General features: G+C 36.2%; 6 protein-coding genes across 7 annotated transcripts; 4 read left to right on the forward strand and 2 right to left on the reverse strand.

The window, feature by feature from the left end:
- Window positions 1-10804: 10804 nt before the first annotated feature.
- Window positions 10805-65604, reverse strand: LOC133324364 (eukaryotic translation initiation factor 5B). Of its 2 annotated transcripts, XM_061533208.1 has the most exons (10): window positions 65447-65604; window positions 63771-65146; window positions 63620-63702; window positions 62012-63363; window positions 61812-61944; window positions 41867-41943; window positions 38459-38654; window positions 32435-32542; window positions 18427-18588; window positions 10805-10963 (listed from the first exon to the last, which is right to left on the reverse strand). In XM_061533208.1, exons 1-10 carry the CDS (start codon window positions 65521-65523, stop codon window positions 10856-10858), a joined length of 3672 nt encoding a protein of 1223 aa, XP_061389192.1. In that variant the 5' UTR covers window positions 65524-65604; the 3' UTR covers window positions 10805-10855. The 2 variants fall into 2 exon arrangements, with proteins under 2 accessions (XP_061389192.1, XP_061389191.1); XM_061533207.1 differs by lacking the exon at window positions 65447-65604 and having other exon boundaries at window positions 63771-65158.
- A 2615-nt stretch (window positions 65605-68219) lies between these two features.
- LOC133324356 (uncharacterized) lies at window positions 68220-68553 on the forward strand. Its single transcript, XM_061533200.1, has 2 exons — window positions 68220-68282; window positions 68361-68553. The coding sequence occupies exons 1-2, from the start codon at window positions 68220-68222 to the stop codon at window positions 68550-68552; spliced, it is 255 nt and encodes an 84-aa protein (XP_061389184.1). The 3' UTR covers window position 68553.
- A 76-nt stretch (window positions 68554-68629) lies between these two features.
- LOC133324359 (probable RNA helicase armi) lies at window positions 68630-73026 on the forward strand. Its single transcript, XM_061533202.1, has 7 exons — window positions 68630-68867; window positions 68933-69147; window positions 69213-69641; window positions 69703-70251; window positions 70735-72423; window positions 72491-72652; window positions 72736-73026. Exons 1-7 carry the CDS (start codon window positions 68630-68632, stop codon window positions 73024-73026), a joined length of 3573 nt encoding a protein of 1190 aa, XP_061389186.1.
- A 2038-nt stretch (window positions 73027-75064) lies between these two features.
- LOC133324363 (importin-4-like) lies at window positions 75065-86171 on the forward strand. Its single transcript, XM_061533206.1, has 8 exons — window positions 75065-75155; window positions 81323-81495; window positions 81575-82299; window positions 82399-82808; window positions 83439-83548; window positions 83729-84872; window positions 85449-85669; window positions 85745-86171. The coding sequence occupies exons 1-8, from the start codon at window positions 75102-75104 to the stop codon at window positions 86169-86171; spliced, it is 3264 nt and encodes a 1087-aa protein (XP_061389190.1). The 5' UTR covers window positions 75065-75101.
- A 2674-nt stretch (window positions 86172-88845) lies between these two features.
- Window positions 88846-91415, reverse strand: LOC133324360 (probable ATP-dependent RNA helicase Dbp73D). The gene is made up of 5 exons (XM_061533203.1): window positions 91374-91415; window positions 89962-91317; window positions 89627-89749; window positions 89368-89548; window positions 88846-89295 (listed from the first exon to the last, which is right to left on the reverse strand). The coding sequence occupies exons 1-5, from the start codon at window positions 91394-91396 to the stop codon at window positions 88846-88848; spliced, it is 2133 nt and encodes a 710-aa protein (XP_061389187.1). The 5' UTR covers window positions 91397-91415.
- Window positions 91416-97562: 6147 nt separating this feature from the next.
- On the forward strand, window positions 97563-128599 carry LOC133324361 (myrosinase 1). Its single transcript, XM_061533204.1, has 6 exons — window positions 97563-97610; window positions 114099-114297; window positions 123024-123596; window positions 123664-123975; window positions 128001-128239; window positions 128311-128599. Exons 2-6 carry the CDS (start codon window positions 114226-114228, stop codon window positions 128597-128599), a joined length of 1485 nt encoding a protein of 494 aa, XP_061389188.1. The 5' UTR covers window positions 97563-97610; window positions 114099-114225.
- Window positions 128600-144179: the final 15580 nt, after the last annotated feature.

Here is a 144179-nt window from a genome sequence, read left to right on the forward strand (position 1 = left end):
CCTCCATCAGTTCTCCTATAGATAGAAGATCTAATGTAGCTCTTCTAAATATAGAAAACCTTCTGAGGCCTTCTATATATAGAAGATCTTCTATGAATAGAAGACCTCTTTAGCTGTTCTATGGATAGAAGAATTCCTCTAATTTGTGTATGGATAACTCCTGTTGCTTTTCTGTAGATCCAAAACCTCCAGTAGCTCTTCTGTATATACTAGACCTCGTATAGCTATTGCATGGACAAAAGGCTGCATGTTACTTTTCTACTGATATCAGACCTCATATAAGTATCTGTTGTAGATTTCCTGTTGACGGAATATTTTATGATGGTATTTTAGGTTTCGTATAGGTAGCAGGACTCCTGGAGTTTGTAGCTCCCTTGTAACATATTTCGTTTCAGAAGTCCATTTAAGGGGACCCCCCCCTATTCTCGAGGTCAACATTTTTGTTGATATAATTCGAATCTACACTAATTAAAGAATGTCCCTACAAAATTTCAAGTGAAAATCTCAAGAACTCTTAAAGATATATCCGATTTATTGTGTCAGCATCAAGTGACGGCTAAAGGGCTTCTCAAACTTTAAACGAGTTTTTCTCTAAACATTTTTTTGCGAATGGCGGGCACGATAATTCAAAAACTAATAATCCAATCGGTTCCAAATTTTGCAACGTTTCTCTGGGAGCGTATGAATAAGGATAAAGCCAATCAGTGAAGATCTTCCTTATTTTTTAACTTGGTTTTTGGTAAAAAATCGACGATTTTCAAAAATATTTTTTCAAAGGTCCACCATTTTGTTAATTTTAGAGCGAAGTCAATAATCCTAGTTCATACGAGAGCCAGACATGTACTCTTTCTAACACCGTTGGAATTTTCGGATTCCGATGATCCAGTGAGGAGTTATCATGCCCGCCATCAAAAATAAGGACTTTTCTTTAATTACAAAAACAACAACAAAACAATAACAAAAATTTTTTGTAAATTATTTTTCTTCTCTTTTAAGTCTTCAAATATATATGTGCAAAGTTACAAACCTTAACAAGCATTGGTATTGATTTACCAGCCCATTGAAAATCTTGAAAAATTAAAATCGAGAATGGGTGGGGTTCCCTTAAAGGATTTTATATGTTTAAAATAAACATTATATTTATTGAATATGGCCTCAAAAAAACTTTCTATATTTTTTATCTGATTTTCAATAAAATTCTGAAAATAATAAAAAAACAAAAATAGTCCCCAAAAAAAACAATTACAAATATTTTGTCATTGAGAATTCTGATGATGCTGTTCAATGGTATTTGGCTATGTAAACATGTGAGGTGCGTCGTTTTTTTTGTTGAATAAAAGTGCACACACACATACACACACTCGTTTTTTCACATATAATTCTTTTTTTATGAATGTAGCTAAATTTGAGATACATTCATGGGTAGCCATTCAGTCAGTCAGCCAACCAAACTGCAATGCGTTTGCTTTTATCAATGAAAAATATTAGACAATGGATTTCGTGTTGGTATTCCACCACCACCACTCTCTCTCTCTCTCTCTTTTGAAGCAAAAAAACTAGGCTTCCCCGATTTGCGCGCGCTCTCTCTCGTCCATTGTATCTCTGGCATCAACCTTTTTTTTTAGTTTCATTGAAAATTGATGCAGTGGAAACGTCACGAAAGGACACTTTTGATGCAAAATAAAACTGAGAGAGAGAGAGAGTGAAACAAATAGGGAGAGCGAGAGAGCCAACACAGAGTTTCCACAAATGCTGGCAATGCATTTATGAATGTACATTATGCATTCATTGTTGTTGTTGCTGTTCTTTAACCTAGTTCCACATTTGTTGGGGTGGTCGTCTGCCCCCTCCCCCCTCGTCATCTAGTTCTTCTTCAATGAATACATGAATTAATGAATGACTGGTTGCCTTGGTTTGCCTTCCTGCCCTGTTGTGGATGCCATGTTGAGCCTTCAACTGAATGACATCCTTTTTTTCCAACTGTTTACCGTCGTCTGACGTCATTCTTGGCATAGGTCAAAGAAAAGTTCGTTGAATGTAACTGAAAAAAAAGAAAAAAAAAACGAAACAATGGAAATTTTCCTCTTGCCATTTTCCGCAACTACTGAGAATGTCAGCACCGAACAAATCTAGTTTTTTGTAATGTTTGTTTGCAGCTTGGAAAATGCCACTGATGCTGTGAATTGGAGTGTGTTTTGCTGTCCATCTCCACCTCCTTAATAAAGCCATCAATGACATTTATATGTCATTGGAAAGCTATTTTTATAGTTTTACATTTTTTTTTTCACTGCAAGTGATATGGAAATTACCTTGCTAGCGAGATATGTTGCAGGGCGGGCAGGACATGTTGACATTTAGGGTTTGTTTCTGATAACAATTTATTTTTAGTTTATGGTTCATGGAAAGACAAAACGCGAATGGAAATTTATTTTGATTTTATGGAAAGCTTGTTTCTTTGTAGTTAGGAAAATATTTTTTTAATATTAAAAAAAAAACGATTTAAAAATCCACGTGAATAAGGCGAAATTATATATGGAAGTTATTCTATATCTGAAACGAATTCAAGGAAACCCGCTTGAGATTAATTATCATTCTAGACATAATTCAGTACGCTATAACAAAATCGAAGGATACATGAGGACTTTGATGAGCCATTTACATAAAATCGGACGAAAAAACATATGGGAGCCATATCTAAATCTTAAACGATTTTCCCGAAACTTTGCACACATTATTCTAGACTTAATTTATCGCGCTATGGCAAAATTCGTGCAAATCTAATGATTTTCAGGGACTTTGGCGCCCCATTTACCTTAAATCGGACGAAAATATATATGGGAGCTATATCTAAATCTGAACCGATTTTCACGAAACTTTGCACACATCATTCTGGACCTAATTCAGTACCCTATGCCAAATTTCGTGCAAATCGAACGATATTTATTGACTTTTGTGCCCCATTAACCCTAAATCGGGCGAAACTATATATGGGAGCTATATCTAAATTTGAACCGATTTTCTCGAAACTTGGCACACATAATTCTGAACCTAATTCAGTACTCTATGCCAAATTTCGTGCAAATCGAAAGATATATACGGACTTTGGTGCACCATTTACCTTAAATCGGACGAAACTATACATGAGAGCTATATGTAAATCTGAACCGATTTTCTCGAAACTTGGCACACATCATTCTGGACCTAATTCAGTACTCTATGCCAAATTTCGTGCAAATCGAACGATATATAGGGACTTTGGTGCACCATTTACATAAAATCGGACAAAACTATATATGGGAGCTATATCTAAATCTGATCCGATTTTCTCGAAACTTGACACACGTCATTCCGGACCTAATTCAGTACTCTATGCAAAATTTCGAGCAAATCGAAAGATATGTAGGACGAAAATATATATGGGAGCTATATATAAACTTGGCACACATCATTCTGGACCCAATTCAGTACTCTATGCCAAATTTCGTGCAAATCGAACGATATAAACGGACTTTGGTGCACCATTTACTTTAAATCGAACGAAACTATATATGGGAGCTATATCTAAATCTGATCCGATTTTCTCGAAACTTGACACACGTCATTCCGGACCTAATTCAGTACTCTATGCAAAATTTCGAGCAAATCGAAAGATATGTACGGACTTTGGTGCACCATTAACCTTAAATCGGACGAAACTATATATGGGAGATATATCTAAATCTGAACCGATTTTCACGAAACTTAGCACACGTCATTCTACACTTAATTCAGTACGCTTTGCTAAAATTTGTGCAAATTTAACGATTTTCAGGGACTTTGGTGCACCAGTTACATAAAATCGGACAAAACTATATATGGGAGCTATATCTAAATCTGTCCCGATTTTCTCGAAACTTGGTACATGTCATTCTGGACCTAATTCAGTACTCTATGCCAAATTTCGTGCAAATCGAAAGATATATACGGACTTTGGTGCACCATTTACCTTAAATCGAACAAAACTATATATGGGAGCTATATCTAAATCTGAACCGATTTTCACGAAACTTAGCACACATCATTCTGGACCTAATTCAGTACTCTATGCCAAATTTCGTGCAAATCGAAAGATATATACGGACTTTGGTGCACCATTAACCTTAAATCGGACGAAACTATACACGGGAGATATATCTAAATCTGAACCGATTTTCACGAAACTTAGCACACGTCATTCTACACTTAATTCAGTACGCTATGCTAAAATTTGTGCAAATTTAACGATTTTCAAGGACTTTGGTGCACCATTTACATAAAATCGGACAAAACTATATATGGGAGCTATATCTAAATCTAACTCGAATTTTCTCGAAACTTGGCACATGTCATTCTGGACCTAATTCAGTACTCAATGCCAAATTTCGTATAAATCGAAAGATATATAAGGACTTTGGTGCACCATTTACATAAAATCGGACAAAACTATATATGGGAGCTATATCTAAATCTGATCCGATTTTCTCGAAACTTGACACACGTCATTCCGGACCTAATTCAGTACTCTATGCAAAATTTCGAGCAAATCGAAAGATATGTAGGACTTGGCACACATCATTCTGGACCCAATTCAGTACTCTATGCCAAATTTCGTGCAAATCGAAAGATATATAGGGACTTTGGTGCACCATTTACCTTAAATCGGACGAAAATATATATGGGAGCTATATCTAAATCTTAATCGATTTTCTTGAATTTCAATAGGGTTCGTCCTTGGGCCAAATAAGTGACCCATGCCAAATTTCATTCAAATCGGATCATAAATGCGACCTGTACTTTGTTTACAATTTAACATCTACAGACGGACGGACAGACGGACATGCATAAATCGACTCAGAAAGTGATTCTAGGCATATTTCAAAAGGAATCATGTGTCTATCTCGTTTCAGTTTGCTTGTTATAAACATATGCACTAAATCATAATACCCTGTACCACAGTGTGGTGAAGGGTATACAAATTCACTCCTTAAAAAATATTAAAAAACAATGCCTTAAAAAAGTCACACCATAAAGAATATTTAAAAAACTTAAAATTTTTTAAAAAAAAAAATCCTTGAAGACTTAAAAATATTTTTTTAAATAAGAACTCAAAGTACCAAATTTCAGCGAATTCGGTTGAAACACGCACCCATGAACTTCAAAATACCGAAAATTGGGAGGTACCCTTATATGGGCGCTATGCCTAAACGTGGACCGATATATCCCTTGCCCTGCCTGCAGACAAAAGACGACTTTATGCAAAATTTTGGCCATCTATCTGAATTCGTTTAGACGCTAGAGTGATTACAACAGACGGAAATGCTTAAATCGTCATAGAATTTTACGCTGATCAATAATATATATACTTTATAGGGTCGGAAATGACTAATATACCCTCCATACTATGGTGGGGGGTATAAAAAAACTAAATATTTAAAAAAGCCTGACTATTTTCCAAAAACCAAATACAAATGGTATCCCAATATTCCGCCAATACTACTGAACAATTTACAACATAAAAATTCCTTTAATTACGATATGTTAGTTAGATTTTGAAATAAAATTCAAATCATATTTTTTTCATAGAAAAAGTTATCAATGCCTTTACGTCATTCTGTTCTGCTCTGGCCAAGGATACGTTAGCTGCATCGAACGTAATAAAATTTTATCACAGTTAGTGATTCCAAGTGGAGAAGACGAGCGGTGTGGCGAGACAACGTGTAGGGGGTGTCATACATATGAGTGTATATATATATATATATATATATGTGTGTGAGTGTGTGTGCCTGTTCATCTTGGGGTAGGTTATGGTTATGGAATTACGCAAATGCGGTCCTTAACTGAGTTGCAGCGTGATTCAATGGAGTTCATTGCCTTTATGCTACTTCATAGTTTGACCCAAATCTTGGCAACGCCACAAGAAAGAGATAGACATAGACAAGGAAGAGGAAGAAAATGCTGCAGTATGAAAATTCATTCATTGAGTAAATGCCATGCTGAACTACAGAAACGGTTGTTGCTGGGTGGTGCAGAAAAATAGTAGCAGTTCGGGCAGCAGCAGCCTCGCCGGTGCCACAGTTACTTGGGTGGCAACAAACATCCAACCGGGCTAGCTACAACAAACATTACACTTTCATCCATTCAAAAGAGATTTACACTTTTTTTGTGTTGTTAGTTTGGTTGTGCGTCTGTCCCCGTTGACGTTTTTCTTTTTTTTTTTTTTGCTTTTGCAATTTCCATTCATGCAACCGTTTGGTTACCGCTGTCACTGCAGCTTCTTTAACTGCTGGCTGGTTGGTTGGTCGTTTCTCTTTCTCTGTCCATCCAAACTACCTTCCAACCAGCCAGCTATCCAACCATCCACTTTTGTGTGCTTTCCATTCATCGTTTTTCGTTTCTTTTTTTTTTTTGCCGATTGATTTATATGCGTCTTGCATACATGGCAAGGTTGGTTGCAGCTGAGTTCATTCACATTTAGCATAGTTTTTCTCGCAACAAACGGGAGGCGACGCGGCATCGTTATGTCGTCAGCGTGTTGTATACACGTTGCAATCGATGAATGATGAACGAACCAACTGTCGGACGGACAAAAACGTTTTCATGAATGAAAGCATGCGCAAGTTATTTCACAGGTTTTCTTCTGTTCACTTCGGTTGCTGTGGATTTGTACCCTACAGCAAACATGAATGAGATTTTTAAAAAATCCACGCCGTGAAAAAATCTTTTAAAAAAATTCACGCCTTGAAAAAATCTTTTAAAAAATTCTCGCCTTGAAAAAAACTTTTAAAAAAATTCACGCCTCGAAAAAATCTTTTTCAAAAAAAAACACGCCTTGAAAAAATATTTTTTAAAAATCCACGCCTTGAAAAAATATTTTTTTAAAAATCCACGCCTTGAAAACGCCTTGAAAAAATATTTTTTAAAAATCCACGGCTTGAAAAAGCCTTGAAAAAATATTTTTTAAAAATCCACGCCTTGAAAAAATATTTTTTAAAAATCCACGCCTTGAAAAAATATTTTTTAAAAATCCACGCCTTGAAAAAATATTTTTTAAAAATCCACGCCTTGAAAAAATATTTTTTAAAAATCCACGCCTTGAAAAAATATTTTTTTTAAAAATCCACGCCTTGAAAAAATATTTTTTAAAAAATCCACGCCTTGAAAAAATATTTTTTAAAAAATCCACGCCTTGAAAAAATATTTTTTAAAAAATCCACGCCTTGAAAAAATATTTTTTAAAAAATCCACGCCTTGAAAAAATATTTTTTAAAAAATCCACGCCTTGAAAAAATATTTTTTAAAAAATCCACGCCTTGAAAAAATATTTTTTAAAAAATCCACGCCTTGAAAAAATATTTTTTAAAAAATTTACGCCTTCAAAAAATATTTAAAAAAACCACGCCTTCAAAAAAAATTATTTTAAAAAAATCCACGCCTTCAAAAAAATTATTTTAAAAAAATCCACGCCTTGAAAAAATATTTTTAAAAAATCCACGCCTTGAAAAAATATTTTTAAAAAAATTCACGTCTTGAAAAAAATATTTTAAAAAAATTCACGCCTTGAAAAAATATTAAAAAACACGCCTTTAAAAAATATTTTTTTAAAAAAATCCACGCCTTGAAAACATATTAAAAAACACGCCTTTAAAAAAAAGAATTAAAAAAATCAACGCCTTGAAAAAATATTTTAAAAAAAATTCTCGCCTTGAAAAAATATTTTTAAAAAATCCTCGCCTTGAAAAAATATTTTTTAAAAAATCCACGCCTTGAAAAAATATTTTTTAAAAAATCCACGCCTTGAAAAAATATTTTTTAAAAAATCCACGCCTTGAAAAAATAATTTTTAAAAAATCCACGCCTTGAAAAAATATTTTTTAAAAAATCCACGCCTTGAAAAAATATTTTTTAAAAAATCCACGCCTTGAAAAAATATTTTTTAAAAAATCCACGCCTTGTAAAAATATTTTTTAAAAAATCCACGCCTTGAAAAAATATTTTTTAAAAAATCCACGCCTTGAAAAAATATTTTTTTAAAAAATCCACGCCTTGTAAAAATATTTTTTAAAAAATCCACGCTTTGAAAAAATATTTTTTAAAAAATCCACGCTTTGAAAAAATATTTTTTAAAAAATCCACGCCTTGAAAAAATATTTTTTAAAAAATCCACGCCTTGAAAACATAGTTTAAAAAAATCCACGCCTTAAAAATATTTTTAAAAAAATCACGCCATTAAAAAATATATTTTTAAAAAATCCAAGCCTTGAAAAAATATTTTTTAAAAAATCCACGCCTTGAAAAAATATTATTTAAAAAATCCACGCCTTGAAAACATAGTTTAAAAAAATCCACGCCTTAAAAATATTTTTAAAAAAATCACGCCATTAAAAAATATATTTTTAAAAAATCCACGCCTTGAAAAAATATTTTTTAAAAAATCCACGTCTTGAAAAAAATATATTTAAAAAAATCTACGCCTTGAAAAAATATTTTTTTAAAATCCACGCCTTGAAAAAATATTTTTTTTTAAATCCACGCCTTGAAAAAATATTTTTTTAAAAAATCCACGCCTTAGAAAAATATTTTTAAAAAATCCACGCATTGAAAAAATCTACGCCTAGAAAAAATATTTTCAAAAAAAATCCGCATTGAAAAAATCCACGCCTTGAAAAAACATTTTTAAAAAATCCACGCCTTGAAAAAATATTTTTAAAAAATCCACGCCTTGAAAAAACATTTTTAAAAAATCCACGCCTTGAAAAAATATTTTTAAAAAATCCACGCCTTGAAAAAATATTTTTAAAAAATCCACGCCTTGAAAAAATATTTTTTAAAAATCCACGCCCCTATAAAGTCCTTGTAAAAATCCACGCCTCTATAAAGTCCTTGATAAATCCACGCCTCTATAAAATCCTTAAAAAAAATCCACGTCTCGATAAAGTCCTTGAAAAAATCCACGTCTCTATAAAGTCCTTGAAAAAATCCACGCCTCTATAATGTCCTAGAAAAAATCCACGACTCTATAAAGTGCTTGAAAAAATCCACAAAATTCCTATAAACGAAAAAATCCACCTCTAATAGAAAAAATTCTATAAAGTGCTTGAAAAAATCCACGCCTCTATAAATCCTTAAAATCCACGACTCTATAAAGTGCTTGAAAAAATCCACGCCTTTATAAAATCCTTAAAAAAATCCACGCCTTTATAAAATCCTTAAAAAATCCACGCCTCTATAAAGTCCTTGAAAATCCACGCCTCTATAATGTCCTGGAAAAAATCCACGTCCCTATAAAGTTCTTGAAAAAATTCACGCCTCTATAAATCCTTAAAATCCACGCCTCTATAATGTCCTGGAAAAAATCCACGCCTCTATAAAGTCCTTAAAAAATCCACGCCTCTATAAAGTCCTTAAAAAATCCACGCCTCTATAAAGTCCCTGAAAATCCACGCCTCTATAATGTCCTGGAAAAAATCCACGCCTCTGTAAAGTCCTTGAAAAAATCCACGACTCTATAAAGTGCTTGAAAAATCCACGCCTCTATAAATCCTTAAAAAATCCACGCCTCTATAAAGTCCTTGAAAATCCACGCCTCTAAAATGTCATGGAAAAAAATCCACGCCGCTATAAAGACCTTGAAAAAATCCAAGTCTTGAAAAAAAAATTTTAAAAAATCCACGTCTCTATAAAGTCCTTGAAAAAATCCACGTCTCTATAAAGTCATTGACGTATACCTATATAAAGCCCTTCCGAGTAGAATAATATCAGGTCTACTTAGCCGTACATATCCTTTTTTGACTTGATTTTATTTGTCCTTTGGTACTGTCGCCTTGTTTGTGCGTTTCATTCATCTCTGTATCTATCGTCCTTGCTTATATATAAAATATATATATGTATATATACATATATATATTCTAGTCTCAGCCAAAGAAGCCATACAAAATGTGGCACAAACCATTTTGGGGCAACATCCTTGAAGCTTAACCGGCACTCGCTTCTGGTACCTCTGTCCTCCGCCAGCTCTTCACGTCATGTCTTATATACAAATATATATGTACATATATATATATATATACTTCCTTGATGACACAAAGAATAGAACAATGAATGAATAAATGGATTGACAGTGATGTACCAAAAACAAAAAGGATACACACATAGATCTATTTTTGGACCATTCTATTCATCATCAAATGTCCATTGATATTGAAATGAACAAGCTAAATGATTTTGCCCAAGGTATACAATTTACAGACCCTACAACCCACCACCCTCTCCCCACCATAGCAGTTCATTCCGAATGACGTCATTCAACAGAAATGGTATCATTGAAAAGTAGACGTGGCATGAGAAAGATACGGTAAATTGCGGTTGCTGTAAGGGGCTGGGGTCAAATTTATAGCCACGGAGGTCATACTCCAGGGTATTCGTCCTTGTTTAGCCTACCAGCCATAACAACAATTAAAAATAAAACAACATCCATTTTTTGTTTTTTTACTTTTTTGTTGTTGTAAGCCATAATTTATTTATTGCCATAAATGAGTTTTTTTCTTTCTTTCTTGTGTTTTTTCTCAATCACTTTATAATTTTGTGTGTTTTTATTTTTTGGAAGATTTTTTTTAAAAACTTATATTTTTTGTAAGAATCTTGGCAGGCCACTGTCACTCACTTGGAAGTGACGGAGGATATTAAAGGCATAACTAAAAAAAAAGATAGATTTAAAAATGAAAGCAATGTTATTTTTGTATTCATGGGTCATTATTTGAATCCGCATCATAATCTTGAGGCATCCATCCATCAGCAGGAAATAAATATATTGCAAAAAAATTAAAAATTTATAAACAATTTATAAAATTTGGAAAAGTTTCTTCAGTTCAACCATTAGAGCCCAATCAGCCTTAATTAAATCATCACGGAAGTAATCCTTGCAAGCATCGATACTTTGACGGGAAATCTGGAAAAGAGAGAGAGAAGAGAAAAAAATTAAGAAACACTCTTTGAAAAAAATCTTAGCCTATGTAGGGTTCATATAAGAAAAACTACTTGAAAAATCAACACCTATTATGGGCGTGTATTAAGGACCCACTCCTATTACGGGTCCCTACATGATATTAAACAAAAAATTACGCCCATTTACCGTAATAATATAGAAGCACAATGGCAGAGAATTGCCCACTCCCTACAAACTGCAGCAAAAGCAACACTTGGGTACCAAGGACCACCATAAAGAAATCCGTGGTACGATCAGGAGTGCCGTAATGCTACTGATATGAAAAACGCATCGTATAAGGCAATCCTGCGGAAAGTGGCAACACCTAATGGGATGGAGAACTATCGGGAGAAAAGGAGAGAGGAGAAACGTATTTTCAGAAAAAAGAACAAGAAAAACGTGAGCGTGGGCAAATCGAGATGTACAGGAGTCAGAATGAATTCCGAAAATTCTACCAACGGGTAAAACATTAAACCGAAGGCTTTGGCGCAGGCACATCCTCCTGTAGAGATGAACCTCTGCATCCTGTGTCCCGTGCTCAAAAAAGGAGACAAGACGATATGTGCCAACTATAGAGGAATAAGTCCCCTTCCCATCGCATATAAAGTGCTATCCAGCATGCTGTGTGAACGACTGAAGCCAATGGTCAATGACAGACCTGAATAGTCCACCACTGACCAGATTTTCACTCTGCGCCAAATCCTGAAAAAAAAAAACACAAAATACACATCGACACATTCCACCTATTCGTCGACTATAAAGCCGCATTCGACAGCACTATCCGCACTATGTCTGCGTTTGGTATTCCTGCAAAATTAATACGGCTATGCAGGATAACTTTAACTGGCACAAGATCAGCAGTTAAAGCCCGAAAGGACCTCTCAGAGCCCTTTAATACAGAACGAGGATTCAGACAAGGTGACAGTTTGTCGTGTGACCTTTTAAACATCCTGCTGGAAAAAGTCATACGAGATGCAAAGGTGAACAGAAATGGCACTCTGTACACCAAACAACACATGTTACTCGCCTACGCCGATGACATCGACTTAATGGGTCGATCACTGAACGGTAACAGCCACCTTTGAACAAATCGAGGAGTCTGCCAAAGTGGGTCTGGCAGTAAACGGTGAGAAGACCAAGCAAGACGTCCAGTAGACTCAGACCAACAGTTTTGAAATTCGGAGAAGGATAGTGATGGCCAACAGATGCTACTAGGGTCTGAGCAAAAAACTCAAAAGCAAGGCCACCTCCCGCCAGACCAAACTCACACTCTACAAGACGCTGATACTACCCGGATCTGAAGCATGGGTACTTGCGCAAGCAGATGATGCAGCTCTTGGAGTGTTTGAGAGAAAAATTATGCGAAAGATCTATGGGGCCGATCTGCGTTGAAGGTGAATATCTACGTCGAATGAACCATGAGTTCTCGGACATCGACATTGTTAGACGTAGTGAGCTGTAGCGACTACGTTGGCTAGGTCATGTTGTGAGAATGGATGAAGCCCAGAAGGCATATAAAAGCGAACCAGCTGATGGTTCACGCAGAAGAGGAAGGCCGCGAATAAGATGGAAAGATCAAGTGGAAGAAAACATTGCCAAATATGGTCTTCAAATTGGAAAAACTGTGCAAAAGACTGACGCGCCTGGAAATCTTTTTTAAACTCGGCTTATGGAACGAAAGTTCTGTCACAAGCCTGCTAAGTAATTAAGTACGTCTAGTTAGGGTCCTAGAAAAAATATTTTAAAAAATCCTCGCCAATTTAGGTTCCTTGAAAAATATTAAAAAACAATCCCCGCATATTTATGGTATGTAGAGTCCTTAAAAAATATTTATAAAAAACACGCCTTTTTAGGGTTCTTTAAAAACAATATTTTTTGAAAACACCACACGTTTTTATGGTTCTATATGTATATATGAGAGATATATACAATAAAAAATCGAAACTCCACCATTTTGACCTCCAGAGTCCTTTGACTGCAGAAATGAAAACGTAGAAAACCAATAGCCTTCAACTATTGAAATAATGACGCATTTTCGCATCGTTTTTTTTCTGCTGACTAATTTCGATGGCAAAGGACGAATGGTTGTGAATGAAAATAGCGTTTGAGACTCAATAACATTTGGTTTGGGGTAGAGGAGGACAGAGATTGCGACAGAAATAAGATGTGTATTCTAAAAATAGGTGTTGTATATAACATTAAATAATTGGGTCAATGTGTCAATACAAACGCATGTACACATAGACGACTCACACACACATATATATATATATATACAAATATGTATATAAATAGGTATGTGTGTGTGTGCGCGCATATAGCCCAAAAAGTCAATGGCCAACAGAAAATGTAGAAGGCAACCAATGACGTTAACAACAGCTTTGCTAAAAGCAATTGTCAGGACTACTCAACTATGGAATTCAAATTGGTAGTGAGAGAGAGATAGAGAGGAATGTGGGAAGGGGTGAACTGTGAGCTATGAGCAAAGCAAACATCCATTCATCTATCCATTTGCCTTGGGGTTTTCATTTTACCTTGAAGTTTTTCCGTCAATGGAATTATGGGAAAGAAATAAAATGAAATAAAAAATGCGGCGAATGAGGTCCTACGTACGGCAAATCTTCAAAAAATACGCAGGAGATGTATTTAAAATTTAAAAAAAATATATATTTGGGAAAATTTTTAAATCTCTAAATAAAAGGTAGCTGCCCTCAAAGACCTTTACTTTAGCCTTAAGCATCACTAATTATGAGTAGCTGTCACCAGTGGTCGCTTCCATAACAAAACTGAGCTCACTAATATAGGTTAACTGACTTCTGGGGTCACAAGAGTAGAGTATATAAACTCAGATGCTTGTATTATAAAGAAGCTGGCTTCAGAGGACCTTAGCAAAGCTGGTCGGACATTGATACTTAGGCTCAGAGGCCTCACTAATAGTGAATCTGGTCTGAAGGGTTATAACTTCAATGTATCTGACTTTGGAGGATTCTACTTTAAGAGTACCTAACCTAAAAGAAATACTTATTGAAGGTCTTTAGAATAGCTGGCCATTGATACTACCTAGGCTCAGAAGCCTCACAGATAGCGAATCTGGTCTAAAGGGCTACTACTTCAATGTATCTGGCTTTGCAGGATTCTACTTTTAATAGTACCTGGCCTCAAAGGAATACTTATTGAAAGAGCAGACCTCAGAAGACCCAATATAATGTATTCTACTTCAAAGTAGCAGATTCCGAAAAAAAATATATTGTTAATTCGCGCTTATAAAGGGTTCTCGAAAAAATACATTGCCATGGAAAAATATGAAAAAATTGTATATTAGGGGCGTAAAAAAATCATCTCCTTTTCACGGTGCTAAAAATTCTCGCCTATTAATTTTAAGGTTCTATTTTAGATTTCCAGATGCTACTTGATCGAAAAATACTCAATTTAAAAAAAAATCTCTGAATGTGGTATCAAAATTTTCTAGCTTCCCCCTGGCCAATGAAGCCTCACTAATAGCGAATCTGGCCTGTAAGATCATTAGTGTAGTATAGATGGCTTTGGAGGACTCTACATGAAGGTTATCTTGCTTCGAAGGAATATATTTTAACGGAACAGGTCTCAGAAGACTCTAATTTAAAGGCTATAGTCTCAGAGGAATATACTTCAAAGTAGCTGAAGATCGAAGGTCTCATCGTTAGTGTAACTGTCCTGAGAGGCTATTGATTTAGATTAACTGACCTACTTCAAAGTAGCTGAAGATTGAAGGCCTCATCGTTAGTGTAGCGGTCCTGAGAGGCTATTGATTTAGATTAACTGTCCTCGGAGGACTTGACCTTATTGTAGTTGGCCTCGGAGGCGTATAATTTAAAAAATCACTACATTAAAGTAGATAGCCGAAGAGGGAGGACCTTCCTACAGATGTTGGCCTAGAGAACACTACTTTATAGCAGAGGGTATCAAAGGCTTTCAATTAACAGTAGTCGGACATAGAAAATACACCCTTTAGTAGGCTTTGGTCACGTAGATCACATTTATAGCGAAGCTAGACTAAACTTTAGAGTAGCTATCTCTAGAGGACTCTACATTATTAGGAGTCAGATAAACCAAATTTAAAGAAGATGGCCTCATAAGACATAGCATTGGAGTAGCTGGTCTCAAAGGTATATGCTTTTAAAGAGCAGTTCTCAAAGGACTCTTTGAGAGTTACTACTACTTCAAAGGCTAGCTGTTATAATTTTGAGACCTCCGAAGCCAGCTCATCCAAATAATTCATATCCTGCTTCAAAGCCAGCTAACCTAAATTAAAAGGGCATCTCCTTTAAATTAGAATAATCCGAGGCCAGCTAATCTAATGATCGGCGGTGGCAGCTGCTTTAAAAAACAGCTCTCTATAGTCAGTCCCTTTAAATAGGACACTTCTGGGGTTCGAGCTTATAAATTATATAACATCATCTCGAAGAGCTTATATATTATAAATCTTCTCGAATATTTATAATTTATAAGCTCGAACCTCAGAAGTCTCTAATAAGACATTGCATTCGAGTAGCTGACCTCAAAGGCATATATGTTTAAGAAGCAGACCTGAGGAATCTTGTCTCGAAGTTATATAATTTATAAGCTCGAACCTCAGAAGTCTCCGGTTTAAAGGGATTGACCACAGAGAACTGTTCTTTAGAGCAGCTGCTATCGGTGACCATTAGATCAGCTGGCCTCGGATTTTTCTAATTTAACGGAAATGCCCTTCAATTTAGATTAGCTGGCCTCGGAATTTTGGATTAGCTAGCTTCGGAGGTCTCTATATTAGAACAGTTAGCGTTGAAGTAGTTGGCCGGAGGTAGTATTTGTGTAACTGAGTTCTCTATTCTATTTCAGATTAGCCTGCTTCGCAGATCTCTGAGAGGCTACTACTTTAAAGTAGATGGCCTCAAAGATCTCTAGTTTAAAACGCCTGGACTCGAAAGGATCTATTATAACAATACCTGATCTTAAGAGATGTCCTCAGATGCTAGCCTTTGAAGTAGCTGACCGGATGTAGTTTTTGTGTAACTGGGTTTAGATGGCTCTAATTTAAAACAGTGGGTCTCTATTCTATATTAGATTAGCTGGCTTCGCAGGTCTCTGAGAGACCACTACTTTAAAGTTTATGGCCTCAAAGATCTCTTGTTTAGAACACCTGGACTCGGAAGGATCTATTATAAAAATACCTGATCTTAAGAGATCACTTGATTGCAGTAGTAGCCGAACTAAGACGCCAGTAATTTACAGAGGTGTCCTCAGAAGTTAGCCTTAGAAGTAGCTGGCCGGAGGTAGTTTTTGTGTAAATGGGTTTAGATGCTTCTAAATTAAAACAGTGGGTCTCTATACTGTTTTTGAATAACTGACTTCGGAGGTCTGTGAGAGACCAATAATTTAAAGTTGTTGGCCTCAAAGATCTCTAGTTTAGAACATCTGGACTCAGAAGGATCCATTATAAAAATACCTGATCTTAAGAGATAACTTGATTGCAGTTGTAGCTGATCAAAGACGCCAGTAATTCGCAGAGGTGACCTCAGATTCTAGCCTTAGAAGTAGCTGGCCGGAGGTAGTTTTTGTGTAACTGGATTTAGATGGCTCTAATTAAAAACAGTTGGTCTCTATTCCATATTAGCTGGCTTCGGAGGTCTCTGAGAGGCCACTACTTTAAAGTTGACGGTCTCAAAGATCTCTATTTTCGAACACCTGGACTCGGAAGGATCTATTATAAAAATACCTGATCTTAAGATACCATTACTTGATTGCAGAATCAGTAGTAGTACCTGCACTCAGACGCCGGTAATTTACAAGGGTGGCTTCAGATGTCTAATAAAAGAGAGGTCAGAGTAGATGTCCCGAGAGGTCTTAACACTAAAGTAAATGATTGAGGATGTCTCTATTTTAGAACATCTGAATTTTGATAACACTAATTTAAAACAATTGGTCCCTTTTCTGTTTTAGAGTAGCTGGCCTCGATGGTCTCTGGGAGGCCACTACTTTACACGAACTTTCCTTAGAGGCTACTACTTCAAAGTAGATCGTCTCAAAGATCACAAGTTTGGAACACTTGGACTCGGAAGGATCTATTGTGAAAGTAGCTGATCTGAAGAGACCACTTGATTGTAGAATCAGTAGTAGCTGCACTTAGATATCATTAATTTACAGACGTGATCTCAGATGTATAATAAAAGAGAGGTCACAGTAGATGTCCCGAGAGGTCTTTACTCAAAAGTAGAACATCTGGATTCGGAAGGCTCTACTTTAAAAGTAGATGATATTAAGAGACCTCAGATTTCTAATAAAATGGGATTTTATAAGAGTGAAAAATAATTCGCTGTGAAACAAATCGTTCTTCTAAAGGGTGTAAGTCGTTCAGAGGCCAATCCTTTACATTAGATATCCCGAGGGGTCTTACAATAATACACATCCTCTCGGAGACTTATAGTTCTTGAAGATCTGGACTCTGATAGCTCAACATTAATGATAGCTGGTATTAGAGACCATCACTTGATCTAGGAGCTCTCTATTTCAGAACATCTGGAAGAACATTCAGAAGGCTCTACTTTAAAAATAGATGATCTTATGTGACCTCAGATTTCTAATAAATGGGCTTTTATAAAAGTGAAAAATAATTCGCAGTGAAACAAATCGTTTTTCTAAAGGGTGTAAATCGTTCAGAGGCTACTTCTTTACATTAGATATTCCGAGGGGTCTTACTATAACGGAGATGCTCGCGAATATTTTAAAACATGTGGACTCTGATAGCAACACTTCAAAGATAGCTGGTCTTAGAGACCATTACTTGATCTAGGAGGTCTCTATACTAGAACATCTGGATTTGAAGGCTCTGATCTTAAAGTAGATGATCTTAAGAGACCTCAGATTACTAATAAAAGATGATTTTATAAAAGAGAAATGGAATTCGTGGTGAATCAAATCGTTCTTCTAAAGGGGATCAACCGTTCAGGGGCCACTCCTTTACATTATATATCCCGAGAGGTCTTACTATAATGCAGATGCTCTCGTAGACTTATATTTTAGAAGATCTGGATTCTCATAACTCAACTTTAAACATAACTTGAAGGGAGACTCAGTAGTAGCTACACTCTGACGCCCCTACTTTAGAGTGGTGGCCTCAGATGACTATAAAAGATGTTTTGAAAATGTGAAATGGAATCTGTGGGTAAACAAATCGTTCTTGTAATGCTGTCGATCGCTAAGGTTCATTTTTGCGGATATCTGGAAAATTTAAACCCCATTTGAGAGGCATGTAGGATGAATTTCTGTATAGCTAACAATTTTATGACAAGTATAACAAAATTTATACTTCTTCCACAGACGCATGGATCTTCCGGACGACAAATACTTTTCTCCAGAATACATCTGCTATATAAAAGAGATAAAAAATATGTTCATTCCCAACAACTTACCTTGCTAACCAACATATCATCAGCATCGAAATGGCGGCCAAACATTTTTGGTGATTCGCCGGGTATGGGTTCAATTTTAATGCAAATCTCTTGACCTTTACGAGCCGTTTCCAATTGTTTGTGATTCGATTCGATTGAGGTGACAATGCCAATATCGACAAACTGCAACGAAAAAAAAGAAGAAAACAGGAAATAAATTGAATTATTAAAATATTGCAAGTTAAATAAGTGATTTACATCTATAACAATTCCCTGGGGATATGAAAAGAGTCGTTGGTCCCAAAACCCACTATATAAGTAGACCGGTATTTGTAGTCTTGCATATATTTTTTTCGAAAGGTTTAAGGCACACTTCGCACCTACTCGTCAGCATTGCTGTCAGGCATAAATGTTGCAAGTTTATTCAATTATTCAACTTTCAACAACAACTGCAGCAACAACAACACATTATGCAACATCAACTTCTCTGGAACTATAAAAAATAAACAACAACAACAACAAAACCCCCAAGCATTTCAAGTCATCGTAAACTACAGCCGCCAACCTACCTAAACCTAGGACAGGAAATTAAAAGCGTAACATTTCCTGTGGGCGTTCAGTTTGCAGAAATATGAGTGGAAGTAGGAAAAAAATGTAAATGATAACCAAGCAGGCAGTCAGACACCCAGATAGTTCGATTGTCGTCAGTCAGTCAAGTCAACAAATCGGAGAAGAAAAATAAACACCAAATATTTTTATTTCATTTGAATGCGATTGCGGTGGGTCAGGAATGACAATTGCCATTAAACAATGAAGGTGGGGAATGTTAAAATAACCATCGTGAAATGAAAAAAAAATACTTTTTGAAAAATCCACTCTTAAAAAATGTTCGGAACTTTTCTTAAAAATATATATTTAAATACATTGTCTCTCCTTTCAAAATTAATGGGTTCTGAAAATTACGCACTTCAGGGGTCTGACATATTTTTCGAAAGAATCAAAACCCAGTTGATCTAAAAATATTAAAAAATCGGCTTTCAATATTAATGGATCCTGAAAATTACGCACTTCAGAGGTCCGAAAAAATATTTTTTTAAAATACTCAAAAAATCAGTTAATTAAAAAAATACTACGTCTTTAAAAATTAATAAGACTTTGATGGAAATTTAAAATAAAAAATCCACGTTTGATGAGTATTGGATCAATTTTCAAATTAGCTGGCCACAGAGGCCACTTTTTATAGTTCCTGGTTATAAAAACTTTCATTTACCACACCTCAGAGGTAACTACTTCAGAGTAATTTGCCAAGAGATCACTTGCTTAGAAAAAGTGGCTGCTTTAGCGTAACTGTCCTCTACTTTGAAGTAGGCGGGCTTGGGGACCTCTACTTGACAGTATATTGAGAAGTTTACTGTGAGTACCTGCCTATTCGCCTACCTCACAGTAGCTGAGCCACAGGCGGAAATGTGCCCACCAGCACCGAAGTCCTGTACCAATCAGAAGGTACACTCTCCCCTTTGGTGTGAGGCGAAACCACAACCCCCGCGAAACTCCCAAGGGGGACACACCAACTGTCAGGCTGGATCGACAGATCCAGGGGCACCCAAAACCCGAGGTACGGGAAACCTCCGCTCAGGCTCGAGACCGAAGCCTCTCCCAGTTCGACGCGAGTCCAGGCACCAATCCACCACCACCCAGTGCAACCGACCGAAGCCACCTGCAAGGGCGTTATGCACGAGGACCACCTCCACACTAAACGCTGTCCATCTCCTAAATGCTTCACGAGCAAAACTACTTAAACAACCAAAGGCCCAGTAGTACAAAATGAAAAAATTCGCTGTTGCAAACATAAATTTACTGTGAAAAAATTCCATTTCGGGGGGGCCCGGCCCCCCCGGGCTCCCCCCCTGCGTACGTCCCTGCTGGGACAGGCCTCTTTTATGCAGAAACGCATTGAGAGAACCATGCCCCGTCAGTAAGAAACCAGTACTTAAGCCGAAGCGAAAGTCTGGCCGGTCCACTACGAACGTTGCGTCACGAATAAATTAGTACGTCATCCTCCCATTGTCACTGTTCGTCCACCTTGTCCTCCACCTATCAACAACAGACATCCCGCACCTACATAAATCCGTCTGGTACAGGCCTCTTTTATGCAGAAACGCATTGAGAGAACCATGCCCCGTCAGTAAGAAACCAGTACTTAAGCCGAAGCGAAAGTCTGACCGGTCCACTACGAACGTTGCGTCACGAATAAATTCGTACGTCACCCTACCTTTGTCACTGTTCGTCCACCTTGTGCTCCACCTATCAACAACACACTCCCGAAGGATAGTGCTGTATATGCTTCCAGTCCTCAGTCATCCCGCACCCACATAAATCGGTCTGGGACAGGCCTCTTTTATGCAGAAACGCATTGAGAGAACCATGCCCATTAAAAACTGATGGGTTTTGGAAATTATATTCTATTAAAAATCTACGATTTGTTGGGAAATATTTCGCTTAAAATTCACCCCTCACTTCAGAGGTAGCTTCATCAGAGTAGAGGTGTCCTCTACTTTAAATCAGTCGATTTTAAATACCAGTTTTTTAAACAGACTCTGTAGTAGCTACACTGTATCGCCTATAAAGCTGGCCTGGTAGGTCTCACGATTAGTGGAGCGGAGAGTGGAGAGGCTACGTCATTGGAGTAACTGGCCTTTGCAGGTCTTTATCTTAAATTAGGTCGCCTCATAGGTAGGTAGCTCCGTAGGACTCTACTTGAAATGAGCTGACCTCAGAAAGCTCTCCTTTCGAGTGATTGACCTTAGATTACTCCACATTTCAGTTGCTGGTCTCGTAGTACACTAATTTAAAGTAGCTAACCTCCGAGGACTCTACTAAGGATTATCTGGCCTCACAGGACTCTGATTTAAAGATGACATTAAAAGTGGCAAATTTACTGACCACAACTTGAAAGTAGTATCTGTAGTAGCTGCACTTCGAAGCCTTAACATATTCGGCCTTGTAGGAATCTAAATTTTAAAAGAGCTGGTCTCAGAGGACAATAGCTGACTTCTAAAAATTCTACCCTGAGGTCTGCTCTTTTAAATGTTACGGGTCTTAAAAAACACATTTCTCCAAAAATGCCAAATAACTTCAGAACCATTTTATCAAGACCTTCATTACACTGGGAAAAGTTTTTGCAAAGTTTTTAATTTAGCTGACCTCTGGTCGGTCTATGAGACCACTACATGAAAGTAGACTCCGTTGTAGAAATTCGGCGATTTAATTTAGTTCAACTTACAGGACCTTATTTCAAATGAGCTGGCCTCAAAGGATTCTAATTAAAAAAATCTGGTTACAGACGACTCTATTTAAGATTAGTTGGTCTCAACCTTCACTAATTTTAAGGAGATGGCCTCAGAGATCTCTAGTCTGAGAATTTTAATCTGAGGTCTGCTCTCTAAAAAAATATATTTTCAATTTTCAAAAAAAAAAACATTACCAAGACACCACCACTTTAGAAAAAATTTGACCAAGGGTTTCTATTTTAACATACCCTAGAGACCACTACTTGAAAGTAGACCCATTAGTGCCAGCACTTCGAAGCCTTTACTTAAGAAGAGGTGGTTAGGAAGGCCTCTTCTTTAGCGGACAGGCTACTACATTTGTGTAGTTGGCATTACAGGACTTCCATTTAAATGAGCTGGGCTGGAGTCTGACGACTCTACTTTGGAGTAATTGGTCTCACAGTTCAATCATTTAAATGAGGATGACCTCAGAGATCTCTAAGTTTCGTTTTGCTTGCCATAGAAGCGCTGACATTATAGTTTACGTCCTCGAACCATTCCACTCTGAGGCCAGGTTTTTTAAAATATATTTTAAAAAAATTCGGATCAGATAAAAACATTTCTTCAAAAAACAATGACACTATTTGATTTCCTTTTTTTTTAATCCACCATTTGATAGGTGTTTGAAAAAAAATCTTCGTGACAACAAAGAATGACGTGAGTCATTTTCGAATAATAAAAAAACCAAATACGAAATGACAAAAACATTTGTCAAGTCTCCATAGGTATGTCGATCGTTATGGTCATAACGATCTGCCAGTCCATCCGTTTCAGTCCATTCTGTAAATGGAAATGTACTTCATTATCGATAATTGCCTGAGAACATGCGACTACTTCCGCAAGACATTATCTCAGTAATTGAAGATAATTGCCAGAAGGAATCGCAGCAGCACCATCAACACAACCGGACGATCAACACCATTTGGGCAATTGGAAAGTAGTTCAGAAAATTTAACCAAAATAAAAGAGGACGGGGAGGAGAAAACCTTACAAAAACCCGAGGTATGAAAAGGACAGATGGATGACTGGCTGGCTAGAGATGGACAGACAAACAGATGGACCTGCATTAAACTACTAATTTCAATTTATATTATCACCAAAAGAAGCAGGAGCAGCAACAACAACAACAAGAGCACAGCACAGCCGTTGCATATTTCTTGATCGGACATCTGTAGCTGAAGCTGCAGTTGTCAGTTGGATTTGTTCTCCTCATGATAATGGCAACAGTCACGAAACAAAAAACGAAAAACCCAAAACATGTCATCATCCAAGAAAGAATTCCCTTTTTGTTGAGCAGATCGAATGAGATCGGAGTCCCTCTCCCTCAACGACAAAACAAAGAACAATTTCACGGCTTGAAATCAGCCGCAAAGAACATTTAACCAATTTCCATCCATCCTCCTCATTTTGCTCTTGGGCAAATAATGATCGTCTTCCTTTGTCGTGGTGGCTCACTCCCTTATCATGTGAGTCAGTGTGTGTGTGCATGTCTGTATTATAGTTTTGGCAAATTTGTCAGGATAGTGAGTCAGTCAGTCACCCAGCCCCATGAAAAAAAAAATAACCAGCCGGCAACAGTTGCAGCATCAACAGCCTGTTGAGCCGATGATTACAAACAAAGACTTGGAATCAATGGGCAAACATCATTTAGTTGCTATCCGGCCGGCTGATTGTCTGTCTGTCCATCCGTCCGTCTGCCTGCCAGCCAGCCAACATCCACCCTTGGAATGCAAAAAGGAAATTGAGAACACCACACTGAGATTATTTGTGCCGTCTCATTTATAACATCTGCGCCTGATGGCGTTCAAACATTGCTTTGGCATTCCAAGCCAGCGTTTGTTCAGAACCACAACAACAACAACAACAACAAAACGGCAAAAAAGTGAAAAACACAGAATGCCACAAGAGGATCAGTCTGACTACAACAAACCAGAATAAAAATTGCCAATATTTTTAAGGCATGATTTTTTGTCGGACAAATCTCTGCAATAATCTTGCAGGCTATAGACAGGAAATGAAAGTGAAGGTATTTGTTGTTGTTGTTGTCATGAAATCGTCAAGGTCTTTTTGGAGGAAAAAATTAACTAAAAATATTAGATTTTTGAAAGAGTTTTTTTCTATCGACCCAAATCATTTGGAGGCCCTTCATTTGGAGGCCCTGGAAAGGTTAGGAATTAACAAAAACAAAGACTCAATATAGAATATTTTTAAAGGACCATTCTACCCTTCACCACACTGTGGTACAGAGTATTATGCCTTTGTGCGTATATTTGTAACAGGCAAAAGGAATCGATATAGATACATGGTTCCTTTTGAGAATATGTATAGAAACACTTTCTGAGTCGATTTATGCATGTCCGTCCGTCCGTCTGTTGATGCTAAATTGTAAACAAACTACAGGTCGCATTTATAATCCGAATTGGCCCTTAGAGACCACTACTTAAAAGTATACCCCGTAGTAGCAGCACTTCGAAGAAGAGATGGTTAGGGAGGCCTCTTCTTTAGCGAACTGACTACTACATTCGTGTAGTTGGCATTACAGGACTCCGATTTAAATGAGCTGGCCTCAGAGGACTCTAATTGAAAATAGCTAGTCTCAGCAGACTCTACTTACGAATATAAGTAGTTGTTCTATCAGTTCACAAATTTAAAGGAAGATGTCCTCAGTGGTTGCCACTTAGAAGCGTCACATTTAGAATTAATAGATTCTGAGTATTCTACTCTAAGGCCAGCTCTTAAAAATGCATATTTTTAAAAATCTTAGGGATCTGAAAAAAAAATGATTTCTTCAATTATAATCCGAATTGGCCCAAGGACGAACCCTATTGAAATTGGTGAAAATCCGTTCAGATTTAGATATAGCTCCCATATATATTTTCCCCCGATTTAATGTAAATGGCGCACCAAAGTCCCTATATATGTCTCGATTTGCACGAAATTGGATATAACCTACGGAATTAAGTCTAAAATGATGTGTGCCAAGTTTCGTGAAAATCGATTCAGATTTAGATATAGCTTCCATATATAGTTTCGTCCGATTTTAGGTAAATGGTGCACCGAAGTTCTACATATCTCTCGATTGGTACCAAATTTGGCATAACGTGCTGAATTAAGTCTAGACTGATGTGTGTAAAGTTTCCTGAAAATCGGTTTAGATTTAGATATAGCTCCCATAATAGTTTCGCCCGATTTTAGGTAAATGGTGCACCAAAGTCCCTGGAAATCTTTTCATTTGCACGAATTTTGGCATAGCTTACTTAATTAAGTCTAGAATGATGTGTGCTAAGTTTCGTGAAAATTGGTTCAGATTTATATATATCTCCCATATATAGTTTCGCCCGATTTTAGGTAAATGGTGCACCAAAGTCCCTGAAAATCATTCGATTTGCACAGCGTACTGAATTAAGTCTAGAATGATGTGTACTAAGTTTCGTGAAAATCGGTTTAGATTTAGATATAGCTCCCATATATATTTTCGTCCCACCTAGTTCGAATATTCTTTAAAAAATTCACGCCTTGTTGGCTACTCAAAAAAAAAAAAAAGTTCTTTAAAAAATCCACACCTTGTTGGCTACTTGAGAAAAATATTCCTATATATACATATATATCTACCTTTGGTGCCTAATTTCCTGTGTAAAATTATTTCCGAATTGTAATAATCTCATTTACATTCATAATCTTGGAAAATTACAAAATACAGAGGAAGTCATAATTAGTTTAAGCCCGTATCTGTTTTGAATAGTCTATCCTATTTCCAGTATCCTGTGCGTCCTGCGCGTTTAGATTTGTTGTGATATTTGTTTTATTGGGAGTTTTGAAAATATTTACCCTAACCGGAAGTATTTGAACAATGCAATGTGAATGGAATTTAATGGACAACCTACGGAAGTAGCTGCAGCAGCAGGAGCCGACCTGACTCCGCAGTAGAAGTCATTTGAAGAATATTTCCCACCTTTTCCCTGCATGTTTCTCATTTTGAATTGATTGTTAGTTTTGCATTCAATCAAAATCCGCTTAATATAGTTAAGTAGTGACAACATTGAAAACACATGCACTCACGAGTGACTGAGCGAGTGACTGCCTGATCTTCATAATCTGAGGCCTGAATGACTTCCCTATGTCCGGATACAGCTGAATGTTGGTGTTGGAATCTAATTTAAGCTGATTTGTTTGTTTGATTGTTTCTTCGTTGGGTTCTCTTAGTCGGTGATTTACCCCTGTCGTGCCTGGGAAACAATGCCTTCGAAGTGGTTAAGTGTTCTTCCGTTTGAGTTTGTGGTTTTCTTCGTTGTTGTTGTTGCTGTTGTTCCTGCTGATATTGTCAGTTCGTTCATCAGTATGCGCCAGGGCATGCATTTCTTTTTTTTTTTGTGCAATGATTTTAGTCTTTCGGGCAATACTTCCGTTTCTATTGTGTGAAACATGCACCACTAACACACGCACACACACAAGGGTTGACTGGCTGGCAGTCACACTCTCTCACAAGGACAAAACATGGAATACGAGGAATTTCCTAGAAGCATTAAATGCGACTTACAGCTGCTGCTGAATAAAAAAATACTCCATTCTGAATAACGAGTCATGGAAGTGGAAGGGCTAAACATAATTGCTGCTTCCGGTTACTTCCGGTTTAAAAAAAAAAAAAAAAGAAACCGGAATTTATTGGTCGGCAAAAAAACCATCATTCAGTCAGTCATGTAAACGCATAATTAAGTAATTCAAGTTTAAATGGCAGAAAAACAATAGAAAGAGAGAAAAAATAATAATTTAAAATATATCCACAGACATGGTGGAGGGAGGGAGAGTTAGATTATGTAGGGAAGAGAAGGAGTAGCTGATTATTAATAATGAAAAAAAATTAATACGAAGAAACGACAATCGGACGTTCTACTCATATTACACATCTTATTGTTGTTGTTTTTGTTCTTGCCGATGGATTTCTTTGTAATATTGGCGGCATTAATCACACGATCAGTTGTTCTTGGGGGGGCAAACACAAAGGAAGAGGAGACGGACGGTTGGAGAATATGGCGAACGCGAATACACAATAAATGGTTTGAAGTGAGTGACATATTTATGTTTCAACGATGACGGGCGGTGCTGATGATGGTGCCATGTGGCGGGAGACCGACCGTCCGACAAACAGCTATGCACGCTAGCATAAATATGGAATGTTTTTTTCCCAATATTTTTTTTCTGTAAGCGATGATTAAGACAATCGCTCTGCCACATTCATTTGTCGTGACACAGTCATTATTATAACTGCCGTGTCACATATTTTTATGGTAATATTTGGAATAGTTGTTCTACTTGCGGATGGTTCGTTGGGGTGGGGGTGGGGAGGAATTTATGTCAATGAAAAATAATTAAATATGAGTCAGACGATATTGGAAATTTGAATCATATTTATGTTAAATGGGGAAAGCACAAAATCAAAGGATTCTTAAAAAATATATTTTGTAAAGGTCCATCAAAGCGACAATTTTTTAAAGAATATTTTTTCTTCAAGTAGTCAAAAAGTTGTGGATTTTTTAAAGAATATTTTTTTTGAGTAGCCAACAAGGTGAGGATGTTTTAACGAATATTTTTTCAAGTAGCCAACAAGGCGTGGATTTTTTAAAGAATATTTTTTTTTCAAATAGCTAACAAGACTTTCTTGAAAAATATTTTCTATTTAAAAACAATTGCAAAATAATGCAGAACATAAATTTCGACCACCAATATCATATTTCCTAGCACTTTGCCTCCAACTGAACTTTCATTCAAAGACTAAATTTTGTAAAACAGCCACAAAAAAAGAAAACAATAAAAATTTGTATTGAGGAAGTTCATGAATTTGCAAATAATAATATTTAGGGGTAGCCAGCATTTGGCTGAAGAGTTGCGCGTCAGGGTAGAATAACAGCAGCAGCTCCCCTCACTGTGGGAAAGGAAGTAGATTGCGGTAAACGAACTGAGGATGATGGTATTTTTTGGTGGTGGTGCGAAATGTGGATGTGGTTATTATTACAAAAAAAAAATAATAATAACGAACAACAACAAAAGGTGAAATAATATTTTGCATTTTGTCGGATTGAAAACAAGAAATATTTCCTTTGATTTGAAAGAAAAGGAAATGATTTAAAACTGCTATGGAAGAGGAAGTGTTGAAATAACCCTTAAATGTAATGGTTCCAAATCCAGAAATCAAGATACAGCAATGAGTGAATTTTTAAACAAACATTTTTTTCAAAGATCCAGCAAGGCATGGATTTAAAAAAAATCAAATATCCAGGGACCGCCTATATGGATTTTTTTATACCCTCCACAACTATGTTGTCAGGGTATTAAAGCTTTTTGCATCCCCAAAAATTTGTAACGCCGCGAAATATTGGTCCTAGACCCACCTTTAAGTATACCGATCATATCTCGACTAGCTGAGTTGATCTAGACATGTGCGTCCGTCCATCCGTCCGCCTGTCCATTATAATTTGTAAACACGATACAGGCCACAGTTATGGACTAATCTTCATGAAATTTTGCATGAAGGATGGGTTCTGGCCAATGAAAACCCCTATTGTTTTTGATAAAGAGCGGTTAATATTTAAGGGATGAAATGGACCAATAACATTATTTTTATCTGATTTTCTGGTCGCTCTAGAGGTCATAAATATGGCACAAACATTGCGAATTTTTACATGGAGAAAGGGATCGGGCTAAAGAATAAGCATGCCTGTTGTGATAAAGATCGGTCAATATTTAGCGGGTCAAATGGACCCTGACATTTATGTGAAAAATTGCAAAATTTGTTTTCTATGGCGTATATATTTACTCCTAAAGGATATAGACCCGAGGAGTTGATAGTATATCGAAGAGGAGCGGTTGACCCTTAAATTGATACCAATTATATTGTTGTATATACTCGGATGCGGGAGTTACACGTAAATATTTACAGGTGCTTAAGTATTCAGATATTATTTAGTAACCCATTACCACACTAGAGGGCGAAAATATTGCGCTGATCGCTTTGAAATTTTCCATTAGGATTCAGGTATGGTCAAGGACAACGCCTATCATTTTCGGTGATGAACAGATAATAATTTTGGGATGAAGTGGACCGAAAAATTAATTGTTGTGTTTTTTCCAGTCGATCTATAGGCCACAATTGAAAGTCGAAAATCACAATACAAGCCACGGTGAAGAGAATCTGAACAAGTAATTAAGAGGAGTGTACTGAATATTAGTAATATTTGTTGACCTCAGATCGGTGAAGAGAATGCAAATATCGCAAAATATTGCCCAAGCTCTGAATGTAGGAATCACAGAAAGTTAAATTTTCGTGGAAGTTGTGTAGGGTATCATATGGTCGGCCCGTGCGGCTATACTGCTCCGCTCACTGGCTTTAAAATATATTTTTTCAAAGATCCACAAATCCTTGGATTTTTAAGAAATATTTTTTTACGATTTAAAAATATGTTTCCATTGTCCGCCTATAAGGAATTTTTTTATATTATTAAAATGTTTCCAAAATATTTTAATTAATATTTTTCGAAAAAACTTAACCCCACTGTGCAACAAAAGAATGACTACTGGACACAAAAGTAACCAACAACAATGCTCTAGAGATAATATCGAATGCAAGTGTATCATCTTTGCCTTTTGTTTCATTTTTTTTTCTGCGTTTTTATAAATCCGACATATCCCTCCATTCCTCCGCTCCCTCATCCTTCCACTCGCACATGAGTGGATGAGTGTAATTGAGGAAGTTATAATTGCCAATGAATAACTTTACCGTGTATGGAGGATATAAAGAAGACACAAAAACAACAGCAGCAAAAAAAGAATGCGTCCGCTACCAAAGTCAACCAGTCAAACATGCCAACCAATCGGTCGTACGACGTATGTACCACTCATTCATTTAAGGAGCTCAGAAGTTAGCGAAACTTTTCAAAAGGGGACCAACCAGTGCCAAAAGAAAAAAAGGAAACAAGTTTTTCATTTTTCGATTTGAATAAATGTAGGTAGGTAGGGGTAGCGCGACCACGATGAATGAAAATCTTCTTGACTGCTTGGTAGGTTGGCAGATTGCTTAGCAGGACGTTGAAATCATGAATGAAATCGAATCGAAATCAAGTCCAGTGTTATCAACGATGACGACAACAACAACAACTCGCCAGTCTCTGCAGCAATATCGTCATCTTCATCTTGAGTGTCTGGTTTCTGGTTGAATTACTTATTTTGTATTTAGCGCGGTAGCGATGCTATTACCGCGAGCCACAATAAAAAAACAACAACACAGCACAAAGCCAAATCTGGAAGTCATCCAACACCAAAAAAATGTGGCACATAATTGACGAAGGTCGTACGACAAGTTGAAATACAAATAAAAAAATAATAAACCAAAATTTGCGGATGCAAAGAAGGATGAAACTTAAAAAAAAATATTCTTTAAAAAATCCACGCCTTGTTGACTACTTGAAAAAATATTCTTTAAAAAATCCACGCCTTGTTGACTACTTGAAAAAATATTCTTTAAAAAATCCACGCCTTGTTGACTACTTGAAAAAATATTCTTTAAAAAATCCACGCCTTGTTGACTACTTGAAAAAATATTCTTTAAAAAATCCACGCCTTGTTGACTACTTGAAAAAATATTCTTTAAAAAATCCACGCCTTGTTGACTACTTGAAAAAATATTCTTTAAAAAATCCACGCCTTGTTGACTACTTGAAAAAATATTCTTTAAAAAATCCACGCCTTGTTGACTACTTGAAAAAATATTCTTTAAAAAATCCACGCCTTGTTGACTACTTGAAAAAATATTCTTTAAAAAATCCACGCCTTGTTGACTACTTGAAAAAATATTCTTTAAAAAATCCACGCCTTGTTGACTACTTGAAAAAATATTCTTTAAAAAATCCACGCCTTGTTGACTACTTGAAAAAATATTCTTTAAAAAATCCACGCCTTGTTGACTACTTGAAAAAATATTCTTTAAAAAATCCACGCCTTGTTGACTACTTGAAAAAATATTCTTTAAAAAATCCACGCCTTGTTGACTACTTGAAAAAATATTCTTTAAAAAATCCACGCCTTGTTGACTACTTGAAAAAATATTCTTTAAAAAATCCACGCCTTGTTGACTACTTGAAAAAATATTCTTTAAAAAATCCACGCCTTGTTGACTACTTGAAAAAATATTCTTTAAAAAATCCACGCCTTGTTGACTACTTGAAAAAATATTCTTTAAAAAATCCACGCCTTGTTGACTACTTGAAAAAATATTCTTTAAAAAATCCACGCCTTGTTGACTACTTGAAAAAATATTCTTTAAAAAATCCACGCCTTGTTGACTACTTGAAAAAATATTCTTTAAAAAATCCACGCCTTGTTGTCTACTTGAAAAAATAAACAATTTTTTAAATCCAATATCATTTGTTTCCTTCCCCTTCCTTACCGTATCCTCGAACCAATTCGAACGGAAATTCAAGTTAATGACAGAAGTGATATTTCATTAAATGTCAAACTAGTTGTTGCAACGAACCTGCCCACAGCGACAAACTGCTTTGAAAGGAAGTGACATTCCTTGTAAATAGATACCAACAAAAGGCATCCTGCATGAGGTTTGAGACAAGAAGTGTGGCCATGTTCGGGGACTTATCGTATGATCGGTTGCCGGTTATATTGATTTATTAGTGATATAATAAAATCCCCTTCCCTTCGATCATTGTGAATTGCATAATTTAAAAAATAAAAGTGTAGTCCTCTTCTTGGGCAAATAAATGGAGTATCTCCAACATTATCAGCCAGTCTGACGTTCGACTGGCAAGCGAGCCCACCACCCTTCATTAAATAATAAACGATGACTTTGTGTTGTAATCACACCTGAGTCAATATAGGCTTAGGTTCCACTAGAGATATGCATAGCAAATAGCTTCAATTATATTTGAGTGGTTGGCTGTGCCCCCACCCGCAAAATGCACACAGACCCCACTTAGAAGGCATTTTTTATGTGCCTCAAGGCATGTCTTCAAAAGTAAAAGTGATTAATTTTCAATTGTTAAACATCGATCGATCCGTTCCACCCATTCATTCAGTCTGACATTCCGCCATCCACTTCATTACAAATAGTTGGAGCCAATCAAGATTGCAGCCAGGAAAAAAAGTTGGGGGACGGAACAGAAAGCCATCATTGTTGTCTGAAGGTTGTTAGTGGCACTGGTGGTGCTGGAAATTTTCTAAAGATTCGTTCTATCGATAACCCACCACAACAGAACAAGAGATCTGTTCATTGGACAAAAATAATTGAATAATTTCATAATTTTTCAAATCAAAATTGTTTGTAATTTTTTTGGGTAGGGGGAAATAATTTCAAGGTAATAGAAAAATAAAGGAAAAGTTTGCAGGTCAACCAGTACACCTTCTTAACGAAGCGACACGAAATGGAGGAAATGTTAGGAGAGAGAAGTTTTTTCTAAAGGGCTTCGAGAAATTCATTTTTAAAATCCACAGCCTCTTTTTTATGATTCCGATTGCTATGTTGGATCTTTAAATCAATTATCAATACATTTCCTCCACTTGAAGATAGGACTTTCAATATTGTATAGGCCTGGGTATAGGTCCTCCTTAAGGGTTCTAAAAATCGATATTTTACATTCTAACATCCTAACTAATTAAAGTTCTAAATATATTTTTTTAATTTTTATATTTCTCAAACTTACCTCCTTGCTCGGCACACAAATGGGTGTACCAACTTTCACAATACCATTTTCGACCATTACACCCATGACAATGGGGTCACGACTGTTAAAGATGAACTGTGGCAGTATCTGAAAAAGAGAGAGAAAAACAAAACAAAACAAAAAAACGATTAAATTAAATACAACAACAACTTAGAGAGAGAGAGAGAGAGAGAGAGAGCAAGACGATATTTTTCATAGAAAACCCACAGAACTTCTTGAGGGCTCGAGAGGGTCTTTTAAATAAAAAGAGGGACTCAAAGTAGATTTCTTCATAGATAAATGGGACTGAAGTGAGGATTTATTCCTTGAAGACCTCTCTTTCTCAGGGATCAAGAAGGTCTTCTTCGTAGAAAAGCTCAAGGAGGTCTTCTTCGCAGAAAAGCTCAGGGAAATATTCATCATAGAGGTGTTCTTCATAGAAGAGCTCAAGAAGTTCCTATGCATAGAAGAGCTAAAGGAGATCTTCTTCATAGAAAAGCTCAAGGAGGACTTCATCATAGAAGAGGAGCTCAAGGAGGTCTTCTTCAAAGAAGAGCTCAATGTGGTCTTCTTCAGAGATGAGTTCAAGGAGGTCTTCTTCTGAGAAGAGCTCAAGAAGGTCTTCTTCTGAGAAGAGCTCAAGAAGGCCTTCTTTAGAGAAGAGCACAAGAAGGTCTTCTTCACATTGAAGAGCTCAAGAAGGTCTTCTTCGTAGAAGAGCTCAAGAAGGTCTTCTTCATAGAAGAGCTCAAGAAGGTCTTCTTCATAGAAGAGCTCAAGGTCTTCTTCATAGAAGAGCTCAAGAAGATCTTCTTCATAGAAGAGCTCAAGAAGGTCTTCTTCATAGAAGAGCTCAAGAAGGTCTTCTTCATAGAAGAGCTCAAGAAGGTCTTCTTCATAGAAGAGCTCAAGGAGGTCTTCTTCATAGAAGAGCTCAAGGAGGTCTTCTTCATAGAAGAGCTCAAGGAGGTCTTCTTCATAGAAGATCTCAAGAAGGTCTTCTTCATAGAAGAGCTCAAGAAGGTCTTCTTCATAGAAGAGCTCAAGGAGGTCTTCTTCATAGAAGAGCTCAAGGAGGTCTTCTTCATAGAAGAGCTCATGGAGGTCTTCTTCATAGAAGAGCTCAAGGAGGTCTTCTTCATAAAAGAGGCCTTCTTCGTAGAAGAGGTCAAAGAGGTCTTCTTCATAGAAGAGCTCAAGGAGGTATTCCTCATAGAAGAGCTGAATGAGGTATTCCTCATAGAAGAGCTCAATGAGGTATTCCTCATAGAAGAGCTCAAGGAGGTCTTTTTCATAGAAGAGCTCAAGGTCTTCTTCATAGAATATCTCATGGAGGTCTTCTTCATAGAAGAGCTCAAGGAGGTCTTCTTCATAGAAGAGCTAAAGGAGGTCTTCTTCATAGAAGAGCTCAAGGAGGTCTTCTTCATAGAAGAGCTCAAGGAGGTCTTCTTCATAGAAGAGCTCAAGGAGGTCTTCTTCATAGAAGAGCTCAAGGAGGTCTTCTTCATAGAAGAGCTCAAGGAGGTCTTCTTCATAGAAGAGCTCAAGGAGGTCTTCTTCATAGAAGAGCTCAAGGAGGTCTTCTTCATAGAAGAGCTCAAGGAGGTCTTCTTCTTAGAAGAGCTCAAGGAGGTCTTCTTCATAGAAGAGCTCAAGGAGGTCTTCTTCATAGAAGACCTCAAGGAGCCTTCTTCATAGAAGAGCTCAAGGAGCCTTCTTCATAGAAGAGCTCAAGGAGGTCTTCTTCATAGAAGAGCTCAAGGAGGCCTTCTTCATAGAAGAGCTCAAGGAGGTCTTCTTCATAGAAGAGCACAAGGAGGTCTTCTTCATAGAAGAGCTCAAGAAGGTCTTCTTCATAGAAGAGCTCAAGAAGGTCTTCTTCATAGAAGAGCTCAAGAAGGTCTTCTTCATAGAGAGCTTAAGGAGGTATCATGGAAGACCTGAAAGAGTTCTTCTTCATAGAAGAGCTCAATGAGGTCTTCTTCTCCTTCATAGAAGAACTCAAGGAGGTCTTATTCGTAGGAGAACTCAAGGAAGTCCTATCCGAGTAGAAGAGCTTAAGGAGATCTCTTTCACAAAGGAGAGAATTTCAAGGAGATGTTCTAGTTATAAGAATAGCCAAATAAGGTCTTCTCCAATGAAGGGGAGCGCAAGGTGGTATTCCTAATAGAAGATCTAGAGGAGGTCATCATTCTTTATAAGGCGATTTTCTTCATAGGAAAAGAAGATATTTTTTATAAATCTTGAAGGTCTTCCTCATAAAAATGGTCAAGTTCATAGATGAGGGACTAAAGGAGGTCTTCTTCACGGAAAAGGAGCTCTTCCTAGAATAGTTCATAAAGATCTTCCACAGAACTCAAGGAGATCTTCATCGTGGATGAACTGTACGAGATCTTTATATAAAATGAGGTTTTCTTCATGAAAAAGGAGAATTTTTCATAGCAGAACTTGGAGGTTTTTCTCATAAAAAGGTTTGAAAACGCATTATGCACAGAAAAGAGACTCAAGGACGTATTCTTTATAGATGAGGGAAGCATCATTAAAGAACTCATGGAGGTCTTCTTAATATAATAGGATCTCACTGAAGTTTTAGGAAGACCTTCAGTAAGAATATCTGCTGGTCTATTGATATTTAGGTTACCTATAGGAAAACTATTCTACCGAACATATTTTATAGGTAGACCTTAAGGTAATCTCCCTTCTTGGAAGACCACTTTACCTCAAGACTATAGTTACGATATCATGAGATTTTTGTTTTAAAATTAACTTCACAATTATTCCAATTGTCTTTGAATAGAATAACAACAAACACACAAAAATAACAACCTGTCTGTCAGACAGTCAATCATTCGTCTTCCCTTTTTTGCGTATGCATGTGAGTGTGTGTGTGTGTGTGCAATGGCAGTTCATGCAACATGTTGCATGTTGTAATTGACTAATGTCTAATCCCATAGAGAATTATGTGTTATTGTTGTTGTGTTTGTTCTGTCTTGTCTCGACATCCGGCCTTAGATGGATATGTTCTTCTATGACCCTATGTCCAAGTACACTCCAACATCCGCCGTTCGTGGTAAGATGAATGGATGATGGTGATGGATCATGGAAATTGCTTTAAGAAGGGAGAGATATCCATGGGATAATTTCTGACAAAAACAAAGCAACAACAATGGTTGTGATGATGATGTTGTTGTTATTATTTCATGATCTTCTAGAGCAAGATTTGTTCTACAAGTGGTGCTATCATCTTCGGCTCCATGACCACTATCTGTGTTGTTGTTGTCGTCTTTTTTTGTAAGTCCAGGCGGATGCCAGCACTTAATGTTTGCTATTGTTGTAATTACACGCGTACAGGTGTAAAATACATATGACCGGATGATGATGAACGAATGAGCGGATGATTGGTTGGCTTGGCTTGGTAAAAATACATTCTTCGGTGAAATGCAGCCACACATACTCTGCACATCTAACTATTAACCTGTTGTTATGGGCATGGCTTGAATGAAGATCTGGGTGTTTGAACTAAGAAAAACTCCACTTGGCTGTAAAAGGTGTTTTGGCACACCTCCCCATCACCACCACTATCTTTCCAGATTGCCTCAATGCGTTCAAATGCGAGCATACTACCTGTTGAAGAGCATCTGTTCTGATTACCACCGGACAACAACCATCCGCAAAGAATACCTCTGCCATCAACTGTTCTTGCAGAACACGCATAGCTGCGGTTCATATATGTGGTATTGTTGTTGTTGCTGCTGTTGCACTCCACTATTAATCTGTCTTCTAAACGATCAACACAGTAATCGCACCAAACCGAACCAATCGACCGGAATAGTGAAATGCTCTTCTTTAAATTGCCTGGCGTTGGTCATTATCCCAGAATTTGTCTTTGGCCGTGCCTACCGAATGGCAGATCCCAGACCAAAGAAAACAATGCTGGAAGCGATGCCGTGGTGGAGATGGTTTGACACGTTTTACTGCACGTTCGGCAGCCATGAATCTGTGGCATTTGTATGTTTGCAGCGGAAATTGAGTTGTAGTTAATGGTATTTGTTGTAGTTTCTGTTGTTGTTTTTGTTATTAATCGTAATCAAGATGATAGATGAAGAGTTTTTTATGAGAATGATTGAAGATCAAAAAAATTTTTTATATAATATCAGAAGACCAAGAGGTCTTCCATTGGAAGTATTAAAGATTTTCTTCTTCTTAAAAAGAGAAAAAAACCTGACAAAAGAAAACTGCGTTTTATAGAAGACCCGAAGTCCTTCATATAGAAAGTCAGATACAAATTTATCAATATGTCTTCTTTTATGGAAGCTTATTCGTGAAACATCCTACATATAGAAGGTCAAGAAGTCCCTTTTTTCTTCTCCAGGGGGTCTCCCTGTGCCTCTTCTATGAAGAAAACCTTGAGCTCCTCAACTATGAAGAATACCAACTTGAATTACCTTTCTATTAAAAACGACTTCTTGGAGCTCTTCTATGAAGAAGACCACCTGGAGATTTTCTATGAAGAAGACCTCTTGGAGATCTTCTATGAAGAAGACCTCTTGGAGATCTTTAATGAAGAATACCTCCTTGCGGAGTTCTTGTATGAAAAAAACCTACATGAGTTCTTCCATAAATAAGACCTCATTGAGTTCCCCTTCTATGAAAAAGTCCTCCTTGAGCACCTCTTCTATGAAGAATACCTCCTTGAGCTCTTCTATGTGGAAGACCTCCTTGAGCTCTTCTATGTGGAAGACCTTCTTGAGCTCTTCTATGAAGAAGACCTCCTTGAGCTCTTCTATGAAGAAGACCTCCTTGAGCTCTTCTATGAAGAAGACCTCCTTGAGCTCTTCTATGAAGAAGACCTCCTTGAGCTCTTCTATGAAGAAGACCTCCTTGAGCTCTTCTATGTAGAAGACCTCCTTGAGCTCTTCTATGTAGAAGACCTCCTTGAGCTCTTCTATGTAGAAGACCTCCTTGAGCTCTTCTATGTAGAAGACCTCCTTGAGCTCTTCTATGTAGAAGACCTCCTTGAACTCTTCTTCTTCTACGAAGAAGGCCTCCTTGAACTCTTCTATGTGAAAGACCTCCTTGAGCTCTTCTATGTAGAAGACTTCCTTGAGCTCTTCTATGTAAAAGACCTCCTTGAACTCTTCTATGAAGAAGAACTCCTTGAACTCTTCTATGAAGAAGGCACCCTTTTATGAAGATCTCCTTGAGCTGTTCTATGCAGAAGACCTACTTGAGCTCTTCTATGCAGAAGACCTCCTTGAGCTCTTCTATGCAGAAGACCTCCTTGAGCTCTTCTATGCAGAAGACCTCCTTGAGCTATTCTATAAAGAATATCTCCTTGAGTTCTTCTATGAAGAAGACATCCTTTTATGAAGAAGTCCTCCTTTAGCTCTTCTATGCAGAAGACCTCCTTCAGCTCTTCTATGTGGAAGACCTCCTTGAGCTCTTCTATGTGGAAGACCTCCTTGAGCTCTTCTATAAAGATGATCTCCTTGAGTTCTTCTATGCAGAAGACCAATGAAAGATACATCCTTGAGCTCTTCTATAAAAAAGACTTCTTCTATGAAGGAGACCTCTAGAACTCCTCTTCTATGAAGGAGCTCCCCTTGAGGTCATTTTCTACGAAGAAGCTTTCCTTAAGATCCTCTTCTATTAAAAAACATCCTTGAGTTTCTCTTCTATGAAGTAGACCTCCTTGAGCTCATCCTCTATGAAGTAGATCTCCTTGAGTTATTCTATGAAAAATAAATCCTCGATCTCGTCTTCAATGATGAAGACCTCCTTGAGCTCTTCTATGAAGAATAACTTCTTGAGCGTTTTATGAAGAAGACCTCCTTGAGCTCTTCTATTTTGAGTTCTTTTATCTGAAGCAGACCTCCGTGAGCTCTTCTATCTGAAGAAGACCTCCTTGACTTCTTCTATGAATAAGGCCTCCTTGAGTTCTTTTATAAAAAAATACCTCTGGAGCTCCCCTTCTTTAAAGAACACCTCCTTCATTTATTCTTCCTTGAACCTTTTTTTGCTTACCTTAAGTTTGCAGGGGAAGACGGCAATTGATTTAAATTCTTCGCGTTTCTTTTGTTTCAGTTCATCGCGATAGGCCATAAACTTATCGAACAGATGATAAATAATATCGGCCTGGAATATTTTCACACCCAACGTATCGGCCATTTCTTGTGCTTCCTTTTCCACCTTGACATCGAATGCTAAAATTGTGGCGTATCTGGAAAAAAAAATGAAGAGGGAAAGTGGGGGTGAATATTCTTTACTGTTGTAATAAATTTATAAAAATATATATTTTTTAAAGATGCGGATGTCAAAAATGTATCTATCAATAATAAGAAATTCGATTTTATTATTTAAATAAAATTGAAATAAATTTCTGTGCAGATGCCAGATTAATGTTACAGTGGCCCAAAGAAGCGATAGGTGTTGTGTAAATTGTTAGGAGATGCCACTCCTATTTAAAAATGTTCTCCGCCTGAGAAAGAGGATTCTATATTTTGGATCCTGGATCCCTGTGCCTTTGAAAATGTAATGAAGATTAATTTTTGAGGTCCTAAGTATGCCTGGGTCCACTGTGTTCATTGTTTCCTTGAGTCCCATATAACCATCATATAATTATCATACCAACAAACTTGTGTTCTGTTCCCATTGCGAAACAGGAAACTGCAGAATTTCGTTGAAGAAGAATGTCCAGAGACGAGAGTGGTAATAATGACGCTCATTATTGTCATCGTCGTAATGATGAGGATGACATTAATGATTATAGTAATAAGACAAGAAGAATTCCGAAAACAACAACAAAATGTTGCATGTGCCGGAATCAGCACTCAATTTCAGCAGAGTTGTGTCGACAAAAACCATCGGCGGCAGCATTAAATTCATTCATACATTTCCTACCGAGAGAATCAGTCCGTCCGAGCATGTGTGACAGACAAAGTCTTGATTCACATAATTAAGTTTCTTGGACTCTTGTAGTAGTGGTGCCCCTTTTCCACCCCAGTTTAAATCAGGGTCCCCCTTGCATACCTAGGGTGATCATGATCGTAATATGCGACCAATCGTCCGTCATTCACGATCATTACTCACATTGTTGGGGTTATTATTGTTGTTGTTGCTGATTCCTTTTTTTGTACTTCTTTCTGTTCATAAGAAATATTCTTTGGCGGATGACGTTAATGGTGGCTATTAATTTATTCAAAAAACAACATCGGATATTCAATATCATTCGAATTATCTCCATTACAGATGGACGTCGGCCAGTCAACCGAACAAGCCTTCCCAAACCGCCGTTCAACAGAGTGCAAGGGTAAAATTGTTGTACAATTTGGTATGGAAGTGCGCGTGTGTGTGTTGGAGGTCGAAAATCAAAGTAAATGAATGTAAAAAAATCATCATACCAAAAGAGAGCAGTTTTCTCCGATTTTAAAGACCGGCATTCCTCTTCTAAGCTAAATTAAATTTTCTTTGTCTGTCACTAGTTAACCATGACAATTGAATTGAATGACAGCTGGGACAAAGATAGCTGGAGTTTTGTGATAATTATCTTCGTGACCCCCAAAAATAATTTTCTTATATCTTTAAAATATTAAATACAATTAAAAACCTGTAAGGGAAGTAGTAATATCGGACTGGGTCGACTATATGATACCCTTCACCACTTGGGTATATTGTACATATGTATCCTTACAATCGTATGTCAATGTTCCGTCGAAGGAACCTTAATTTGATTCGAGTAGATTTAGAGTCGCCTGTGTACCATGGAACAAATTTATGGAAAACGATTTCAATCAGGCACCCGTTCGAAATACCTATGGAAGCTATGGCTGTATCTGCACCAGTTTCAACAAAACCCAATAACGTGATTTAAGTCTCAATTTGATACGTTGTGCAAAATTTTGTGTTAATCGGACAAACATTAGGAGTTTGATGCTCCATTTATGTAAAATCGGAGGGATCTTCACGAAACTTAGAACACATCATTCTAGACTCCATTCAGTACGCTGTGCCAAATTTCGTGCAAATCGAAAGATATTTAGGGACTTTGGTGCACCATTTACATTAAATCGGAAGAAAATATATATGGGAGCTATATCTAAATCTGAACTGATTTTCACGAAACTTAGCACACAACATTCTAGACTCAATTCAGTACGCTGTGTCAAATTTCGTGCAAATCGAAAGATATTTAGGGACTTTGGTGTACCATTTGTCTTAAATCGGACGAAAATATATATGGGAGCTATATCTAAATCTGAACCGATTTTCACGAAACTTAGCACACATCATTCCAGGCTTAATTCAGTACGCTAAGCCAAATTTCGTGCAAATGGAAGAATATATAGGGTCTTTGGTGCACCATTTATATCAAATCGGACGAAAATGTATATGGGAGCTATATCTAAATCTGAACCGATTTTCACGAAACTTAGCACACATCGTTCTAGACCTAATTTATTACTCTACGCAAAATTTCGTGTAGATTGAAAGATATATAGGGACATTGGTGCACCCTTTATCTAAATCGGACGAAAATATATATGGGAGCTATATATAAATCTGAACCGATTTTCTCGAAAATCGGCACACGTCATTCTAGACCTAATTCATTACGCTGTGCCAAATTTCGTGCAAATCGAAAGATATATAGGGGCTTTGGTGGACCATTTACATTAAATCGGAAGAAAATATATATGGGAGCTATATCTAAATCTGAACCGATTTTCACGAAACATAGCACACATCATTCTAGGCTTAATTCAGTACGATGTGCCAAATTTCGTGCAAATCGAAAGATATTTAGGGACTTTGGTGCACCATTTACCTTAAATCGGAAGAAAATATATAAGGGAGCTATATCTAAATTTGAACCAATTTTCACGAAACTTAGCCCACATCATTCTACTCTCAATTCAGTACGCTGTGCCAAATTTCGTGCAAATGGAAGAATATATAGGGTCTTTGCTGCACCATTTACATTAAATCGGACGAAAATATATATGGGAGCTATATATAAATCTGAGCCGATTTTCACGAAACTTAGCACACATCAGTTTAGGCTCAATTCAGTACGCAGTGCCAAATTTCGTGCAAATCGAAAGATATATAGGGACTTTGGTGTACCATTTGTCTTAAATCGGACGAAAATATATATGGGAGCTATATCTAAATCTGAACCGATTTTCACGAAACTTAGTACACGCCATTCTAGACTCAATTCAGTACGCTAAGCCAAATTTCGTGCAAATGGAAGAATATATAGGGTCTTTGGTGCGCCATTTACCTTAAATCGGATGAAAATATATATGGGAGCTATATCTAAATCTGAACCGATTTTTCCCAATTTCAATAGGGTTCGTCCTTGGGCCAAATGAATGAACTGTGCCAAATTTCATCCTATTCGAATAATAAATGCAATTTTGCAATACTTACTGTGGCTCATGTTCCAACATTGTTGAAGCCTTCATTACATCACGTTTTACGACGGGACCAATACGAATGGCGGAATACTAAAAAAAAACAAGCGAAAATACAACAAAATTAGTAGAAATTGGAAAAGAAAAAAATGATTACATCCAAAAAAAAAAACAAGAACAACATGTGATAAACTAAATAATTGACAAAATAATAACAAACATCAGTCAGACACAGTCCACCATTCATCCAACCAGCCAGGCGGATAACCAACAGGCCAGACTGAGAGACAGCCTCTTGATTTTGAACAAATAAATAAAAAACCAACTAACGAATTTCGGTTATGGTGCCGCTGCCACATTCAACAACAAAAACGTGGTCGTATTTGTTGTCATTATTCATTCATGCATTCATTCATTCAGACATTCAGTCAGTCAGCCAGCCACACATTCACTCATGGCAACAGTGGGGGTGACACAAATTAAGTACCAAATCACAAAATGTTTGTGTGTTGGTGGTGCCTCAGATTGTTGCGTATGAGTTGAACCCCACATAGTTTTGTCAACTAGCCCCCACCGGAGTAATAATGTGACACACTAAGCCGCTTTTTGTTTATGGCAGAACTATTGGGGGCCTCGACCAACAGGGTCAATGTGGGAAATATTTATTTTCAAAAACCCATCAAGTTGGGGATTTGTAAAAAAATATTTTTATAGGTTCTCTATTTTTTTTAAATGAAGGTATGAAACGAAGTTGTGGATTTTTTCGAAAATATTTTTCAAAGACGTATAAAGATGGATATTAAAAAAATAGCCATCAAATGAGGATTTTTATTATTTTTTTCTTATCTCATAAAGCCGCTGTTTAAAAAAATAGTGTTTGAAAATGTGCCTCATCGAAATATTGGTTCTAGATCCCATGTTTCTTTAGACCAAATCCGTTTCAGAAAATTTAAATTGCATCCAAACTTTGCCCATCTTATTATTTATTCCAAACAAAATCGAAGATAGGGAATATCGGTCCACTGCTTCTGGAAACTCCACACAGGGTCTAGGTCTAAATGGCGGCTATAGTTCATTTTCGAATCTTACGTTCTAATTTTTTATCTCGCTATCCTCCGAAGGTGAAATGATTACAACAGAGTCTTAGAACCAAACTCAAAACGCGGAACAATTCAGATAACTATTTTAAAATAAACTTACTGGGAAAGTAGTAAAGTCGGACGGGGCCGACTATATAATACCCTTCACCACCTTGGGTATATTGTGAATTTTTAAAGGACCAGTAAAATGTAATTGGATCCATAAACATGTCATTCTGCAGCCGATATAAAATTTTTCATTTGGCCAGATATAGAAGCTATATCTAAATCTAAACCGATTTTCGCGAAACTTAACACACATCATTCTAAACCTAATTCATTACGCTGTGTCAAATTTCGTGCCAATCGAAAGATATTTAGGGACTTTGGTAAACCATTTACCTTAAATCGGACGAAAATAAATTTCGGAGCTATATCTAGATCTGAACCGATTTTTGCGAAACTTAACACACATCATTCTAGACCCAATGCATTGCGCAGTGCCAAATTTCGTGCAAATCGAAAGATATTTAGGGACTTTGGTAAACCATTTACCTTAAATCGGCCTAAAAAATATATGTGAGCTATATCTAAATCTGAACTGGTTTTCAGGAAACTTAACACACGTCATTCTAGACCTAATTCATTACGCTGTGCCAAATTTCGTGCAAATCGAAAGATATATAGGGACTTTGGTGCATTATTTACATTAAATCGGACGAAAATCTGAACCAAATCTGAACCGATTTTCAGGAAACTTAACACACATCATTCTAGACCTAATGCATTGCGCAGTGCCAAATTTTGTGCAAATCGAGAGATATATAGGGAATTTGGTGCACCATTTACATTAAATCGGACGAAAATATATATGGGAGCCAAATCTAAACCGATTTTCACGAAACTTAACACACATCATTCTAGACTTAATTCATTACGCTGTGCCAAATTTCGTGCAAATCGAGAGATATATAGAGACTTTGGTGGACCATTTACATTAAATCGGACGAAAATATATATGGGAGCTATATCTAAATCTGAACCGATTTTCAGGAAACTTAACACACATAATTCTAGACCTAATGCATTGCGCTGTGCCAAATTTCGTGCAAATCGAGAGATATATAGGGAATATGGGAGCTATATCTAAATCTGAACCGATTTTTCCCAATTTCAACAGGGTACGTCCTTGGGCCAAATAAGTGAGCTATGCCAAATTTCATCCAAATCGGATAATAAATGTGACCTGTACTTTGTTCACAAAAATACATGGACGAACAGACGGACGGACAGACGGACATGCGTAAATCGACTCAGAAAATGATTCTATGCATATTCTCAAAAGGAACCATGTGTCTATCTCGTTTCCTTTTGCCTGTTACAAACATATGCACAAAGACATAATATCCTGTACCACAGTATGGTGAAGGGTATAAAAAGGAGGTTATATGGGGACTACCCCACAAAAAGGGGGCGAATATTAATAATTTTTTGTAGGGAGATTTGTTACCATATAGGACTACAACATACCAAATTGCAGCGAATTCGGTGGAAAAACGCGCTCAAGAACCCCGAAATACCGAAAATTGGAGGTACCCTTATCCTAAAAAAAGTGGATCTATATTCATAATTTTTTGTGGAGAGATTTGGGACCTATTAATAACTCAAAATACTAAATTACAGCTAATTCGGCGGAAAATACGATCAAAATCCCCAAAATACTGAAAATTAGGAGGTACCGTTATATGGGGACTACCAGAAAAAGTGGACCTATATTTATAATTTTTTGGGGAGACATTTAGTACCCAATAAGAACCCAATGTAGCAAATTTCAGCGAAATCGGTTGAAAAACGCGCTCAAGAACTCCAAAATACCGAAAATTGGGGGGTACCCATATATGGGAGCTAACCGAAAAAATTGGCCTATATTCATAATTTTTTGTGGAGAGATTTGGGACCTATTAATAACTCAAAATACTAAATTACAACTAATTCAGCGGAAAAGGGTACCGTTATATGGGGGCTACCAGAAAAAGTGGACCTATATTTATAATTTTTTGGGGAGACATTTAGTACCCAATAAGAACCCAATGTAGCAATAAAAATTGTGGGTACCCTTATATGGGAGCTATGCCTAAATGTGGACCGAAAAGCCCATCTTCGAACTTGACCTGCCTGCAGACAAAAGACGACTCTATGCAAAATTTTGGCAATCTATTCTATATCGCCTTTCATCAAGGCGGTTGATTTAAAATAGGTTTTCAAAAATCCTCAATGATTTTCTTTTTCAAAATATTTTTTACAACTCAGTCCTCAAGTTCCGTTTTTGAATATAGTTTCACACTACGTTACGGATTTTTTCCTGGTAAACAATGTCTGGAGGGGGAAAATCATAATCATCTGCTAAATTACCAAGACACAAATTTATGCCAAATAAATATAATTATTGGCAATTCCAAGTGATTACCTATCCCGCCAAAAATTTATTGGGCACCACCATTTATTAGCATTCATAAGTGACGACTTAATTTCCGCATTCACCAGCCGAACGAGGTGTTGTGTTGCTGTGTGTAGCAAAAAAAAACCGACAACCAAAGGTGGCAGCTACTATTGAATGAATTCATGAAGTTGCTGTTACGTTTACTGAAAGTGAGCCTACACTTCGCACCGCCACGCTCTGCTCCGCCCGTTATGGATGGTTGCCTTGCCATAACCACTTTCCAAACCAAGTAGAGAAAATGTTGATCAGCAGCAGAGTCAAATGACTTCCTTATATTTCATAATAGAAAGCAATTTGAAGAAACCCCATTATTGGGGGTGGGTTGCTGTATTCACATTCACATCTAACCCACTCTAATGTACACACATGTCGACATATATACATTTATCTATATAAATAAAAAACCATTCATTCATTCATATTTTCGCCTATATACATATATAGAGAGTACAATAATACAAACAAACATTGGATATATCGCGCCATGTGTACATTTTGATAAAACGAACGAAATGAATGAGTAGAACGAAATAAACGAACGGGCCAGCGAACGAACGTAAGACAACGACGACGTCAACAAACAGGAAAAACTACTTCCGTTGCGCGAATATGGTGGCAGCGACGGTGTTGGTGGGGGTGGGGGTGTTATGTTTAGTGTTATTGCTGATATTGCTGTTCTTGTTATTGTTGTTGTTGCATTTTATATTTGTATAAGCAAATAAATATTTTATTTTTCCGTTGTTCTGTTTGCTCTCCTACCATTCTATTCAATAATATCCCTCCTCCCCCTCGAGTCCACCTATATTTAACATGCAAATCACATAACGTAATTAGTTGAAATATAATTTGATCGCTGCGAGCCACTGTATATGGAAATACCTTCTTTTTATAGTAAATGGTTGTAAATACTTCTTGAAATGCAAATGACCATAATGTCATTAACTCATTACATTGTCTTTAAAAAATATTTTTTTAAAATCCACGCATTACCAGAATGTTTAATAATAGTTCTCAAAAGTCCATGAATTGACGGAGTTTTGGCTTTTTCTGAAATTCACAACTTGACTAATTAAAAGAAACTTTTTGAAATTTTTTTAATCCACACCTTTAAGCCTTTGAAGAAAATATTCTTTAAAAATCCACGCCTATGGCCTATGAAGAAAATATTCTTTAAAAATCCACGCCTATGGCCTATGAAGATTCTTTAAAAATCCACGCCTGTAGTTAGACAAGTCCTATGGCCTATGAAGAAAATATTCTTTAAAAATCCACGCCTATGGCCTATGAAGAAAATATTCTTTAAAAATCCACGCCTATGGCCTATGAAGAAAATATTCTTTAAAAATCCACGCCTATGGCCTATGAAGAAAATATTCTTTAAAAATCCACGCCTATGGCCTATGAAGAAAATATTCTTTAAAAATCCACGCCTATGGCCTATGAAGAAAATATTCTTTAAAAATCCACGCCTATGGCCTTTGAAGAGGTTTGTTGGAAGCTGCTGGTTCAATATGGAAATTGTCATTGCAGAAAAAATTGTATGAGTACGTCCCTGGAGGCTATACCTAATGCGGGACCAATATTCATTACATTGTGTAGGAATTACCGAACGTTTGTAGTCACCATTATATGAAGTGTTATGCCTAATTCAGGTCTGATATAGCTCAATGTGGGCCAATATGGTTCAATTCATCCGTCAAATGTGGTCAAAAGCCAAAAACTGACAATTGTGGGGTACCTTTATATGGGGAATTCTATAAAAAGTGGACCAATATTTAAAATGTTTAGGATAGAGATTTGATACCCAATAAGAACTCAATGTGTCAAATTTCAGCAAATTCGGTTGAAAAACGTGCTCAAGAGCCCCAAAATAACGAAAATTTGAGGAGGTACCTTTATATGGGGGCTAACCGAAAAGAGGACCTATATTTATAATTTTTGGTGGATAGCTTTGCTACCCAATGAAAACTCAAAGTACTAAATTACAGTCAATTCGGGCGAAAAATGCGGTGAAATCCCCCCAAAACCTGAAAATTGTGGAGAGCCGTTATATGAGGGGCTTACAAAAAAAGGGGACCTATAATTATAATTTTTAGTGGAGAAATGTGGAACCCAATAAGGATATCAAATTTCTGCGAATTTGGTTGAAAAACGCGCTTTTGAACACCTGTTTCTATATTAAGGAGTTACCATATCGAAACAAATTTAACATGTGTTAATAACAGAGATGAAAGTTTCCAAAACACTTAACTTTTTTCTAGTTATACCGCTAGGCTAAGAACTTTCCGACCAGGCCTCGTATTTTTTTTACATTCTATTATTACTCCAATGCCTTTGTAAAATAATTCTTTTGAATAATAATTTTAAGATTTTTAAAAACCTCGCCATTTCGGGCCTTTGAAACTTCACTGGGCCTGTAAACAAATTTAAAATCCAAGCCAAGCCTTAAAAATATATATTTTTTTAAATACCCAAAAAAAAAATTTAAAATATTAATGCCATATTTCTAAAAAATAAATCCAAAATTCGCTTAGCAACAGTCATTTGATATGTGTATGTGTGTGTAATATAAAACCCACACTGACACCTCTCTACCTCCTCCTCCTACTCCTCTCCTCATCAATGTTTTATGGAAATTTCAAATTTCCATTTTAGAATATGAATTTAAAACGTGTGTCTATTTGTTGCGAAAACACCAACAACAACAACGTAGGCATTACATTACTGATGAAATGCGGAAATGGTTGATGATGTGACACAGAAAAAAAAAACAGAAGAAACAGAAAAATCAGACCAAACGACAAAAAAAAAAACTGGAGGTTGGTTGATGGTTGGTTGGTTATATTCATAAATCTGTGGGAATTAAGTTGATGAGTTTTAAATTCAAAACCATGTCTGATAAGCATCACCGAATGAAATTATTCAAGTTTACATTGATGCGATGCATTGACAGACAGCAGAATCTCAGACATTAGGCCTCCACATATTGACCACATGGTGTCCGACTGTCTGTCAGTCTATCACTGGAGATATGCAATTTTAATCATTGAATATTTATGGATGGCAAAAGAAGCACGAGGCGGCACAGTGGTTGAGAAAAATTGACTATTTTTAAAAGAATGCAGAATTAATTAAATTTGAAAAAAAAACATTAGAACGACGACTCTCTAAGTATCCTATATTAAAAAATCCTCTGGAAGGAGCCCCTTTATACGACGACAGTTCGCAAAGTTCTTAGCCTAGAGCAAAAAGCGCGGTATAAACTGAAAAAAGTTAAGTGTTTTGGAAACTTCCATCTCTGTTATGAACACATGTTATATTTTGTTTCTATCTGGCAACTCCTTCATATAGAAACAGGTGTTCAGAAAAGACGCATCCGCAATCTGTATACCCTTCGCCACACTGTGGTACAGGGTCTATGTGCATATGTTTGTAACAGTCAAAAGGAAACGAGGTAGACACATGGTTCCTTTTGAGAATATGCTTAGAATCACTTTCTGAGTCGATTTATGCATGTCCGTCCGTCTGTAGGTGTTAAATTGTAAACAAAGTACAGGTCGCATTTATGATCCGATTTGGATGAAATTTGACACAGATTACTTATTTGGCCCCAGAACGAACCATATTGAAATTGAAGAAAATCGGACGAAAGGATGAACCATATTGAAGAAGCCTATTGAAGAAATTTAGATATAGCTCCCGTATATAGTTTCGTACTATTTAAGGTAAATGGGGCACCAAAGTCACTATATATCTTTCGATTTGCATGAAAATTTGCATACAGTTCTGAATTAGGTCCGGAGTGATGTGTGCAAGGTCTCGTGAAAATCGGTTCAGATTTAGATATAGATCCCATATATAGTTTTGTCCGATTTTATGTAAATGGTGTACCAAATCCACTATATGTCTTTCGATTTGCACAAAAGTTTGCATGGCATACTGAATTGTGTCTCGAATGATGTGTGTCAAGTTTCCAGAAAATCGGTTCCGATTTAGATATAGCTCCCATATATATTTTCGTCCGATTTAATGTAAATGGTGCACCAAAATGGTGCACCTATATATATCAAAATGGTGCACCTATATATCTTTCGGTTTTCACGAAATTTGGCGAAGCGTAATGAATTAGGTCTAGAGTGATGTGTGCAGAGTTTCGTGAAAATCGGTTCAGATTTAGATATAGCTCCCGTGTATAGTTTCGTCCGATTTAAGGTTAATTGGACACAAAAGTCCCTATATATCTTTCAATTAGGATGCCATTTGGCAAAGAGCACTTAATTAGATCCAGAATGATGTGTGCTAAGTTTCGTGAAAATCGGTTCAGATTTAGATATAGCTCCCATATATAGTTTTGTCCGATTTTATATAAACGGTGCACCGAAGTCCCTATATATCATTCGATTTGCGCGAAATTGAGCACGGTGTACTCGATTGAGTCTGAAATGATGTGTGTTAAGTTTCGAGAAAATCGGTTCAGATTTAGATATAGCTCCCATATATAGTTTTGTCCGATTTAATGTAAATGGTGCACCAAAGTCCCTATATATCTTTCGGTTTTCACGAAATTTGGCGAAGCATAATGAATTAGGTCTAGAGTGATGTGTGCAAGGTTTAGTGAAAATCGGTTCAGATTTAGATATAGCTCCCATATATGGTTTTGTCCGATTTAAAGGAAATGGGGCACCAAAGTCCCTAAATATCTTTCCATTTGCAGGAATTTTAGCACGGTGTACTCGATTGAGTCTAAAATGACGTGTGTTAAGTTTCGAGAAAATCGGTTCAGATTTAGATATAGCTTCCATATATACTTTGTCCGATTTTATGTAAATGGTGCACCAAAGCCACTATATGTCTTTCGATTTGCACGAAATTTTGCATAGCAAACTGATTTGTGTCTAGAATGATGTGTGTCAAGTTTCGAGAAAATCGGGTCAGATTTTAGATATAGCTCCCATATACATTTTCTTCCGATTTGAAGGAAATGGGGCACCAAAGTCCCTAAATATCTTTCGATTTGAAGGAAATTTGGCTTAGGGTACTGAATTAGGTCCAGAATGATATGTGCTAAGTTTCGAGAAAATCGGTTCAGATTTAGATTTAAGTTCGTTCAATTTCATGTTCAATGTTCCTTCGAAAAGGCGACATCTGTTAGGATAAATATGTAGAATACACCGAAAGTGGTGAAGGGTATCGTATAGTCGGCCCAGTTCGAATTTCTATTATTTTCCTTACTGGTTTACAATGGAAAAATTAGAAATTGCGGATGCGTCTTTTTTGAACACCTGTTTCTATATGCGGAAGTTTCCAGATCGAAACAAAATTTAACATGTGTTCATAACAGAGATGGAAGTTTCCAAAGCACTTAATTTTTTCTGTTTATACCGCGCTTTTTGTGCTAGGCTAAGAACTTTCCGAACTGCCATTGTATGACCCCCCATATTCTCAACTTCCAACCACTGTGTGACGTCCGCTTGTCTATCCCATTGGGCCAGGTTAAAAACTTGTTCGGCATTTTTTTTTAAATAAAATATTTATAGAGTAGGCCATTTTTATAACACACACGACCAGAGAGTAGGTGGTTCATTGCGTTCGATATTATTTTACGCTTCGCTGGCGGAATAATCATGTGTGTGTGCGTGGGTGTTCTGGGAAAGATTGTAACTTTGAGTTTACATCGATTTTTTGGTTTTAAATTAGCCTGGCTAAAATTAACAAAAAAAAAACACATGTTATTCACACAACTAGAAAAGTGTTATTTTGAAACACAATGTCGATTTTCAATACCCACTCAATTTGCATACACATATTTAATTGAGAAGCTGTTAGTGAGATATTCAGAGATTTTTTAGGGGGAGATAAGAATTTTTGGTAGTAACTGCTAATTAATCAGGTCAATTTGGTCCAAATTATCAATATTTGAAGATCTTCAAATAATTTTGATTTCCTTTTTTTTTTTTTTGAGAAAAAAAGTAGCGAAACCTTCCTAGAAAACCAAACTATTTGCCTGCAGATTTTTTTGTTGTTGTTGATGTGATGGCCCAGCAGTGTAGCTACACATTGGGGGGTTTTCACCGCTGTGCTGCTGCTGCTGTCCATTTTCGAAATTGAGAAAACGAAAACCAAACAACGTTCAACGGAAATGACTAATAATTGACTTCATTAGATATCGTTTTCGTTTTAGAAAACCATAGCGAACAGCCAAACAAACAACAACAACAAAGAATACAATTTTAATTTTGGCTGTCGACCGCATTTCGCAAAAAAAGTAAAAAAATATTCAACGTCCCCTCATTGACAGAAAAAAAATTAAGAGAGAGAGCGAGCGAGCGAGAGAACGTGCTGCGCCTTAAAATCTGTAGGTATATGTGTGTGTGTGTGAGTTTGACCGCTATTAGTAAAAGGTATAACTAGGCAAAAGGACAGACAATCAAATGAACAGACAAATGACAAACGGAACAACCGCTTAAACTAATATTCCGCCCGCATGTCGCACACGAACACTACCCAACAACAACTAGGTTAGGTTTTGTCAATATTGGTGTTGTCATATTTGAACCTAATATTTTATCCATAATTAGCTGGAGGCCGATTAAATGGCAGTGCAAGAAATTTAATATTAATTTTTGTAGATTTCCAAAAAATACAACCACAAAAAATACTGAAAATTTGTATTGAAAATAAAAACAAAATAATCGTGATTTTTCAAATGTATTGCAAAACTTTGAAAAAAAATATTTAAACATAACCTCCAAAAATATTATTTTCAGTTTATAAAAAACCTAACCTAACAATTCGAAAACATAATCTCCAAATTAAAAAAAAAAAACATATATTAAAAATTATGCAATCTTAAATAAGTCGCGATAAAGCTTAAACATAACCTCAAAAAAAAATTTTTTTTTTGGATTTATTAAACATAACCTTGAAATTAATATGAAAAGAAACTCTAAATAATGAGAACCTCTATTTCCATAAAGGAAAAAAGAAAAAAAAAATTTATTTTAGTTCACAAAAATTCTTTAAAACCTTATCAAAAAACCCTAACCTAGAAATTCAAAGACATAACCTCCAAATAATTTAACAAAAAATTCTTTTAAATTATGTTATCAATATTATATATATATATATATAAGAAAACATAACGTAGAAATTTTGAAACATAACCTCCAAAGTAAAAAAAAACAGTGAGCGGAGTAGTATAGTCGGACGGGGCCGACCATATGATACCCTACACAACTACCACAAAAAGCAAACTTTCTGCGGTTCTATATTCTGATCCTGGGCAATATTTCGTGATATTTGCACTCTTTTTACCGATTATAGATCAACAACTCCAAGCCTAGCATATTTTCCATTTTTTTTTTTTTTTTTTTTTTTGAAGTGATTTTTTTCGCCATAAAATAAAAAAATTGGTCTCTTTAGGTTTTAGTAGATTTGACCCTCGAAATATTGACCGATCATCATCTAAACAGCCGCTCTATGAATTTGCTCAGATCCCCTTCACCTTGTAAAATATGCGATGTTCTGCATATAATAATTGCCTCAGGAGCAACTAGAAAATCTGACAAAATTAAAGTTTTCGGTTCAATGCGCACCCTGAATGAAATCTCAACATCACCGAAAAGTATACGCGTCGTCCTTGACCATAATCCGAACTTCATGTACAATTTCAAAGCGATCAACACGACATTTCAGTCCTATAATGGAGTAATAGTAATACTATGCACATAGTCACCTTTACCTAATTACAGCCATATAATTGGTATCAATTTGAAGGTCAAAAACACCTCTTGGATATACTATCAACTTCCAGGGTATATGTCCTTCAGGAGCAAGTATATACGCCCCAGAATAAAAATGTTGTAATTTTTCACACAAAAGTCAGTGTCCATTTGACACGCTAAATATTGGCCGATCTTTATCAAAACAGGCATGCTTATTCTTTGGCCCGATCCCTTTCTCCATGTAAAATTTCACGATGTTCGGACCATAATTGTGGCCTCTGGAGCGACCAGAAAAGCCGACAAAAATTAAGTATTTTGTCCATTACATCCCCTATGTATTAACCGATCTTTACCAAAAACAATAGAGGTCTTCATTGACCAGAATCCATCCTACATGCAAAATTTCGTGAAGATTGGTCCATAACTGTGGCCTGTATCGTGTTTACAAATTATAATGGATAGACGTACGAACGGACGGACACACATGTCTATATCGACTCAGCTAGTCGAGATATGAAGATTGGTATACTTAAAGGTGGGTCTGGGACCAATATTTCGCGGCGTTACAAACTTTTGGGGCTGCATGGGACAAATTTATGGAAAACGATTTATAGACAAATTTATACACGCTATTCGGTACGCGGCATTGTTAAAAATTTAATCTCAAGAAGACACCCATTCGGTATACATATGGAAGCTAATGCTGCATCTGCACCAATTTCAACAAAACGCAATAACGTCATTCAAGTCTCAATTTACAAAATCTCGTGTTAATCCCACGAACATTGGGAGTTTGGTACACCATTTATGTAAAATCGGATGAATTTATATATATATATATATATGGGAGCTACATAGAAATCTGAACCGATTTTTCACGAAACTTACCACACTTCATTCTAGAATACGTGCAAATCGAAGGATATGTAGGGACATCGGTGCACCATTTACCATTTACAATAAATCGGACGAATGGGAGCTAATATGAACCGATTTTCATGAAACTTCACACACATCATTCTAGATTTAATCGGTACGCTATGCCAAATTTCGTGCAAATCGAAAGATATATAGGGACTATGGTGCACTATTTACCTTAAAATGGACGAAAATATATATGGGAGCTATATTTAAATCTGAACCGATTTTCAGGAACCTTAACATACATCATTGTAAGCTTATTTCAGTACGCTATGCCAAATTTCGTGCAAATCGAAAGATATATAGGGACTTTGGTACACCATTTACATAAAATCGGACGAAAATGTTTATGGGAGCTATATCTAAATCTGAACCGATTTTCACGAAACTTAACACACATCATTCTATACCTCATTCATTACGCTGTGCCAAATTTCGTGCAAATCGAAGGATATATAGGGACTTTGGTGCACTATTTATCTTAAATCGGGCGAAACCATATATGGGAGCTATATCTAAATCTGAAGCGATTTTCACGAAATTAAGCACACATCATTCTAGACTTAATTCAGTACGCTGTACCAAATTTTGTGCAAATCAATATATATAGGGACTTTGGTGCACCACTTACATAAAATCGGACAAAAATATATATGGGACCTATATCTAAATCTGAACCGATTTTCAAGAAACTTAGCACACATCATTGTAGGCTTATTTCAGTACGCTATGCCAAATTTCGTGCAAATCGAAAGATATATAGGGACTTTGGTACACCGTTTACTTTAAATCGGAGGAAAATATATATGGGAGCTATATCTAAATCTGGACCGATTTTCACGAAACTTAACACACATCATTCGATTTTCGTGAAATTTAACACACATCGTTTTAGACTTAATTCAGTACGCTATGCCAAATTTCGTGCAAATCGAAAGTTATATACGGTTATATCTAAACCTGAACCGATTTTCGCGAAACTTAACACACATCATTCTACTCTTAATTCAGTAAGCTATGCCAAATTTCGTGAAAATCGAAGGATATATAGGGACGCATTTACGCTAAATCGGACGAAATTATATATGGGAGCTATATTTAAATCTGAACCGATTTTTCCCAATTTCAATAGGGTACGTCCTTGGGCCAAATAAGTGACATATGGCAAATTTCATCCAAATCGCATTATAAATGCGACCTGTACTTTGTTTACAATTTAACATCAACAGACGGACGGACGGACGGACGAACATGCATACATCGACTCAGAAAGTGATTCTCTGCATATTCTCAAAAGGTACCATGGGTCTATCTCTTTTCCTTTTGCCTGTTGCAAACATATGCACAAAGACATAATACCCTGTACCACTGCGTGGTGAAGGGTATAAAAATGCCCGATTCGGGCTAGGCTTGGAACAAGTTTTATTAAAAAATACCATTCCTCGATCAATATTTTTTGGTCAAGGAAAGGTTTTTCTTTAAATATTGAAAGACTTCTAAAGTCAGATGATCTTCTGAAAGTCGGGCGACTTTCTGGAAATCGTCTGTATTCAAACATAGCTGGATGACTTTATACAGATATTTTATTTTCTAGAGACCTTCTAAATTATACATTCAAATTATTCCCTTCCCTCTATCCACCACAAATTTTCCATTCAGAAAACCCCCCAAAAACAAATATTTTTTTCATCTTCTTTTCAAGGAAACCAAATTAACCTTGGATGCGCATAATTGGGAATATTGCAGCAGAAAATCAACAACAAACGGCAAAGAAGGCCTCGTGTTGTGTTTTTGAATGAAGAAACCGATTACAAACCGACATATACAATCCTAAGAAGGGGGAGGGGTTGTTGTTGTTGATTTTTTTGGTTATAAATAATTTAATTAATCCATTAATCCATCCATCAGATAGAGAGGGAGACAGGGGGATGTAATGAAGAATGTGTTGTTCATGTTTAAAATACAAAACAAAAATTTACAAATATGTAGATACATATATATATATATATATATACGAAAAATAATATTAAAAAAAAGAATTACAAATTTGTACGTTATTTTTTTTTTATTTTGGCTACCGAATCAGCAATGAAGCTCTGCTGATGATCATTACACACTTTGCCAATTAAGATGGTGATCACCATCATCATTGCGACGACGTTGCTAATAATGATGATCGTGCGCCAAAAATCAGCATTGTTGTTGTAGTTTTATTTTCGACTTTGTTTTTTATGAATGTGTTTATTTTTGTTGTTGTTGTTGTACTCATCCGTTGTTTAACTCATTCATTCATTGGTTTGTCAGTTCGTTTGTTCGTTGATTCATTCATTCATTTGGCCAAGCAGCCAGTCAGTCATTCATTCATGCCTGAATGTGTGTTGTATTAGCCGCCTGTACCCCACACCCAATGCCATTTAATAATATTGGATGTTTATAATCATCATTGACTGTTTTTTTTTTCGATTCGATATAATGTCGAAATGGGTGTGTGTGCGTGTGTTTACAGTGGCTCAAGGGTATGGCTTTCTATAGAATTTTTTGGACAGAAGTCCATTATGGAAGCGAATTCATTAAAGAAAAATATATATTTTTTTAAAATCAGAAAATATATCGGGAACTATTTTTGGAAGAAACTTAACACACATCATTCTATACCTCAATCAGTACGCCATGCCAAATTTCGTGCAAATCGAAAGATATATAGGGACTTTGGTACACCATTTACCTTAAATCGGACGAAAATATATACGGGAGCTATATCTAAATCTGAACCGATTTTCACGAAACTTAACACACATCATTCTATACTTCATTCATTACGCTATGCCAAATTTCGTGCAAATCGAAAGATATATAGGGACTTTGGTGCACCATTTACCTTAAATGGGACAAAAATATATATGGGAGCTTTATATAAATCTGAACCGATTTTCAAGAAACTTAGCACACATCATTGTAGACTTCTTTCAGTACGCTATTCGATTCCATAAAAAAAATATTTAGAAAACAAAAACGCCTGTGAATTCCTTTAAAAACTAATTTAAACATGTGAAAAAACGATAAGTTCGGCCATGCCGAACTTTGTGTACCCTCCACCATATATATACTGAGAGGTACTTGAAATAAAAATATAAGGAACATACCAAAAAGTGGACCTATACCGACATTTATAAAAACGGATTATGTAAACCATAATACAAATTTCAGCAAATTTTTAATGAATATTTATACCCTCAGCCTTATGGCTAATGAGGGTGTATACACTTTGACGTAGTGAAAATGTGCCTCATCGAAATATTGGTTCTAGTCCCATGTTTCTTTGGACCAAATCCGTTTCAGAAAATTTTGATTTTATCCAAACTTTGCCCATCTTATTATTTCTTCCAAACTTAGTTCAAGTTCGAAGATGGGGAATATCGGTTCAATTATTTTGGTACGTCCAACACAGGGGCTAGGCCTAAATTCGGGCTATAGTTCATATATAGTTCATTATCGAACCTTACGTTCTAGTTTTTTATCTCGATATCCTCCGCAGGTAAAATGATTACAACAGAGTCTTAGAACCAAACCCAAAACGCAGAACAAATCAGATAACTATTTTAATATAAAAGGGTTTTATATGGGGACTAGGGATATTTGTTACCATATACGAATGTAAAATACCAAATTTCAGGGAATTCGGTTGAAAAACGCGCTCAAGAACCTCAAAATTGGGGATGCCCTTATATGGGGGCTACCCGAAAAAATTGACCTATATTCATAATTTTTTGTGGAGAGATTTGCAACGTATTAAGAACTGAAAATATTAAATTACAGCCACTTCGGTGGAAAAATACGATGAAAACCCCCAAAATACTGAAAATAAGGAGGTACCGTTATTTGGGGGCTACAAAAAAACTTGGACCTATATTTATAATTTTTTGTGGAGACATTTATTACCCAATAAGAACCCAATGTAGCAAATGTCAGCGAATTCGGTTGAAAAACACGCTCAAGAACCCTAAAATACCGAAAATTGGGGGGTACCCTTATATGGGAGCTATGCCTAAACGTGGACCGATATATCCCATCTTCGAACCTATGCAAAATTTCAGTACCCTATCCCAATTACTTCAGAAGATAGCGTGATTACAATAGACGGACGAACGGACAGACGGACGGACATGGCTAAATCGTCTTAGAATTTTACCCTGATCAAGAATATATATACATTATAGGGTCGGAAATGAATATTTCGATGAGTAACAAACGGAATGACAAATTTATTATACCCTCCATACTATGGTGGAGGGTATAAAAAAACCCACGCCTTTGGATTCCATTAAAATATTATTTAAAAACCAGTGAGCGGAGCAGTACAGTCGTACGGGGCCGACCAAACGATACCCTACACAACTACCACAGAAATCTGTGTTTCTGCGCATTTTTATTCCGAGCCTGGGCAATATTTCGTGATAGAGGTCAACAGCACCTCTTCCTTACACAGACATATATTCCGAATATTACCAATATTCAGTACAGCCCTTCTAATTACTCGCCTATATTCCCTTCACCGTGGGTTGTGTTGTGATGTTCGGCTTATATTTGTAGCCTATAGATCGAATCGAAAAAAACACACAAAAATAATAAGTTTTAGGTCTACTTCATCCCAAAATTATTATCTGATCATCACCGATAATTATAGGTGTTGTCCTTGACCATAACTGGAACCTCATGGAACATTTCAAAGCGATCAGCACAATATTTCCGCCCTATAGTGGGGTAAAGGATTACTAAATAATATGTGAATATGTAAGCACCTGTAAATATTTAAGAAAATCGGACAAAAATAAAGTATTTGGTCCATTTCATCTACTAAATATTAACCGATCTTTTCCAAAAACAAGAGGGGTCTTCATGGTCCAGAACCCATCCTACATGCAAAATTTCGTGAAGATTGGTCCATAACTGTGGCATGTATCGTATTTACAAATTATAGTGGACGGACGGACACACATGTCTAGAGCGACTCAGCTAGCCGAGATATGACGATCGGTATACTTAAAGGTGGGTCTAGGACCAATATTTCTCGACGTTACAAACTCTTGGGGCTGTACAAAACTATAATACCCTGACAAAATAGTTGTGTAGGGTATAAAAATCCACGCCTGTGGAAAATGTGTGAAAATCCATGCCTGTGAATTTTTTTTTTTAATTCCACATTTTCTTTAAAAATCCACGTCTTTCGATTGTTTACAATTTGAAAATGATGATGGCAAATTTCTAGACCTATCTCTTTTTTGTGTCTAATTGAATTCAATTCGATTGCTTGATTGAAAATATGAATTAAATGCCTTGAACTGGTCTGGTCTGAATGCTAATGACTACGACGGCAACATTTCAATATTGGCTGGCAGATAGAGAGACTGACAGAAAAGCTGACTAACTGGCTGCAATAGCATCATCATCATCAGCACCCACCCACAATAGAAAATTCTACATGTTACAAAAAAACAATCGATCTCGCGAGACAACTAATTTGACACAAAGTGAACAACATCTGTCATAATCAACAATATGACTTGAATCTCTGGAGAATTACAAACAAAAAAAATTTTAACTGTTTTAGTTTGATTCTAGTAATTTTAACAAATATCCGGATAGTAATAACAACAACAATGTTAATAGTAGTAGTAGTTATAGTAATAGTAAAAAAATTATAGGGATTCACATGTGTTCTATTCATAGTTTTATTCTACATAAGTTCAACCAACCAACCAGCCATCCATTCGAGTCAATTCCATCCCATCCATGTCTTTATAATCAGTCTCTCTCATTGGATTATTCAACTTCCGTTCGTATTTCCGTTTGGCATTTGTTTTCTGTATGGCAACAACAAAACCAAACGAACCGAACCGAATGAAAGTCAATGCTTATTGTGCAAATACCAGCACCGCACAGCGAAAACCAAAAACAACAATGTGGAAAATAAAATTAAACAACAAAAATACCTAGCAACAACAACTACAACATCCAGTATCAAATTAAATAGCTTTGCTTGCTAAAAAATTGTAGAAATGCCTGTAATAATAATAACAAAAACAACAACAGCGGAGAGATATGGAAATACAGTATGACAGAAATAAAAACCCCAAGTATAATCACGTACTCTCGCTGGCCTCCTCCGCCTCGGAATGGAATTATGGAATTTCTATGACTATTGCAGCCACAAATACAAAAAAAAAAACTGAATAGTAGTAGGCACCCGGCATATAGATAAACTAAGAGAAACTTAACAGAGTTCTACAATATATCTTTTTGCAAATTGAAGAAATGCCAGCAATTCAAAAACCAAAAAGTTTGCAAAAACTGACGGTCAGTAGGTCTTCTCGAAGGAGATCAGGAAATCTCATAATTTTCTCCTTATAAAATACCAAAAAGTTTTCTCTCCCACGCTCCTTTTCGTGGTGTTCTCATAGAAGACAAGAAGGTCTTTTCATGGAAGACCAAAGGGTTTTCTAATAGAAATCCGAATGGCCTTCTCATAGAAGGCCAGAATGTCTGCTCAAAGCAGATTAAAAGATTTTTACCTTTAAAAACAGAAAGCCTTCACATAAAATACTAAAAAGGTCTGCACTTAGAGGACAGAAGGTCTACATCTGAAACATCAGAAAGTTTTCAATTAGAAGACCTGAATGTCTTTACTTAGAAGTCCAAAAGACCAAAGGTTATTCTTACTTATAAAAAACCATATGAAGATATGCACATAAAAGACCGGAAGGTCTTCTCATATAAGACAAGAAGGAAAGACTCATCATAGAAGACAAGAAAGTGTTCTTATAGAAGACCAGAAGGTCTGCACTTGGAAGATCGGACAGTCTTCACTTAGAAGAAGAGAATGTGGTTAAAGTCTTATCATAGTCTTATTATAGAAGAGCAGAAGGTCTTCACATATAGAACCAAAAGGTCTTCGCATAAAAGACCAGGCATTATTCACTTAGAAGACCAGAAAGCCTTCTCACAGAAACCCCTAAGGTCTTATCATAGTAGACCACAAATTTTCTCACAAATGATCAGGAGGTTTCTTCATATGAGTTCAGGAGCTTTGAGACCATTAGTTTCTCAAAGAGGACTTGAATGGCGGGCACGATAACTCAAAAACTAATAACCCAATCGATTCCAGATTTTGGGACGTTTCTTTGTGAGTGTATAGCTATAGTATGAACTATCGGCGAAGATCTTCCTTATTTTTAAAATTGTTTCATTGTCAAAAATCGGCGATTTTCCAAAAATATTGTTTTAAAGGTGCACCATTTTGTTAATTTTTGAGCGAAGAAGTTCATACGAGATCCAGCCGATTTCGATGTTCCATGCCCGCCATCAAAAATAAGGACTTTCCTTTAATCACAAAAAACAACAACAAAACAATAACAAAAAATTTTGTAAATTATTTACCTTCCTTTTCAAATCTTCAAATATATATGTGTAAAGTTACAAACCTAAACAAGCATTAGTATTGATTTACCAGCCAATTTAAAATCCCGAAAATTTAAAATCGAGAATGGGGGGTTCCCTTAATGTGGTTACATAGCATTCAAGTATTTCACCTTAATGTAACTTATTCACCATCAAGTCACCACATAGCGGCAAACATTTTTACTATTCAACACACAAATATACCATTATTTCATATATAGTCTATCAAAAAAATTGTTGCATACTTTCAGGCACAATAAATAAATAAGAAAAACAACTTACCGGTATTTTAGATGTGCGCAAAAATTCCAAAAGAGCTTCCAATGAACCCAATGTTGATGCTTGTACATATACACCAGTGGCAGCCAGCTTAATGTGACTCAAAGCACTCTTCAGTTCACGGGCCACTTCTTCCCTGTAAATAGGAAAAACAAATAATTACATTAATATGAAACCTCTAAGTACATTAACATTAAACTCACTTGCATATTTCCACCTCATCCGGTTTGTGGGCAATCAACAGATTTATACCAGCAATTGCCTTTTCCAAATCTTTGGCGGCAATTTTAACACCCTGTGCTGCCACCACTTCTTTGTGCTCGACATAGGCGTTCTTAACACGCAACTCCTTCATGGGCTGTGGCATTAGCAAGGAGCGAATTTGGGTAACAATGGGTCCATCGGTACCAGCCAATATCATTGTTTGACCCTCACGCAATTTACCATTTATCAAAATGGCATCGATGGTTGTGCCCAGACCGGGAATGGCCTTAACTTCCAATACCGTGGCCTGCAACTCATCCGAATACATCAGTCGTTTGGCCAGCATTTTCTGACAGAATTCCACAATGAGGAACAACAGATTACCCATACCCTCACCAGTAATGGCACTTGTGGGTACCAGCGAAATATAGGTTTTTGGATCTGGATTCTCATAGAACAGAGCGGCATTCAAACCCTGTTCGGCAAATTGCAATATAACTTCCTTGGTGCGCTGTTGGAATTCGACTTGGGTATTGGCCTCTTGTTCCTTCAGGACATCGCGAATATCACGACGTGCCATCAGCTTCCAATCGTACAAACGATCGATTTTATTTAAAGCTACAATGAACGGACACTTCTTCTTCTTAAGTAAATTAATGGATTCAATGGTTTGTGGTTCGAGACCGTGCATAATGTCTACGACCAGAATGGCAATATCACAGAGCGATGAGCCACGATTACGTAGATTACTAAACGATTCGTGACCGGGTGTATCGATAATCAAGAGGCCGGGAAGTTTAAAGTCAAAATCGGAGGAATTGCGAACAACTTTCGATTGTTCTTTGATGGCATCAATGGGAACATTTGTAGCACCAATTTGTTGGGTAATACCACCGGCTTCGGCATCCTGGACATTGGTACGACGAAGTTTATCCAATATTTTTGTTTTACCCGTATCTACGTGACCGAGGACACAAACGACGGCTGCACGTAAATTATCAACTGTGCGTTTCTTTTCAGCATCATCTTGACGTTTGAGAATACGACGTTCGGCGCGTAGACGACGTTCTTCGGGATCATTGACATTGATTGCTTCCTCTTTGCCATCATCTTCCGAATCAGATTCGGAATCTGAATCAGAGTCATCATCAGAACCATCCTCATCATCGTCGTCTTCATCGGAATCACCCTCTTCGGCTTCTTGGGCATTTTCATTTGAATTCTTGTCATCATTGTTGGTCGTGGTGGCCTGTGATGTGGTGTCATCGTTTTGTTCCTCTTCCGAATCGGAAGCATCCCATGAGTCTTTGACAACTTCTTTCTTTTCAACGGGTTCCTGTACAACGGGGGTCTGTGGAAAAGAAAGAGGAGATATTATTTATTGGCATTTCAGATTAAAAAATTAAAAAAAATCCCACCAATTTGAAAATTAAAAAAAAAAAATCTTTCAAATTGTGGATAGAAAAATTATTTGAAAATCCAAGCTTTGAAAATGAAAAGCAACACGAAAATTATTTTTAAAAAATCTACACTCGGAAAATAAGTTTTTTATACATCCTTCTTTAGAAAAAAAATATTTCAATCCTCAAAAGTTCAAAACAACTTACCGTTGTAGATTCCTCAGTCTTAGTATCGTTTTGTTGTTGATTGTTAGCATTTGGACCCTTCTTCTTGGGACGTATGCGTGTACCTAAAAAATAATAAAAAAAAATAATAAATGTAAATATGTATTTAAAACAAATCAATTTCATGCCATACCTGGTCTGGTTGGCCTCTTTTCATTGGGATCGGGAATCTCTAAACCTTGAGCCTTTAAGGCTTCCAACATGGCCTGGGCACGAGCACGATCTTCTTTTTGTTTCTTGGTCAGAAGTTTACCCTCGGCCTTGAGACGTGCCTTTCGCTCTTGTTCCTTTTGTTTTTTACGTTCCTTTCGCTCGGCCTCCAGGCGTATAGCTTCCAAACGGGCACGCTCACGTTCTTCTTCCTGACGTTGACGCTCCTCCTCCAGCTGACGTTGGCGCTCCTCTTCTTCTTTGATTTTCTTTAAACGTTCCTGCATAGCTGCAACCATGGCGGCGGATACACCTTTCTTTTTGCCATCTTTTTTGTTCGTTTCTTCTTCTTCGGCAGCTGCAGCCTTTTTGTCTTTCTTACCCTTTTTACCTTTTTTGCCAGCCTTGTCGGTTTCACCTTCAGCGGCAGCAGCCTCTGTTTCGGGTTCATTGCTTCCTTCTTTCTTCTCTGGCTCAGGAGCAGCTACTTCTTCTGCTTGTGGAGCTTCTACTTCCATGGGTGTTTCCTTGGGTTGAGAAGCAGCGGGTTTTTGCTTGGGTTCCTGGGCAGCCTTTTGTTTAGCTAAGGCAGCCTCTCTCTTTTGCCTTTCTTTCTTTTCCTTCTTCTTTTGAGCAGCAGTCTTTACGGTGCCACCTTCGGCCTCATCTTCTCCAGCACCTTCGGGTTCTGGTTCCGCTTCATCAGCCTCATTGCTGGCTTGTTTTTGTTGCTTCTTATTCTTACCCTTTTTACCCTTACCACCAAATTCTTCCTCAATCAAGTCTTCGGGTGATACCACATTTGCAGTAACATCTTTGGGACCAGCATTGCCGGCATATTCAGCTTGAATATCAGCCAACAATTTATCCAAATCTTCATCGTCATCATCGCCTCCTTTGCCTTTACGTTTGGCCTTTTTGGATTTTTTACCAGCATTTTTATTTGCTTTGGGAGCCTCCTCTTCTTCGGGCTCCTCGGGTTCACTGGGAGGTGCTGGTGGTGGTTCATTGTCGTCGTCATCATCATCGGCCATTAATAGCTCAAAGGCAGATTTTTTGGGAGCAGCAGACTTCTTTTTGTTTTTCTTGTTCTTTTTGCCAGCTTGTTCTTCTGCATCGTCGGCATCATCATCACTGTTAGCGGCAGTCGGTTTATTTTTTACCTGCAGTTTCTTGACACCCTTGGAAATGGTTTCAACCTCATCGCCATCGCTGTTACCACCCGCATCATCATCGGAATCTAGTTGTTTTTTCTTGGAGTTTTGCTTCTTTGGAGGTTTATTCTTTTTATTTTTGGCATTGACCTTTTCTACTTCCGCATCGGAGTCTGTAGCCATGGCTTGTACTTGGGTTTGTTCACTAGAAAATGGGAAACAAACACAATTAAAACATTTCGATAAAAAATGTTTACTGGGTTATTCAAATGAATACCACATTGCATTTTGTTCATGCAAAGCCACAACAACACCGCCAACAAACCCACCAACAACAAAAACAAATTTAATGTATACATGGCAGGCTGGTTGGTTGGTAGGTAGGTTTGTTGGCCAAAAGAAAAAAAAAATTGTTTGACAACGTAGCACTTTACTTTCCCCCACCATGTCATCATGACAGCATTTTTCCCTAAATCTCAGGTCCCCTTTTTCAAGCTCTACTTACACTTCATCACCCGATGAATTGCCACCAGCACTGCCGGCCGAAACTATCTCTTTCTTGCCCTTTTTATTTTTAACCATTTTTCTTCGAGTAACTTCAACACGTTTATTCGTGAATCCACAGAATTCAATAAATACACAATTCCCTGTAGATCACTCAACTCGAACGGACCACAAGTCACGAAAATTGATAGGATTTACGTTGAAAAATAAACACAAAATATCCTTCCTCTGCAGTGGACGGACTCTGGTTTTTTTCACAATTATTTTCCTCTGTTTTCCTCGGCTTTTTTGGTCACAGAAAATGACTTTTCTTTCGTTCAATCACTCAGACGTATGTTTTCGAGAGTTTTTTCTTTTGATTCTGCTTCTTTTTGCATTAACCCTCTTTTTTGCATGCCTTGCTTTGCTGCTTTTTGGTTATGTCAAAGTGTCAAAATTCCAATTTGACAATAGACCGCCGTATTGGTTTTGTTATTGTTGTTTGGGAACACATGTTCGTAGTTGTTGTCAAATGGTTGATAGATGGCGTGTTTGTTTGGGGGAGATATTACAACATAAAACAACAGGGGTATTCATGAGAGAGGGTGAAATTTAAAATGATTTTTTTTAATATCTGGATTTTTCTAATTGGAATGTACAGTAGGCGATAAAGTGAATATCAGTAGCCGAGTGAATTGATTTATGTAGGTGGTTCGAAAAAATATACATTGAAGACATTTCTAAAGTATATATTTTTTGAACATTTTGAGAGCTATAGGCGTGGAATTTTAGAGAATATTTTTGACAATTTTTTACAAACGTGGATTTCCTAACCTTGGATTTCCGAACCCATCCCGAACGTAAGTTCTATTTTCCCTCACGCTCTCTTAGATACGCCTCACCCGGTAGGTCAACTGCTACTCTTGCGACCATCCCTCCATCCTCGTTACAAGGAGCTAGACTGACAACAGTCCAGCTCGATATAGTGAGGCTGGGATCTTGCAGCGACAACATTTTCAGCAGGAGTTCCTTGCCCACTGAACGTGGGGGAACCCAGGCTGAGAGGACCCGTCTGATTGGGATTTCGGATAGGGAAACCGCATCAAGGTTGGCTCCTTCCCAGAGCGCACCAAAGCCGATAACGCTTTTCACAATGAAATCCTTAGATTTTTTGTTCAGGCAGTTGATAACTTTGGCACCCTTCTGCATGAATCCACTACCAAAATCCCCCTGGTCCGACCCACAGACGATGGCGGTTACCTCGGTCTGTCATATGGCTTACGCTGTCTTTGGCTACGAACTTTGGAGTTTGCCTTTCCAGAGGAGGTTGATGCCTTCTCTATACTAGGCTGTTTCTCCGCCGTTTGTTGTCCATAGACAGCCGCATATAGAAGGTAGAAGGGTCAGCCAGACGAGAAGTCATCGTCTTCTTCTGAAGACCGGATGCGCTTCACAGATTTGCTCTGTGGCGCGGCATTTGCTCTCCCAGGAGACGATTGTTCCTTGCCTGACTTTCCATTCTTAATATTTCGACCACTAGTGGATCCACCCAAAACTTTAGCTTCACATTTGTCGCTAGGAGTAGAATCGGGCTTTGAGACAGAGCCCTCCACACGTTGATCACCCTTATGGCTGACATTTTGTTTCGGGATGTTCTCTATGGCCTTTTCCTGTGCCTTTTCACTTGGGTTCGGCTTCTAGCTGGGCTTCAGGTCAGAAGTTGGCTTAGTACCTTTGTCAGAGACAGTGGCCTCGCCGATTCTACCACTTTTGTGCGAGCAGTAGGATTCGGGAGGGAGATCCTGTCCATCACGAGTTCACGATGGAGAGTGTGCTGATAGATTCTTTTGAACTTCCTTGCGTATCTCATCTTACCCTTGATGAGGTGTACCTCTCTCTCCGAAATTAAATACGTGTCTCGTCCCACGAATTTGCGGAGATACGAAACAGCACATTTGTAATGTTTCGCATCAGATACTTCTCGGGCTTTCCCAACCTTTGAGCCGCGGCCCGTTGCTGGGGCCTCGACAGGTTCCCGTTCGTCGAACATCGCCTCCGTCGCAGATTGCCTCTGAAGTTTATTGTCGGCAAGTGCCGACACAGGACCTGTTGCAGTCAGACTTTAAGTTGGTCGGCCAACAGGGTCTGCGCTTCCTTCGTTAATACTACAGCAATTCCCCTGTGTAGACTTGGCTGGGATCACCGTGGTGTTCAGGTCATCATCAGTAGCAGTTCTTCCGGAAGCGTATCCCCACATTGCTCTTCCGGTATCAGTCTGTCCAACTAGTCGAAGAGGTCCTTACTTTGCTCCTCTAGACTATCGCGGATAGCGTTTAGAGTGCCGTGTAGGTCGTCCCCTCCCAGAACTACAGTCCTGTCAGCCAGTCCTGACATGCTCATTTGCCAAAGGAATAGCCGGTTCGTCAAGGTTATTAACTTTATTCTTTTTGCTTCTTTTACCCATTGTGTTGATTTATTTAAGGGCACTACTCCGATCCATTTATAATATGTGGTGGAACATTGCATATATAAAATTCTCGCTAGCTCATATGCTCATTTCAGTGAATAATAATGCATTTGAACAAGTTTCAGATGCCGCATTATTTTGTTGTTATTCCCCGGAAAACATGAATAGTTTTGCTGATACTGCATTTCCTAATTGAAGATATTTTTGTGAAGCCGTACTGTAAATTTCTTGAGGAGTTGGGTGAGGAACCGTTCACCAACTCACGTTGTGTAAAAAACATCTCAAAAATATCACAAAAAAAAAATAAAAATTGGTGCCACAGCAGAGGATGTCTTCGGCAGATCCTAGCAGCATTTCCGACGATATACCAAGCTCATCAACCAATAACGAGGTAAGCACTTCTTATTGGAATTTATGCATTTGTTTATAATAATCATTTCACTCCCTCCACCCCCCTTTTCCATTGCAGTCACAAAAATCGGGCGATTTAAAAAACGATAAAACATTTTCCCGCTATCGTTCCCTCATTGTGGTGGAGTGTGGTCTGAAAATTGCCACCAATGAGGCAACGTTGAAACGTTTGCAAAATTTACGTAGGGAATTGAATTACATTAATGAAACCGATTGGATGTATGAGCCGGTCGATAAGAAAATACCATAAGACGCCAAGTCAAACAAAGACACCAAAACACATATACACACACACACACAAAACATTTAGAATAACTTTGCAGCATCATGATTACCCTTTTGAAGAATTTATTGCTATCGCGTGAAGAACGCAAAAATGAATTGGTCTCAAAGCTGGAAGAAGAGCAACGTTATTTGGACGAGGAGTTAGACGATGAAAATATAAATACTAAGGCCCAACCTACATCCTGTATGCAAAATGTCATACAAAATGTTAACATCAATGACAACGAACCCAAAGAGGAGAATGGCAATGCGTCGAATAGTGGATGCTTTAAGCGGACAGGTGGGTGATGATGTTTTGGATATACAATTTTTTATAAATTCTGAATTAAATTATTTGTTTTCTAGGAATTATTAGCAGCCTGAAAAGCAATCACGGCACAATCGATCATGGCATCTTTTTTGACATGAATGTGGCCTTGTCGGTGTCCTGTGAATTGAAAGTGGGATGTCGCGTTGAATATTTGGCCTACAAACATTCAGCCACCGATCACATTAAAGTCGTCAAAATTGAACAAATTATCGATCAATATTGGGATGATAAACAGCCAACCGAACAGAAGGTAAAATCTATCACATTTTCCATGAAAATGATTTTGTTGATGAATTGTATTTTCTTGCTTTTCAGATCGAAGAACAAATCGAAGAATTAAAATCAGAACAACCACGATATTTTAATACTCATCAGCGTAATATTTTAGGTTTAATTACGGAACGAAAACCTGACTCAATTCTTGTCGACACCGATTATAAAGTTATGAGCATTCATTTGGATTCAATTGAAATTGATTTTGTACCCAAGGAAGGTGATCGTGTCTATGTTTGTTGTAATGTTCAAAGTGATGAACATTTTATAGATAAAGCCGGCGAAATATTGCAGGAGGTTAGTGTACATCCGGCACGTTTAATGAAACAGGAAAAATGTACAGTGAAGCGGGTCCTAAACGATTGGGGAGTACTAAATGATGATGCCTATTATACAAATGATATTTTGCCAGCAGCGTGTAAATTAAATGTGGGTGATACGGTGTGTGCGGATCTCATAGAATGTGAAAGGGTAAGTTAAGGCACTTCAATTCATTTTTTTTAATTTAATAAAAAATATATATATTTTTCAGGGCGAATTCATATGGCGTTGCATAAAACTTGCCCTTATCGAACAGGCCTATGTACCGCAAATCTATGAATCAACACAACGTGTCATCGAACAAAAAACTGCCGAACATCGCGCCGTAACCGTATCGGCCGATATTAGTTGTGTCTTTACTTCGACATTTCAGAACAAAGAGATTGAATTTATATGCACAAATAATTGTGATCGTCCGTTTCGTGGTAGTGTAGAATTTCTTGGTCGTAAGCGTGAATGCCAGTTGCGATTGATAGAACCAGAACCGGGTGCAATATTTGAATTACCAGCAAATGATAAAATTACAATACGTTTTGAAGTTGTATCCAAAGTGTATGGAGAAAATCAAGAATATTTTGTTATAAAATTTGAAAAATTTCGTATAAAACGTTCGGTAACGATAATTGTATGTGAAACAGAAGCTGAAGCGGAGGCTGTACAAAATGCCATAGATTTACAAAAGGAGAATGAGCAGAATTCAAATATACCAGGGGCAGGAGGAAGGAATGCGGCGCATCGGTCACGCTACTATGCTAATCAGGTAAATACGAACTTTATGCCCAACTCTCTCTTATATAGACATGTAGCATAATTAATCAATGGATCTAAAGAAGAGGCCTTCCAGAATAGGGCTTCTAGAATTTAAAAAGAATTCTTCAATAGACTTATAAAAGAGGTCTTCTATGGAACAATAGAAAAATGCATCTGTGCACCTACATAATAGGAATGCTGTAGTGTAATAACATAGGTTTTCTATAGACCTGTGGAAGAGGTCTTTTATAGACATATTTAAAACCTTTCATATATATTTATTTGTAGACCTTTCTGTATGTCCATAAAATACCACATCTATATGTTTACAGAATACATTATATATTCTACAGATGATCTACAGACGTAAAGGAGATTTTTTCTAAAGAACACGTCATAGAAATTTCAATTTTTCTTAATTTTTAAATATGCTTTTAAATGTAGTTTTTTACTTTTTTTAAATTTGATTTAATTTGTCTCTCTTTCTGATTAGGTCTGGTCCAAACGCAGTGAAGTTATACCCGGTGTTGGCATCGCCACAAAACGTCGTTTTATTGCCCAACGTATTGGCTATTTTGAGGTACCCGAACGACTGTGCAAAGCCTATTTAACCTCAGATAAGAAACAAGATATGCTCGATAATATTGAACAAATGTTTCCCAGCATTAAACAGGAACTGTGTATGGCCAATTATGTGACACGTTTCCAGACCCTTATCTATTTGGAAGAAATTGAATATTTTGTAAATTTCCGTAATTATGATCGTGAACGTGCCCATTTTACCCGAGAAGGTGAATATTTATCTTTGCAAATTGAAAATTTAGCTGAACGCAGACCTTCATTGGTTATCGGAGATGTGGTGCGAGCCATTAACCCTTGGAGTGATCGTGATGGTGATAAACGTAATTATGATGGTGTCATACATAAGGTGCTCTTCAATAGGGTGCTGTTGAAATTCAATGCCGGCTTCCAGGAGAAATACAATGGCGAGGACTATCGTTTGGAATTCTTTTTCTCCCGATTCGGTTTCCGTAAACAACATTTTGCCATCCAAAAAGTGGTAAGGCATTTGGGTGAACAATTTCTATTTCCATCAAGAGTTCATCTGCGTGAACAACCCCAGTTGGATGTGCAATTGGATAAGGATTATAATTTGCAATTGAATGGCAATAAATATCGGTGGTATAATCCCATTTTGAATCCCATACAAAAGGTGGCCGTGTCTAAGATTTTACGAGGCGAGGCACAAAATATGCCGTATGTTATATTTGGTCCACCGGGGACAGGGAAAACCATGACATTAGTAGAGACGATATTGCAATTGGTTAAGCTATTACCCAGTTCACGTTTATTGGTCGGAACACCATCTAACAGTTCGGCAGATTTAATTACCACACGCCTGATAGAAAGTGGTGATCTGCAGGCGGGAGATTTTATTCGTCTTGTGTCACAAAATCAAATTGAAAGGGAACTAATACCCAGTCATTTACAACCCTATTGTGCCACCATAGATGTGGCCGCAGATGGCACCTGTAACGACTCCATGATTGTTACCGAATCGGGCCTGAAATTAAAATGTCAAATGAAATATTTGGGTAGACATCGTGTTACAATTGGTACTTGCTCCACTCTGGGGAATTTTCTACAAATGGATTTCCCTCCCGGCCACTTTACCCATGTCCTAATCGATGAGTCGGGCCAGTGTACCGAATCAGAAGTTATGGTTGCCATAACCCAAGTCTCAAAAACGCGTGGTCAAGTTATACTTGCTGGTGATCCACATCAATTGCAGGCAATTGTTATAAATCGTTATGCGGGTGAGCGGGGTTTCGCCACCTCGTTCCTAGAACGTATACTGACACGTTCGCCTTATCTGCGTGACATTATACGTTATCCCGATTCATGTGGATTTGATCCACGTTTAGTTACCAAATTGCTGTACAATTATCGTGCTCTGCCGTCTATTCTGAATGTTTACAATGAATTGTTCTATGATTCGGAATTAATGCCCATGATAAAGGATGATTCACGTGAAGCCCAAATGATACAAAATATAAGTGATCTATTGCCGGACTCTCAAACGCGTCCACCAACACATGGTGCATTCTTTTATGGTATGCTCAGTGAAAATATGCAGGAAAAGGATTCACCATCATGGTACAATCCGCATGAAGCTAAAAATGTAGGTTCATTGCTCTAATACTTCCATAGCAAGGTAAATTAATTTCATTATTGTTTTTCATTTGTAGGTTTTCCTAATGACTTTACAGTTGTATCGGAAAAATATAAAACCAGAAAATATTGGCATCATAACACCCTACATGAAACAAGTAAAACATTTAAGGAATATCTTTACCACCGCTGATATTGCCATGCCAAAAATTGGTTCCGTAGAAGAATTTCAGGGACAGGTAAGTGGGTCTATAATTATAACGTTTTTTTAAATCGCAGGAAGGATGGATTTTTTTTATATCTAAAAACATTTGTTTTACAGGAACGTGATATAATACTCATATCAACGGTGCGCTCAACCAAAAAACACTTACCAAACGATATACGCCACTCATTGGGTTTTGTGCAGTGTGCCAAACGTATGAATGTGGCCATATCACGGGCCCGTTATTTACTCTATATTTTCGGTAATCCTCATCTTTTGGTTTTGGATCCCTGCTGGCGTTCATACATTAAATACTGCGTTGAAAATGATGCATATTTGGGTTGTGATTTACCAGCGGGTCTATATGAAACATCGGACGAATTGACGGCTAATGGAGTGAATGAATGAGATTAAGTAGAAACTGCCAATGAAAAACAAAACAGTTAATTTTTATAGAATTAAAATAAATGTTAGAATTTAAAATTTTTAAATCCAAAGAAAAGCTATGCAATGGAAAAAATGGAATACAAATTACTCTATCTAGTTTTTGAATGAAATACATAATTTTAAAGATAACAATGCGATCAATTTTTTTTAGTCGAAGAACATGTAATAACATTAGCACTGAGACGTTTCCACGACAGTGGGTGTTTACGATCTCTAGCGGCCAGAGTCTCACTCGTTCTACGACTGTCATATCAGTGCAACAGTTCCCGCATCCTTTATGATATTTTGATGTGGTTTTGGGCCGAAATTTTCAGCTTTGTCGAATTTTTTACTTGTTTTTTTTTTATTATCCAAATGAGAATATAAAACTTCCTACTAACCGCTCGCTTCTAAAGGATTCACTTCGTCTATAAAGACTGATTGCTCAATTCGGTTTGTTTCTAAAAGATTTTCTGTTTAAGCTCGTCTTTGAAAAAAATTCTCCTCCGCTTGGGGTTGTCTACGAAAGCTCCCTGGTCTTTAGCTTTTCCTTAGCTTCTTAACAACCGAACCTGCTCTAATCTACAGAATAATTAGAAACCTAAAGTGGTTGGGAAAGTGCAACCTTAACACGTAATATATCTTTTGTCTGATCTCTATAGCCATCGACATTTTTCCAAACTTACCGTCTTATTATCTTTCTGTAAGGTTCTCACCTCTTTCCCCAACCTTCTCTCCCCTATAGATCTCTCCTTATCTCTTTTCTTCTCGTGGATGATCACAACGGACCTGACGGCCTTAGAATGTTGCAGCCACATAAGTAATTGCACATCCCCAAACCTAACCTCGCTTTTCCAATTTTCAGCTCGTTTATAGTCTCCCTTTTGGTCGTCTAGGAAAACTCCCCATTTCAGCTTGTCTTTAGTTAATCCTTTCTGGTAGTTTATAAAGACTCCCTTTAGTTTGTGTATAGATTATCGTCAACAATAACTCGTTGGTCTCCAGATTGTCTTTTAAAACTCCCAGCCTTCAGTTTATGTACCTTCTATTGGACTTCTATAAAAACACCCTTCAGTTTATCTATAAAAACGCCCTTCAGGTAGTCTATAAGGCTCATTTCTTGTCGTCTATAAAATGTACTTTACAAGACTCCTTTCTGGTCGATTATAAAAGCTTCCTTTTAGGTTCCCCCTTCTCATCGTTTATAAAGACCCCGTCGTTTATAACAACTTTCTTGAACCCCGCTTGAGCTCGTCTACTAAAATACCCTTTTAGTCGTCTATACCTGTTAGTACGTCTAAAAAGACTTCCATCTAATCGTCTATGTAGGCACCCTTCAATTCGTCTATAAAGATTCCCTTCAGCGCAGCTATAAAAATTTCCTTCTGGTCGTCTATAAAGACTGGATTGAACCCCATTTAAGATTGCTATAAAGACTCGATTCAAGACGTCTATTAAAACTCCCTTCTGGTCGTCTAAAGACTCCATAAATATTCATTTTTGATCGTTTATAAAAAACATGCTTCTGATTGTCTATAACGACGGACCCCCTCTAAAGTCTCATAGCTTCTTGGACGTTTCTAAAAGACTCTCTCCTCCAGTTCGCCAACATCGATTTTTTAAATATTCGAAAAAAGTAACGAACACACCATTACCTCCTCTAAAAAATTCCCCCATTCTCGTTAGTGCTACCAAGTATTCGATTACTTTCCTATTACCGGACAACCATGCTGCTGAGCCGACAAAAATTGGTTACTTCACGGGTCGTCATTTCAAATGGCATTCAGTCGTTTTGCAATCGTTCGTAAGTAAAAATAACAGACGGCGGGAAAGGTGGAATTACATTTTAGCCGGAGAGTTGGGAACAAAGGACACAAAAGAACAAATAAAAAAGGATATTTTTGCTACTGCTGTTCGTCGTAGAACCAAGCGAAAGTATTTTTTGCGAACTACGTGAAAAAACGTTTTAAAAAATAAGCTTCTGGAAAGTTGAAAAAAAAAAACATTTTTTGGTTAAGTTTTGACAGCCGTAGAATAAACAACGAAAAGTAGAAAAAATGGAGCAAATTATTGCAAATTTGTTGTGTGCCGATAATAATCTGATTAAACAGGTAAGTTGTTGTCTTCTTCTTCTTCTTCCTCGGTCAATAATTCCCATTTTTGCACAAAATGCCTGAAGGAAGAATTATTGAAAAATGTTCTGATCGAAAAACACGTGGGGACGACTGAAAATTTGATGGCGTTTTCTTTTTTTTTGCAAGTGCTTCTCCTATGGTGCTTCTTCTTCTTGTTTTTCGTTTCTACCTTTGCGTTTGCTCTTTTATTGCATTTTCGATTTTCGCGATTCGATTCGGCAGCAGCATTTGTGTTATTCGGTTTGTTCATGCCGCCGCTGCTGCTGCTGTTTCGGTTAAAATTTGCAATATGTGGTGTGGTGTGTGTGCGTGTGTTGCTTTGCTAAAATGTGTTTCGGCGGCGCGCGTTTTATAACAACAACAAAAAAAGAGATAAAGTGGGTTGCCGTCTCTCTGGAAAATGCCTTAAGTAAAGGAATTTCTTGTCTGATTTATGGGCATTTTAATGGAGGGGGATTTTTGTTGTAGCGATGATGATGACGTTAATGAATGGTGGTGGTGCCATGGAATGTTTACATCTTCGTCTAATGCCTTGGGCCGTAAATGGTAAATATGTTTGTACATATGTATGCCATTTAAATATTTTCCTAATTATCTTACTCCAGTTAGTATTAACTAGTTTCCTCTTCAGATGATGATTCTCATTAATTATTACAATTAACCCCAAACAAAAAAAAAAATGTATGGACCGAATGAATGAATATTTTCGAATGTCACAACTAGCCCTCTCATGGCGGGGTTGGGGTGTGGTCAGCCTTTAGCAACAATTGTTTCTATGATAATTAATTTTTATTGTAAGACAAAATATCATTAAATTAATTTCTTGGGAAGATGCCTGATGAACATACACACGCATCACAACAACTAGAAATCTTGGAAACATGTGCTTTTCTTCCAGTGACTAATGTTCGAAACATTTGCTCTGCCTGCTTGTTGCTTGGTGGCAGCTAACCGGCATGGTATGTGGAAGTATGTCTGTGTTCTGGCGCTTCATGCGTAATTGATATTCCATATAGTATTCCTAATAGCTGCTGCTGGCATTTGTTTAAATTTGGACATGAATTAAACCAAACAAAAATTATTATAGAGATTATTGTTGTTGTTTTGTGTTTCGCACATTTATGGATAAAATTTAAATGTCTGTATGTGTATACAACAACATCTCTCTCTAAAGAAATCAATTAAAATTTTTCAAATTACACATCTTGATGCGAAGAAGAAACTTCGTCGAGTCTGCCAAAAATAAATAAAGGAATTTACACAAATAGTTACCTCTGGAATAGGTCTTGCATAAAAATAGGAGGTCGTTTCTTTGATGATATATCAATTTCAATTCAATTTTATTTAACTAAAGATAAATGACAAAATGCATATGAAGTGCTTAACCTAATAAAGGATAAACTACCAAGGTTTCATATTCAACAAATATAACTTATATGGATCATTAAATGTGTTCTTTAAAAAATATAAAGGACATTTTACAAATATTCTCCTGTGGATACGCGAGTATAGAAGTGGTCTACTATAGATAAAATAAGAGGACTTTAATATATAGATTAACTTTAGATAGCCTCTTATAGACTGAAGAGGTATTCCAGGTAGAATAGATTCCTTATAGGTCAAGGTCTATAAATAGAATAGCTTATAGACTTTTGTGTGAAAAATTATAAAATTTGTATTCTATGTCGTATATATTTACTCCTGAAGGACATAGATCGAGAAGTGGACAGTATATCCAAGAGGAATGGTTGGTCTTTAAATTGATACCAATTATATTCTCGTATGTACTAGGATGTGGGAGTTAACTCGAATAGTGCTGTAATTATTTTTTTTTCGAATTTTGGGACGGAACTTTCAGCGTCTCTAAATTGTGGGTCACTGAATCCTAAAAATTGATTTGTATAATTTTTTTCTTATCAGGATAATCGACAGGATCATTTTTTGGGCTGTGACTATATGGTCATACTAGCACAGCTCGCGTCAAACTTAAATATTTATAGGTGTTTACGTATTCAGATATTATTTAGTAACCCATTAACATTAGAGGACAGAAATAAAGCGCTGACCGCTTTAAAATTTTCCAAGAGGTTCCAGTTATGGTCAGGGGCAACGCCTATAATTTTCGGTGATGATCACAAAACAAATTTTGGGATGAAGTGGACCGAAAACTTAATTTTTTAACATCATAACACAAACCACTGTGAAGGGAATCTCGATAAGTAACTAGAAGGGCTGTAATGAATATTGGGAATATTCGAAAAATATGTCAGTGTAAGGAAGAGGTGCGGTTGATCTTTAATCGGTCAAGAGAGTGCAAATATCACGAAATATTGCCCAGGCTCGAAATAAACATCCGCAGAAAGTAAGAGTTCCGCGGTAGTTGTGTTATGGTATCGTATGGTCGGCCCCGTTCGACTGTACTGTTCCGCTCGCTGGTTTTAATCTACGTTTGAAAAGCATTTAAATCAAGCATTTTAAGGAATGGATTACAAATTATTGTTATTATAATTTTTTATGGGTAAATGTACAAATTTAGGGACAAGTCAAGTTTAGGGCCGAAATTTTTTTTTAACATTAGGCCTAAGGATTCTCATCTTAAATGGAATACATTTCGTGTGTGCAGTGCTTCGGCCTTATTATACAATCTAGACCCAATGATCTTTAATTATAGGAGATCTCCAGAAGATAAAAAAAAATTAAAGATCAAAGGTCAAAAAAAAAAAAAAAAAAAAACTATGTTATCTAATGGAATACCTGTCTTAAAATCGGAATGGTATGCGAAAAATGTCGTTTTGTTAAAACAAAACTGTCACAAGACCAGACTTTCCTAACAAAGATTTGTTTATTTTTCAGTACCGTTTATTTTGTTCGAAAAGTAATAAACAATTTTTTTTTGTAAACCATAGAACGTGCTAATTATCGTGTGTGTATGTATATATTTTGTATAAATATTCTGTACGTATTTATATTGCAAATTTTCTTTACATTTCTCTGTTTATCTAAAGCCTCAAAAGAAAATGTGGTTTACATTTAGTCGTCACTAGTTTCTTATGTTAATAGTATTTTTAATAGTCATAAAATCTACACACTGTGGTAGTTTGTATAGGATACATATATTTGTATAGCTAACAACAACAACTATTTGCAATATAAAAAATAACCTCTTCGTTTTTGCTTCAAATGCAGTTGGGTGTAAAAATTAGTTCTGTTGTTACTAGGCGGCGATGGCTGAAAAAGTAAACCTCTCATCCACTCCTCCTATCAGATTTTATCTTCATTTTTATTAGAACACAACGTCATCTGAAATTACTTAAAAAATATAGTTATATAGATTTCATTTTGAAAATATGTACTATGTATAGATATGACCTTTCCATTTGAATGTTTGTACGAATGTCTGCTTGCAGCCAAGCGCACCATCAACTATTTTATTTTTTTAGTTCTTTCGTCTGTTTGATAAGATTTTTGATTTTGCCATTAAAAAGGCGAAAAAATATGTGCACATTTTGTTGTTTTTGTTCTCTTTTTCTATACTTACAGTAGGACCTCCAAGAACCTTGACATTCTCGCCCAAAGAAACTCAAAATTCCAATTTTCTCTGTGGGCCTTTATAACATTGTTTGGCTGTATATCATAGATAATTTAGTATAGCATATCTTGTTGAAATTTATAAAATAATACCATTAGTTTTTTTTGCAAAAAAAAAAAAAAATATATATTTGAAATGTTGCCACGCGGTAATTAAGACACAAATCCCAACAAAGCCCGCAACAACATGACCGACAGAATCTTGCTTTCTTTTTGCGTGTGGGCCAAATGTTTAGTTTCAATTTTTATTTTATTACTAATTTGTTATATTTCACAGAAAATTTATATTGAGAGTCAAACGCCGGCATTCACTCATCATCGTATATTCTATTTCCCAGTTTCGTTCTTGTGTCAGCAAGTAGGGTGTTACTTTTCTGCCTAAAGATAAAGTAAACACAGATTTCATTGCAATATTTTGTTGTTGTTATGTCGTCGTACTCTGGTGACTATAAATTTCTTATCCATGACACGGGAACATTTAATTAGTTACGCTTTACTTTGTTTGTTTGGAATTTTGGATTTTTTATTGCAAATTGATAAATGTTATAAAACTACCGGTATTGTTTGGATATAAATAATAATGGGGGATGGCGGCCGACCCATTAAATAAACACATGTTATTAAAAAGGCCAATATTTTTATCGGTATTGAATATAGAACTATTCTATTCATTGAGAACTATAACTTGATAGATCATATATGGCTAGAATACCTAAAGGTATGTTTTTGGTAGACCAACACTAGAAGGCCAGAATACATAGACTTTTTTGTTATAAAATGTCCTCTAAATAAATATCTAAGAGCTTTTTTTTATGGGAAGACAACATAGAGATATCATTTCTATAAAAATTAAGTCGTATATGCCCTGTATGGCTAGAGGACATGGAGCCCTTCTATGGCAAAAAGCCTTAGAAGTAACTGGATTACTTCGAGATCAGATAATACCAGATGATCTAGATTTTTTTCTATGTACAGAAGATCTAGATTTTTATATCTCTTCTTTAGCAAGAAGAAATGTCTTCGGGGACTAGAAGACCCGCATGTCTTCATTTTAAAAAAATATTATTTTTTGAAGGGCGCCTTGTAGATCTTTAAAAGTATTTTTTTAAGGCTTGGATTGAATTAAATGTCTTCGAGGACTAGAAGACCTTCTATTAAAAAAAATCCGAGAAGTAGGTTAGAAAAATATTCTTTCAAGGCTTAGATTCTATAAAACAATTTTTTTTCAGGAAATAATGTTTTTTCTAATATTTTTAAGGCGTAGATTAAAAAATCGTTTTTAAGAGGTTTTAACAAATTTTTTTCTATAGCCTTTTAATATTTTTTCAAGGAGTAGAATTTTTAAAAGACTTATTTTTAAGATGTAGGTTTCATAAATATCCATTTATGATTTTTAAGGTGTATTTTTTGGTGTAGATTTTTTAAAAAATATTTTTTCGAGGCATAGAATATTAAAAATAAAGCCACGAATTTGATAAAAACCAGTAAGGAAAGTAGTAAAGTCGGACGGGGCCGACTATATGATACCCTTCACCACTTTGGGTATATTCAACAGATTAATTCTAACAGACGGTCACATTTTAAAGGACCAATAAAATGAAATTGGATCCATGAACATTTTATTCTGCAACCGGTACTAAATTTTTCATTTGGTCAGATGTAGAAGCTATATTTAAATCTGAACCGATTTCAGGAAATCCGCTGTGCCAAATTTCGTGCAGTTCGAAAGATATTAAAGGACTTTGGTGCACCATTTACATTAAATCGGACAAAAATATATATGGGAACTCTATCTAAATCTGAACCGATTTTCAGGAAACTTAACACATATCATTCACGCTGTGCCAAAATTCGTGCAAATCGAAATATATATACGGACTTATATGCACAATTTACATTAAATCGGACAAAAATATATATGGGAGCTATATCTAAATCTGAACCGATTTTTCCCAATTTCAATAGTGTTCGTCTTTGGGCCAAATAAGTGACCTATGCCAAATTTCATCCAAATCGGATCATAAATGCGACCTGTACTTTGTTCACAAAACTACATGGACGGACATGCGTAAATCGACTCAGAAATTGATTCTATGCATATTCTCAAAAGGAACCATGTTTCTATCTCGTTTCCTTTTGCCTGTTACAAACATATGCACAAAGACCTAATACTCTGTACCACAGTCTTCTCCGAGTGTGGCGAGGGGTATAAAAATAATGGTTTTATGTTGATTTCAGAAAGTTTGTAAGAGCTATTTCCATAGAATATTTTTTTAGACGATCGAGGTTATTTGGTCTATAAAATACATTTAAACGTTTTTTGGTCTTTAAAAATTCTCTACAAGGTCCTATGTCCATAGAAATCATCTAGTCTATTTACATAAGACCTCTAATGAAAATTTCTGCTATATTAAAAACACAAGAAAAACACTTACGAACGTATGTCGGTATTTTCTTGTAGGTCTTGCCTAATGCCCACGTGATTTTACGATAATTACTATACCTCTTTATAAAAAATGCTTTAATGTTTTCTTTTTCCATTTTCTTTATTTTAGGCCACCGCTGACCTTCAAGAGGCCTACAAACGTCCTGAAACAATTCCCCAACTATGCGACATTGTAGTTTCCAACAAGGAAGCTCAAGTGCGCCAATACTCGGCCGTTCTGTTGAAGAAACGTTTGGGTAAATTGCGTCACTGGCAAATGGTTCCACCCGATCAGCAACAAATGTAAGTTTCCACAGGTGGACACTATCAAACTCTTTCAAAAATTACCAATTTCTTTAAATTCTTTCTTTCATTTCTTCAGCATTAAACAAGGCATGCTGAATGCTTTGGTCAACGAACAAGAGAAATCGGTGCGCAACGCCATTGCCCAGTTCGTCGGTGTTTTGGTACGCCACGAAAGCAGCGATAAGCAGGGCGGTGCCTACATGAACGAAGTCTTGAAATTCGTCTATGGCCATTGCAGTTCCGCCGATCCCAAGCAAAGTGAATTGGGCTCATCGATCTTTGCCACTTTGACCGATGTGGCACCCGATCAATTTGTACCCCATATGGAATCGGTTTGTGAAATGTTCACCGCTGCCCTTATGGCCACTGAGGCTAGTGGTAATATGTCATCACCGGTTATTTTCAATATTTTGACTGGTATGACTTATTTGGTACCCTTCATTTTGGGCCACAATGCTGCCGAACAGACTTATCAAAAGTCGATTCCATTGATTATTAAATCGTTGCAAGCTTTTGCTGTCCAGCCAGATCCCGATCAGTTTGTACGTGCTTTTGATATTTTGGAGAGCATGGCTGATTATACACCTAAGTTGTTGACCACCAATATTAAACCCTTGTTGGATTTCTGTTTGGAAGCATCCAACAACAATCAATTGGATAGTGCTGTGCGCGTTAAGACTGTGGCCTATATCGGTTGGTTGGTTCGCCTGAAGAAGAAGGTTATCATCAAGCAGAAATTGATTGAACCCATTATTCAGGTTGTGTTCAATTTAATGGCCACCGAACCAGAGGGTGATGATGGTAAGTAAAGGTCGAAATTATAACATTTTAAAGTTATACATTATAACAAATTTAGAAGTAAACCAAATTCTAAAATTTCGTTGTTTGTTTCTATTCCAGATGACGAAGAATATTTCTTGGGGGAGGATAGCTCAAATCCCATGACCACTGCCACCCAAACCATGGATCTGTTGGCCTTGAATGTACCACCAGAGAAATTGATTCCTCCACTATTGCAATTGTTGGAGCCTGCCTTGCAGGGCCAGGATCCTTTGCCACGTCGTGCTGCCTACTTGAGCATGGCTGTCATTGCCGAAGGCTGCTCTGAGGCCATTTGCAATAAGTACTTGGAAACAATGTTGAACATTGTTAAAGTTGGTATCACCGATCCCACACCTTTGGTACGCAACGCCGCCTTCTTTGCTTTGGGACAATTCTCGGAACATTTGCAACCCGATATTACCAAGTTTGCCCCACAAATTTTACCCATTCTCTTCGAATTCTTACAACAACTGTGCAACGAATTGAGAGTAAGTTGGTCTTGTACAAAAATGGTCTTCTCCGAATAGTTTTAAGTGCACAGATAAATTTCAAAGTTAGAGGCGCACAACAAATAACAAACCCTGTTTTCAAAATTGGTCCCACTTTTTCCTTATGCTGATTTTTTTCTAGTCTCGCAAAAGAATTGGTTTTAATGCAAAATTTTTGTGCTTTGGCTCTTTTTTTCTTCTTCCTCCCGTTTTTTGAACTTCTTTTTCTTCTCATTTTTTTTTTCACACAACAATACCGTTTGTTTTGTTGTTGTTGTTTTTATTTGTTTTATTTTCTGTATTTTGTGTTTTGTGAATGCTGCATTTTGGTCGGTCGATCGGTCTTCCTTCTATCTCTCTGCCTCTGTGTATAGGCTTTTTGGCCTCAAGCAAATCAATGTAATCAAGCTGATGATGATGGCAACTGGCCCAACACAGCAGCAGCAGCCACAACACCAAAACAAGACTTAAATTCCATACTCTATATGAGCCAATTGCAAATCAAGCGTAAAACGCTTCTAACTAATTATGTAACTACTACTAATAAAATAATTATTATTTAAGAAAAATTCGTTACTAGTTTGAAGAGTAAATTTTCTAATATCCAAATTTGTATTTATGTTTAAACAGAGCGGTGGTACTGAACCCAAACACATCGATCGTATGTTCTATGCCCTGGAGACATTCTGTGAAAATTTGGAGAATGCCTTGGTGCCACATTTGCCTTTGTTAATGGAAAGGTATGTTGATCTGGATTATAGAAATTAATTACTTTTATTGTCGAAAAAATAATTATGTAAAAATATTCATTTATTAACTTATAATATTTTTTCAAGAACTTGTATTTGTTTTAAAAAAATGTTTTTTAAGGTTCAATATTAATGTTCGTGTTATTATTTCTCTTTTTCTCTTTACTTTAGACTTTTCGAAGCCATGAATCCCAACAACTCGGTACGTCTACGTGAATTGTCACTCAGTGCCATTTCTGCTGCCGCCAATGCTGCCAAGGAAAATATGTTGCCTTATTTCCAACAATTAATTGCCATGCTGCAAACCTATTTGGTCAAGACCGAAAACGAAGATATTTTGGCTTTGCGTTCCCAGGCCATTGACACGCTGGCCTCTTTGGCTCGCACCATTGGCAAACAAAACTTTATGCCTTTGGCCACCGACACCATGAACTTTGCCCTCTCCCTGTTGGAGGAGGCCGATGATCCCGATGTACGTCGTGCTTTGTACAATTTAATTGCCGCTCTCGCTGAGGTCGTTAACGAAGAAATGGCTCCCGTCTATCCTAAAATTATGACTCGTCTCTACGATTCAATTTTGTCCACCGAAGAAGTTATCCCTGAATTCAAGGAGGATGTCATCACTGTACCCGGCCCAGAAAACGACGAAAATGATGATCGTGAAATTGATATTGAAAATTCCGATGGTGAGGATGATGATTTGGACAACATTGCTGGTTACAGTGTTGAAAATTCCTATCTGGATGAAAAGGAAGAAGCCATTTTGGCATTGAAAGAATTTGCCCAACATACTGGTGCTGCATTCATTCCCCACTTGGAGGAGTCCTATAAGAACGTGTACAAAATGATCGATCATCCTCAGGAGGATATTCGTAAGGTATCAATTGATGCCTTGGCCACATTCATTATTGCTCTGTTCAAGCAAAATGATGTACAGGGTGTGGCCAATGCCATTACCATTCTCATACCCAAAATGGGACAAATTGTTCGTGATGACGAGGAGGTGTCGGTTGTTTTGGCCGCTTTGGAAAGTTTTTCGGATTTGTTGAAGGAGTTGAAACAATTGGCTTTGGCCGATGACAAGATGTGTGATACGATTTTCACTTGCATCAATGATGTGTTGCTGGGCAAGGTGGCCTGCCAGTTTGACGAACCCAATGCCGGTAATGATGATGAGGAAACGGAGGAGAGCGAATATGAGGAGGCTATTGTTGAGGCAGCTGGTAATTTGTTGCCTTTGTTCGGCCATGCTATGGCCCCAGAGAAATTTGCATTGTACTTCGGTCGTATCTATCCCATCTTCTTGACAAAATTGGTAAGTTGGATTTGATTTTTGTTCGAAGAATTTTTAAAGTGTACTTTTTTTAAATAATTTCTCAAGCGTGGATTAATTTTTTTTGCAAGTGTCAAATATTTAAAATGTTTTTAAGGATATTGTGAACATTGTTTTAAATATTTTTTCAAGCATTGATTTTTAAAAATATTTTTTCAGTTGTGTTCATATTTTTTTTAATTTTTCGATATTAAAAAAAAAAAAAAGATTTTTTAAATAATTTTTTTAACCGGGAAATTTTGTCAGTATGGATTTTGTAAAAAAAAATATATTTTTAAACGTAGATTTTTTAATTTTTTTCAATATTTATTGAAGAAAGAATTTTTAAGGATATTTCCTTTACCTTTGAGTTTAAAAATGAACTTTTTTCGAATTATTTTTAAGTATCGATCGATCTTTTTAAGTATTTTTTTTAATCTAAAATTATTTTTTAACAATTTTTTTCAAATGGGAATTTTGTTAATTTTTTTCAAATGAGAATTTTCTTCAAGCGTGTAATATAATTCGAGTTTTTCTAATCTAATGATTTCCTTTTTTGTTTTCTCTTTTCTTTCGCAGCAAAAGGCCAAGAAGAACGAGGACCTTGAATCCCAACGAGCCTTCGTCTATGGCGCCTTGGCTGAATGTTTTGATGCCTTGAAGAAGAACAGTGCCACCTATTTTGATACATTGTGCCCCATTATGATTGAAGGTCTTTCCGATGAATTCAATCAGGCAAGACAAAATTCCGTATTCGGTTTGGGCGAATTGGTTCTACACTCTGAGGAGAAATCATTTGAGTAAGTTCAGTTGATCTTCACTTTAAATACCTGCGTTTCCATACTAATTTGTTTCTGCTTCGGTTTTTTTTACAGAGCTTATCCTCACATCTTAATGGCCCTGTCCCAAGCCGTCTCCAAGGAAACTGAGCCAGCCGCCTTGGACAACATCTGTGGTGCTATTGCCCGTTTAATTTTGACCAACTGCCAATTGGTACCCTTGGATCAAGTATTACCCGTTTTCTTGCAACATTTGCCATTGCGTGAAGATTTCGATGAAAATGCCACCGTCTTCAAGTGCTTCAAGCTGTTGTACATCCAAGCCAGGGATCAAATTGTCCCTTCATTGGAACAGATATTGGCCATTGCCATTCACGTCTTGTACAAAAAGGAATTTGTTGATCAAGATACCTGTGACAATGCTGTGGCTCTGCTTAAGGAAATCCGTGAAAGTTATCCCGATAAATTTAATGCTGTGGCTAATTCTAATCCCGAAATTGTCAATTTTTTGCAGACTCTGTAAAGTGGTAGGGAGAAGGGATTAATTTTATTTCAAATTGAATATATCACATCAATTCAATGAACGCGAACGTATCATCACCATTTAATATATAAAGCGCGCCGAAAAAAAAAACAAAGATATCAATTCAGAGAAGAATTCAGACTTGTTGTTATAGTATTAACTTTTTTGATAAATATTTTATTTACCCACTATCCAATCAATCAAATGAATCTTTGTAGTCATCGCTGTCTTCTTCATTTCTCCTTGTCTCTTTTTTATAAGTATTTTGTTTCTAGCGCTGAGAAGCAATGAAAACTACAAGTGAGGAGTTTGTAAAAATGCTGCTGCTGCAGCTGCTCCTGTGCGCCCGCTTCTTCATATATTATATAGTCAGTTTTGGTTTGATTGGTCGGGTTTTTATTTTCAGAAACCACCAACAACCCTCACCTTGTTCCCCCACAAAGAAAATTCTTTATAGATCACAAAAAGACTGGACACATTTTGAGTTTGAATCGCATAAATAATATTTTTCATTACCTAAACATTGTTGTTATAAACAATTTCAATGCGATGTTAGGATATATAAACAAATTTTGACCACACCACACATATTAAAAAATAATGTATTTATTTATAAATGTTTTTATTTTTTTGCAAATCATCAACACTTTTTTGCATATCTGGCATATGCTCCAGGAGACTCACCCAGTACTTCGTCTCCAAATTTTACTCGCATGATGATATTGCTTTTGATATTGTTATATCAAAACCTCATCTCCCCCGCCCCTCACATTTTATGACCTTGAGTTTGTTGTACTCACAAATGTACGGCACCTGGCTGTGATAACTTTTAATATCTTGTGTGTCAAATTGTTTTCAAAATCTCTGCAAAGGAGATTTGTTTTTTTATTATTAAAATTCCTCTCGAAATAATATTTTTCCAACATTATTAATTTAAAATACTCCCCATCCCACTTCCTTTTTATTTTTATTAATTTGTTTTAAACCTTAACTTACTTTACCTTTGCTACACTGTCAATATTGAAATTGGTTTTAAGTGATTTTTTATTAAAACTTTGCAGTGCCTAGCACAAAACTCAACGCCCCTCTCCCTCCCGAAACAAACACAGTGTATTGAAAATGGACAATTCCAAAAACAATGAAAACTAAAAAAAAATGCAATCCATTGACAAGAACCAGTTTTTTTATTTAAATTAATAATAAACACATTTGTTTATTTTATTACTTATAATTATATACTATGTTATATATTACAAAAAAAACATATTTTTTGAAATTGTATTGCTCTTCACTTTTTTTAGATAAAAAACATTTTTTTATATTATATTTGTACAAAACAAAAACAAGTTATATCACAAAAAGCATGACGATATCAGCCGAGTCAATTGAAATCTAATCATGCTTTAGCTCATAACTTATATTTAATTGAAAAACAAAATGCAAAACATTCTTTGTTGAAAAAAAAACTTTAATATTATTTCCATATTCTTTTTTTACTAGTATAGAAATTGTAAAACAAAAACAAAAAATAAAATTTTGAATTTTAAACAATTGTATATTATTGGCTTTTCTTTAAAAATACACACCAGGTAAGGTTTATGCTTTATTAAAGAAAGGTAAAAATGAAATATATTTTTCAAAAATCTAAGATCGGGGTTTCATTAAAAATTCAAAACATAGAATTTAAAACAAAATTAATTTTTAAACATTTTAAGCGATTTTTTTCCCTAAACCTAGAAATTTTTTCTCTCCAAGCATTTAAATTTGTAAAAAATAATTACTTTTTTTTCAAAAATGTAGAATTCAAGCATGAAATTTTTTATTGCAAATATTTTTACAAAACTTATTTTCTTAAGAATTCTAAACATTTTGAAATTCCTTTTTATGCTTTTAAAGAATTGAAATCAAAACTTTAAAAATTATTTGAAAGACTGCATCCATAATACGATCTGCTTCATCGATGATCAGGAATTTAACATTTTTCTAACAAAAGCCTTTAGTGCCAAGCAAATGTTCCACCAGACGACCCGGTGTTGTTACCACAATATCCACCTTGGAATACCACCGCCTCTTATCGTTCTCCACAAGTTTTTCTTTTTCCACCGCCAAGGATGTGTGATTCGATGGCAGACAAACACTAAAATCCATGGCACCACGGCTGTCGAGTGATTTTCATTTCCTTGAGGGCACCACGTGGCGATAGATATGTACACTACACTTATTCTAATAGCCAATTTTTTTAATTATTTTGTTTTCGAAATATATTTTCTCACCCAGTATTTCTTTAAATATTTTTCTCAAATCTACGTTTTTTTCAAACATTTTTTGTATAAATTCAATTTTTATTATAAAAAAAAAACATTTTGAAAGCCAAATTTAAAAATCAATTTAGGTATTTCAAATATTTTTTTCCTTTGAAATATTTTTACAAGCCTGCATTTCAAAAATAGTTATGGTAATTAAATGTTAATAGATTTATTGGATATTAGCATTAATAATTTCTCCAACACACAGAAGGTTAATCCAATAAAACAACTAAAATTTAGTAGATAAAAAATACGATTTTTTATTCTCAAAATACTTTTTTTACAAAGTAACTAATTACATTTCTAATTTTCATAGTAAACATGTCCATTAACGAAAACATAAAACTTGAAATCACAACAGAATCTATTTATTCTTTCTTTTGTTGCGTCTTTTGTTTAAATTTATTTGTTTTTGTCAATTTGGATTTCGTGTTATTCTGTTTCACATCCTTGCCGTTGTCCGCATTTTGTGCCTTTTTTTCATTTTCCTTGGCCTTCTTTTTCAGTTTTCTATTTAGATTTTTAATAGTCTTCCTCGTAATACCATCATCCTTTTCGATTTTGGTAGTGTCGTGTATTTTCAATGTGGCCTCCATTTGCAGTTTTTCCATTGGTGTTAGCTTGGTGACATCTTGCGATTTCAATTCGTACATTTCTCGGGCACGATTTATTTCCAAAATCTTCTTACGTTTGTCACGTATCAATTTTTCACGCAAACTCTCCAAGATGGTGTGATATTTCTTGGCATTGGCTTCTTCAATGGCGGTGGAAGTTTCGATTTCGGCTGTCACCACTTTACCCACTTCGCTGAGGAGTTTCTGTTGTGAAGGGCACGATTTTTTAATTATTTACGAATTTACGAAAATTAATTGAATGGATAAATAACTCACATTGAATTTGTTATGCTCAGGCTGGGATACCAGTGTGATGGCCGTACCTTGTTTACCGGCACGTGCCGTACGACCAATACGATGTATATAGGTTTTAATGTGACGTGGTGGATCATAAGATATAACTACATCTACATCGGGAATATCTATACCTCTGGCCACGGCATCGGAACATATCAAACTAAGTAATTAAATAAAATAAGGGTAATATTCAAACAATTTCTTATGGTAGTTGCCAAATATAAAATAAAAAACATACCCATTTAATCGACCTCTTAAAAATTTTGATAAGATCGCTGTACGGTTCTTGTGTTGACTATTCAGTTCACCCAATTGTATATCCTCATCACCAGCAAATAATTTAAACATTACAAAAGCCAATCTACAATAAACAATCAAATTGATTTATATTTAATAGCACTTCTTAAGGAAAGTTCATGATTAGACGGGGGAGGGTATAGAGAAATATAAGCCATTCATTTTAACATTTTCAAAAATTCCATAAAATATATTTCAAAATATGCTATAATATGCTCTTCTTTTCCACAACTCTAACCCTCTTCCAATTTAAGAATAACACACACACATACATACCTCTCACATGCCTCCACGCTATTTGTGAATACCAAAAACTTTTGCCATTTATGCTCCTTGATCAAGGCATACAAGGTCAACGGTTTCAAATTGGTTTGTGTCAGACAGAATTTCTCCGTCAGTTCAGCCGGTGTGGTGTATTTACCAATAAATTCACCACTCTTGGGTTTATTCAGTACCTGTTCGGCATACTTGTCTTGCAATTCCTTCAGATTATCCAAAACCGATGTAAACAAAATCGGCTGGAAGAGTCTTAGATTTTGTAGCTTTTCCGGATCCTGTGACAATGTGGCGGAGAATAATAATTTATGTGGCTGCCTATCATATGCCAGTTCCAATTCATTATAACACAATGGTGCCGACTGTCCGGAGAGTAATTGATCGGATGTGGCGCGTACATGGGCATCTAAATGATAAAGCCAATTTTGAAAGACAGCATCCATAATACGATCTGCCTCATCGATGATCAGGAATTTAAGATTTTTCAAGCAGAAACCCTCAGTGCCATGCAAATGTTCCACCAGACGACCAGGTGTTGTTACCACAATATCCACCTTGGAATACCACCGTCCCTTATAGTTCTCAACAAGTTTTTCTTTTTCCACCGCGAAGGGTGTGTGATTCGATAGCAGACAAACACTGAGATCCGTCTTCTCACACAATTTCTTAAATACTTTATAGACCTGTAGGGCCAATTCGGCTACGGGTAATATAACTAAGGCTCTGATTTTACGTTCGGTACGTTGGGCCAGAATTTGTACGACCGGTATGGCAAAAGCCAATGTTTTACCACTACCCGTGGGTGCTGAAACACACACATCACGTGGCCGAAATGGTGCCGGTTTTGTATGAGCATCTAAAATCCAGGGCACCACAGCTGTTTGTACAGGAAACAGGCGAGTGATTTTCATTTCCTTGAGGGCACCACGAATTTGTGGTGATAGATATGTACACTCCGCCAGGCTATCATCACTTGTATCCGATGTGGCCGCAACACTTGTTGATATGATATTCGGATGAGCCAACCATGCTGGCAACACAGCCTGAACTTCTTTTCGCCTATTGGCATTTACATCTTCCCCCAAAACCTCAAAGGCGGTTGTAGTATCGTCTGCCTCTAACTCCTCTTTATCATAACTGCCGGCATTAATAATATCCTCTTCCAATTGTGGCCCAGATTCATAACTAACTTCCTTGGGTGTCACATCATTCTCTACATTCTCTTCCTCTTCCACCTGTTTTGGTTTCTTTTTCTCCGTCTCCGAATGTTTACGTTTTCTTTTCTCGACTTTTTTCAAAAGTTTTTGCAAGATTTCATCTTCATTACTTTGCTTTTTATCCAATTCCACTTCATATCTAAACGAGAGGAAGTTAAATTATATTTTCTCATTTAATTTATTTTATTAATTTACCGATTTACTGCAAATAATTCCATTTTTATTTCCTCAACGAGCAAAACATGCAGACAAATCAAAGCGTGGTTGGTTTCACAGGGTTGTCTTCCTCTTCTTCTTCAGACATATGTTACCATATGTCATTCACAGAGTTGTGTTGTCAACCATGAAAAAGTGGAAAAACGTTACACTTGCTAGTGAATAGGGGGAGAAGACAAAAAGGCCGATAAAGAGAAACTCAAAGTAGTTTAACGAAATATTTACGAATGAGGTGGAATGGAGACTGTATGTGAGCCGCATTGTTGACAAACGCAAACACTGTCCTGCACGTGTGAGAGAGAGGGGGTTGCCATCGTTTGTTATTTTTATTGTGAGTGTTTTATTTATTTTTTTTTTAATAAAATAAAAAATATTAGTTTTGTATTATTTAATAAAAGCATATATTTTTATAAATGTGTTTTATCTGGTTAATTAATATTTATTTTAATATTAATAAAAAATCGCCAAATTTGATGAGAATTATGGCATCTCCACTGACATTAAACCAAAACAAAGACAGGGCTGCATTAATTAACAAACAGTAAGGGTACTCACTAAAAGTAATACATTATACATTAATAAACAATATTGGTCTGTTACTGTACTGCAAGAATGTGCTAAATGTTCCTATTTTGTTCGATATCAAAAGGTAAACGAGAGGTAATTAAAAATAATATAAAACTAAAGATACATAACATGAAAAGAAATAGTTTTTTTTTTGTAAATTTAAATAAAAAAACACCAAAGACATAAATTGTGTCTTGTGGTATATTTTTCCTGAGAGTAAATTTTTTCTAATAGAAACTCGAAATGTCAAATAATAGCCACTTCGAAGCTGTAATCTTCACATATATTTTTTCTGGGTATACGTTTTTTTCTAAATAGGAATTCGGAATGTCAAATAATAGCTGTCATCTTCAAATATATTTTATATAGGGGCGGATTTCAAAGTTTGAACCATAATTAAAAATCTTCTGAAAGATTTTTTTTACCCTACAAGAAGACCGATAGATTGTGCTATCGAGAGAGATGATTAATAATTTTTGATATGGTCATGCAAAAATGTCTATTATGACGGCGCTACGTTCCACATAAAAATAAAAATATTTGCCTGTTTAGGGGGAAAGCTTCCGGACAATGATGTCTCTCAAAGAGGTTATTACAATTGGCCACTTCTTTCATTGGAATTATTTGAAAGCTAAGTAGTATACGAATCTTTAAAGGACAGCCATTTGGCGCCTAAAGGTCTTCCTTGCAGTTAATGTCCAATATATATTTTTTTGTCTTGCTTATGGCATAATAACAAGAGGTAGTTTAGTGCAGTTTAGTACCAGCTGATTAAATTAATGACACAATAAATATGTAGTCCAATGGCACAATGAATAGGTAGTCCATTTAGAGCAGCTGATGTCTTGATTAACAGTCAGAGTGGGTAATTTCTACTTGAATTCGATGTGCAGTGTTGCCAACCATTTGAAATATTATATGGAAAAAATTGACAGCTAATCGAGACAAAAACAAAGTTTTTGTTTTGATACATCACCTTATTATTGCATCATGGGTAGTCCATTTAGCGCAGCTGATGACGCGATTAAAGCTACGTTTAGGCTACTAAATCCACTCGATCTCAAAAGTCAATTCCGTTGCGTATCCTGTTCACAAATCCAGTGGATTATATTTGACGTATAAGCAATGGAATTGACATTTGAGATCGAGTGGATTTCGTAAATGTAAACGTGTCTTAACTGTCAAAATGCCTAATTTCTATATGAATTCAATGTGCAATGTTGCCAACCATGTGAAATATTTTAAGGAAAAAATTGACAGATGGTCGAGACAAAAATAAAGATTTTTGTTTTGATACATTACCTTATTATTGCATCATGGTCAAAACAATAAATCAATAATGTATTGAAAATATAAAAGGAAAATTAAAATATTTTAAAATCAAACATTTCAGCGTTCAGAGAAAAATTTACATGCGTTTATGTTGTGAGAAGGTACCGCTCCATTTTTGTCAACCTTTTCGCTTTTTCAGAGAATATACCCTAGTTGGTCAACGTTTTGACAAAAGGGTCCCGACACATTTTCGACCCAGCTTTAACATAACGACGTTTTCACTTGTTTTAAATTCATTTTGACAGATGGTTTTTGTGTTGGGCGCCGTTTAGTTTATTCTTCCATTTTTTTTGTTGCAAATTACAGAATATCGAGCAAACGAAAGTCCTTTAAAGAAGTCTATTAAGAATATGTCATATTAATAAAGGCTCTTACACATGGAGTCTATAGAGACTTCTTTATGGGAGCCTACAAAGACTCTAAAGAGTTTTTTGATGTGTTTAAAATATTTTTCAAGATCAATTAATGAGGTCACCCAGCTAACGAAAGTCAGCTGTCTAATGTCAAAAATTTGGACTTTCACAATAATGGAGTTTCACAGCAAACTTGAGAGGCAGCTGATATCCAGCTGGTCTCCCTGAATCACCTTATTAATAGACCTTGGTCTTTTTATAGAGTACAAATTGCACATTGCGACATCTATTGCTGACTAGTTGCTCTTTAAATAATAATGCTAACATTGACGTTACAAATTTGTAAATCAACAAACCGAGAGAAAATCGGAGAGTGTTAATTACGCGCCAAATCAATGTATGCTGAGCAAAATATAAACATATTTGAAACCGTATTGTGGACTGAATAGAATCCGGTCAATTAACTCATAATTTCTTATAATAGTTGTAATGCAAAAAAAAAAAAAAATACTACAACAATTATAAAATAATTAACTATGAGAGATGGTGTATGTGTGTAGGAGGGTTATTTCAATACTTTCAAATTAATACAATGTTGCAGCGTTTAGACAAGTCATTACACTGGGTGGCGCAATCACTTCAGAATTATTAATTCATTCGGCGTTGCTTATTTTATTTTAGCAAAAACAAAAGTAGGTATTGTCATCACCTATGAAATTATTAATGATCGAGTGTATGGAAGAGTGATGAACTAGGCCTGAAAATCGTTTATGAAAATGACTTTCAGGTCGTTTATAAAAAATGACTGGTCAGATCTTAAAAAAGGGGATTAGTAGGGGACAGTAGCAACACGTAATGCGATGGAGAAATATCGACAAAAAACTTTTTTGCAGAAAAAAAGAAGAAAGAACAAGAAAAACGTGAGCAAATCGATATGTACAGGAGTCAGAACACCAAACCAAAGCCTTTGGTGCAGGCACATCTTCCTGTAGAGATGAAAAAGGAAAGTTGGTGACAGATACAGACATCGTGTTGAGTATCTGGAAGGAGTATTTTGAAAAGTTTCTGGTATCAAATAGTGGCGGTGAAGAAGCTACTCCAGAACCAATAGGAGATGACGATATACAATGTATACCACCTAGTCAAGATGAGCTGAAATTGGCAATAGCAAGAGTAACAAACAGCAAGAGCCGATGGGTTACCAGCTGAACTATTCAAGACTGGTGGTCAGATGTTGGTAAGGAACATGCACCAGCTGATTAGTACAATTTGGCTAGAGGAATGCATGCCCAATGGTTGGAACCTCAGTATTCTGTGTCCCGTGTCCCAATGGACAATATGTGCTAACTATAGATTAATTAGTCTTCTTACCTTGCAATTCTACCATTGACCAGTTGTTCACTCTGCGCCAAATACTGGAAAGGACCCGAGAAAAACACATCGACACATTTCACCTATTCGTCGACTATAAAGCCGCATTCAACAGCCCTATTCGTTCAGAGGTATTTAAAGCCATATCTGCGTTCGGCATTCCTGCAAAATTAATACGGCTATGCAGGATAACTTTAAGTGGCACAAGGTCAGCAGTTAAAGTCGGAAAGGACCTATCGGAGCCCTTCAATACCGAACGAGGATTCAGACAAGGTGAATAGAAATGGCACGCTCTACCAGCAAAGTAGCCCCTCTGGCTACGTCGTTGCTCTGTACACCAAAAAACACGTTTTACTCGCCTACGCCGATGACATCGATATAATTGGTCGAACATTGCGAGCGGTAACAGCCACCTTTGAACAAATTGAGAAGTATTTTCCAAAGTGGGTCTGGCAGTAAACGGCGAGAAGACCAAGCTGATGGTGTGAACGCGCAAGACGTCCAGTAGACTCGGACCAACTGCGCAACATGAGAACTACAGCTTCGATGTAGTTAAAGATTTTATATACTTTGGTACCGCCATAAATAAAACGGATGACATCAGTTTTGAAATTCGGAAAAGGAAAAAAAAATCAAGGCCGCCTCCCGCCAGACCAAACTCACACTTTACAAGACGCTGGTACTTGTGCAAGCAGATGAGGCTGCTCTTGGGCCTCAAAAGATCTACGGGCCGATCTGCATCGGCGGTGAATATCGTCGTCGAATGAACCACGAGCTTAACAATTTATACGCGGACATCTACATAGTCAGTCGTATCGAACGGCAGCGACTACGGTGGCTAGGCCATGTTGTGCGAATGAATGAAAATGCCCCAGCTCAAATGGCATATAAAAACGAGTCTACTGATGGTACACGCAGAGGGGAAAGGCCACGAATTAGATGGAAAGTCCAAGTAGAAAACAACATCTCGGAACATGATCTTGCAAATTGGAGGAGATGCGCACAAGACCGACGCGCTTGGAAATCTTTTTTTAAGCTCGTCTTATGGAACAACCGTTCTGTAACAAGCCAGCTAAGTAAGTAAGTAAATTTGTACATAACTCAGATGCTATGCGGCCATGAATACCATTGAAGAAGAGGAAGATGACACTGAATACACTGTTCTAAGCTTCAATCACTGGATCGAAAGCCGAGATAGAAAACGTAACTGCGAAGTTGGTGGCAAACGAAAGATACAATCACCAAATATGTAGAGATCATTTTGAGAAAAATCAAATAGCTCGATCTCGACGCGATGCTTTAAAAGCATAAAGTGTTGTCTGAACGCCGCTAAAATCATGAGATATGGTATTCCATCTTATAGGAGGGTTCGCCTCGAATTACAGCGACTTAAAGTTGTTTTTCCTATACGAAATTCTATAAAGAAGACTTTTCCGTCGCATAAAAAAATCAAGTTTTGGTCATCTGAAAATGTGACTTTACGAGGGGCCAGTTCGGAAAGTGCTTATGCTAGCACAAAAAGCGCGGTATAAAGGAAAGAGAAAAGTTTAATCACACATTTCTAATTTTTCCTTTGTAAAAAATTGCGGATGCTTCTTTTTTGAATACCTGATTCTTCAATATGAAGGAGTTGCCAGATCGAAACAAAATTTAACATGTGTTCATAACAGACATGGAAGCTTCCATGAACACATAACTTTTTTCTGTCTATATCGCGCTTTTTGTACACGGCTAAGAATTTTCCGAACTACCCTCGCATAGACGAATATCAAAATACGACTTTAAGCCCTTTAGAAATACTCTCATCTAGGCAACTATATCCATCAGTTCTTAGCTGTTTGCTCTATGTGTGTGTGTTAGCTTTATTCTTAACATTTATTTATCCGAATTGTTTTTTTTTGGCTTTTTGCGATCATTTAATACAAAAACTTAAGCCAGTTCTCCGTCCCGTCTGAGAGATTAAGCCATTCGCTAAACAAAAACCCACTCTCCGATTGGATTTCTTGTCATTGTGTTAGTAATGCTATTGTCGGAATGCTAAAAAAAAACTTTACCGCTCAGCTGTTCTTGTGGCGTTGGTATTTGTTGTCTTACCAATATAGTTGACGGTTTTTTGTTTTCGGGTTTTAACCAGATTCGTTGTTCTAAGTTAGTTGGTTAGCTCGCTCGCTCGTTGGTTGGTTGGTTCGTTTGTCATGCTGCCTACTAAACTAAACTCTCGCCGAGGATATAAAAGCGTACACCGAATATTTGCCAACATTCTGTCTGATCGCGAGTGTGAAATTCTATTCACGAACACGAAAATATTGAAAACGGTCGCGCGCGTTTTGCTGGTGGCGTCGTTGAATGTAGTCGCACTCCAAAAAATAAGAAAAAAATATTTAAATATTAAATTGTGAACGCAAAGCTTTTTTTTGTTAAAGTAAAATTAAATAAATTTCAATATTGAGAAATAAGAAAAAAAGTTGGCGTTTTTAGTTAATATATACATAGAAATAAAAAAAGGATATAAAATAAAAATGTATATCAAAAATTTCATACGAATAAATTTCGTAGTTCAATTGTGTGTGATTTTAAATAATTTGCAAACAGTGTAAGTTAAAAAATAAATATTTTAATAAATAAATAAAAAGTATTTCTTAAAAAAAAAAACAAATTTGAAATAAGTTAAACTTGGAATATGTTTTTAATTTTAAAAAATATTAAACAAAAAAATTATGTAATTAAAAATATGAAATCGATTTATGAATTTTTGGAATTTATTGACAAATTGAAAATAGTGAAGTTTTCAAAATAATTCAGATTTTTTATGAAATTTACAATATTAGATGTTATAAATAAAAAGAGTATATTATATCGTGAAATATTGGATTTTATATTCGCTAAAATTAAAAAGATATCCAAACAAAAGTATCAAAAAAAAGGATTTTAAAATAGAAAATTAAAAAAAATCTCTGCTTTTGATTTTATTTTTTCTAATTATTTTAGTATATCGAAACTATTAGAAAATAAAAATTATTGGGAAAAATAATAGTATAGTCGGACGGGGCCGACCATACGATACCCTACACAACTACCACGGAACTCAAATTTTCTGCGGATGTTTATTCCGAGCCTGGGCAGTATTTCGTGATATTGACATCCTCTTGCCCGATTAGAGGTAAACAGCACCTCTTCCTCACACTGACATATTTTCCGAATATTACGAGTATTCTGTACAGCTATTGTCCAGATTCCCTTCACCGTGAGTTGTGTTGATGTGATGTTCGGCTTTCATTTGTGGTCTATATATCGACTTGCAAATAACACAAAAAATTAAGTTTTCAGTCCACTTCATTCCAAAATTATTATCTGAGTATCACCGAAAATTATAGGCATTGTCCTTTAACTAGTTAACCTTATGGAACATTTCAAAGCGATCAGCGCTATAGTTCCGCGCTCTAGAGTGATAATGGATTACTAAATAATATACGGATACGGAGATACCTGTAAATATTTAGATGTAACTCCCACTTTCGAGCACATACAACAATATAATTGGTATTAATTTAAAGGTAAACCACTCCTCTTGGATATAATATCAACTTCTCGGGTCTATGTCATTCAGGGGTAAATATATACGCTATAGAATACAAATTTTGTAATTTTTCACACAAAAGTCAGGGTCCATTTGACCCGCTAAATATTGACCGATCTTTATCAAAACAGGCATGCTTATTCTTAGGCCCGATCCCCTTCTCCATGTAAAATTTCACGATGTTCGGACCATAACTGCGGCCTATGGAGCGGCCGAAAAAACCTACAAAAATTTAGTATTTGGTCCATTTCATCCCCTAAATATTAACCGATCTTTACCAAAAACAATAGGGGTCTTCATTGGCCAGAACCCATCCTACATGCAAAATTTCGTGAAGATTGGTACATAACTGTGGCCTGTATCGTGTTTACAAATTATAATGGACAGACGGACGGACGGACACACATGTCTAGATCGATTCAGCTAGTCGAGATATGACGATCGGTATACTTAAAGGTGGGTCTGGGACCAATATTTCGCGGCGTTACAAACTTTTGGGGCTGCACAAAGCTATAATACCCTGACAACATAGTTGTGTAGGGTATAAATAATAGAAAAAAAGAAATATATGTTAAAAACTCTTTGGTTTTAAATTTTTGATTTTGAAAAAAATATTTAAAGTGAAAAAAAATTATTTTAAAATTGTATTAAATTTAAGGTAGAAAAAGTGAATTTTAAATTAAATTATTTAGATATTCCATATTCGCTGCCAATTAATTATTAAATCAGTGTTGCGGAAAAATGAATAATGAAGATATTTTGTTTGCAGACCACCCTAATATTACAAACATCCACAGTTAGTTTATATAGGAACAGAAATCGGCCATTGTAAATGTCTGCAAAAGTTACACAATTCTTTTGAAAACTCTTCATGTAATCCGAGGCCGATTCTCATGGCCTTTCCATTATTATTTCCATTTTTTGTGTGGATTTGGCCACAAAGAAAAAACAATGGTTGTGTAGGGCAATGCCTGCATATTTTGGATGCAGCAATAATGAAGTTCGTCTCGTTCCAAAAAAAAGGTGCCAGATACTTAAATTTATTTTTTTTAGAAAAAATAATAATTAAAAAATATTTATAATAAATTAAACCAGTGAGCGGAGGAGTATAGTCGGACGTGGCCGATCAACCCACACACACACACACACACACACACACACACACACACACACACACACACACACACACACACACACACACACACACACACACACACACACACACACACACACACACACACACACACACACACACACACACACACACACACACACACACACACACACACACACACACACACACACACACACACACACACACACACACACACACACACACACACACACACACACACACACACACACACACACACACACACACACACACACACACACACACACACACACACACACACACACACACACACACACACACACACACACACACACACACACACACACACACACACACACACACACACACACACACACACACACACACACACACACACACACACACACACACACACACACACACACACACACACACAACACACACACACACACACACACACACACACACACACACACACACACACACACACACACACACACACACACACACACACACACACACACACACACACACACACACACACCATATGATACCCTACACAACTTCCACGAAAATCTATCTTTGCTTTATTTGCACCCTCTTGAAACCCGACTAAAGGTCAACAAATATTACTAACTAGCAAAGTGCCCGCTACTTCGTATGCGGAAAGGGAATACAAAAAATATTTCATATGGTATCGTAAATACTATAAATTTGTTGTACTATAGTTTGTGATTTAGTACTCTTCTTCTACACTATTTTCCGAAATCTCTCTTACTTCCATTAAACAGATTAAAACCAGTAAGGAAAGTAGTAAAGTACCCCATGCAAAAGGGACTTTGGTACACCATTTACATTAAATCGGACGAAGTTATATATGGTAGCTATAGCTAAATCGGAACCGATTTTCACGATGTTTAACACACATCGTTCTACACGTAATTCAGCCCGCTGTGCCTAATTTTATGTAAATCGAAGCACTATTTACCTAAAATCGGACTAAAATATATATGGGAACTATATCTAAGTGTGAACAGATTTTTCCCAATTTCAATAGGGTTCGTCCTTGGGCCAAATATGCGACGTATGCCAAATTTCATCCAATTCGGATCATAAATGCGACCTGTACTTTGTTTACAATGCATAAATCGACATAGAATGTGATTCTATGCATATTATGTGATTCCGTTGCCGAAATCGAAATTTAGTACATTTGCTATTCTATTTACTATTCGTACAAATCAATTCGAGTTTCCATAGTTATCTCTATAGCTAAATACTGCACTTCAACAGTAATCTAAATTCCAAATCCAAATGGTTCCAAATATAGTACCATTATACTTATAAGTAAGAATTTCTAAAACTACATCAATCTTACTCTCCAACAGTAATCTTAATTCCGCCAAAGTTCAAATTTAGTACTTTTCGTACTCATAAGTACGAATTTCCAAATATACCTCGATCCTTTTTTCAAATAGTAATCGTAAGTCAAAATTTAAGAATTCCATCTCTGTCTGTTCATCAAAAACCAAATTGTACCAGATTTTGTACCATTCTGTACTTTTCGTACCCATATGCCCAACTTTATCAAATTTACACTCCCACAGTAACCTATGTTGCAACTTTCGGGATTCGAATTCTACCCGTTCACCAATGTCCAATTTGTACCAAATTTTGTGCTTTTCGTTCATGTCATGTTCTCCAATAATAACCTTTAGTACACACTTAATTATTCCAGTTCTATCCGTTCACCACACTCCAAACGTAATTTTAATCATAAATTTCAGGATCACAGCCCTATCCGTTCACATAAATCCAAATTGTAGCATATTTAGTACCATTTAGTACTTTTCGTACTTTAAGTTTGAATTTTCAACACTGTCTCAATCCTGTACTCTAACAGTAATTTTATTTTCAAATATAAGTTTTTTATCTCAATCTAAATAAACTTAGAACCATTTAGTACACATAATCATTCAAATTTAGTACTTTTTGTTTCTATAATTAAACTACGTCAATCCACTACACTTCAAAAGTAATTTTAATTCCAAAATTCTGGAGTCCAACTCTATCCAATTAATCAAGTATTACCAAATATAGTACCATTAAGTACACATAGGTATTATGCTTCCATATCATAATTCTATATTCTAAAAGCAACCATTATTCCAAATTTTAGGTTTTCAACTCTCTCCGTTCACCCAAATCCAAATTGTACCATATCTAGTGCCGTTTAGTACTTTTCGTACACACAAATACGATTTTGTACTTTTCGTACCAATATGTGTGAATTTCCAAAACTAGCTCAATTCTACACTGCAACTGTCATTTTAATTCCCATTGTCAAGACTCCAGCTCTATATGTGAACCGAAATCCAACTTTCACCAAATATAGTACCATTAAGTACTTTTCGTATACAAAGGCACGATTTTTTAAAGCTACCTCAATCCTGTATTCCAACAGTAGTCCTAATTCCGATTTTCAGGATTCCATCTATATACACTCAACTAAATGCAAATAGTACCAAATTTAGTACCATTTAGTACTTTAAAAAAAAAAAACATAAGTACGAAAATCTTAAACCATTTCTATACATCAACACCACTTCCCAACCTGTATTCTATATAAAATTTCAAGATTTTAGCTATATATGTTCAATATATGTGGAAGTATAACTAACTTTAGTACTTTTAGTACATTTATAGGTCGAATTTCCAAAAACCCTTTTCTACATCTTTCTAACTTTCCATCAGTGACCCACATTCCAAATTTCAGAATTTTATATCTTCCCGTTCGCCTAATACAAAGTGTACCATATTTTGTACATTTTAGTACTTTTCGTACCCTTCTAGTACGAATCTCCAAAAACCCAGCCTTATCTCACGCCTACACACCAACAACAACCCACACTCAAAATTTCAAGTTTTTAGTTTTAGCCGTTTCGTCTGGGCGATGATCTGTCAGTCAGTCACTCACTCACTTAACACTAAGCTCTTTTATATATTTTTTATTTTATATATTCAGTTGGGCTTTCAATTGTGGCCTATAGATCGACTAAAAAAATAAAAAGTTAAGTTTTCGGTCCACTTCATCCCAAAATTATTATCTAATCATCATTAAAAATTATAGGCGTTGTCCTTGTTCATAACTGGAACCTCATGGAAAATTTCAAAACGATCTGCGCTATATTTTCGCCCCCAGTAATGGGTTACTAACTAAAATATGATACGTAAGCACCTGTGAATATTTAAGTGTAACTCCCACATCTGAGTTCATAGGACCCTATAATTGGTATCAATTTTTATGTCAACCACTCCTCTTGAACATACTATCAACTTCTCGGATCTAGGTCCTTCAGGGGCAAATATATAAAATTATAATTATTTTAAATATATACATATATTATTATAAAATATATACATAAAAATTTTGTAATTTTTCACACAAAAGTAAGGGTCCATTTGACCCGCTAAATATTGACCGATCTTTATCAAAACAGGCATGCTTATTCTTTGGCCCGATCTTCTTCTACATGCAAAATTTCGATGTTCGAACCATAATTACGGCCTCTAGAGCGACCAGAAAAACCGACAAAAATTAAGTATTTGGCTCATATCATCCCCTAAATATTAACCGATCTTTACCAATAGGGGTCTTCATTGGCCAGAAACCATCCTTCATGCAAAATTTCGTGAAGATTGGTCCATAACTGTGGCCTGTATCGTGTTTACAAATTATAATGGACGGACGAACACACATGTCTAGATCGACTCAGCTAGTCGATATATGACGATCGGTATACTTAAAGGTGGGTCTAGGACCAATATTTCGCGGTGTTACAAACCCTTGGGGCTGCACAAAGTTATAATACCCTGACAACATAGTTGTGTATGGTATAAAAATCCACAACTTTAGGTCTTTAAAAACATTTTTTCATTTCACATTAGAATCCATGATTATATTTTTTTTAATTATTGTTATACAATTTTGTTTATTATTAAAGCCCCACGCACCTGAATATTCCAAAGAAATTTAGTTTATGATTCTGATATCCCAAGTTTTTTTTTTCAAGTTATTAAAATATATATTAGCTTTCTTTATTTTGCCTTTCTCCTCTCCTCCACTTGCACCCCTCTCTTCTTGGTTCAAATTCAAATAACCAAACATTTTAATCTAAATTATTTTCAAACAACTGCAGTATCATTTTTGAAGCCTCCGTATTCGGCAACACGGCCACACACCTTGTCGGTGGCTGCCAAAAATAAACGGCTTTTATCTAAATTCGATTATCTTTATTTGGCCAAAAGTTGAGGCATTTTTTGTTTTCTTGCTAACATGGTTTATGGCTAATTGCTGGTTGTTTTCCTCCAAAGCATGGAACAGCACATCTACACACGAACAAACGCAATGTTTAAGACCTTTTCAGATTTCCATGATATTGGACTTGTCATGGTGTCACACTAATAACAAGCTCGGCCACAACAACAACAATGACAGCAACAAAACAAAGCAGAAAAATTTGAAAAGGTGATATCTCAACACCGGTTAAGAATTTCAAAAATAACAAAAAAAAAAACTTTAAATGCAAAACAAAGTTGTAATTAGCCATACAAGTAAGTCAGCAAGGCTAGGGGGCAGGCAGCAGGGTGGCAGTCCAGCACGTATAGCCGTGAGCCTATGGTCACCTAAAGGTATGCGGTTTACCACCACCACCAAAAAAACAAAATAAAAACTACATCAATGACATCGGATCAACGAAATCGAATTAAAGCCTTGTTGCCAACTTTATGTCAGAGCCGTTATCATTGGCCAAGACAAGGCCAAGAATCACAGAACACAAAAAAAAAAAAAAAATCAACTGCTGAATATTCAGATGACTGCACTTATTTTTATTTTCTGTATTTCCATAAATTCTGTAGTTTTGTTCTTTGTTGTAAAATTGTTTTTAAAGTTCCACGAAATGTCAGGGAAATCCCCAGAAATTAAAACTGACTCGTTAATGGCACAAAGTAACCGGTTTTTTTAAGATGAGATTGAAAAGTGTTCTAGGATTATTTAAATAAATGGGAGACCTAAAAAATGTTATCCTAAAAACAAATACAACATTTTGTTTAATTTTGTAAGATTTTTTATTTTTATACCCTACACAACTATGTTGTCAGGGTATTATAGCTTTGTGCAGCCCCATGAGTTTGTAACGCCGCGAAATATTGGTCCTAGACCCACCTTTAAGTATACCTATCGTCGTATCTCGACGATAGACATGTTTGTCCGTCCGTCCATTATAATTTGTAAACACGATACAGGCCACAGTTATGGACCAATATTCATAAAATGTAGGATGGCTTGCCCAAGCTCTAAATATAGAACCATAGAATGTTAGATTTTCGTCCAAGTTGTGTAGGGTATCATATGGTCGGCTCCGTATACTGCTCCGCTCACTGGCGTTAAATACGTTTTATTATATATTTTCAAATCCATTTTTAAAAAATATATTTCATAGATCCAATTTTTTGAGCAAATTACCAGAAATTCAACCTTGACCGCTTTGTCAAATGTTACAAAAAAAGGTCAACCTTCTTTATATAAAAAAATTATAATCCATTTCCAATATTAATGACAATTTTTATCTATCTCACGATTCCTATTATATTGTGTGTGTGTGAGAGAGAGAGAGTAATAGTTAATTGTTTCTTCTTTGAGAAAAATAAAAACATGAACACGATCTGTTCCGTCACGCTGTAAAGTCAATTTGTAAATAAAATTAAAAGAAAATAAAGAACAAAAGGGGTGACTGGCCCACCAATCTCATTAAAATAAAAATTAAATTAAAATGTAAAAAGTCAAAACTAAAAGAAAAGAGAAAAAAAAGGGTTTGAAGTTGCCATCCTTAAGTATTTTTTTTTTTTTGGAAAAGCCAAAAAATATTTTTAAGAAATGCTAAAACTTAGACCAAAATATTAAATGCACGCCTATGTGGCAAAATCAAAATTTTTTTTTTAAAACTCCACGCCTTAGTGGCAACTTCTAAACAGTGAGCGGAGCAGTATAGTCGGACGGGGCCGACCATATGATACCCTACACAACTTCCACTAAACAATATTTTGCGATATTTGCACCCTCTTGACCGACCAGGTGTCAACAAACAATCCACACATTAATATCGACTATAAATTGAATTTAAGTACCATTTATTTCATGATTCGATCTTTAAAGGTTCACCCAAATCCAAATATTACCAAATTTAGTGCCAATTAGCTGACATTATTTCCATAAGTACCCTCCTCAACCATTCAACAAAACTTCCTGCATACTCCGACCCTACACAATGATTCCAAGTTCAAATTTTAGGATTTTAACTCTATTGGTTCAACCACAAATCAAGTTGTACCAAATTTCCAAAACTTCGTACTTAACCCAAACCTTCACCCCACAGTGAACCTAAATCTAAGTTTCAGGATTCCAAATCTATCGGTTCACCCACAATTCAAATTGTACCAAATTTAGTACACAGCAGCACCAATTTCCAAAACTTCCTACATACCCCAATCCTACACCCCACACTGATCCTAAATCCAATTTTCAGGATTCCAACTCTATCGGTTCACCACTATTAATTAAAATTGTACCAAATTTAGTACACTTAGTACAAATTTCTAGCAATTCTTACATATCTCAATCTTACACCTCAACAGTGATCCTGACTCCAAATTTCATGATTCTAGCTCTATTGGTTCTCCTAAAATTCAAATTGTACCAAATTTAACACCGTTTAGTACACATAAGTATTATTTTCTTAAACTGAATCCTGATCTCAATCCCACATCCCTACAGTGATCCTAACTTCAAATTTCATTGTTCCCGCTCTATCGGTTCACCCAAATCCAAACTGTACCGATTATAGTACGATTTAGTACACACAAGTAACAAATTTTTGCACATATATATTTGAACTTTTAATTACAAATTGCAGAATTCCAGCTCGATTTGTACAAAAATTAAATTTGTACCAAATTGGTAGCATATATTGTACTTTTCGTACACATGAGTACACGCTTTCAAAACCATCTTCTTAAATGGGCCCTATTTCTCAACCATAATTCACACTCCAAATTTCAAGTTTTTAGCGCTATCCGTTCAAATGCTACAGAATTGTACCAAATTTAAATTTTCGTACTTTTCGGATAGTTATAGTTCGAATTTCCAAAAATCCTTTGGTACATCTATCCTACACTCCATCAACGACCACCAAACCAAATATCATAGTTCTAGCTCCACCGGTTCGCCAAATACAAATGGTATCACATTTAGTACTTTTCGTACCGTTCTAGTACGAATTTCGAAAAACCCAGCCTTATCTGTCATCTTTGGACCAAGAGTGACCCTCACCCAAAATTTCAAGATTGTAGCTTCAACCGTTTCGTCTGGGCGTTGATGAATCGTTAAATCAGTCAGTCAGTCAGTCAATCACTTTACTCTTTTATTAGTATAGATATTCAGTACAGTTCCTCTAATTATTTGTCCAGATTCCCTTCACCGTGGGTGGTGTTGTGATGTTTGGCTTTCGCTTGTGGCCGACTCGAAAAAAAAAACACAAAATATTAAGTTTTCCGTCCACTTCATCCCAATATTATTATCTGATCCTCACCGAAAATTATAGGCGTTGTCCTTGACCATATCTGGATCCTCATGGAAAATTTAAAAGCGATCAGCGCTATATTTTCGACCTCTAGTGTAATAATAAAATACAAATTTTGTAATTTTTCACACAAAAGTCAGGGTCCATTTGATCCGCTATATTTTGACCGATCTTTATCATAACAGGCATGTTTATTCTTTGGCCCGATTCTCTTCTTCATGTAAAAATTCGCGATGTTGGGTCATAATTGCGGTCTCTGGAGCGACCAGAAAATCAGACAAAATTAAAGTTTTTGGTCCATTTCATCCCCTAAATATTAACCGATATTTACCAAAAACAATAGAGGTCTTCATTGGCCAGAACCCATCGTACATGACAAATTTCGTGCAGATAGGTCCATAACTGTGGCCTGTATCGTGTTTGCAAATTATAATGGACAGACGGACGGACGAACACACATGTCTAGACCGACTCAGCCAGTCGAGATATGACGATCGGTATACTTAAATGTGGGGCTAGGACCAATATTTCGCGGCGTTACAAACACTTGGGGCTGCACAAAGCTATAATGATATAATGGTATAATGACAACAAAGTCGTGTAGGGTATAAAAATATTTTCTTACAAAATTCGGAACAACTCTAGTTTGGTAAAAACGATCATATTTTTCTGAAAATTTTTTCCGGAGGTAGGTGTTTTTACTCTAATTATGGGTATATTTTTTTTTCTTTGGGGACGTACCCGGTTACCCGGTTATTCGATCCGGATGTTCGGGTACGGGTACCCGGTTATAACCGGTTCTACGGATCCGGTTAATATAAAATGGGTATCATTTTAAAGGTTATAAAGTTTAAAGGTTATAAGGTTTCCATTGAGTGGTAATATGATGGTGTTATCTCAAACCGTTTTGGAGATACAGTCAAAAAACTGGGTTTTGAACCCCGATTTTATTGAAAAACCCCCTAAAAGTCGAACTTGGATCCATTATAGTCCCTCTCCAATTCTGACTCAAATTATAGACCACAATTTGCTTTTTCCAAAATGGTGCGACATATGGCTGTATCTGTTGTGGATCGAAAGGTATGATACTCAATTTATATTAACCGGATCCGTAGAACCGGATATAACCGGGTACCCGTACCCAAACTTCCGGGTCAAATAACCAGAAAAATCTGATCGTTTTTACTAAACTAGAGTTAAGACAAAAATTCACGCCTTAGTGGCAACTTCAAAAAATATTTCCTTAAAAAATCCATGCCTATTTTTATTTCTTTAAAAATGCAAAACCGATTTTTATTCATTTAAAAAATCGACGCCTATTTTTATTCCTTTAAAAATTCAAAGTCAATTTTTATTCCTTTAAAAAATCCACGTCTATTTTTATTCCTTTAAAAAATCCACTCCTTTTTTTATTCCTTTAAAAAATCCACGCCTATTTTTAACCCTTTTAAAAAATTCACTCCTTTTTTATTCCTTTAAAAATCCACTCCTTTTTTATTCCTTTAAAAAATCCACGCCTATTTTTAGCCCTTTAAAAAATTCACTCCTTTTTTATTCCTTTAAAAAATCCACTCCTTTTTTTATTCCTTTAAAAAATCCACGCCTATTTTTATTTTTTTAAAAAATCCAGGCCTATTTTTAGTCCTTTAAAAAATCCAGTCATATTTTTATTCCTTTAAAAAATCCACGCCTATTTTTATTTCTTTAAAAAATCCAGGACTATTTTTATTCCTTTAAAAAATCCACACCTTTTTTTTATTTCTTTAAAAAATCCACTCCTTTTCTATTCCTTCAAAAAATCCACGCATATTTTTAGCCCTTTCAAAAATTCACTCCTTTTTTATTCCTTCAAAAAATCCACTCCTTTTTTTATTCCTTTAAAAAATCCACGCCTATTTTTAGTCCTTTAAAAAATCCAGGCCTATTTTTATTCCTTTAAAAATCCACGCCTATTTTTAGTTCTTTAAAAAATCCAGGCCTATTTGTAGTCCTTTAAAATCCAGGCCTATTTTAGTTCTTTAAAAAATCCACGCCTATTTTTAATTCCAGGCCTATGTCTAGGCCTTTAAAAATATTTAAAAAAATCCACGCCTATTTTTAGTCCTTTAAAAAGTCCAGACCTATTTGTAGTCCTTTAAAAAAATCACGCCCATTTTTAGTCCTTAAAAATTTTTTTTTTAAAAATCCGACTTATATATTTTTTTCAAATATCCACGTTCCTTTATCTTGCTCCACTTATCGTTTTTTTTTTTGTTTAAAAATCATGCCCACATGGCAATTACTTTAAAATACTGGAAACTTATTTTCATATCCTAAACCAAAAAAAAAAAAAAATCATATAATAATAATTTATCAATAAATAATAATTTTATTTGATTGACCAGAGATTGGTCACGTGTTGATGGAAAATCACCTCAGCCTATTCAGAATTTTCATGTCATTCGATCGATCAATTGTCTCGGCGATATCGTAACATTTCTTGATAAAATTAGTCAACTTCCCCTACCATCTCTCTCTCTCCCGCCTCTTTGGTATTGGAAAAAAATGTGAATTACCCTCCAGATAAAAATGCAAATTTCGTCGATATTTGTTGTACAACTTCATGTTATTAAAAGGAAAAACAGCAACACAAACAACAACAACAAAAAATATGAAAGCAAGTAGTGGTTATAAATATTGACTTAATTATTTCGATACGTTTTTTTTGTATTTAATATGAAATGCCTACCAACAAGCCTACAAACAATATTTATTATATACATACATATATGTATACAGTTATATTTATACAAACAGATGTTTAATTCAAATAAATATAGTCAGCGGTTGTCGTCATTAATTATTATAAATTATTTATGGGACTAAAGCAGTTCAGCATGAAAAAAATAAATAAATAAATAAATAAATAACCAGTAAGGAAAGTAGTAAAGTCGGACGGGACCGACTATATGATACCCTCAACCATTTTGGGTATATTCAACAGATGCATTCTAACAGACGTCGCATTTTTAAAGGACCAGTAAAATGAAATTGGATCCATAAATATGTCATTCTGCAACCGATACTAATTTTTTTATTTGGTCAGATATAGAAGCTATATCTAGGATAGGTTTGGGTGACCCCCTTTTTATACAATCCACCATAGTATGGAGGGTATATTAATTTTGTCATTCCGTTTGTAACTCATCGAAATATTCATTTCCGAACCTATAAAGTATATATATTCTTGATTAGGGTAAAATTCTAAGACGATATAGCCATGTCCGCCCGTGAAGAGAAGAGATAAAGACAGATCTGTAGGTGAGAGAAGATTAGGGAAATAACGGGAGTTGAGAAGCATACATAAATAAATGAAAGAGGAATAAAGGTCAATGGCTATAGGAATCAGACAGAAGATGTGTTACGTGTCAATGTTGCATGTTCCTAACCACTATAGGTTTCTAATTATGCTGTAGATTAGAGCAGTTTCGGTTGTTGAGAAGAAGCTGAGACTCGGTAGAAAATGAGCACCCACTAGTCTATGCCGCCTGTAAGCCAGGGCTGGGCAGTGACACAGGAGATGCTTGATTGTCTCCGACTCCTCCTCGTCAACACAGAGTCTACAGTAATCAATTGCATCAATATCCCATTTACTAGCAAAGCCCTGATATTGCAGTGACCAGTGATGATTCCTGTCATCACTTTAATTTCAGCTTTGCTCAGGTTCAACAGTGAGTCGGCCAAATAGATCTTGACACGTTGCACATAGGTTCGTTGTGCCAAAGTTCATAGGCTCTTTCGTCGAAGAATGCCTCAAAGTTCCGGTAAAAAAGACATATGGGTGGTTTGATTGAGTCATCAGTTTCTAGTTCGCCGCTCTTTCATTACACAAGATGTCACAATGTCCTGGTATCCAACACAACCGATAGCTATAAGTAAGTTCTTCCAGAGCTGCTCTACACTTGAGAACGGCTTCAGATTTGATATAACAAGATTTGATAGCTTTAAGAGCTTGACTATACACAAAGATAGTCACCGGTTCAACGACCTCTGCATTCAAACTTTTTATCAATTCCGCTGCTTTCCAGATCGCGAAGACTCCAGCTTGGAAAACACTACAGTTGCAATCCAGCTTGTAGGTTAACTCAAGGCCTAGCCTTTTACAGTAGTCGCCTGCCCCTCTACCTTCTCCCATCTTGGATCCGTCTGTATAGAAGGCCAGACCGTCCAGAGAAGGGTTACTTCGTTTCCAGTCGTCTCTACTAGGAATAACAAGCTATATCTTAATCTGAACCGATTTTCAGGAAACATAACATCCATCATTCTAGACCTAATTCATTACGCTGTTCGAAATTTCGTGGAAATCGAGAGATATATAAGGACTTTGGCGCACCATTTACATTAAATCGGACGAAAATATATATGGGAGCTATGTGTAAATCTGAACCGATTTTCACAAAAATTAACACACATCATTCTAGAACTAATTTATTACTCTATGCAAAATTTCGTGCAAATCGAAAGATATATAGGGACTTTGGTGGACCATTTACTCTAAATCGGACGGAAATGTATATGGGAGCTATATCTAAATCTGAACCGATTTTCAGGAAACTTAACATACATCATTCTAGACTTAATTCATTACACTGTGCCAAATTTTGTGCAAATCCAAATATATGTAGGGACTTCGGTGCACCATTTACATTAAATCGGACGAAAATATATATGGGAGCTATATCTAAATCTGAACCGATTTTCAGGAAACTTAACACACATCATTCTAGACCTTATTCAGTGCACTATGCCAAATTTCGTGCAAATCGAAAGATATATAGGGACTTTGGTGCACCATTTACATTAAATCGGACGAAAATATATATGGGGGCTATATGTAAATCTGAACCGATTTTCACGAAACTCGGCACACGTCATTCTAGAATTAATTTAGTACACTATGCCAAATTTCGTGCAAATCGAAAGATGTATAGGGACTTTGGTGCACCATTTACCTTAAATCGGACAAAACTATATATTGGGGGTCTATATCTAAATCTGAACCGATTTTCGTGAAACTTAGCACACGTCATTCTGGACCTAATTTATTACTCTACGCAAAATTTCGTGCAGATTGAAAGATATATAGAGACTTTGGTGCACCATTTACATTAAATCGGAAGAAAATATATATGGGAGCTATATCTAAATCTGATCCGATTTTCAGGAAACTTAACACACATCATTCTAGACCTAATTTATTATTCTACGCAAAATTTCGTGCAGATTGAAAGATATATAGGGACTTTGGTGCACCATTTACCTTAAATCGGACGAAAATATATATGGGAGCTATATAGAAATCCGAACCGATTTTCTCGAATCTTGGCACACGTCATTCTAGACTTAATTTAGTACACTATGCCAAATTTCGTGCAAATCGGAAGATATATAGGGACTTTGATGCACCAATTACCTTAAATCGGACAAAACTATATATGGGAGCTACATCTGAACGGATTTTCTCCAATTTCAATAGGATTCGTCCTTGGGCCAAAAGAATGAACTGTGCCAAATTTCATCCACCTTGTACTTTGTTTACAATTTAACATGGACAGACAGACGGACATGCATAAATCGACTCGGAAAGTGATCCTATGCATATTCTCAAAAGGAACCATGTATCTACCTCATTTCCTTTTGCCTGTTACAAACATATGCACAAAGACATAGTACCCTGTACCACTGTGTGGTGAAGGGTATAAATAGATTTTTTTAAAAAATCGCCGCCACTCCTTTTATATTTATGCCTTACACAACTATGTTGTCAGGGTATTATAGCATTGTACAGCCCCAAGAGTTTGGTCCTAGACCCACCTTTAAGTATACCGATCGTCATATCTCGACTAGCTGAGGCAATCTAGACATGTGTGTCCGTCAGTCCGTCTGCCCATTATAAATTGTAAACACGATACAGGCCACAGTTATGGACGAATTTTCACGAAAGAAGATCGATCAATATTTAGCGTGTCAAAAAAATGTGAAAAATTACAAAATTTGTATTCTATGGAGAACATATCAATCCCTGAAGGACATAGACCCGAGAAGTTGATAGTATATCCAAGAGGGCTGGTTGAACTTTAAAGTGATAACAATTATATGGTCGTATGTATTCAGATGTGAGAGTTACACTTAAATATTTACAGGTGCTTACGTACTGAGATATTATTTAGTAACTCATTACCACACTAGAGGGCGGAAATATAGCAATGATCGATTTGAAATTTTCCATGAGGATCCAGGTATGGTCAAGAACAATGCCTATAATTTTCGGTGATGATCAGATAATAATTTTGGGATGAAGTGGACCGAAAACTAATTTGTTTCTGTTTTTCGAGTCGGTCTATAGGCAACAATTATAAGCCGAACACCGCCACACAACCCACGGTGAAGGGAATATGGACAAGTAATTAGAAGGTCTGTACAGAATATTAGTAATATTCGGAAAATATGTCAGTGTAAGGAAGGGCTGCTGTTGACCTCAAATCTGGCAGGAGGATACAACTATCATTAAATATTGACCAGACTTGGAATACAAATCCGCAGAAAGTTAGAGTTCCGTGGTAGTTGTGTAGGGTATCATATGGTTGGCCACGTCCGACTATACTGCTCCGCTCACTGATTTATTATTATTTAATTTCCTTCATTTATTTATTTATTATTCCTTTATTTCCTTTTATTATTATTCAATTTCCTTTTTATTTTTGTTTCCAGTACCTCCTCATTCGATTTAAATCCTCGTCATTTTCCCAAAGATTTCCTCTGGGGTGTTGGATCCTCATCGTATCAAATCGAGGGTGGTTGGAATGCCGATGACAAAGGTGAATCGATATGGGACCATATGACCCATAATCATCCCGAAAAGATAGCCGATCGTTCAAATGGTGACATAACATCGGACAGTTATCATCAGGTAAGTTGGATGCAACAACATCACGGCCATACAAGTCAAATGACCAAAATAAAAAAAATCCATCAATGAAAAAGACATTCAAACTTACTTCCATTGAACTTGTCGTTGTCTCTTTTGCAATTGATGTTGGCAATCAAACCAACCTTCAAACAAACCCCCCAACATGTCAGAGCTCGATAACATTTCATTATTTTGGTGCTACGACATCAACAACCTGCCGTGCAGCCTGGCTGCCAGTTAGACGACAGCAGGTGGTTCTGGCATGCAAATTGATTCTTCTACTTTTGTCTTTGTTGTTGTTGTTGTTGTCATTGATATATAATTAATAATTTTTGAAAAAAAAAATACAAAAACAATACGTAATTAAATAATAACTTGTTATATTTAACCGTAAATCAGTTAAACTAATCAAAACATTGTTGGAATGAATTTTCTCCTCCCCGCCATTATTTTTTTAAGTTGGGTGCCATTGTTAAAAAAAAACATAAAATTACAAATTTATGATTAAATTAATCTAAATTAAATATATCTTTTTTTAAGTTGTAGAATTCAATCATGTCGGAGTCTGTGAGGTGACAGCATAATTGAATTTGAATAATGGGTGTTGAAGATTTTGTGTGTGTTTGGTTTCAATAACAAAATCGTGAGGGAATATGAATAAATTAAAATTTTCAAATGAAGCGCACATTAGGTGGGAGCGGATTTTGAGGTCTGTGGAATATGATAATATTTGAAAAAATGTTCATATATTTTTAAGAACCTAACCATAGGCATGAATTTTTAAGAACTGACCATTGACGTTGTTAAAAAATATTTTTAGAGACTAACCGGAGGCGTGGATTTTTTAAGAAAATTCCTTTCAAGGCCTATAAAAAAAAAATATTTTTTTCAATGCCTATAAATATGCAACTTTTAAGGCCTATAAATAGGCGTGGATTTTTTTAAACATATTTTTCTAGGCCTATAAATATGCGTGCGTTTTTTCAATTTTTTTCTCAAGGATTTTTATAACCTATACAACTATGTTGTCAGGGTATTATAGCTTTGTGCAACCTCAAGAGTTTGTAACGCCGCGAAATATTGGTCCTAGACCAGGGATGCACGACCTTGCACTCTAGCGGTCAGCTCAACTCACACGGATTCTTACGCTTATTTGTTTAGTCGTCGTTGCGACTTCAACGAATATACATGTCTATGGTGGTGTGCATCATTTTGCGGCTACGCTTAAGCGGCCCAAACACGTCAAACATGTACGTTTGATCGATGTGAAGTTCCTAGACCACAAAAAAATCAACAAAACTTCATTTCGAATTTGGTTTTTAAAGATTGAAGATGGACAGCGATAGTGACGACGTAAAAAATACCGAACTTTGTTATTTAATTAAATTATTTTAATTTCATTCACACCGATGAAAGGCACATGTTTGACGTCTCACAAATACATTTACAAACTGCCATCCTCTCACCGTGTGCATCACTGTCCTAGACCAGCCCTGTAGGGAAATGAACCAATTTAAAACTAACTTTAAAATAGTCACTACTAGTCCATTTATCGATTATTTTTCTTTGGGCCAACTGACTATTTTTACATGGCGATTATCGCGGTAGTAGTCTGTAACTTTTCAACTGGTTACAAACTAGTTATTTTTGACGCATTTATAGTTAGATTAAAAAAATGCAGATAGTCATCGGTCTAAAAGAGATTAATTTGTATGTAGAATTTTCGAAATGACTATTAGTTGGTATATGTTAAGATAACTATTTACTAACTTAACTTGGCTAATTTGTAATAATACCAATATTGCAGAGTTTGAATCTCTGAAATAACGTTAGATAATATATATTTTCAGTTTAGAATTCAATATATTTTATTATAGAATTCAATATATTTATTATTATATGTTAAAAAATAAAAAAAATAATTAATCACAGAAAATTAATATAAATGACTGACTTATAGTTATTTCTTTATGCATATGTCGTGGAATTGGCGTTTTTTTTAATAATATGCAATGCTCTTCGGAGCTCTTTCTCTGGATCCACTGGAAGTGATCGCAGGGTGTCCATAAGACACTCGAAAACATTTTGGAAATCTTTTAGACGTTTTTTTTCCATGGGTTCCATCCACGTTAAAATAAATTATTATTTCTATTGCTAATATTACCATCAGCGTCTTTTCTAATTTGACTTTAATTAACCTCTTCATTGAATTTACCTGTGAATAAATTACAAATTAATTGAATTAAAAATTAATAAAAATAACAACGTTTAAAAAGGGGAAAATTAATACTTACGTTTGTAGTCGATTGTCTTCATCTATAAAGTTATTGAGGGTAGATAAATCTTCAACCGTTTTGACGGGGAAATATTTCCTTACATTTTTGTTCTCCGCATCTTGCCTAATTAAGTTTTCGGTGACGATATTTCAATTATATTATTAAAACACCAATTTATTTTTAATTTCACACTTAAAGAGCACAATTACAATTAGTTACGATTTACACGTCTTCACTCTCCGAAGTTTCAAACAGAATGATTTTTCTTCATCTTTGCATTCGTTGTTGTTGTGTGGAATGCAATTCCACATTGCAAAGCAAACGACATGTTCGATGTCGAGAATAATGTTGAGTTCGAACACAGAACAGTGATTGTATTGGTACTCTCCCAAAGCGCCCGCGGGCGCCTGTTTGGTGAACTTTGTCCTAGACCCACCTTTAAGTATACCGATCGTCATATCTTGACTAGCTGAGTCGATCTAGACATGTGTGTCCGTCCGTCTGTCCATTATAATTTGTAAACACGATACAGGCCACAGTTATGGACCAATCTTTGAAATTTTGGTTAATATTTTGGGGACGAAATGGACCAACAATTTTATTTTTGGTCTGATTTTCAGGTCGCTCTAGAGGCCGCAATTATGGACCAAACATTGCGAGTTTTTACACTGAGAAGGGGATTGGGCCAAAGAATAACCATGCCGGTTTTGGTAAAGATCGGTCAATATTTATCGGGTCAAATGGATCCTGACTTTTGTGTGAAAAATGAGAAAATTTATATTCTAAAGCGTATATATTTACTCCTGACGGACATAGACCCGAGAAGTTGATAGTATATCCAAGAGGGGTGTATGACCTTTAAATTGATACCAATTATATTGTCGAATGTACCCGGATGTGGGAGTTATACGTAAATATTTACAGGTGCTTCTGTATTCAGTTATTATATTTGAAACACATTATCACACTGGAGGGCGGAATTAAAGCGCTGATCGCTTTGAAATGTTCCATGAGGTTCCAGTTATGATTAAGGACAACGCCTATAATTTTCGGTGATGATCAGATAATAATTTTGTGTTTTTTTCGAGTAGATCTATAGGCCACAATTGAAAGCCGAAAATCACAACACAACCCACGGTGAAGGGGATATGGACAAGTAATTTGAATGACTGTACAGAATATTAGTAATATTCGGAAAATATGTCAGTGTTAGGAAGATGTGCTGTTGACCTCTATCGGGCAACCGGGTGTAGATATCACGAAATATTACCCAGGCTTGGAATAAACATCCACAGAAAGTTACTGTTCCGGTTTTGGAATGAAGTGGATCGAAAACTTAATTTTTTGTGTTTTTTTGAGTCGATATATAGACCACAATTATAAGCCGAACATCACAACACAACCCACGGTGAAGGGAATATGGACAAGTAATTAGAAGGACTGTACTGAATATTAGTAATATTCGGAAAATATGTCAGTGTAAGGAAAACGTGCTGTTGACCTCTAATCAGACAACCGGGTGTAGATATCACTAAATATTGAGCAGCCTTGGAATAAACATCCGCAGAAAGTTACGGTTCCGTGGTAGTTGTGTAGGGTATCGTATGGTCGACCCCGTCCGACTATACTGCTCCGCTCATTGGTTTTAAATATTTTTTGAGAAAACATTCTCTTTCCAAAACAGTTTTAAAATAATAGATGTGCTTCGGAGGAATTCGAAAAACGCTTCACCCCAATATACCTTGACTTAAATCATGATTGTTTGTACAAATTACATCGGACAAATCGCCGCGAAGTTAATTGAAGTCAAACAGATTAACATCTCCTAACTGTGGTAGCAGTTGTTCGAGTTGTTATTGTTGGTTGTGGACACAAAACAATTGTCGGACAGTCGGTGTTATCTTGTAAAGAGAAGACCGAGTTAAACAAAAAACATAAATATGTATAATGCCACGCGCTACATGTCTAACACATACAACAGTTGGCAAGAGAAGTAGTCATACGGACTTCTAATAATATTTCAGGCATAGAAATAGAAGAAGAACTTGAAAAAATATTTAAGAAAAATTACGCCGACAGAAGGAGCATGAAAAATATTTATAAAAAACCAGAAGGATTTAAAAAATATTTTTAAACAAAAATATTTATCAAAAAACCAGAAGTATTAAAAAATATATTTTTAAACAAGTAAGGAAAGTAGTAAAGTCGGACGGGGCCGACTATATGATACCCTTCACCACTTTGGGTAAATTCGACAAATGAATCCTAACAGACGTTGCATTTTTAAAAGACCAGTAAAATGAAAGTGGACTCATAAACATGTCATTCTGCAACCTATACTAAATTTTTCATTTGGTCAGATATAGAAGCTATATCTAACTCGGAACCGATTTTCAGGAAACTTAACACACATCATTCTAGACATTATTCAGTACGATATGCCAAATTTCGTGCAAAGCGAAGGATATATAGGGACTTTGGTGCACCATTTACATTAAATCGGACAAAAATATATATGGGAGCTATACATAAACCTGAACCGATTTTCAGGAAACTTAAGACACATCATTCTAGGCCTAATTCATTACGCTGTGCCAAGTTTCGTGCAAATCGAAAGATATAGAGGGACTTTGGTGCACAATTTACATTAAATCGGACGAAAATATATATGGGAGCTATATCTAAATCTGAACCGATTTTCACGAAACTTAACACACATCATTCTAGACCGAATTCATTACGCTGTGCCAAATTTCGTGCAAATCGAAAGATATATATTGACTTTGGTGACCATTTACATTAAATCGGACGAAAATGTACATGGGAGCTATATCTAAATCTGAACCGATTTTCACGAAACTTAGCACACATCATTCTGGACCTAATTCATTACGCTGTCCCAAATTTCGTGCAAATCGAAAGATATAAAGGGACATTGCGGACCATTTACATTAAATCGGACGAAAATATATATGGGAGCTATATCTAAATCTGAACCGATTTTCACGAAACTTAACACACATCATTCTAGACCTAATTCATTACGCTGTGCCAAATTTCGTGTAATTCGAAAGATATATAGGGACTTTGGAGCACCATTTACCTTAGATCGGACGAAAATATATATGGAAGCTATATCTAAATCGGAACCGATTTTCAGGAAACTTAACACACATCATTCTAGACCTAATTCATTACGTTCTGCCAAATTTCGTGCAAATCGAAAGATATATAGGGACTTTGGGGCACCATTTACATTAAATCGGACGAAAATATATATGGGAGTTATATCTAAATCTGAACCGATTTTCCAGAAACTTACCACTCATTAATTTAAACTGTATTCAATACGCTATGCCAAATTTCTTGCAAATCGAAAGATATATAGGCACTTTGGTGCACCATTTACGTTAAATCGGACGAAACTATATATGGGAGCTATATATAAATCTGAATCGATTTGTCCCAATTTCAATAGGGTTCGTCCTTGGGCCAAATATGTGACCTATGCCAAATTTTATCCAAATCAGATCATAAATGCGACTTGTATTTTGTTCACAAAAATACATGGACGGATAGACAGACGGGCGGACGAACGGACCGACATGCGTAAATCGATTCTATGCATATTCTCAAAAGGAACCATGTGTCTATCTCGTTTCCTTTTGCCTGTTACAAACATATGCACAAAGACATAATACCCTGTACCACAGTGTGGTGAAGGGTATAAATATTCACGCCTATAAAAGATAAAAAATATTTTTAAAAAATTCACGGTCAAGAGGTGGGTCCTTAAAAATCCACGCCTATAGAAAGTATTTGAAAAAAAAAATATTAAAAAAGTTCCCGGAACTTCAAAAAATCGATTCAACGAAATGAATAATTTATTAGTATGACAAAATTCGATATAGAATGTAATTAATTCTAGAATCAATGGCGGATTAAGTTATTTACTTCGAAACGACTTAATAAATAAATGAATTAAAGCGTGACGAATAATTTTTACCGCAACTATAACAGATTGCATCTTAATTACGCTATAAGGTCAATAGAATGAAACACACATTGCACCTCCCTCCCCTTTTTAACATTTCGGTTGTATGCTTCTGAATGAACCGACCGGCCCATAGAGATTATTTGACAGATGTTTGCCACTTAACGTGTTTAAATGGTGAAAAATGACTCCAACTAAATTCCGATTGATGTTTTTTTTTTTTTTTGAATAAACTTGATTTGTTGTTATGTTATGGACAAAAAAACACGAACAACACCGCGAATTACAAAAAAAAAATGCAAAAAAGGAGAATAAAACAGAACAACAGAGCTCGGCTGTAATGACCTCCATTAACAAGTTTGTATGCAACGTCAAACGTCATAATTTCGAATACGAATATTCAGATTTTTTTTTTTTGAATTTTGCAAATAGACGATGTTGGACGAACATATGTCATAATCGCACTTCAAAATTGTCGGCAAACACATACACACCCGAACAATTTGCATAGTGGAAGTGGTCGTAGGAATGTTGTGACCGCACACCAGGGTGACTGGTTGAGTTAATATGAAATACATAAAGTAACCTGAATTAGTAATTGATAACATATATATATATATATATATATGTGTTAGTATGTATGTACACTCTCATTACGAATGTCAAGAGGAATGCAATTAAATCAAGGAAATCAAAACGTAACTAACTTTGAATATTTGTATTTAAAATAAAAACAAATATATTTGTATACCCTACACAACTATGTTGCCAGGGTATTCCATCTGTCCAGTATAATTTTTAAACACGATACAGGCCACAGGATGGGTTCGGCCCAATGAAGACCCCTATTGTTTTTGGTAAAGATCGGTTAATATTTAGGGGATGAAATGGACCAAATAATTAATTTTTGTCGGCTTTTCTGGTCGCTCCAGAGGCCACAATTTTGGCCCAAACATCTCGAATTTTACATGGGAAATGGGATTGGGCCAAAGAATAAGCATGCCTGTTTTGATAAAGATCGGTCAATATTTTCCATATCCTGGCCAAGGACAATGCCCGGCGCCCATATGAATCAGGTCAGTACTTAATTTCTGTCGGCTTTTCTGGTCGTTCCAGAGGTCGCAATTATGGCCCAAACATCTCGAGTTTTTACATGGAGAAGGGGATTGGGCCAAAGAATAAACATGCCTGTTTTGATAAAGATCGGTCAATATTTAGCAGGTCAAATGGACCCTGACTTAACGTATTTATTTACCCCTGAATGACATGGACCAAAGAAGTTGAAAATATATCCAAGAGGAGTCGTTGGCCTTCAAATTGGTACCAATTACATTGTCGTATGTATTCGGATGTGGGAGTTACACGTAAATATTTACAGGTGCTTACGTATTCAAATGTTATTTAGTCACCTATTACCACCCTAGATGGCGGAAATATAGCGCTGATCGCTTTGAAATGTTCCATGAGGTTCCAGTTATGGGCCAAGGACAACGCCTATAATATTCGGTGATGATCAGATATTATTTTGGGATGAAGCGGAGCGAAAATGTAATTGTTTGTGTTTTTTCGACTCGATCCGCAATTGAAATCCGAACATAACAACACAACCCACGGTGGAGGTCAAGGGAGTGCAAATATTGCCCAAGATCAGAATATAGAACAAAACAAAGTTAGATTTTCGTGGAAGTTGTGTAGGGTATCATATGATGCGGATGTTTATTCCGAGCCTGGGCAATATTTCGTGATATCTACACCCGCTTGCCCGGCAATTTTAAGGACAACCACCCCTCTTGGGGTCTATGTCCTTCAGGAGTAAATATAAACGCCATAGAATACAAATTTTTATTTTTCACACACAAGACAGGGTCCATTTGACCCGCTAAATATTGACCAATCCCTATCGAAACAGACATGCTTATACTTTGGACCGATCCCATTCTCCATGTAAAAATAATTGCGGCCTCTGGAGCGACCAGAAAATCAGACAAAAAATAGGATTTTTGTCCATTTCATCCCCTAAATATTAACCGATCCTTACCAAAAACAATAGGGGTCTTCATTGGGCAGAACCCATCCTATATGCAAAATTTCGTGAAGATTGGTCTATAACTGTGTCCTGTATCGTGTTTACAAATTATAATGGACAGACGGACGGACGGACGGACACACATGTCTAAATCGACTCAGCTAGTCGAGATATGACGATCGGTGGTTCTAGGACCAATATTTCGCGGCTTTACAAACTCTTGGGGCTGCACAAAGCTATAATACCCTGACAACATAGTTGTGTAGGGCATAAAAAATTGATTTTTTTGGAGATTTTTTTCGGGGCGTGGACTTTTTTAAATTTTTTGGAAACTTTTTTTAAGGCATGATTTTTTTTAAATATTTTTTTGAGAATTTTTTTTTAAGTATTTTTTCCCAATTAATTTATTTTTGTTTTAATTTGCTTCCAGTGGCGTCGCGACGTTCAAATGGTCCGTGAGCTGCATGTGAAAACCTATCGCTTTTCCATATCCTGGCCAAGGATAATGCCCGGTGGCCATATGAATCAGGTCAGTACGGCTGGCATCAAATACTATAGTGGCCTGATCGATGAGCTGCTGCACTACAACATTACGCCCATGGTCACCATGTATCATTGGGATTTGCCACAACGCCTACAGGAGTTAGGCGGTTGGACAAATCCCGAAATTATTCCACTATTCAAGGATTACGCCCGCCTTCTGCTAGAGATGTTTGGTGATCGCGTGAAAATATGGACTACCATTAATGAACCATGGCATGTTTGTGAACATGGTTATGGTGTCGATTATATGGCACCGGCATATAATTATCCCGGAATACCGGCATATCTGTGTGGTCATAATCTGTTGAAGGCCCATGCCGAAGTGGTGCATATGTATCGGGCGGAATATAAGAAACGTCAGGGTGGACGTATGGGTATCACACTGGATACATCGTGGATGGAACCTAAGTCTAATTCTCAGGAAGATCATGAGGCTTCGCAAAGGGCTTTGGAATTCTATGTAAGTTGGGAAACAAAAATTCCGCAAATTTATAACTTGATTAAATTTTTGTTGTTGTTTTTTTCAGGTTGGTTGGTTTGGCCATCCGATTTTCTCCATCCATGGCAACTATCCAGCCACCATGATTGATCGCATTCGCAATCTAAGTAAGGAACAGGGTTTTACACGCTCTCGTCTACCCGAATTTACCAAAGAGGAGATTCAACGAATCCGTGGCACCGCCGACTTCTTTGGCATCAACACCTACACTACCTCACTGGTGACCAGTAATGATCACAACAATTCGGCAAAGTTTCCCATACCTTCATTTAATCATGACATGGGTGTGGTGGAGTCCCAGGATCCCAATTGGCCGGGATCGGGTTCGGTGTGGCTTAGGGTGAGTAACGTTTATTTTTTAAAGAATATTGACCGTGATCGGGTTCGGTGTGGCTTAGGGTGAGTAAAGTTTATTCTTTAATGAATATTTTTATAAAGTGTGGCGGATGCTGAAAAAGTAGCTTGAGGACCCTCCACCTCCAAATTTATATTTCTTGATTTTTGGTGGACTTGTTTTTTGAACTGCTGCTGGGGTTTTACTTCTGCTTTCCTACGCAAATTACATGGTTCGGTAACTAGTCGGCCAGCCAACCAGCAGCCGATAGGCAGCTTAGCAACCTCCTAACACAAAACCAACCAACTAACCAGCCAGTCAACCACCTGCACCTGAATTTTTGTTTAGCAAATCCATTTTCACAAACTTTGTAATTATTAATGCCTCCATTCGTTGTTGTTGTTTTTGTAATTGCTGTTGTTCTTGTAATCGATGTAAGTTATTAGACAGATTAATAAGATCGAGTCGCTTATTTTGTTGTCGACATTAAAAAAAAAGTGGACGACTACGATGACGGCAGGTGGAACCTTAACCTTAACCTATAGTTAATGGACCATAGAAATTGAATCGAAATGGAAATTGATTCGGAAATTTATTATGACATTTAATGAAAACAACAACAACAACAAAAATAATCGTAAATTGATGATAAAGTGAAGGTGGGCTATTAGATGGAGAATAGGTGGAGATTAATGGGGAGGAAGGCGTAGATTTTTTAAAAAATATTTTTTTAAAGGTGTAGATCTTTCAAAAAATATTTTTTTCAAAGCGTTGAGTTTTAAAAAATATTTTTTTAAGGCGTGGATTTTTTAACAAATATTTTTTCAAGGCGTGGATTTTTTAAAAAATATTTTTTCAAGGCGTGGATTTAAAAAAATATATTTTTCAAGGCGTGGATTTAAAAAAAATATTTTTTCAAGGCGTGGATTTAAAAAAAATATTTTTTCAAGGCGTTGATTTTTTCAAAAATATTTTTTCAAGGCGTTGATTTTTTCAAAAATATTTTTTCAAGGCGTGGATTTAAAAAAAATATATATTTCTTCAAGGCGTGGATTTAAAAAAATATATTTTTTCAAGGCGTGGATTTAAAAAAAATATTTTTTCAAGGCGTGGGTTTTTTAAAAAATATTTTTTCAAGGCGTGGGTTTTTTAAAAAATATTTTTTCAAGGCCGGGAATTTTTTAAAAAAATATTTTTTCAAGGCGTGGATTTAAAAAAAAATATTTTTCAAGGCGTGGATTTAAAAAAATATTTTTTCAAGGCGTGGATTTAAAAAAAAAATTTTTTTCAAGGCGTGGATTTTTAAAAAATATATTTTTTCAAGGCGTGGATTTTTTAAAAAATATTTTTTCAAGGCGTGGATGAAAAAAAATATTTTTTCAAGGCGTGGATTAAAAAATAATATTTTTTCAAGGCGTGGATGAAAAAAAATATTTTTTCAAGGCGTGGATTAAAAAATAATATTTTTTCAAGGCGTGGATGAAAAAAAAATATTTTTTCAAGGCGTTGATTTTTTTAAATATTTTTTCAAGGCGTAGATTTTTTAAAAAATATTTTTTCAAGGCGTGGATTTTTTAAAAAATATTTTTTCAAGGCGTTTTTAAATTCATTTTGTCAAGGCGTGGTATTTTTTAAAAAATATTTTTTCAAGGCTTGGATTAGAAAAAAATATTTTTTCAAGGCGTGGATTTTTTAGAAAAATATTTTTTCAAGGCGTGGATTTTTTAAAAAAAAAATAATATTTTTTCAAGGTGTGGATTTTTTAAAAAATATTTTTTCAAGGCGTGGATTAAAAAAAATATATTTCTTCACGGCGTGGATTTTTTAAAAAATATTTCTTCAAGGTCGGGAATTTTTTTAAATATTTTGTAGGGCATGGATTTTTTAAAATATATTTTAATGCGATGATCTTTTTAGATATTTTTTTCAAAGTTTGATTTTTTTATATCCTTTACCACACTGTGGTACAGGGTATTATGTCTTTGTGAATGTGTTTGTAACAGGTAAAAGGAAACCAGATAGACACATGGTTCCTTTTGAGAATATGCATAGAATCACTTTCTGAGTCGATTTATGCATGTCCGTCCGTCCGTCTGTAGATGTTAAATTTTAAACAAAGTACAGGTCGCATTTATTATTCGATTTGGATGAAATTTGGCACTAGTCACTTATTTGGCCCAAGGACGAACCCTATTGAAATTGAAGGAAATCGGTTCAGATTTAGATAAAGCTCGCATATATAGTTTCGCTCGATTTAGGTAAATGGTGCACCAAAGTCCCTATATATCTTACGATTCGCACGAAATTTGGCAAAGAGTACTGAATTAGGTCCAGAATGACGGGTGTTAAATTTTGAGAAAATCGGTTCAGATTTAGATATAGCTCCCATATATATCTTCGTCCGATTTTAGGTAAATGGGGCACCAAAGTCCCTATATATCTTTCGATTCGCACGAAATTTAGCATAGAGTACTGAATTAGGTCCTGAATGACGTGTGTCAAGTTTCGAGAAAATCGGGTCAGATTAAGATATAGCTCCCATATATAGTTTTGTCCGATTTAATTTAAATGGGGAACCAAAGCCCTATATATCTTTCGATTTGCAGGAAATTTTGCAAAGTGTACTGAATTAAGTCTAGAATAACGTGTGTTAAATTTCGAGAAAATCGGTTCAGATTTAGATATAGCTCCCATATATATCTTCGTCCGATTTAAGGTAAGTCCCTATATAACAAAGTCTCTATATATATTTCGATTTGCGAAAAATTTTGCGTAGTGTACTGGATTAAATCTAGAATGACGTGTGTCAAGTTTCGAGAAAATCGGATCAGATTTAGATATAGCTCCCATATATAATTTTGTCCGATTTTATGTAAATGGTGCCCCAACGTCCCTATATATCTTTTGATTTGCGGGAAATTTTGCATAGGGTACTGAATTGAGTCTAGAATGACATGTGTCAAGTTTCGAGGAAATCGGTTCAGTTTCATATATAGCTCCCATATATAGTTTTTTCCGATTTTATGTAATTGGTGTACCAAAGTCCGTATATATCTTTCGATTTGCTGGAAATTTTGCATAGTGTATTGAATTGAGTCTAGAATGACGTGTGTCCAGTTTCGAGAAAATCGGTTTCGATTAATATATAGCTCTCATATATAGTTTTGTCCGATTTTAGGTAAATGGTGCACCAAAGTCCCTGAAAATCGTTCGATTTGCACGAAATTTGGCATAGCGTACTGAATTAAGTCCAGAATGATGTGTGGTGAGTTTCGAGAAAATCGGTTCAGATTTAGGTATAGCTCCCATATATATTTTCGTCCGGTTTTATATAAAAAGTGCACCAAAGTCCTTATATATCCTTCGATTTGCACGAAATTTGGCAAGGCGTACTGAATTATGTCTAGAACGGTGTGTCTTAAATTTCGTGAAAACCGGTTAAGATTTAGATATAGCTCCCATATATTTTTTCGACCTATTTTAGGTAAATAGTGCACAACTGTCCCATTATATCCTTCGATTTGCACGAAATTTGACATAGCGTACTGCATTGGGTCTAAAAGGAGGGGTAGCATGTTTCGGGAAAATGGGCCCAGATTTAGATATAGCTCCCATATATATTTTCGTCGGATTTTTTGTAAATGGTGCATCAAAGTCCCTATATAACTTTCGATTTGCACGAAATTTGGCATAGCGAACTGAATTGAGTCTGGAATTATATGTGGTAAGTTTAGGAAAACTCGGTTTAGATTTTGTGTATAAATTTTGCTATAAATCGTTTGCCACACATGTGACCTATGGTACGCAGACGACTCTAAATCTTCCCGAATGAAATTAAATTTATCAGAGGTTGCAGAAAGACATGAGTATGTTCCTTGGAGGAAACATTGACATGCATTGTAAGGATACATATGTACAATATATCCAAAGTGGTGAAGGGTATCATATAATCGGCCCAGTCCCACATTACTACTTTCCTTACTGGTTTAGATTTAAAAATGTTTTTCTCTAAATTGCATTTTTCTCTTCAGGTCTATCCCAAGGGCATCTACAATCTCTTGATGTGGATCAAAAAGGAATACAATAACCCACCGATGATTGTAACGGAAAGCGGTACCAGTGATCGTGGTGGCCTGGAGGATTACGCACGCGTCGACTACTACAATCAGTATTTGAATTTCGTATTGGATGCCCTGGAAGATGGTGCTAATGTTCAGGGTTATATTGCCTGGAGTCTAATGGACAGCTATGAGTGGAAGGCTGGATTTACGTGAGTAAAAAAAATTTCGAAATAAAGAAAAACAAAAACAATATTTAAAGAATTCTCCTCTCTGGCTATAGGGAAAAATTCGGTTTATATCATGTCGATTTCAATGATCCCCATCGCAGACGTACCCCAAAAATATCGGCTCGCGTTTTTGCACACATCTGTAAGACGAATCGTATCGATTGGAATTATCGACCAAAATTGGACGAGGAACAAATTACGGCCATGGCTCGTCTACCCGCAACGGAGACAACCAGCAGCTCTGGTTATAGTCTGAGACAACGAAATATTTTGCGTAATTTACTGGGTCAAAGCTTGTCATTAGTTGTAGCTCTCTTAACATTAGCCAAATATTTTATTTAAAATAGGAGAAAAAAATAATAAAAAGATAACAATTAATAAACTTGCCATTCCGCCGCCTAACATTAGTTTTCAAGTCGTACCATAATACCTGATTTTTTTTTGTTGTTACAATATAAAAAATATATATGTATTTGTATTAGTATTTGTTATTGTATTAAAGAAATCTAATCATTGTTTTATAATGTTCATTGTTGTTAAGATTTTTTTTAATAAAAATAAATAATAAAAATGAAGTATTAAAAAAATGGGATTTGTTTTATTTGTTAATGGGGTTTTTTGAAGAAGCTACAGAAAGGCCTAAATTTTTGTTGTTTTTTTTAATTTTGTACTTTTTAAAAAAATATTTTTTTTTTTCAATTATTAAAAATTAAAAAAATAATTTTTAAATTATTTTTAACTATGAAAAATATCTTTATTAAGAAAAATACCTTCAGGTCTTCTTCAAGGCGATCTACTCTACTCTACTGATTCCCTCGTATCACTATGAACATCTGCAATTAAGGAAATTGTAAAGCGTTATTGAGTTGTAAATTGAAATTTGCATACTAAACTCATAAAAATTAATAAATGAAATGTTAATTCGAATAGATCATAACTATATTTATTGTTGTTGTAAAACACAAAAAACATGTGAGTGCATTTTACATCACACGTTGCTTGGAACATCTGCGATTATATTTGAAAAGAAAAATATTCACAAACTGCATTAAGGTGGGTCAAAAAAAATTTTTTGAAATTTTTTTATTAAAAAATTTTGGAAATTTTTTTTATTAAAAAAAAAATTATTTTTATACCCTACACAACTATGTTGTCAGGGTATTATAGCTTTGTGCAGCCCCAAAAGTTTGTAATGCCGCAAAATATTGGTCCTAGACCCATCTTTAAGTATACCGATCGTCATATCTCGACTAGCTAAGTCGATCTAGACATGTGTGTCCGTCCGTCTATCCATTATAATTTGTAAACACGATACAGGCCACAGTTGTGGACCAATCTCTGGGATGGAATTGACCAAATACTTAATTTTTGTCGGTTTTTCAGGTCGCTCCATAGGCCGCAATTATGGCCCAAACATCTCGAACATTTACATAGAGAAGGGGAATGAGCCAAAGAATAAGCATACCTGTTTTGATAAAGATCGGTCATTATTTAACGGGTCAAATGGACCCTGACTTTTGTGTGAAAAATTACAAAATTTATATTCTATGGTGTATATATTTGCCCCTGAAGGACATAGACTCGAGAAGTTGATAGTATATCCAAGAGGAGTGGTTGACCTTTAAGTAGATAATTATATGGTCGTATGTACTCGGATGAGGGAGTTACAATTAAATATTTACAGGTGCTTACGTATTCAGATATTATTTAATAAACCATTACCACACTAGAGGGTGGAAATATAGCGCTGATCGCTTTGAAATGTTCCATGAGGTTCCAGTTATGGTCAATGACAACGCCTATAATTTTCGGTGATTATCAAATAATAATTTAGGGATGAAGTGGACCTGAATACTTAATTTTTTGTATTTTTTGAGTCAATATATAGACCACAATTGTAAGCCGAAATTCACCATATAACCCATAGTGAAGGGAATCTGGGCAAGTAATTAGAAGGACTGTAATATTTGCGGAAAATATGTCAGTGTAAGGAAGAGGTGTTGATGACTTCTTATCGGGCAAGAGGGTTCAAATATCACGAAATATTGCTCATTGCAGTATAGTCGGACGTGGCCGACCATACGATACCCTACACAACTTACACGGAATTCTAAAATTCTGCGGATATTTATTCATAGCCTGGCCAATATATTGTGATATTTGCACACTCTTGCCCGATTAGAGGTCAACTGCACCTCTTCCTTACACTTAGATATATTCCCAATATTACTAATATTCTGTACAGCCCTTCTAATCACTTGTTCAGATTCCGTTAACCGTGAGCTGTGTTGTGATGTTCGGCTATCAATTGTGGCCTACAGATCGGCACAAAAAAAAAAACACAAAAAATTAAGTTTTTGGTCCACTTTATGCCAAAATTATTATCTGATCATCACTGACAATTATAGGCGTTGTCCTTGACCACAAAAGGAACCTCATGGAAATTTTCAAAGCAATCAGCGCTATATTTCCGCCCTCTAGTGTGGTAATGGGTTACTAAATAATAACTCAGTACGTAAGAACCTGTAAAGATTTAAGTCTAACTCCCACATCTGAGTACATACGACAATATAATTGGTATTAATTTAAAGGTCAACCCCTCCTCTTGGATATACTATTAACTTCTCGGGTCTATGTCCTTCAGGAGCAAATATATACGCCATAGAATAACCAGTAAGGAAAGTAGTAAAGTCGGACGGAGCCAATTATATGATACCCTTCACCACTTTAAATTATGTAAATCAATTTAAAGCTAATATATATATATATATATATATATACAAGCCGATTTAATCGAAACTCTATCCAAATCTGAACCGAGATCAAAACTTTCCAAACACTAGGTTAAATTAACTTCTGTACGTTGTGTCAATCGGCCTACCTTTGGGTCTCTGGTGAACCATTTACTTATCGGACGAAAAATATATTACACTAATCTGAGCCGATTTTCAGGAAACTTAACACACATCATTCTAGATCTAAGTTATTAAGCTATGCCAAATTTTGTCCAAATTGAAAGATATATATAGGGACTTTGGTACACCATTTACATTAAATCGGACGAAAATATATATGGGAGCTGTATCTAAATCTGAACCGATGTCCACGAAACTTAGCACACATCATTATAAACTTAATTTATTACACTTTGCCAAATTGTCCAAATCGAAGGATATATAGAAACTTTGGTACACCATTTATATTAAATCGCACGAAATATATATGAGAGCTATATCTGAATCTGGATCGATTTTCAGGAAACTTAATACACATCATTCTAGACCTAAGTCATTAAGATATGCCAAATTTTGTCCAAATTGAAAGATATATATAGGGATTTGATACACCATTTACATTAAATCGGACGAAAATATATATGGAAGCTATATCTAAATCTGAACCGATTTTCAGGAAACTTAACACACATCATTTTTGACATAATTCAAAACTCTATGCCAAATTTCGTGCAAATCGAAAGATATTTAGGGACTTTGGTACACCATTTACATTAAATCGGACGAAAATATATATGGGGGCTATATCTAAAACTGAACCGATGTCCACGAAACTTAGCACACATCATTATAGACTTAATTTATTACACTATGCTAAATTTCATGCAAATCGAAAGATATTTAGGGACTTTGGTGTCCCATTTACCTGAAATCGGACGAAAATATATATGGGAGCTATATCTAAATCTGAACCGATTTTCAGGAAACTTAACACACATCATTATTGACTTCATTCAGTAAACTATGCCATCATTTACCTTAAATCGGACAAAAATATATATGGAAGCTATGTCTAAATCTGAACCGATTTTTTCCCAATTTCAATAGGGTTCGTTCTTGGGTCAAATAGGTGACACGTGCCAAATTTCATCCAATTCGAATAATAAATGCGACCTGAACTTTGTTTACAATTTAACATGGACAGACAGACGGACGGACGGACATGCGTAAATCGACTTAGAAAGTGATTCTATGCATATTCTCAAAAGGAACCATGTGTCTATCTCGTTTCCTTTTGCCTGTCACAAACACAGGCACAAAGACATAATACCCTGTAACACAGTGTGGTGAAGGGTATAAAAAGGGGGTTTTATGGGGACTACCCCAAAAAAGCGGGCGAATATTAATAATTTTTGGTAGGGAGATGTGTTACCATATACGACCAAATTACAACGAATTCGGTTGAAAACGGCGTTCAAGAAATCCAAAATATCGAAAATTGGAGGATACCCTCATATGGGGGCTATCCGAAAAAAATGGACATATATTTATACTTTTTTTGTTGAGAGATTTGGTACCTATTAAGAACTCAAAATACTAAATTACAGCTGATTCGGCGGAAAAATACCACCAAAACCCCCAAAATACTGAAAATTAGGAGGTACCGTTATATGGGGTCTACCAGAAAAAGTGGACCTATATTTATAATTTTTAGTGGGGAAATTTAGTACCCAATAAGAACCCAATGTAACAAATTTCAGCGATTTCGATTCAAAAACGCGCTCAAGAACCCCAAAATACCGAAAATTTGGGGGGTACTCTTATATGGGGGCTACCCGAAAAACTTTACCTATATGTATAATTCTTAGTATAGAGAGTAGTATATATATTTGCTACCCAATAAGAACTCAAAGTACCGAATTTCAGCGAATTCGGTTGAAAAATACGATCAAACCCCCCAAAATACTGAAAATTAGGAGGTAGCGTTATATGGGGGCTACCAGAAAAAGTGGACCTATATTCATAATTTTTTGTGGAAACACTTAGTACCCAATAAGAACCCAATGTTGCAAATTTCAGCAATTTCGATTGAAAAACGCGCTCAAGAATCCCAAAATACCGAAAACTTGGGGGGTATTCTTATATGGGAGCTATGCCTAAACGTGGACCGATAAAGACCATCTTCGAACTTGACCTGCCTGCAGACAAAAGATGACCCTATGCAAAATGTTGGCCATCTATCTTAAATCGTTTAGACGCTAGAGTGATTACAACAGACAGAGGGACAGACGATCATGGCTATATCGTATATAGAACTTTAAGCTGATCAAGAATATATATACTTTATAGGGTCGGAAATTATTATTTCGATGAGTATAAAAAACATTCACAAGCTGCATTAAGGTTTGTCAAAAAAGGGTCTTGGAAAATCGACTCAGCTAGTCGATATATGACAATCGGTATACTTAAAGGTGGGTCTTGGACCAATATTACGAGGCGTTACAAACTCTTGGGACTGCACAAAGCTATAATACCCTGACAACATAGTTGTGTAGGTTATAAATATCCACGCCTTGTTTTAAATTTAAAAATTATTTTTAAAATAAAAATCCACGACCCCTTCTAATAAATCCAAATAACAGTTAACTAATTGTTAACAATTTGTTAACATGTTTACCGGGTTATTGAATCCGTATTGAGGTACTTTGTTTTTCTCAGGTTTGAAAAAAAAAATCTCCATGTGCGTATGATGTAAGAATTTGTTTATATCCGGCATCTAAATATTTATTCGGCGCATTGTGCGAGTTGTAATTCATAACCAATTAAAAAAAAATATTTTGCATTTGAATAGCCAATGCCGTTAGAGGCTGAGATTTTTTTGTGTCTATGTTACGGTTTGAGAAAAAAAGTGAATGTCGTTTCAAAACAACATTTTTTCAATATTTCTAAAAAAACAAAAAGAACTGAATTCAATACAAAATTCTAGTTATGGCCATTAATTTATATTTTACATACTTCAACTGACAAATAATAGAGTTTAACAAAATGCCAATGGCCATTACCGAGGCAGGCGATAATCGATTGAGCGGTCAAACGACCGATCGATCCAATGATCGTTCGTTTGCTGGCTCGACATTAAAGAGGTTATTTTATGGCAGCGTAAAAACGACAAAAATTATAGCCGAATGTCACATTAAGCTGACATGTGTGTCTGTGTGTGTGTTTGTGCGACATACGAATGTGTGAACAATTATTTTAATTATTATTAAAAAAAAAAACATTAAAATACATATTTAAATAAACATATATGTGAAATAAATATATAATTTTTTCTTTTTCCGAACCAGATGCAGATTAATTTATGAATAATAAAAATGGAAATAAAAAAGTGAAATAGAAAAAAATGAAATCGAACTGGTTTGGGTGGCTATTTATTTGTCTCATTTTAATAATTTCTATTCGATAATAATTATAATATTGAAAAAACAAAATGTGTTCACAAGTGTCGTTGTGAACTAGTGCGGGAAGGTCTTATGTTAGCACCGCTCCTCCCCCAGAACGACTTTAAATCGGAATCTGAGGATACTTTGTTTTCAATAATAATTGCAATATTTATTTAAAACAAGGGTGTGTAGCTGTCATTTGTAGCCCAGGTCTAGTTATTTTGATTAATGAACTTTAATTCCGGTACAGAGGTAATGTGGACGATGGGCATAAATTAATTGTAATTTTTATGGGTTAGCACAGATTCATGTCTCCTGATTTAAGATTAAGGCGCACAGGTGGCAAAAGGTGAAATCCACCTGTTTCACAAAGCTTAGCTTAGTAAAATAATATTTTTTTCAACTTTCTAAAAAAAAAATAATTTTCAAGCAAGGTGGATTTAAAAAAAGATCAATTCCTAGATTTGTAAAAAAGATATTTTTTCAAGGCGTGGTTTTAAAAAAAAAAATATTTTAATCAAGGCGTTGATTTTTTAAAAAAATATTTTTTTCAAATATTGAGCAAGGCGTTGATTTCTTAAAAAATATTTTTTTCAAATATTGAGCAAGGCGTTGATTTTTAAAAAAAATATTTTTTTTTCAAATATTGAGCAAGGCGTTAATATTTAAAAAAATATTTTTTTCGAATATTGAGCAAGGCGTTGATTTTTTAAAAAAATATTTTTTCAAATATTGGGCAAGGCGTTGATTTTTTAAAAAATATTTTTTTCAAATATTGGGCAAGGCGTTGATTTTTTTTAAATATTTGTTTTTCAAATATTGAGCAAGGCGTTGATTTTTCAAAAAAATATTTTTTTTTTCAAATATTGAGCAAGGCGTTAATTTTTTAATTTTTTTTTTCAAATATTGAGCAAGGCGTGGATTTTTAAAAAAATATTTTTTTCAAATATTGAGGAATGTGTTGATTTTTTAAAAAATATTTTTTTTTCAAATATTGAGCAAGGCGTTGATTGTTATACCCTACACAACTATGTTGTCAGGATATTATAGCTTTGTGCAGCCCCAAGAGTTTGTAACGCCGCGAAATATTGGTCCTAGACCCACCTTTATGTTTACCGATCGTCATATACCTTAGTCGATCTAGACATGTGTGTCCTTCCGTCCGTCTGTCCATTATAATTTGTAAACACGATACAGGCCACAGTTATGGACCAATCTTCACGAAATTTTGTAAAGGAAGGGTTCGGCACAATGAAGACCCCTATTGTTTTTGGTAAAGAGCGGTTAATATTTAGGGGATGAGATGGACCAAAAACATAATTTTTGTCTGATTTTCTGGTCGCTCCAGAGGCCACAATTATGGCCCAAACATCGCGAATTTGCGATGCCTGTTTTGATAAAGATCGGTCAATATTTAGCGGGTCAAATGGACTCTGACTTTTGTGTGAAAAATTACAAAATTTGTATTCTATAGGGTATAGATTTACCCCTGAAGGACATAGAGCCGAGAAGTTGATAGTAAATCCAAGATGAGTGGTTGTCCTTTAAATTAATACCAATTATATTGGCGTATGTAATCGGATGTGGGAATTAAACGTAAATATTTACAGGTGCTTACGTATTCCGATATTATGTTCCATGATGTTCCATGAGGTTCCAGTTATGGTCAAGGACAACGCCTATAATTTTCGGGGATGATCAGATAATAATATTGGGATGAAGTGACCCGAAAACTTAATTTTTAAGTGATTATTTATCCACTTTCGAGTCGAGCTTAATGATCTAAGTTTTTTGGAAAGCCAGGAGAAGAACCTACGTACCCACCATTATGCGACGCGTTTTGCCGTTGGTAAAGCGACCCATCAGGCATATCGGGCTATGTGGCTTCACCAAGGTCGTATGTGACATGTGCGAGTTCACCCTCTTACTATGAAAAAGCAACGAAAAAGAAAACCAATGCAAAATCGAAAGGGAAAATATTTTTGGTCCCAATTCATCTTCCACGAAGAAACATCCGACAACGGCATGAGGTTGATTAACTTTGCGGCAGCAAAAAACATGGTAGTTAGCAGCACCAGATTCAAGCATCTCGATATACACAAGGCCACCTGGATTTCTCCTGATCAAGTAACGAGAAATCAAATTGACCCTGTTGTGATAGACGGAAGGCATTCGTTCGTGATCGATACGAGGAGCGAATATCGATTCGGACCATTACCTTGTAGCATCCAAGTCTTAATGTAACAGCAAAGGTGCGATCTAATGTAACACGGAAACTCGACGTCGAAACCCTGTAAACACAACAGGTAGCAAAGGCCTACTCCGCTCAACTAACCCATCTGCTTGACGAAAGCACTTCTTGTTCCGATAATCGTATAGAAGCAGAATGGCAAAGAATTTCCCACTCCCTACAAACTGCAGCAAAACTAACACTTGGGTACCAAAAACCACCATCAAGGAACCCATGGTACGATCAGGAGTGTCGTAATGCTAGTGATGTGAAAAAAACGCAGCGTATAGGACTACCCTGCAGACAGTAGCAACACGTAATGCGATGGAGAATTATCGGGGGAAAAGGAGAGAGGAGAAACGTGTTTTCAGAAAAAAGAAGAAAGAACAAGAAAAACGTGATCTGAGCAAATCGAGATGTATAGGAGTCAGAATGAATTCCGAAAATTCTACCAACGGGTAAAACACCAAACCGTAGGCTTTGGTACTGGCACATCCTCCCGTAGAGATGAAGAAGGAAACCTGGTGACAGATACAGACAGCGTGCTGAGAATCTGGAAGGAGCATTTCGAAAAACTTCTGGTATCAAATAGTAGCGGTGAAGAGGATACTGCAGAATCAATAATAGATGACGGTATATAGCCAAGATGAGGTCAGAATAGTAATCAATCGGGTGAAGAATAATAAAGCAGCAGGTGCCGATGGTTTACAAGTCGGACTATTCAAGACTGGTGGTCAGATGTTGGTAAGGAGCATGCACCAGCTGATTAGTACAATTTGCCTAGAGGAATGCATGTCCAATGATTGAAATATCATCGTCCTGTGCCCCGTGCACAAGGGAGAAAAAATGATATGTGCTAACTATCGAAGAATAAGTCCAGAGCTCCGAAATGCTCGCTCGAATTCGAGTAAAGAGTGAAACTCGCTCGAATTCGAGCGGGAGTACTCTTGCGAGTAGAAAAAGTAAATGGAGTATACTCTATTTTTCTCTGCCACTCAAATAAGAGCGCAAGTGCTTCGCTCGTTTTCGAGTGGGAGTGAAATACGCTCGAAATCGAGCAGATTACACTCTTGCCGAGTACTCTTTTATTTATTTTTTTTGTTGTGATACCGTTGTTTTACTTGATGTTGTTTGTGTGCATTGTTTGTTTGTTTTGTGATGTTTGGTTTGCTGTACTGCTGGGAAAGCATGCATCAACAAGCTCGTTCTCTGCGTTCACTTTATGTAAGTCTGAAATAATGACAGCAAGACGAACCAGCCTCCAAATTGAAACCCTCGACAATATTTTTATACTAAAATTAAATAATGATCCACTTATGCATTCATGGGTTTTCTTTCAAACCAGCGCTTTTAATATTTTTGGAGAATACTTTTCCACATTTTTTAATGAATACCATTTTAAAAATTTGTATGGAGATGTTTATGCTTTTAAAAAAATATTGAATTAATTAAATCACACGGTTGAATTCATTTTATAAATTGAAATAAAAAACATATAAAAATCTTATATGGTATAAAATTTTTTTTGTATTTCACATTTTCAGTAAACAAAATAATCGATCTCCCCACAGCACACAAAAGATCAACATCAAAAAATGTTTGCTATTACACACACACACACAAATAACCAAACAACCAAATTTATTTATCCACTCGAATTCACTCTTAGAGTGAACTCTTACTCTATTTCGAACATTTTGACTCACACTCTTTTTCTTCATCAAGGAGTACTCGCGAGCACTCCCAAACAAAATAAAAGAGTGGAGAGTATACTCCCTAAAAAACTCGTACTCTTTACTTACTCCCACTCGGGAGTATTTTTCACTCGCGAATAAAATCGAGCAAATCGGAGCTCTGAATAAGTCTCCTTCCCATCGCATATAAAGTGCTATCCAGCGTGCTGTGTAAACGACTGAAGCCAATGGTCAATGACATTATTGGACCATACCAATGCGGCTTCAGACCTGGCAAGTACACCATTGACCAGATTTATACTCTACGCCAAATCCTGAGAAAAATCCACGAAAAACACATCGACACATTCCACTTATTCGTCTACTATAAAACCGCATTCGATAGTCATATCCGTTCTGAGGTGTTTAAAGTCATGTCTGCGTTTGGCATTCCTGCAAAATGAATTCGGCTATGCAGGATAACTTTAAGTGGTTAAAGTCGGAAAGTACCTCTCGAAGCCCTTTAATACCGAACGAGGATTCAGACAAGGTGACAGTTTGTCGTGTGATCTTTTTAACATCCTGCTGGAAAAGGTCATACGAGAGGCAAAGGTGAATATGGAAATGGCACTCTGTACACCAAACAATACATGTTACTCGCCTACGCCGATGACATCGACATAATGTGTCGAACGTTGCGAGCGGTAACAGCCACCTTTGAACAAATTGAGAAGGAGTCTGCCAAATGGCGAGAAAACCAAGCTGATGGTATCAACACGCAAGACGTCCAGTAGACTCGGACGAACTGTGGAACTTGAGAACTACAGCTTCGAGGTAGTCAAAGATTTTATGTACTTTGGTACCGCCATAAACAAAACGAATGACATCAGTTTTGATATTCGGAGAAGGATAGTGTTGACCAACACATGCTACTATGGTCTGAGTAAGCAACTCGAAAGCAAGACCACCAAACCCGCCAGACCAAACTCACACTCTACAAGACGCTGATACTACCCGTGCTATTATATGGATCCGAAGCATGGGTACTTACGCAAGCAGATGAGGCAGCTCTTGGAGTGTTTGAGAGAAAAATTCCCCGAAAGATCTGCTTTGACGGTGAATATCGCCGTCTCGGACATCGACATTGTTAGACGTATTGAGCTGCAGTGACTACGTTGGCTAGGTCATGTTGTGAGAATGGATGAAGATGCCCCAGCCCAAGCTGATGGTATCAATGCGCAATACGTCCAGTAGACTCGGACCAACTGTGGAACTTGAAAACTACAGCTTCGAGGTAGTCAAAGATTTTATATACCTTGGTACCGTCATAAATATAACGAATGACATCAGTTTTGAAATTCGGAGAAAGATAGTGTTGGCCAACAGATGCTACTATGTTCCGCGTGAGCAACTCAAAAGCAAGGCCACCTCCCGGCAGACAAAACTCACACTCTACAAGACGCTGATACTACCCGTGCTATTATATGGATCCGAAGCATGGGTACTTACGCAAGCAGATGAGGCAGCTCTTGGAGTGTTTGAGAGAAAAATTCTCCGAAAGATCTATGGGCCGATCTGCGTTGACGGTGAATATCGTCGTCTCGGACATCGACATTGTTAGACGTATTGAGCTGCAGCGACTACGTTGGCTAGGTCATGTTGTGAGAATAAATGAAGATGCCGTAGCCCAAAAGCCATATAAAAGTGTACCAGCTGATGGTTTACGCAGAAGGGGATAGCCACGAATAAGATGGAAATATAAAGTGGAAGACAATATTGCCGAATATGATCTTTCAAACTGGAAAAACTGTGCAAAAGACCGACGCGCCTGGAAATCTTTTTAAAGCTCGGCTCATGGGACGAAAGTTCTGTCACAAGCCAGCTAAGTATGTAAGTGAGGATTTTGTAAAGAATATTTGTTTGATTCCTGAATTAAAAAAAAAAAAATAGGGCGTGGATTAAAAAATATTTTTTTTCAATTCTTGGAGTTTTTAAAAATTCAATTCTTGGTGTTTTTAAATAAAAAAAATATTTTTTCTAAGCTTCAATGTAAAAAAATACATGTTTTCACTACCTGGATTTTTTAAAAAATATTTTTTCAAGTTGTGGATTATATAAAAAAAAATTTCAAGGTGTGGATTTTTTAAAAATTATTTTTCAGGAAGGCGTGGATTTTTTAAAAATTATTTTTCAGGAAGGCGTGGATTTTTTAAAAATTATTTTTCAGGAAGGCGTGGATTTTTTAAAAATTATTTTTCAGGAAGTGAAGTTAAAAAAATATAATTTCAAGATGTGGATGTAAACAAAATCAAGGCTTGGATTTAAAAAATGTTTTTTTATTTTTTTTATATCGTAAGTTACTTTCAAATTGATTAATGACATTACCTTCCTACCACCTGCCTGCCTGCCAGCCGTCATGGCTGTTAATCTCAAAACCGATAATATATTTGTTTTTTTTTTCTGATTAAACGATTTAAAAAAAATGTTATTTGATAATATCATTTAGTTAGGAAATTAAATATTACACTTATTTTGTAATTTATTTTGAAAATCATGGCATAAATTAGATTCAAGCCATTACAAATACAAAGTCAAATTAATATTTAATTTTGCCATGGCAAAAAATATTGAAATGAGCATCGTGATGTTTCAACTGGTATTTAAGGTAAGAGGCCCAGCACTGACAACGCCACCACCACCACTTCAGATACCACGACAGACTATTAAAATTAACAATTTTATTGATCTCGGACATAATTAATAATCATTCGAAATCAAACGAAAAAATAGACAATGTCCGCTTCAACAACAACAACAACAACGAAATATTTGTTTCTTATTTTTCAATTTCACAATTGACGACAATGCCTCCCTGCATCTGGTTCTGAATTGCCTTAGGAATATTTGTTTTTTTTTGTGTTCAAATCCAAAACTTTCGATTCGAGGTGGAGGGGAATAGTCAATCTCGTGTATGCATGAGTAGTGTTCGGAATGATGCAATTCTTAAACGTTATTGTGATTCGAAATTCCTGAACGGTTAATCCATGTTTTCGAATCACATTTTGAAAACATCTGTAAGTCATGAACTATTTCAGATGCTGTAGTCGGACCCACTAACAAAGATGTTAAGATATCAGTGTGTCACTTCGACATTCGCTGAGAATTCAATTTCCGTTAATAAGATAAATTGTGGTGTAATACGAAATCGATGTATTTGCGATCTCTGTGTTTTTTTTTGTTTATTAGAAATGCGGTTGAAAAGTAATTATTGGAATATTTTAATTATATTCGAGATCTAATTAATACAAAACAGCGGTAATGTCGTTTTTTATGGTCCTACAGGCATTGGTCGTGGAAGAAGGATCTGGTTTTCAATTTTTTTTTTTTTTTTTTTGAGTAAAAAAAATTTTAAATTTCAAAAATTTCAATAAATTGTTTTTTAAAGTGTTTTTAAGTAACTCAGAAGGCGTGGATTTTTTTAAATTATTTTTTTCATGTAGCCTTGAAGTACTTAGCTGGCTTCTGATAGAACTTTCGTTCCATAAGCCGAGCTTAAAAAAGATTTCCAGGCGCGTCGGTCTTTTGCGCAGTTTTCCCAATTTGAAAGACCATTTTCGGCAATGTTGTCTTTGACTTGATCTTTCCATCGTATTCTTGGCGTTCCCCATCTGCGTGAACCATCAGCTGGTTCGCTTTTATATGCCTTCTGGGCTGGGGCATCAACATCCATTCTCACAACATGACATTGGAGATTACCGTAAAATAATTCTCTCGAGTTCTGTCGGTAGTGGATTTTCCTGGTCTGATCATTAGTCACCAGCGTTGATATCGTTGCCTGACTGACTTTTGTAGGGGGGTCTGCTTGTCCATTTTCCAGATTTCGGGAACTATATTAATGTCTAGCCAACGTAGTCGCTGCAGCTCAATACGTCTAACAATGTCGATGTCCGAGAATAGCTGCTACAACGCATGGTTCATTCGACGGCGATATTCACCATCAACGCAGATTGGCCCATAGATCTATCGGAGAATTTTTCTCTCAAACACTCCAAAAGCTGCCTCACCTGCTTGCGCAAGTACCCATGCTTCAATTCCATATAACAGCACGGGTAGTATCAGCGTCCTGTAGAGTGTGACTTTTGTCTGCCTGGAGGTGGCCTTGCTTTTAAGTTGCTTACCCAGACCATAGTAGCATCTGTTGGCCATCACTATTCTTCTCCAAATTTCAAAACTGATTTCATTCGTTTTGTTTATGGCGGTACCAAGGTATATAAAATCTTTAACTACCTCGAAGCTGTAGTTCTCAAGTTCCACAGTTGGCCCTAGTCTACTGGACGTCTAGCTCGTTTATACCATTAGCTTGGTCTTCTCGTCGTTTACTGCCAGACCCTCTTTGGCAGACTCCTTCTAAATTTGTTCAAAGGTGGCTGTTACCGCTCTTAGTGTTCGACCCATTATGTCGATGTGATCGGCGTAGGCGAGTAACATGTGTTGTTTCGTGTACAGAGTGCCATTTCTGTTTACTTTTGCCTCTCGTATGACCTTTTCCAGCAGGATGTTAAAAAGGCGACACGACAAACTGCCACCTTGTCCGAATCCTCATTCGGTATTAAAGGGCTCCGAGAGGTCCTTTCCGACTTTAACTGTTGATCTTCTGCCAGTTAAAGTTATCCTGCATAGCCGAATTAATTTTGCAGGAATGCCAAACGCAGACAGGGCCTTAAACCCCTCTGAGCTCCGAGAGGTCCTTTCCAACGTTAACTGCTGATCTTCTGCCAGTTAAAGTTATCCTGCATAGCCGAATTAATTTTGCAGGAATGCCAAACGCAGACATGGCTTTAAACACCTCTGAACGAATAGGGCTGTCGAATGCGGCTTTATAGTCGACAAATAGGTGGAATGTGTCGATGTGTTTTTCGTGGGTTTTTTCCAGGATTTGGCGCAGAGTGAAAATCTGGTCAATGGTGGATTTGTCAGGTCTGAAGCCGCATTGGTATGATCCAATAATGTCATTGACCATTGGCTTCAGTCGTTCACACAATACGCTGGATAGCACTTTATATGCGATGGAAAGGAGACTTATTCCTTTATAGTTGGCACATATCGCCTTGTCGCATTTTTTTGTGCACGGGACACTGGACGCTGAGGTTCAAGTCGTTGGGCATGCATTCTTCTAGCCAAATTGTACCAATCAGCTGGTGCATGCTCCTTACCAGCATCTGACCACCAGCCTTGAATAGTTCGGCTTGTAACCCATCGGCACCTGCTGTTTTATTATTCTTTAGCCGTTTGATTGCTATTCTGACCTCATCTTGGCTAGGTGGTATACAATCTATACCGTCATATATTATTGGTTCTGGGGTATCTACTTCACTGCTACTATTTGATACTAGAAGTTTTTCAAAATGCTCCTTCCAGATCATCAGCACACTGTCTGTATCTGTCACCAGGCTTTCTTCTTTATCTCTACAGGAGGATGTGCCTGCACCAAAGCCTTCGGTTTGGTGTTTTACCCGTTGGTAGAATTTTCGGACTTCATTCTGACTCCTGTACATATCGATTTGCCCAGGCTCACGTTTTTCTTGCTCTTTCTTCTTTTTTTTTGAAAATACGTTTCTCCTCTCTCCCGATAGTTCTCCATCGCATTACGTGTTGCTACTGTCCGCAGGGTTGCCCTATACGCTGCGTTTTTCATATCAGTAGCATTACGACACTCCTGATCGTACCACGGATTTCTTGCTGGTGGTCGTTGGTACCCATGTTGCTTTTGCTGCAGTTTGTAGGGAGTGGACAATTCTCTGCCATTGTGCTTCTCTATATTTTTATCGGGACAAGATGTGC

This window comes from Musca vetustissima, unplaced genomic scaffold (genome assembly GCF_032173495.1).
Source record: "Musca vetustissima isolate MV318-11 ecotype Yass unplaced genomic scaffold, APGP_CSIRO_Mvet_v1 utg5380, whole genome shotgun sequence".
NCBI classification, from domain to species: domain Eukaryota; kingdom Metazoa; phylum Arthropoda; class Insecta; order Diptera; family Muscidae; genus Musca; species Musca vetustissima.

Bases quoted from the DNA above. Each gene is read 5' to 3' on its own strand.
- LOC133324364 (XM_061533208.1), bottom strand. From the start codon at position 65,523: ATGGTTAAAAATAAAAAGGGCAAGAAAGAGATAGTTTCGGCCGGCAGT. The intron at 41,944-61,811 runs GTAAGTTGTTTT...GTTTTTTTTTAG, and splicing joins TGCGCACATCTAAAATACCG to TATTCCGCCATTCGTATTGG. The intron at 32,543-38,458 runs GTAAGCAAAAAA...TCTCTTTTTCAG, and splicing joins TCTTCCCCTGCAAACTTAAG to ATACTGCCACAGTTCATCTT.
- LOC133324356 (XM_061533200.1), top strand. From the start codon at position 68,220: ATGTCTTCGGCAGATCCTAGCAGCATTTCCGACGATATACCAAGCTCA. The intron at 68,283-68,360 runs GTAAGCACTTCT...TTTCCATTGCAG, and splicing joins GCTCATCAACCAATAACGAG to TCACAAAAATCGGGCGATTT.
- LOC133324359 (XM_061533202.1), top strand. From the start codon at position 68,630: ATGATTACCCTTTTGAAGAATTTATTGCTATCGCGTGAAGAACGCAAA. The intron at 68,868-68,932 runs GTGGGTGATGAT...TTTGTTTTCTAG, and splicing joins TGGATGCTTTAAGCGGACAG to GAATTATTAGCAGCCTGAAA. The intron at 69,148-69,212 runs GTAAAATCTATC...CTTGCTTTTCAG, and splicing joins AACAGCCAACCGAACAGAAG to ATCGAAGAACAAATCGAAGA.
- LOC133324363 (XM_061533206.1), top strand. From the start codon at position 75,102: ATGGAGCAAATTATTGCAAATTTGTTGTGTGCCGATAATAATCTGATT. The intron at 82,300-82,398 runs GTAAGTAAAGGT...TTTCTATTCCAG, and splicing joins CGAACCAGAGGGTGATGATG to ATGACGAAGAATATTTCTTG. The intron at 83,549-83,728 runs GTATGTTGATCT...TCTTTACTTTAG, and splicing joins TTGCCTTTGTTAATGGAAAG to ACTTTTCGAAGCCATGAATC.
- LOC133324360 (XM_061533203.1), bottom strand. From the start codon at position 91,396: ATGGAATTATTTGCAGTAAATCG. The intron at 91,318-91,373 runs GTAAATTAATAA...CCTCTCGTTTAG, and splicing joins GAATTATTTGCAGTAAATCG to ATATGAAGTGGAATTGGATA. The intron at 89,549-89,626 runs GTATGTTTTTTA...TTAATTACTTAG, and splicing joins TTAAGAGGTCGATTAAATGG to TTTGATATGTTCCGATGCCG.
- LOC133324361 (XM_061533204.1), top strand. From the start codon at position 114,226: ATGACCCATAATCATCCCGAAAAGATAGCCGATCGTTCAAATGGTGAC. The intron at 114,298-123,023 runs GTAAGTTGGATG...ATTTGCTTCCAG, and splicing joins CATCGGACAGTTATCATCAG to TGGCGTCGCGACGTTCAAAT. The intron at 123,597-123,663 runs GTAAGTTGGGAA...TGTTTTTTTCAG, and splicing joins AAAGGGCTTTGGAATTCTAT to GTTGGTTGGTTTGGCCATCC.